Source organism: Bos grunniens, chromosome 3, assembly GCF_055505025.1.
Source record: "Bos grunniens cultivar Pamir isolate PY7600 chromosome 3, Bosgru_T2T1.0, whole genome shotgun sequence".
NCBI lineage: Eukaryota > Metazoa > Chordata > Mammalia > Artiodactyla > Bovidae > Bos > Bos grunniens.
The window spans coordinates 11,275,511-11,399,880 of NC_141167.1; the positions used below are offsets into that span (position 1 = coordinate 11,275,511).

At 44.4% G+C, this 124,370-nt stretch overlaps 2 protein-coding genes across 2 annotated transcripts; both read right to left on the reverse strand.

The window, feature by feature from the left end:
* Nucleotides 1-54,225: 54,225 nt before the first annotated feature.
* On the reverse strand, nucleotides 54,226-58,524 carry C3H1orf216 (chromosome 3 C1orf216 homolog). The gene is made up of 2 exons (XM_086379014.1): nucleotides 58,341-58,524; nucleotides 54,226-56,175 (listed from the first exon to the last, which is right to left on the reverse strand). The coding sequence occupies exon 2, from the start codon at nucleotides 56,168-56,170 to the stop codon at nucleotides 55,487-55,489; it is 684 nt and encodes a 227-aa protein (XP_086235140.1). The 5' UTR covers nucleotides 56,171-56,175; nucleotides 58,341-58,524; the 3' UTR covers nucleotides 54,226-55,486.
* A 14,676-nt stretch (nucleotides 58,525-73,200) lies between these two features.
* CLSPN (claspin) lies at nucleotides 73,201-103,278 on the reverse strand. Its single transcript, XM_086379025.1, has 25 exons — nucleotides 100,764-103,278; nucleotides 97,879-97,987; nucleotides 96,903-97,348; nucleotides 96,128-96,289; nucleotides 94,810-94,887; nucleotides 94,414-94,486; nucleotides 93,682-93,790; nucleotides 92,919-93,499; nucleotides 87,728-87,919; nucleotides 85,492-85,736; nucleotides 84,393-84,568; nucleotides 84,220-84,284; nucleotides 83,309-83,508; nucleotides 82,829-82,983; nucleotides 81,808-82,034; nucleotides 81,117-81,228; nucleotides 79,794-79,869; nucleotides 79,470-79,573; nucleotides 77,197-77,361; nucleotides 76,968-77,089; nucleotides 76,594-76,721; nucleotides 76,154-76,259; nucleotides 75,325-75,407; nucleotides 74,914-75,075; nucleotides 73,201-74,583 (listed from the first exon to the last, which is right to left on the reverse strand). Exons 1-25 carry the CDS (start codon nucleotides 100,980-100,982, stop codon nucleotides 74,473-74,475), a joined length of 4,206 nt encoding a protein of 1,401 aa, XP_086235151.1. The 5' UTR covers nucleotides 100,983-103,278; the 3' UTR covers nucleotides 73,201-74,472.
* Nucleotides 103,279-124,370: the final 21,092 nt, after the last annotated feature.

Sequence of the window (124,370 nt, forward strand, 5' to 3'; positions counted from 1 at the left end):
ATAACCTTTCTCTGTTTCCTGGTCCTGGTAATTTGTATCTTCTCTCCATTTCAAGGCAGCCCACTCCAGTATTCTTGCCTGTAGAATCCCATGGACAGAGGAGCCTGGCAGGCTACAGTCCATGGGCTTGTAAGAGTTGGATACAACCTGGCGACTAAACCACCACCTCCATTTTTCATTTGTCTGACTGCTAAATCACTTCAGTCGTGTCCGACTCTGTGCAACCCCATGGACAGCAGCCCACCAGGCTCCACCGTCCCTGGGATTCTCCAGGCAAGAACACTGGAGTGGGTTGCCATTTCCTTCTCCAATGCATGAAAGTGGAAAGTGAAAGTGAAGTCTCTCAGTCACGTCTGACTCTTCTCGACCCCACGGACTGCAGCCTGCCAGGCTCCTCCATCCATGGAATTTTCCAGGCAAGAATACTGGAGTGGGTTGCCATTGCCTTCTCCATTAGAGGTTTATAAATTCCATCGATTTTTTTTTCATTATTCCTGCCACTGTCTCTGTTGTGCCAGTTTAGAACATTATAATTTCAATGTGTCAGCCTCATAAGAAGTGTTTATGCCCTAGCCTCCCACTCCAGCACAATCTGTATAGTGCTGCCAAATGAAGCATCCTAAAAGGTCTTTCTTATGAAGACTTTTAATGGCTCTACATTGCTTTTGAATAACTTCCAGGCCCCCTCACTTGACATTCAAGGCTCTCCCCCACCATCTGACAAGCATTCAAATCACCAGAGTTGTTGCCCACTCCTCCCCTGCATGAGTCCTCCTCTTTTCCAGCCAAACACATCTATTTGTCATTCCTATTAATTATAGGTGATTTCTCAGCTCTGTGCCTCTACAACTCTTCAACTGTTGCCTGCTGAAGGAAGAACACCAGACCTGGAGTCTGAAGACCAAGGTTGAAATCAATTTCTTCACCTGAAAAATGGCGTAATAATGCTTGTTGCTGAGTCATTCCTAATTTGTTCAGCAAGTACTTGGAGAAATATGCCCTAGACTTAGGCATGCTTGTGTGCATGTGTATGCACATGTTGTACATACACGATGAGAAGCAGTGCTGTTGCTCCAGCATGAAGGGATGTGTCCTGAAGACAAATATAAAGAATAAAAATAGGTAGCATTTATTGAGTGCTCAGCGTATTTGTTTATTGAGTGATTATTGTACTAGATTCCAAGGATATAGCAGTGAGCAACAGATAAAACTCCCTGTCCTCTTGGAGTTTACATTTAATCCCTACATTCCAATCTTTTAGAAATCTGAATCAAAGGCTGCATTTTTTTAATTAAAAAAATTTTCATTGTGGTAAAGTACACTTCTGCTTTATTGACTATGCCAAAGCCTTTGACTGTGTGGACGACAACAAACTCTGGAAAATTCTTAAAGAGATGGGAATGCCAGACCACCTGACCTGCCTCCTGAGAAATCTGTATGCAGGTCAGGAAGCAACGGGTAGAACTGGACATGGAACAACAGACTGGTTCCAAATAGGGAAAGGAGTACATCAAGGCTGTATATTGTCACCCTGCTTATTTAACTTCTATGCAGAGTACATCATGAGAAACTCTGGGCTGGAAGAAGCACAAGCTGGAATCAAGATTGCTGGGAGAAATATCAATAACCTCAGATATGCAGATGACACCACCCTTATGGCAGAAAGTGAAGAAGAACTAAAGAGCCTCTTGATGAAAGTGAAAGAGCAGAGTGAAAAAGTTGGCTTAAAACTCAACATTCAGAAAACGAAGATCATGGCATCCAGTCCCATCACTTGAAGGCAAATAGATGGGCAAACAGTGGAAACAGTGACAGACTTTATTTTCTTGGGCTCCAAAATCACTGCAGATGGTGATTGCAGCCATGAAATTAAAAGATGCTTACTCCTTGGAAGGAAAGTTATAACAAACCTAGACAACATAGTAAAAAGCAGAGACATTACTTTGCCAACAAAGGTCTGTCTAGTCAAGGCTATGGTTTTTCCAGTGGTCATGTACAAATGTGAGAGTTGGACTATAAAGAAAGCTGAGCACCAAAGAATTGATGCTTTTGAACTGTGGGTGTTGGAGAAGACTCTTGAGAGTCCCTTGGACTGCAAGGAGATCCAACCAGACCATCCTAAAAGAAATCAGTCCTGAATATTCATTGGAAAGACTGATGCTGAAGCTGAAACTCCAATTCTTTGGCCACCTGATGCAAAGAGCTGACTCATTTGAAAAGACCCTGATGCTGGGAAAGGTTGAAGGCGGGAAGAGAAGGGGACGACAGAGGATGAGATGGTTGGATGGCATCACCAATTCAATGGACATGAGTTTGAGTAAACTCTGGGAGTTGGTGATGGACAGGGAGGCCTGGCGTGCTGCAGCCCATGGGGTCGCAAAGAGTCGGGCACAACTGAATGACTGAACTAAACTGAACACATAAAACTGATCATATTAACCAATTTTTAAATTATTTATATTTTTAAGTTGTGGTAAAATAAACATAAAATTTGCTGCCTTAGTCATTTTTAAGTGTGCAATTCAGCAGTATTAAGTACATTCACAGTGTCATATAACCATTACCACCATGCATCTCTAAAACTCTTTTTCATCTTGCAAAATTGAAACTCCATACTCATTAAACAATTCCCCATTCCCCTTGCCCACTAGCCCTGTGGCCACCATTCTACTTTCTGTTTCTATGAATTTGAATTCTCTACCTCATATAAAGGGAATCACATAGTATTTGTCTCTTTTTATAACTGGCTTATTTCAGTGTAATGTCCTCCAAGTTAATCAATATTGTAGCATTGTCAGAATTTTCCTCTTTTTAAAGGCTGACTAATATTCCATTGTATGTGTCTTTTATGATTTTTTTCAAAGCAAATCAATATATGTACATGGTTTCAAGATGCCAACTAGTACTACAAGTCTTATCACAAAAGACAGTAGTCATATCCCACCCCCAAGTCTTACTCCTCAAGGCAACCATTTAAAATCATTTTAGCTGTGCCTACTGGCCAAAGAATTGATGCCTGCAAACTGTGGTGCTAGAGAAGATGCCTGAGAGTCCTTTGGACAGCAAGGAGATCCAACCAGTTAATCCTAAAGGAAATCAACCCTGAACATTCATTAGAAGGACTGATGCTGAAGCTGAAGGTCCAATTCTTTGGCCACCTGATATGAAAAACCAACTCACTAGAAAAGACGCTGATGCTGGGAAAGATGGAGAAGGGGGCAGCAGAGGATGAGATGGTTGGATGGCATCACTGACTCAATGAACATGAGTTTGAGCAAACTCCAGGCGATGGTGAAGGACAGGGAAGCCTGGCAAGCTGCAGTCCATGGGGTCGCAAAAAGTTGGACATGACTGAATGATTGAACAACAACTGACATTTACCTCTGAGGATCTAAATAATATGCATTTTATGCTAGGTCTTAATCTATTATGAAAGATAATAATTTAATATTCTTACAGCACATTCATACCTCTCCCTCTTACATCCTTCTAATATAATTATATAAAATTTATTAAATCAATATTCAAGGTTTGCCTTTTTGATTTTGCATACATGGTTCAGTGCCAAAACTAATATTATATAACCTTTCTTGTACAGATTTTTTTGTCTTCCTTTGTGTTAATGACTTTGTTATTTTTTCTTTCTCCCATTTTCTGTTTCCTATATTCTTATCGTGAATTCTTCTGAAACTCTTTAACAGAATGTGAAAAACCTTCTAAATGCTAATTTCCGCATGGTGACACACATCAGGTAATCTATTAATTCCACCTTTTTGTTTTTCCTAGAGGCATCCTTCCTGGAGTCTTCCATCTCCCCCATGTATACAGTTTTCCCTTGTTATTCTTGAGGGATTCGTTTAATGACTCCCACAAATACTGAAAGCCACCAATGCTCAATAAATGGCATTGTATGAAATGGCACAGTATTTGCATTTAACCTAGACACACTCTTCCACATACTTTAAATCGTCTCTAGATTACTTATAGTACCTAATACAACGTAAATACTACATAAATGGTTGTAAGCACAGTGTAAATGCTATTCAAGTTGTGCTTTTTGGAAGTTTTTTTTTTTTCAAATATTTTTTATCTGCAGTTGGTTGAATCCACAGATGTGGAACACATAGATATGGATTGTTGATACTCTGTGGGACTTTTGCACAGCCATCTGAATCAGGGGATTGTTTTTGTAATTTTTCTGGACTGTACCCCTTTTCTGGGACCCACATCTTTTTCTTTCTTGGTTTAGTCCTTCATTTTGATGGACCACATCCTTCAGTAGCTTCCTAAGAAGCTACGGAAAGAATTCTTTCCTAAGAAAGAATATACGAGAAGTAAAACTTTTGAAATCTTGAATTTCAGAAAATTCTTTATTCTGCCTCACGGTTGATTCATAGCTAGGCTGCTATCAGAATTCTTTAGAATTTTGAAAGCACTGCTCCAGTGAGGCTGTTGAGAAATCCGTTGCCATTCCTGGTTCTGTGTTGTGCTTTGTCTGTACCCTGTCCTTTCTGTATGGAAACTTTTAAGATTGTGTAGGTATCCTTGCCCATCGAAAAGTCATGCTAATGAGACTTGTATGTGCCTATTTTTATGTAATATATTTGTAACATTTTGTGGGCCCTTTCAAGCTGGAAGCTTTCTTGGCGCTGATCAATTTTCTTTTATCATTTCTGTGAATCTCTTCTCTCTGTTTTATCTCATCTTTCTTTGGATATCTGAAGGTCTTTTGTATGTTCAGTTTCTCCAGTGAAGAACCCACCAGTCTCCACCTGAGAGGTTATGCACCTGACTGTAAGATCCTAGAAACCGTGTCTCATGGGCCCTAGAGCCTCACTGTTCACGTCTTCCGTCCAATTTCCCTCTATGTACTATGACATTCTCCCCTGATTTCCACTGAGCCCAGTGTTCCTAGCTGGAATCTTTCTGGTTCACTTTTTTTTTTAATTTATTTTCGGCTGTGCTGGGTTTTCATTGCTGCCTTCGGGCTTTCTCTAGTTGCTGCAAGTGTGGGAGTGGGCTTCTCATTGCAGCGGCTTCTCTTTTTGTGAAGCATGAGCTCTAGGGTGCAAGGGTTCAATAGTTGTGGCCCACAGGCTCAGCTGCCCCTTGGCCTGTGGAATCTTCCCAGGGCAGGGATTGAACCTATGTTCCCTGCATTGGCAAGCGGACTCTCAACCACTGAACCACCAGGGAAGCCTTGGTTCACTTTTCCTTAATTGAAATATAGTTGATGTACAATATTATATAAGTTACAGGTTTGTAATATAGTGATTTACACTTTTTAAAGATTACACTGCATCTATCAGTTCAGTTCAGTTCAGTCGCTCAGTCGTGTCCGACTCTTTGCGACCCCATGAATCACAGCACACCAGGCCTCCCTGTCCATCACCAACTCCTGGAGTTCACTCAGACTCACGTCCATCGAGTCAGTGATGCCATCCAGCCATCTCATCCTCTGTCGTCCCCTTCTCCTCCTGCCCCCAATCCCTCCCAGCATCAGAGTCTTTTCCAATGAGTCAACTCTTCGCATGAGCTGGCCAAAGTATTGGAGTTTCAGCTTTAGCATCATTCCTTCCAAAGAAATCCCAGAGCTGATCTCCTTCAGAATGGACTGGTTGGATCTCCTTGCAGTCCAGGGGACTCTCAAGAGTCTTCTCCAACACCACAGTTCAAAAGCATCAATTCTTCGGCACTCAGCTTTCTTCACAGTCCAACTCTCACATCCATACATGACCACTGGAAAAACCATAGCCTTGACTAGACAGACCTTTGTTGGCAAAGTAATGTCTCTGCTTTTGAATATGCTATCTAGGTTGGTCATAACTTTCCTTCCAAGGAGTAAGCGTCTTTTAATTTCATGGCTGCAGTCACCATCTGCAGTGATTTTAGAGCCCCAAAAATTAAAGTCAGCCACTGTTTCCACTGTTTCCTCATCTATTTCCCATGAAGTGATGGGACCGGATGCCATGATCTTCATTTTCTGAATGTTGAGTTTTAAGCCAACTTTTTCACTCTCCTCTTTCACCTTCATCAAGAGGCTTTTGAGTTCCTCTTCACTTTCTGCCATAAGAGTGGTGTCATCTGCATACCTGAGGTTATTGATATTTCTCCCAGCAATCTTGATTCCAGCTTGTGCTTCTTCCAGCCCAGCGTTTCTCATGATGTACTCTGCATACAAGTTAAATAAGCAGGGTGACAATATACAGCCTTGATGTACTCCTTTCCCTATTTAGAACCAGTCTGTTGTTCCATGTCCAGTTCTAACTGTTGCTTCCTGACCTGCATATAGGTTTCTCAAGAGGCAGGTCAGGTGGTCTGATATTCCCATCTCTTTCAGAATTTTCCACAGTTTATTGTGATCCACACAGTCAAAGGCTTTGGCATAGTCAATAAAGCAGAAATAGATGTTTTTCTGGAACTCTCTTGATTTTTCCATGACCAGAGGATGTTGGCAATTTGGTCTCTGGTTCCTCTGCCTTTTCTAAAACCAGCTTGAACATCTGGAAGTTCACGGTTCATGTATTGCTGAAGCCTGGCTTGGATAGTTACTATAAAATATTGGCTATATTCTTCATGTTGTACAACATATCCTTGTAGCTTATTTTATACATAATAGTTTGTATCTCTAGTTCATATTTTAAACAGAATAAAATCTGCCGGAGTGTGGAAGATATGATTGGTTGTTTGTGCGATAGGGGAGGGATCTGCTTCTATTGCAGACTTTCAACCCATTCCCATATTCTTAGCCCCATGTCTCGTTCCCACCTTCATTGGAGGCATTGCCTCCAATGCCTCTGTTGTCCTCTGGTCCTGGGTCTTATTGGCTGACTCCTCTTTAGCATCCTTTGTTGTAGCTCTTAGTATGTAGCTATCTCAGCTCTGCCAACTCTTCCATCCACTTGCCATCTTCTAAAAAACGTGTTGACAGCTGTGGTCCACCATTTTCTCTTTTATATTCCTTTACTTTTATTTCAGTGAGCTTTTTTAAGGGAACAGATATAAATGCAGGTATTCCATTTGCCACATTTAATCAGAAATCCAAAGACTGTACCCTTAATTACCATGCTATATTGCCTCTTAAATGAGACAGTACCTCTGGGATCCTACAGCTAAATAAGGATGAAATGAGATTACACATGTGAACATACTTTGTAAGCTCCAAGAACTAAGCGGGCAAGGGGGAGAGGGCCTATATTAAACTCCCCTACAAAGTACCCTTCTTCCTCCTCTCTGCTCTCTGATTCCTCCCCTTCTTCATGGTACAACTCACCATTTCTCCTCCTTGGTGACTTCCCTGGCCAACCCAGCTAACAAAGACGTCTCTGAGCTATGAGCCAGCACAGGAGCCTCTGTGCATCTCTCTTGGACCTAAGTAATGCTGCTTTATTTGATTATGAGCCCAGAGCTACTGGCCAAGACACATAGTCAAACTTGAATCTTTCAGTCTACAATGAAAAAGCTTAACTCCTTCCTGTGGAGAGGTGCACTTGTCTGAACAATGATGAACTTTGAGGGTAGGGAAAGAAGTGTTTTGTATCTTTGGTAGTAAGTTTAGGGGTTAAAGTGGCTTCTGTTGTCCCGCAGTCTGAGCTGTGCCATGACTCTCAAAACTCACCTTCTTCTTCTTGCTTCCTCTTCCCTCCCCAGACCTCCCCTCCAGGCTGTAGGGGCAATGTCAGTGGCTGCATCAACAAATCTATGCCACTGTTCCAGAAGCTATGTCCTTTTATTCCTTCCCTTTTACCAGAGCTTCACTCCCTCCCTTTTGCATTCTGACAGATTCAATCCTTGTCTCCAGGGAGCTTACACCAGGATGATAGTGGAAACAGACTGGTCTCTGGCTAGAAGCGGTGACATCTGCCTTAGAAGAAATCCTGATTAGCTATTGTTGACAATAACTAAAATGTGAAAGCAACCCAGCTCACCATTGATGGATGGATGGAAAAACAAAATGTGTGTATACATATTGGAATACGATTCAGCCTTAAAAAGGAAATGGACCCTTGAAGACATTATGCTAAGTGGAATAAGTCAGTCCCCAAAAGACAAAAACTGCATGATTCTATCTATATGAACTACCTAGATTAGTACCTAGATTAGTCAAATTCATAGAGGCAGAAAGTACAATAATAGTTGCCAGGGGCCAAGTGAATGGAGAGTTATTTGCTTAATGAGTAATTAAACTGTTTGCAGTGCTGCCCCGGTGGTGGTGGTGTAGTCGCTAAGTCATGTCCGACTCTTGCGACCCCATGGACTGTAACCTGCCAGGCTTCTCTGACCGTGGGATTCTCCAGACAAGAATACTGGAGTCAGTTGCCCTTTCCTTCTCTCAGTGCTTCTCTGGTGGCTCACGGTAAAGAACCTGCCTGCAACGCAGGGAACCTGGGTTCATGCCCTGAGTCAGCAAGATCCCCCTGGAGAAGGCAATGGCTGCCTACTCCAGTTTTCTTGCCTGGAGAATTCAGTGGACAGAGGAGGCTGGCAGGCTACAGTCCACGGGGCCACAAAGAGTCAGACACAACTGAGCAATTAACACTTTCACTTCACAAACAGTTTGCAAGATGAAAATGTTCTGCAGATGATTGATAGTGGTGGTTGCCCGATAGTGTAAATGTACTTAATACCACTTAACTGTACACTTAAATGGTTACAATGGTAAATTTTGTGTTATATATTTTTACACAATAAAATAATTGGAAAGAGGAAAGATCCTGATTATTTTCTAAGAGTTAGATTCCATCTGACAGTCCTAACAGAACATTCCACTGAAGTGAAATGTGCCATCTCTTGTCCATTGCCTGATGTGATTATTATGAAGGACTCGAGCTTTGCACATGGACTGTAGCTGCAGGAAGCTCTCTGAGGGTCAGTGCTCATGTCCTGGAGCATCTCTGGAACACATGGATGCACACTCACTCCCAGACAGCAAGTCACAGCTCTGTGTACAGCAGAAGCATGGCACTTCCCCATGTGTATGCAGCAGGGCAGAAGACCGGTCCCTCTGGACTCTCCTCTGTCCTTCCCAGACCCTCGTCTTTTTTTTTTTTAAGTTATTGGAGTGTAGTTGCCTTATAACGCTGTGTTAGTTTCTGCTGTATAGCAAAGCGAATCAGTTATACATGTACACATAGCCCCTCTTTTTGGATTTCCTCCCCATTTAGGCCACCACAGAGCACTGAGCAGAGTTCCCTGTGGTATACAGTAGGTTCTCATTAGTTATCTGCTTTATACCTAGTAGGGTATATGTGTCAATCCCGTTCTCCCAATTCATTCCACCCCTTCTTTCCCACCTTGGCATCCTTAAGTTCATTTCTCTACATCTATCTCTATTTCTGCTTTGCAAATAAGTTAATCTGTACCGTTTTTCTAGATTCTGCATATAAGTGATATGATATTTGGTTTTCTCTTCCTGACTTCCCTCTCTGTGACAGTCTCTAGGTCTATCCACGTCTCTGCAAATGGCACTGTTTCATTTCTTTTTATGACTAATATTCCTTTGTGTATATGTACCACATCTTCATCCATTCCTCTGTTGATGGACCCTTAGGTTGCTTCCACGTCATGGCTATTGTAAATAGTGCTGCAATGAATATTTTGGTGTATGTATCTTTTTGAATTATTGTTTCTCCAGGTATATGCCCAGGAGTAGAATTGCTGGATCATATGGTAATTCTATTTTTAGTTTTTAAAAGAACCACTGTAGTGTTCTCCAGAGTGACTGTACCAATTTACATTCCCACCAACAGTGTGGGAGAGTTCCCTTCTCTCCATATATTCTCCAGCATTTACTGTTTGTAGATTTTTTGGTGATGGTCATTCTCACCAGTGTGAAGTGATGCTTCATTGTAGTTTTGATTTGCAATTCTCTAATATGTAGTGATATTGAGCATCTTTTCATGTGTTTCTTAGCCATCTGTAGATCTTCTTTGGAGAAATGTCTATTTAGATTCCCCCACCCCATTTTTTGATTGCATTGTTTTTTTATAGTGAGCTGCATGAGCTGTTTGTATATTTTGGAGATTAATCCCTGTCAGTTGCTTTGTTTGCAAATATTTTCTCCCATTCTAAGAGCTGCCCAAACCTTTCACCTTGGAGTCCTGTGACGCTGAGGCTAACTAGGCTGGAAATTGCCAGCAGACACAGCTAGGTGGAAGAACAGCCACGGAGAGAAAGATGAGAAGGAGGTCACGTCACCCTGTTCTGCCTCTGCCCTCCTGCAGATTGTCCCAGGGCTTAGGATCTCAGTTCCCCACTTTTTTTCTGTCTAGAGATGTATCATCCAATATAGGAGCCACTAGGCACTTGAAATATGACTAGAGGGACTTCCCTCGTGGTCCAGTGGTTAAGACTCTGCACTTCCAATGCAGAGGGTACAGGTTTGATCTCTGGGTAGGGAAGTTCCACGTGCTGAGTACAGCCAAAAAACAAACAAAAAATATGACTAGTCCGAATTGAAATGGGCTGTTAAGTGTAAAACACATACCAGAATTTAAAGGCTTAGTCTGAGAAGAAGTAAAATAGCTCATTAAAACATGTTTTATATTAATTGTATGCTGAATGATAGCCTTTGGGTCAAATAAAATATATTATTAAAGTTAATTCCATCTGTTTCTTTTTACTTTATTTAATTACATTTGTAGTTTGCATTACATTTCTATTGAAATGTATTACATTAATTGAAATGTAATACATTTCATTTCTATTTCATTACATTTCTATTGAAATGTATTACATTTCTATTGAAAGCACTAGTCTCCAGCCTGTCCTGATCCCAGACTGCTTGGCTGGGTCCCGATCCCCTTGGATCTCCAAGGAATAAGATCCTTAGGATCTTATTCCTTTCCACACAAATGGGAACTTTGTCACTGTTGGGGTCCTCTGCTGAAAAATAAATGGAATAATTCTGTACCCACTTGATATGACATCATCTTCTACCTGGACTCCTTCCCACTGTTTCTTCTGGTTTGGGGGCCAGAACACTCCCTCCCCTCCTCCTCAGTGTCTATTCTGTTGAAGTCCCCGAAGATACAGGGTCACTGGCCTAGACACAGGTCCAGAACTCTCCAGGAACCCTCCTATAGGCTGGAGCCACACTATTGCTAGGGTTAGGATAGCTGGCTAGAAAAGCCATATCTTTTTCTTATTTTTCCTTCTTTCCTCTGTCTTGCTCCCTCCTCCTCCTCCTCCCAACCTTCTCTTTTTAAAAAGTCTAATTCTTTTTAAAGAATTAGAGCAGCCGGCTCTGTTCAGCCTGACTGGTTTGTTATGGCTTATAATCTGCGCCAGGATTAATTAGCTAATTACTGACAAACGTCCGCTGGCAAGATTCTGCTCCAGCTTGTCAGCTTGAAGTGTTTAATTATTTTAATCATTTACTTTCATCTTCAAAATTTATGCTGCCAAGAGAGTTGCAGGGCATCTTTTAATTATGATTTGGGGTTTCTGCTGGGCTATGTTCTGTTCCTGGGGATAGGGGATATTATGTGTTTTTTTTCATTAGTCTTCCACCAGGGCCTGTACACCTTCTACCCTCAGACCCTGGAGTCATGTTCCTTGGGTGGGAGGGAGGAGGGAGCCCAGATCACCTCTGAACACGGCCCATTCTGTAGCCCTAGAACATGATGTGCACAGGAGCATAATGGGAATTTGAATTTTCTGAGTTGCTATCGTGTGCTGGACACCATGCTAGATATTTCTATTATTTCACACGTGTGAGCATTTGTGAGAATAAAAAGTATGGAAACAGCCTGAGAGCCGAAAAGTGGTATGGGGCGATCACAGATGAGAAGAAAAGTATGGAACGGGTTTATTTACTAATTTGTCAATGGCCTAATTTAATTATAATAAAGTGAGGTTATTTAAATATAAAATAAAGCTCAGTGGTGTCACATACGTGTACATACCCACCCCACTGCCAGATAAGGTACGGTAGAGTCTCCCTCATGCCTCTTCCCAATCAAGACCTCCCAAAGGTAAGCACTTCTGACTTCTTTCACTATAGATTTTTTCCCTTATCTTCATTTTCATATAAATGGAATTATATGGTATGTCCTCTTTTATGTGTGATTCCTTCCACTAGACATTTTGTCTGTAAAAGGAAAGGTTATTTAATATAAATTGCAGCATGCATAAATGTGGGGGCTTCCCTGGTGGCTCAGAGGTTAATGTAATATAAATTATATTATAAATTTATGTATAAATATAAATCATCTTCCCTGACCAAGGTTTTGGTTTGGGTCCAGCTAAGAGATTCACCCCAAGTCCTTAGAGAGACTTTGCTTCGGTCTTCTTGTTTACTAGCATGGTCCTGAAAATGAGTTTAGATGTGACTTTTCTCCCTCATTCTCTCTCTCCTTCTCTACTTCCTCTTCTTCCCTCTCTTTCTCCTCCTCTCCTTTCTCTTTCTCCTCCTCTCCTTTTTCTCTCCTCTGGCCATTAGCACATCTGGCACCATGTTCTATTAGGAAGTCATTTCTGAGCTTTAGTTCATGCTATTCGGGATGCAAATGGGTTTCCTAAAGACATGTGGTGTTCAGAGGGGGATTAAGAAGGGCAAAAGATGGTCCCCTGTTATAAGCTGGATTCTGTCCTCCAAAAGAGGACTATTGAAGTCCTAGACCTCAGTATATTAGAATGTGACTGGAGCCCTCAGTATATCCAAATTGTCTGGAGATAGGGTCTTCAACAGAGGTGACCAAGTTAGAACAAGGTCATTAGGGTCGGTGTCCTTATATAGGGGGGAAATCTGGACACAGGCATGCACAGGGAGAATGCCACGTGAAGTTGAAAACAGAGATGGGGTGATATTTCTACAAGCCAAGGAATGCTAGAGATTGCCAGCAAACCATCAGAGGCTGGGTAAGAGGCATGAAACAGATTTTCCCTCATAAGTTCTCAGAAGGAACAATCCTGCCTACACCCTGATCTCAGACTTCTAGACTCCAGGACTCTGAAATCATAAATTTTGGTTGTTGAAGCCACTTGGTCTGTGATGCTTTGTGAAAGTAGTTCTAGTGAGCTAATCTACCCCCAAAGGAAGCTCTGATTGGTTTTTCTGAATCTGTTTCATGGGACCAACAGCCACCTTTGCAGGCTTTTCTGGGCTGGAGCCACCAAGGGTTAACTCAGCCTCAGGCTTAGAATCACTGAGGCGACAGTTCAGAGCTAAGGGGCTAAAGAGAAGAGAAAGATCAACTTAATGAGATCAGTAATACCATTAATGAGACACCAGGCAACATCCAGGGTGCTTCTGTGGTGGCTTACACCAGGGCAAGACAAGCTGAAGGGTGCCATGAAGGAGCCAGGACATGTGGGTTCTGATGTGATGGGATCTGTCCTCTTGATGCCTTCCTTCCGCGGGCCCAGAATGGGGATGGGAGTGGATGCACAAAGTCCAGGTGGCTTGGGACTCCTGCCCCCTTCTCTGGATTTGGGGCCTGATCCTGCACAGCAGGGCTTCCCCAGTGGCTCAGCGGTAAAGAATCCGCGGCAATGCAGGAGATGTGGGTTTGATCCCTGGATTAGAAAGATCCCCTGGAGGAGGAAATGGTAATCCACTCCAGGATTCTTGCCATGTCCAATCCCACAGACAGAGGAGCCTAGTGGGCTACAGTCCATGGGGTCACAAAGAGTCGAACACGACTGAGCACTCTGCACAGCATCACACTTTCTGACACATCTCATACCTGAATCCACCTTCATACACATCTGCCTGCAGCCGTGCCAGCCTTGGCAAAGGCACTCTATACGTGTTGCCCTCCTCCCACTCCCACCCACCTCTGAAGTCCCATCTGGAACAGTTTGCTTCATAGAAATGTGACTGAGTAACTTGCTAGCCTGTCTGGCAATTGCATAGGGAGCTTCCCGACCCAATCCTACACCTTCTTTCCCTGCTCTTTCATACTAGAAATCCCCCCACCGCTCACCCCTAAGGTCAGAACCAGGTTTCACTGCCTTCTACCAGAGCCAGAGACTCTGCCCAACAAGCTCACCCTCAGCCGGGGGCTCCCCCTATTCTGTCCCTGCAGGACTGGGTGGGGTCTGTGTACCTGTTTCTCTCTGGGTCTCCTGTAACTAAACCTAGCTTATGATTTACTTGATAGGGGGGTGTGAGGCAGACCCCCACCATGAGCTGTCTTAGAATCTCAATCACAGGTGAGCATGAGGCCTGTGCCTGGGGTCTCATAAATGAAGTGAACAGTGAGGAGAGAAACAGGAAGGAAGCTGAGTTCTAGTCCCGGTTCTGCGTTTAGGGAAAGCCAATTTGCTCCCAAGTCTCAACTGACTTCTAAGTTTCACCTGAAAAATTAGGACAGTAATCTCTATCTTACAGAATTGTGAAGATTAAGTAAGTATAGAAGAAAAGTCGCTCGGTTGTGTCCGACCCTTTGCGACCCCGTGAATATACAGTCCGTGTAATTCTCCAGGCTAGAATACTGGAGTGGGTAGCCTTTCCCTTCTCCACGGGATCTTCCCAACCCAGGGATGGAACCCAAAGTTGCTCAGTTGTGTCTGACTCTTTGCGACCCCATGGACTGTAGCCTACCAGGCTCTGAGGAGCCTCTCAGTCCATGGAATTTTCCAGGCAAGAGTACTGGAGTGGGTTGCCATTGCCTTCTCCAGCTCCTGCATTGCAGGTGGATTCTTTACCAGCTGAGCCACCAGGGATGCCTTAAGTAAGTATATAAAATATACATTGCATGTGGTATATACATACAATAGACTATTATTCAGCCTTAAGGAGGAAGGAAAATTTTTTAATGTTTTTAAAAATGTTTACTTTATCTTTGGCTGCGCTGGGTCTCCGCTGCTTCAAGTGGGCTTTCTTGAGTTGCAGCAAGCAGGGGACTACTCTCTGGTTGCAGTGGTAGCTTCTCTTGGTGCGGGTTGGAGCACAGGCTCTAAGGACTCGGGCTTCAGGAGTTGTGGCCATGGGCTCAGCAGTTTGGCTCACAGCCTTAGTTGTTCTGTGGTCTGTGGGATCTTCTAGGACTAGGGATCGAACCTGTGTTTCCTGCATTGACAGGTGGATTATTAACCACTGGGCCAGCAATGAAGTCCCAGGAAGAAAATTTTGACACGTGTTACAACGTGAATAAACCTTAAGGATATTTCACCTAAGTGAAACAAGTCTGTTATATGAAGTAGGCAAATCCATGGCGATAATGTGGAATGGTGGCTGTCAGGGGCTGAGGAGGGTGCGGAGTTATGGTTGATGGGTACAGAGGTTTTTAAGCAACATGAAAAGAGTTCTGGAGCTGGTTAGTGGTGATGGTTACATGACAATGTGAGTGTGAGAAGAGGGAAGGGAGTCCAATAGGAAAGGATAAAAGTGTGGGAGTTGCAAGTGAGACATCTGGGCAGGAGACAGACTAGTGAGTTGGAAGAACATGACTTGGACACAGTTGAGATTTATAGATTAAAGCAGAAGCAGATTGGAGCCTGCCCCAGCATTTGAAGGGTGGGTGGAGGAAGTGGAGAACAGAGAATGAGACCTCACAAAGGAGGGAGGGAATGAGCACAGAGCCTTGTCATAGAAGCTAAGGGAGGAGAGGGTCTCAGGAGAAACACAAAGTCCACAGTGTCGAGTGTTTCAGACAAGTGATGAGAAAGGCTGTTGGGATTGACATTTATACTTACTGGTAACTCTGTCAAGAGTGGTGGGGCAGGGACTTCCCTGGTGGTCCAGTGGTTAGGAATCCGCCTTCCAGTGCAGGGAATGCGGCTTGATCCCTGATGGGGAACTAAGCTTCCTCATGCCCCCGGGGGAAACCACTAAGCCTGTGTGCCCTGGAGCCTGTGCTCCACTAGAGAAGCCTACGCACCGCACTAGAGAAAGGCTGCGCGCCGCAACGGAGACCCAAGAGTGGCGCGGCAGAAGCCAGGTAGCCAGGCGTGGAAGACAGTATCCATTGACCTCAACTATTCTTGCAAGAATTTTGGAAGCAAAAGGAAGGAGGGATTTGAATAACAGCTTGAGGAGAGATAAGCCTGTTTGGCAATGGAGAAAACCTGGGCAAGTTTATAGGCTAAAGAAGGGGCAGTAGAAGGTGAAGACGCAGATCTAAGGAACAGAAAGGTAAAGGACTGACCTAGGACCGGATATGTCCAGACTTCCTAGGAACATCCCCGGCCCACCCTTTGTGTGCAGTGACAGAATCAAGACCAATTCGAGCTCCACCCGTGCTGACCACAGGGTACCCCTTTGTTCTCTGACATGAATAGATGCAGTTGTGTCAAGACTGTGGAAGCGTGTGGTTGTGTGCCTGGCTACACATGCGGCTGACCACATACACCCTCACGCCCACACTCAGACTTCAAATACCTTTCCAACACACTATCAGTACACAACGTGTGCGTGCTCAGTCGCTTCAACTGTGTCTGACTCTTTGCGACACCATGGACTGTAGCCTGCCAGGCTCTTCTGTCCATGGAACGCTCCAGGCAAGAATGCTGCAGTGGGTTGCATGCCCTCCTCCAGGGGATCTTCCCAACCCAGGGATCAAACCCACATCTCTTACATCTCCTGCATTGGCAGGTGGGTTCTTTACCACTAATGCCACCTGGGAAGGCCAGTATACAATAGATATAACTCTTGTATCTGGGATTTTTGTTGAATATTCCATTTTATGTTCTTCAAAAGGTTGTGAGGATCAACTAAATGTGATATAAAACTATGAATAATACAATTATTGTGTGTGTGTGTGTGTGTGCTCAGTCACTCAGTCTTGTCCAACTCTTTGCAGCTCCAGGGACTGTAGCCCACCAGGCTCCTCTGTCCATGGAACTCTCCAGGCAAGAATACTGGAATGGGTTGTCATTTCCTACTCCAGGGCATCTTCCCAATCCAGGGATCAAACTAGCATCTCTTGCATCCTGCACTGGTAGGCAAATTCTTTACCACTAGTGACTTCCCACGTGGGAAGCCCTATACAAATATTAGCAATTATTATTATTGGGAAACAAGCTCATACACGTATGTAAGTCTGTGAAGACACATGGAGGTTCTCATACATCAGCCTTGCACACACAGATTCATAAGTTCACACTGTTTAGCAATGGTATGTATGCTCACATGGGTCCACAAATCCACTAAGACACACTCACACACTCCCCTGTAGGCCTACACAGATATATCTAGGCTCACACACACAGTCTACCACATTGCTCTACAGACTCACACACACCCAAGTTCATAAGAACGCTATCACAGACAAGCATGCTGTCACAGACAAGCACACTCACATATGCCCACTTAGGCTCACATATGTGCAAGTACACACACACACACACACACGCAGAGGCACACATGTCTGCTGAAGGAAAGAACCCTCTGGCTTGAAGAGGGTTGAGTTCACTCAGCATCCAAGAGCCAAAGGAGGTCTTCTCAGTTAGTAAATGATTTCACCAATCTGCTGCTTTGCTCCAAGGCATTGCTGTCAGCAGAGAATCAGTCTGTCTGGGACCAAGGCAGGGAGGCAGAGAGACAGAAGCAGGTTTGGAAGAACAGACCTCTCTCCTCTCCTTCCTTGTCTGTCTCTCTCCAGATGCCCAGGGGTTTGCACTCCCATGTCCCTGAGCAGAAGCTGAGGATCCTCTGAACCACAGTTCCTGTCCTCAGAGAGCCTTCAGCCCTCAGGCCAATGCCATAGTCATCAAAAACATCTCATAGGGGGACTTCCCTGGTGGTCCAGTAGTTAAGAATCGTCGTGCAATGCAGGAGACGCAAGTTCGATTTCTGACCAGGGAACTAGATCCCACATGCCTCAGAGGAACTAAGCCTGCACGCTCTAACTGGAGAGTCCATACCCACAACGCAAGGTCCTACCTGCTGCAACTAAGACCTGACACAGACAAATAAATAAATTAAAAAAAAAAAAAACCATCTCATAGGACGTCTGCACAAACTCAGCTGCCTCAGTCCCCTTTCTCCTTTCCTGGTTTCACTGCTGCACGCCCTGCAAGCCAGTGGCATGTAGTGGATCCCCATGTGGGTGATGAAAACAGTGAGTTCGGGGAGAGGAAGGACTTTATCCTGGGAGTGCATGTTTGGCAAGCTGTCATCTGGGCCTCAGCCTTGCACAAGGCCTTTCACAAGCCCCCAGTCAGTTTCCAGTCATTCTCCATAACAGCTGCTTCAACCTTCTTGTCCATATCTCCACCACCCCCTGGCTTCACTCTCAGAACATCATTTCACCTCTTTCTTTGCAGAGATCACAAATAGATGAGAGACCACCAGAAGCAAAACTTTCAACTTCCTAAACCCCTGCCAGTAGAAACCTACTCACATTTGTTCTCATCCTTACTTCCTCCCATCTCAGCAGTGTCCACAGCTAATTGCTGACTGATTCTCACTCCCACCTCTTCCAGAAACTTTCTCCATCAACTATCCCCCTATCTCCTGCATCTTCAGTCCCTTGCTCTTTACTTGATTCTTCTCTTCGTGTAGAAATATGCTCATATTTCTTTCATCCTAAGAAATAAGTTATTCTTCTATACAGCATTTTCTTCTATCTGCCACCCTGTCTCTCTCTTGTTCATTAGCCAATTTTCTTGAATTGTCTCCACTCACATCTCCTCCTCTTACTACACCCCTTCATTTCCCATATCACTGCAGTCTTCTGCATAAGATCTCATGCCCTTTCCACCCACAAACAACCGCCCATCAGGGGCACCAGTCATTGCTTTTGAGTTAGACCCAGTGTCCACTTCCCAGTCCCTGTAGTTGGAACCTTTTGGCAGCATGGGGTATTGTTGACCTTCTCTAATTCTTGGAACGCTCTCTCCCTGGTCATCTTCTCTCTTTGCAAGTATTGACTCTCTTTCACCATCTTCTTACCCTCTGACCACTCATTATTGGCCTCTTCTTCCTGTGTTCTTCAACTTTCCATGTCTGATCAATATTAATTCTGTAGCTTCTACCTCCTAAAGATTTCTAAAAGAATTCCACTTCTCTTCCTAGCAGACATTCAGCTTTAATCTGAATTCAAACAACACCTCCCTAACAGGTTCCTTGGGCTCACGCTGATCTGTTCTAACTTACGCTTGCAGAATCTCAGTTCTCTGACTAGGGATTGAACTCCCACAGCACTGAAACCCTGGAATCCTAACCACTTGGCCACCAGGGAACTCCCTAAGTGATCTTTTTAAAATGAAAATCTGATGATGCGTGTGTGTGTGCTAAGTAGCTTCAGTTGTGTCCGACTCTTTGCAACCCTATGGATTGAAGCCCAGCAGGCTCCACTGTCCTTGGGATTCTCCAGGCAAGAATACTGGAACGGGTTGCCATGCCCTCCTTCAAGAGATCTTCTCAACCCAGGGATCGAACCCGTGTCTCTTAAGTCTGCTGCACTGACAGGCGAGTTCTTTACTGCTGAGCCACCAGGGAAGCCCAAATCTGACTATATCCTTTTTTAAATTATATTCATTAATCAATTAATTTGGCTGTGTGAAATGAAAATATCTCCTGCCATATCAATAAACAAGAAATGTCACAGCCATCAGTGATTTCTGGCCTTCAAATGTGAAGGAGGGCTCCCCAAACTGGGATCCAGCGGATGCTGCCACCCCCACCTGTGATTGCTGAGGAGCTAGGGGGATGCAAGAAGGAAAGTGAGCAAGGAAACAGGATTCGCCCCAGATAGCTGTGAAAGGAATGGATTCAGTGAGCCCAGAGGCTTGCATCTTCCCATACACAGAATGCTAAATTCCTTAACTTGATACCTGATCTTTGACGTTCAGACTGCCTGCTCTCTTTGTTGCATTCTTGTATATGGCCTGACTTCCCCTCCTGCCTCCTCGGAGCAGTTTTCCCTGAGCCACTGAGATGCTGTCTCCCAGGCTCAGAGCCCTAAACTTTCCCACCAAATAACTAACTCTCTTCTTTCGGGTTGTGACTATACTTTTCAGTCGACGGCTGCATCGTCTTGGTTGCCGCCCGTGGGATCTTCACTGAGTCCTGCAGGATCTTTCATCGTGGCTCTTTAGTTCGGTTCGTGGGCTTCAGTAGTTGTGACTCAGACTCAGTTGCTCTGCAGCATGTGGGATCTTAGTCCCCTGCCCAGGGATCGAACCTCTGTCCCCTGCATTGCAAGCCAGATTCTTCACCACTGGACCACCAGGAAAGTCCAAAAATCTGACTATATTCTTTTGCTGCATAAAATTATTTGTTGGCTTCTCCTTGTCCATAAAGATAAAACCCAAATTCTGAAAGAGTGCTCAAGGGGGTCCTCTGTGCTCGGACCCCACCCTCCCCTTTACCTCTTCTCTCAAACCTACCCCTTTGCCTTCTACACATTCTCTCTGTTCAGTTGAACTGTTTTAACCTCCTCAAATACAGCAGGATTAGGGCATTTGAACATCCTTGGGCATTTAAGCATGGTACTCTGTCTGCCTAGGACACCCTCCCCTCCCCTCACTTCCTCTCTTTACCTAAGTATTGTCCTTCTGGGCTCAACTCAGCCATCACTTTCTCCTTAAACCCACTCCCCATCCATTCATTTGTCCATTTATTCAGTGAGGGTGGCCACTTGTAAATTTTAACAACCTCAAGAAGAGTGCTCAGTCCACACATGAATCCTCTAGGGAAGGGAGGAAAGTGGGGAAAGAGAACTGCAGGGTCCTAATGATTTAATGAGAGTCAAAGCTACTGAGAAAACAAGGATTCACTGAACCAAGATTGACAATGTGTGTGTGCTAAGCCGTTTCAGTCATGTCTGACTCCATGCAACCCCGTGGACTGTAGCCTGCCAGGTTCCTCTGTCCATGGGATTCTCCAGGCAAGAACACTGAAGTGGGTTGCCGTGCCCTCCTCCAGGGGATCTTCCCAACCCTGGGACGGAACCCATGTCTCTTACCTATCCTGCACTGGCAGTCAGCATTTTTTTTTTTACCACTAGGGCCACCTCAGAAGCACCTAGAATAATACAATAGAAAATGCTACATAGAATAATAGAAAATCAAGAAGAGCTATGGGATTCCTGCCATGTATGTCTTAGTTAGAGGTTCTCCTCTGGCTGTAGTGAACTTACAAAGGGCCTGGAGAGAATCCTACGCTGACCAGGAAAGCAGACTTAATAACAAGTCACAGTTACTGGGCACTAGCGGTACTAGATGAAGCATGTAATATATATTATCTAACAATCCTTGTGTGTCCAAAAAAAAAGTGTTGGGCTGGCCAAAAAGTTTGTTCAAGTTTTTCTATAATGTCATGCAAGAAAACCCAAACGAACTTTATGGCCAACCCCATGTTACTAGTCTCACTTTGCAGAGGAGGAAACAAGATTTAGAAGGTTAAGTGGTTTGCACAAATTCTCATACTGAATTAGTGGCAGAGTGGCAGACTCAAAGTTCACACATAAGCCTGCCTGAACCCAAAGTCAAGTTCTCAATCTTAACGTTCTTCTGCCCGCAATTACTACTAAGGTGGGTTCGGAGGGAGGTGCAAATGAGCCAAGGAGATGGGGAGCCCGTTGGTAGTTCCCACACTTAATGTCTCCATGGTACCCATCCTGTGTGTGCTGATGGGTTGACAACTTACACAGCAGCTGGTTTGCTCGGAGGAGATCCCTTTAATTAAAATAGCGCAAAGGGAGAGCGGCGCACAAACCGTGTCCGCAGGTAATTAATACAAGGGAGAGCCCAGGCGCACACAGATGCTCAGCCTCTACCTGTCAGAACCCAGCTTCACTCATACTCCCAGCCCAAAGTTACTTTGTCCCTCTGGCCACGAGCTGTCTCCCGTCTGCCTACCTCCATGGATGGGAAAGGGAAGACCTGTCCTCTGGGGCCAGAACCTGGGCTACCACTCTTACTGGACTCTGACCACTCAGCTTCCATTCTCTCTCTCTCTCTCTCTCTTTTTTTTTTTTAAATTTTTTGGCCGCTCTGTACAGCATATGGGATCTTAGTTCCTCCACCAAAGATCAAACCCATGCTTTTTGCAGTAGAAGCACAGTGTTTTAAAAAATGTTTATTTGGCTGTATCAGGTCTTACTTGCTGTGCTCGGGATCTTCATCGCATACTGTGGAGCTTTAGTCGCAGCCCGTGGGCTCTCGAGTTGTGGTGTACATGGGTTTAGTTGCTCTAGGGCATGTATGTATGCTCAGTCATGTCTGACTCTTTGCAATTCCAACTCTTAAAAGTAGCCAGCCAGCTCCTCTGACCATGGAATTTTCCAGGCAAGAATACTGGACTGAGTTGCCATTTCCTCCTAAAGGGAATCTTTCCGACCCAGGGATCAAACCCAAGTCTCTAGGGTCTCCTGCATTGCCAGGCAGATTCTTAACCACTGGACCACCAGGGAAGTCCCTCAACCTCCTCTTAACTGTCCGTGTCTCCAGGAGATCCAGAAGCCAGGGTGAGCCAGAGATAAGCCATCCACAGCCTAAGAGTTCGGGGCATCATCTGTGAGGAAGTAGTCTTTGCCAGGCCCTGCCCCATCAAGCTGATCCTGCCTTATCTCCCAGGGCAGGGGTCTTGAGTCAGCCTGCTTCTGTATACACGTATTGGAAAGAACTGAACCCATTCTCACCTCTGCCTCTGCCCAGGTTTGGGCTTGCTTCTCCATGGAACCAACAGCCTGGTCCTGAATCTCACTGCTCTGGGGGTCCTGACCTCCTTCCTGTCCTTTCTCTCATTTCATTATCACCATATTCCCAGCAGGTACACTGCAAAAGAATATTTCTCCATTACATAGATGAAATGAAAAGTAGCAAGGTAGCTGTCCAAGGGCAAGAGAAGTTTTCCTTTCTTTGTTCAAAGGCTGCACTTTTCTGGGATTCCAGCCACTGGTTCAGCTATATCTTGCTTTTCTGGTTGTTTTTTTTTTTTAGCTTTATTTTTAATAACTTTAGAATTACAGAACAGTTACAAAAGATAGTACTGGGCATTCCTGTATACTCCTTACTCGGTTTCCCCATTATTGCATTTTATATTGCCAGCTGTATCTGTCAAAACCAAGCAACTGATGCTGTGTACCTGGCTTTAACCAGGCTTTAAAAAAAAATCTCCCTTAGAGATGAACTCTAAATTTCTCTCTTCTCTATCCAGAGAGCCAGTGAAGAATGTTCAGTTCAGTTCAGTCGCTCAGTCGTGTCCAACTCTTTGCGACCCCATGGCTTGCAGCACGCCAGGCCTCCCTATCCATCACCAACTCCCGGAAATCACTCAAATTCATGTCCATTGAGTTGGTGATGCCATCCAACCATCTCATCCTCTGTCATCCCCTTCTCCTCTCGCCTTCAATCTTGCCCAGCATCAGGGTCTATTCAAATGAGTCAGCTCTTTGCATCAAGTGGCCAAAGTATTGGAGTTTCAGCTTCAGCATCAGTCCTTCCAGTGAACATTCAGGACTAATTTCCTTTCGGATGGACTGGTTGGATCTCCTTGCAGTCCAAGGGACGCTTGCAATTGGCCTCTTCAATGACACCATAGTTCTCCTGCATCCCTACTCTGCCCAAACCACTACCACCACCCCCAGAAAAAACCAGACAGACCATCCAAGGAGGAATAGCTCCAGGGTCAGAGGCTCAAACTCACAGTGTCCTTCAGGTACCCCACTCAACAAGTTCCTCTTTCTATAAGCCCACAGATGTACCTCTTGCCCACAAGCACTGCCTTTCCTGCTAATTTCTTCACTAATTCTATTAATCCTTGGCACCCACCCAGTATCAACTCTATCCTTAAAGCTCTCAATCGGATTCAATGCAGCAAATACTTACTGATAACATAGAAACAATTCCAATCCAGTCCCTGACCTTGAACAGCTCTTGGTCTTTTGGGAGAATTAGACACCTCTGCCTATGATTACAATAGCTGTTAGTAAGTGAAGCAGTGTAGCACAGTGGTTAAGTGCTTGAAGTCTTTAATCAGAAAGCTCTGTGACTTGGGGTTAGTGACATTAGTTTCCATGAGCATCAGCTCTCTTAACTCAAAAAGCACAATAGTAGTACCTACTTCATAAAGTGTTTATAATCATTTAATTTAAAAAATCAATACCTATCATTTATGAAGTAGTTACTATATGCCAGGCACTATGCCAATTGTTTCGCCTTTTTTAAAGTCAAGGCTTACAAATAAAAACTTACTTGCCTTTACAGTCAAAGATGAAGAAGAGGGTGGCCTGAATCAAAGAATGATTTGGAGAAGGAAAGATGGATTTAAAAAACATTTTGTTCAAGAAGGAGGAGACATATGTATACCTAAGGATGTATACCTGTGGATATATATCTATGGATGATTCATGTTGATGTATGGCAGAAACCAACATAACATTGTAAAGCAATTATCCTCCAATTAAAAATAAATAAAAGAAAACATAAAACACCTAAAACTAAAAAATAATAGTAACAAAAAATTAAAAACATTTTATAAGTAAGTAACCTATTGGATTTAGGGACAGGAATTGAGCATGATGTCCAGATATGTAGCCTGGGCCCCTGAGTAGATGGTGGTGCCAGTTATTGTGAGAAGGAACCTGGAGGAGGAGTGGGTTTGGAGATGGTAGTGAATTCTCTTTGAGCATGGTGCATTAAAGGAATCTTTGGGACATGCAAATAGAGATTCCTTCAGACAGTTGTATATATGGGTCCAGGTCAAGAATAGAAATAAAGTCCTTTGAAGCATCAGTTTATAGATGATAGTTGAAACCATTTGTGTAGATATGACTTCCCAAGTAGAATCAAAAAAGAAGATGATGAAGAAGGAGACAGAATTAGAAGGGACCACAATATTTGAAGGTGGGAGGAGAAGGGGACGACAGAGGATGAGATGGTTGGATGGCATCACCGACTCAATGGACATGAATTTGAGTAATTTCTGGGAGTTAGTGATGGACAGGGAAGCCTGATGTGCTGCACTCTATGAGGTTGCAAAGAGTCAGACATGACTGAGCGACTGAACTGAACTGAACAAAACAATATTTAAGGGGTAAATAAAGGAATAGTTTGTGAAGAGATGAAAGAAATTTTTTTAATATTTGGAAACATTTTTAACATTATTGTTTCTTATATCTTACACTTTCCTTCTGGATTTAATGTCTTTCTTGCTAATGAATATCCTTTGATAATTATTTTAGCAAGAGCTGTTTTTGTAGACTTTTTGAAATAATTTTATTTTGCTCTCCCCATTTTGTAATGGGTCAGCCAGCTATAGAACTCTAAGTAGACAGTTATTTTCTCTCAGCATTTTGATATCATTCCATTGCCTTCTAGCATCTACTGTTGCTGTTGAGAAGTTTGTGTTAGTCACCTAGTCGTGTCTGACTCTTTGTGACCCCATGGACTGTAGCCCACCAGTCTCCTCTGTTCATGGAATTCTCCAGGCAGGAATACTGGAATGGGTAGCCATGCCCTTCTCCAGGGGATCTTCCTGACCCAGGGATCGAACCTGGGTCTCCCACATTGCAGGCAGATTCTTCACCAACTGAGCCACCAGGGAAACCCTGTTGAAAAGTCTACTGTTGGTCTAATTGCCATTCCTTCTGATATATCTCATCTTCTCTTTTTGATAGCTTTTGGTATCTTTTAAGATTTTCTTTTGGTAGCTTTTAAGATTTTCTATTTTTCCTTCATGTTCTCTAGTTTCACTGTGATGTATTGGGTGTGATTCTATTAATTTATCTTGCTTGAGACACAATATTTAACTTCAATCTGATAATTCATATCATTCATCCAATTCTGAGAATTATTAGCCATTATCTCTCCTGATACTGTCTTTCCCTCCTTCTCTCTGTCCTCTCCTGGAATTCCTATTAGATGTATTTTGAAGCTTACCATACTATTATCTGAGTCTTTTAACTTTTTTTCCCAGATACTTATTTTGTTGTCCTAAATCTTGTTTTTTTTAATCCCCCACTGATCTATGTGTTATGTGTTAGAATTCAACAATTCTCTCTTCAGTTATATCTAGACAACTGTTTAACTCATCTACTGAATCATTTTTTTCAAAGACTACAATTTCTAGTTTTAGAACTTATTTTAAATTCACAGTTAATTTTTAAATAATGTCTTACTTATGCCTCATATATTTTAGCTTCTTTCTCTCTCTGAGCATTTAAAAATCCTATTTGATTATTCTATTATCTCTGTTTTGCAGAGTCCCTCCCTCTCTCTCTTTTTTTCAGTGAAGTATAGCTGTCTTACAATGTCATGTTAGTTGCTGCTGTACAGCAAAGTGAATCAGCTACACATATACATATATCCCTTCTTTTTTGGATTTCCTTCCCATTTAGGTCACCACAGAGCACTGAGTAGAGTTCTCTGTGCTATACAGTCAGTTCTCATTAGTTATCTATTTTATACATAATAGTGTATATATATATTGGGCTTTCAAGGGGCACAATGGTAAAGAATCTGCCTGTCAAGCAGGAGATGTGAATCCGATCCCTGGGTCAGGAAGATCCACTGGAGTAGGAAATGGCAACCTGCTTCAGGAGTCTTGCCTGGAAAATCCCATGGAGAGAGGAGCCTGGCAGGCTACAGTCCAGGGGGTTGCAAAGAGTTGGACATGACTGAGCAATGAGCAGGAAGTATATAAGACTGTCTCTTATGATATTTGATTCCCTTAGTTGCTTTGTGATTTTTATTTGTGACGTCTTCTGGGAAATTTTCTCCTGTAGGTGTCTATAAACAACCCGGGTTATGTACTACGTTTCAGATTGCTTGTGACCACTGTAGTCCATCGGATCTGGATCAATTTTTTCTTAGGCTGAGGCTATTTTGACATTAGGGTTTCTATATCGGGAAGTTAGTGCAGAATTTTAGTCCTCTAAGCACATATTGCTCAGGCCAGGGTTTCAGATTTCTCACAGTTGACGTGAATAGTTTTCTTAAGCTGGTCTAAGTGGCCCATTTCCATTTTTGTCCGTATCCTCCAGGCAATGGGCAGGTAGAGCTCTGTAAGCCTAAATTACCAGACAATATAGCTCTTTCCTTCCCTCAATTTTATGCAGAGAGCCCAATCCTAGCCTGTGGTCTTGACTCTTGCCCCAACATCTAACGTTGTAAGTCCAGCCCCAAAGCCTAGATTTCGACATCTTCATGGGCAACAGAACTTTGACTCCAACTCATCACTGAAGTACTTTGTAGTGTTGTTTTGATACTTGAAAATTTATCTTTGTTGCTTTCAAGCTCAGCTACACACCTTTTTATAATTGGAAGGAAAAAGCCTAAAGCCTTCTATCCCACATTTCTATGGTTTTAGAGCAGAATGCCAGGTCAATCTGACTTCTTAAGTAGAAATGCTAGGAAGACATTATTACAAATGTATAAGAACATAGAGACAAAGATGTCTCAAAGACAATAAAGAAACAGGTTTCAAGAAAGGGAATCAAGTGTATTATATCAAATATTGCATTGTAGACAAATGAAATAAGAGCTGACTGAAAAGCATTAAATTTGAAGATATAAAGTTCATTGATTACCCTAGTGAGAACCATTTCATGGAAAAGGGGAGACAAAATCCTAATTAACTGTAGTGATCTAAGAAGTGACCTGCCTCTTGAGAAACCTATATGCAGGTCAGGAAGCAACAGTTAGAACTGGACATGGAACAACAGACTGGTTCCAAATAGGAAAAGGAGTACATCAGATCAGATCAAATCAGTCACTCAGTCGTGTCCAACTGTTTGCGACCCCATGAATCACAGCACACCAGACCTCCCTGTCCATCACCAACTCCAGGAGTTCACTCAGACTCACGTCCATCGAGTCAGTGATGCCATCCAGCCATCTCATCCTCTGTCGTCCCCTTCTCCTCCTGCCCCCAATCCCTCCCAGCATCAGAGTCTTCTCCAATGAGTCAACTCTTCGCATGAGGTGGCCAAAGTACTGGAGTTTCAGCTTTAGCATCATTCCTTCCAAAGAAATCCCAGGGCTGATCTCCTTCAGAATGGACTGGTTGGATCTCCTTGCAGTCCAAGGGACTCGCAAGAGTCTTCTCCAACACCACAGTTCAAAAGCATCAATTCTTCGGCACTCAGCCTTCTTCACAGTCCAACTCTCACATCCATACATGACCACAGGAAAAAACCATAGCCTTGACTAGACGAACCTCTGTTGGCAAAGTAATGTCTCTGCTTTTGAATATGCTATCTAGGTTGGTCATAACTTTCCTTCCAAGGAGTAAGTGTCTTTTAATTTCATGGCTGCAATCACCATCTAAGTGATTTTGGAGCCCAGAAAAATAAAGTCTGACACTGTTTCCCCATCTATTTCCCATGAAGTGGTGGGACCCGATGCCATGATCTTCGTTTTCTGAATGTTGAGTTTTAAGCCAACTTTTTCACTCTCCTCTTTCACCTTCATCAAGAGGCTTTTGAGTTCCTCTTCACTTTCTGCCATAAGGGTGGTGTCATCTGCATATCTGAGGTTATTGATATTTCTCCCAGCACTCTTGATTCCAGCTTGTGTTTCTTCCAGTCCAGCATTTCTCATGATGTACTCTGCATATAAGTTAAATAAGCAGGGTGACAATATACAGCCTTGACGTACTTCTTTTCCTATTGGGAACCAGTCTGTTGTTCCATGTCCAGTTCTAACTGTTGCTTCCTGACCTGCATACAAATTTCTCAAGAGGCAGATCAGGTGGTCTGGTATTCCCATCTCTTTCAGAATTTTCCACAGTTTATTGTGATCCACACAGTCAAAGGCTTTGGCATAGTCAATAAAGCAGAAATAGATGTTTTTCTGGAACTCTCTTGCTTTTTCGATGTTCCAGCAGATGTTGGCAATTTGATCTCTGGTTCCTCTGCCTTTTCTAAAACCAGCTTGAACATCAGGAAGTTCACGGTTCACATATTGCTGAAGCCTGGCTTGGAGAATTTTGAGCATTACTTTACTAGTGTGTGAGATGAGTGCAATTGTGTGGTAGTTTGAGCGTTCTTTGGCATTGCCTTTCTTTGGGATTGGAATGAAAACTGACCTTTTCCAGTCCTGTGGCCACTGCTGAGTTCTTCAAATTTGCTGGCATATTGAGTGCAGCACTTTCACAGCATCATCTTTCAGGATTTGGAATAGTTCAACTGGAATTCCATCACCTCCATTAGCTTTGTTCGTAGTGATGCTTTCTGAGGCCCACTTGACTTCACATTCCAGGATGTCTGGCTCTAGGTCAGTGATCACACCATTGTGATTATCTGGGTCATGAAGATCTTTTTTGTACAGTTCTTCTGTGTATTCTTGCCATCTCTTCTTAATAGCTTCTGCTTCTGTTAGGTCCATACTATTTCTGTCCTTATCGAGCTCATCTTTGCATGAAATGTTCCTTTGGTATCTCTGATTTTCTTGAAGAGATCCCTAGTCTTTCCCATTCTGTTGTTTTCCTCTATTTCTTTGCATTGATCGCTGAAGAAGGCTTTCTTATCTCTTCTTGCTGTTCTTTGGAACTCTGCATTCAGATGCTTATATCTTTCCTTTTCTCCTTTGCTTTTCACTTCTCCTCTTTTCACAGCTATTTGTAAGCCCTCCCCAGACAGCCATTTTGCTTTTTTGCATTTCTTTTCCATGGGAATGGTCTTGATCCCTGTCTCTTGTACACAAACCTCATTCCATAGTTCATCAGGCACTCTATCTATCAGATCTAGGCCCTTAATCTATTTCTCACTTCCACTGTATAATCATACGGGATTTGATTTAGGTCATACCTGAATGGTCTAGTGGTTTTCCCTACTTTCTTCAATTTAAGTCTGAATTTGGCAATAAGGAGTTCATGGTCTGAGCCACAGTCAGCTCCTGGTCTTGTTTTTGCTGACTGTATAGAGCTTCTCCATCTTTGGCTACAAAGAATATAATCATTCTGATTTCGGTGTTGACCATCTGGTGATGTCCATGTATAGAGTCTTCTCTTGTGTTGTTGGAAGAGGGTGTTTGTTATGACCAGTGCATTTTCTTGGCAAAACTCTATTAGTCTTTGCCCTGCTTCATTCCGTATTCCAAGGCCAAATTTGCCTGTTACACCAGTCAAGAAACACTCCAGTCCCCTATAATGAAAAGGGCATCTTTTTTGGGTGTTAGTTCTAAAAGGTCTTGTAGGTCTTCATAGAACCGTTCAACTTCAGCTACTTCAGCGTTACTGGTTGGGGCATAGACTTGGATTACTGTGATACTGAAGGCTGTATATTGTCACCCTGTTTATTTAACTTATATGCAGAGTACATCATGAGAAACGCTGGGCTGGAAGAAGCACAAGCTGGAATCAAGATTGCTGGGAGAAATATCAATAACCTAAGATATGCAGATGACACCACTCTTATGGCAGAAAGTGAAGAGGAACTCAAAAGCCTCTTCTTGAAAGTGAAAGAGGGGGGTGAAAAAGTTGGCTTAAAGCTCAACATTCAGAAAACGAAGATCATGGTATCAGGTCCCATCACTTCATGGGAAATAGATGGGGAAACAGTGGCTGACTTTATTTTTTTGGGCTTCAAAATCACTGCAGATGGTGATTGCAGCCATGAAATTAAAAGACGCTTACTCCTTGGAGGGAAAGTTATGACCAACCTAGATAGCATATTCAAAAGCAGAAATATTACTTTGCCAACAAAGGTCTGTCTAGTCAAGGCTATGGTTTTTCCTGTGGTCATGTATGGATGTGAGAGTTGGACTGTGAAGAAAGCTGAGTGCCGAAGAATTGATGCTTTTGAACTGTGGTGCTGGAGAAGACTCTTGCGAGTCCCTTGGACTGCAAGGAGATCCAACCAGTCCATTCTGAAGGAGATCAGTCCTGGGTGTTCATTGGAAGAACTGATGCTGAAGCTGAAACTCCAATACTTTGGCCACCTCATGCAAAGAGTTGACTCATTGGAAAAGACTCTGATGCTGGGAGGGATTGGGGGCAGAAGGAAAAGGGGACGACAGAGGTGATGGCTGGATGGCATCACCGATTTGATGAACATGAGTTTGAGTAAACTCCTGGAGTTGGTGATGGACAGGGAGGCCTGGTGTGCTGCGCTTCAGGGGTCGCAAAGAGTCGGACACGACTGAGCGACTGAACTGAACTGAACTGAAGTGAAAGGTGGCGCTAGTGGCAAAGAACCTGCATGCCAACAGGTGGCGCTAGTGGTAAAGAACCCGCTTGCCAATGCAGGAGACTTTAAGAGATGCAAGTTTGATCCCTGGATCGGGAAGATGCCTTGGAGGAGGGCATGGCAATCCATTCCAGTATTCTTGCCTGAAGAATCCTATAGACAGAGGAGCCTGGTGGGCTACAGTCCACAGGGTCGCACAGAGTCGGACACGACTGAAGCTACTTAGCACGTGCCAGTACTAGGAGACAGGAGATGCGCGTTCGATCCTTGGGTCGGGAAGATCTCCTGGAGGAGAAAATAGCCACCCCACTCCAGTATTGCCTAAAGAATCCCATGGACAGAGGAGCCTGGCAGGCTGCAGTCCACGGGGTAACAAAGAATCCATCATGACGGAAGCAACTTCACGCACTCAGGAAGTGAAAAGGAGGCATAGAGAGAGGGAGAAAAGAGATCCTCCTTCTGAAATGGGGCTTTGCCGAGAGGAGCCTGGGCTGGTAGGGGTGGGAAGAGGGGGAGTAGGGATGGGGTTTGTGGGCTAAGGGAAGGAAATGGTGGAAGCAGAAGAGACGACAGATGCAGGAAAGAGAGAAGCCCATATAAGCTAGAGAAGGCAGGGGTCAAATCCAAAGTTGATGGTGGCCTTTCCGGGAAGGAGAAATCAGAATCCAGAGGGAAAGAAGGATGAGGAGAGCTCAAAGATTATTGGCGGGGCGGAGGCGGGGTGGGGTGGGGGGAAATCAAGGGGGTTGGGTGGAGTAGGAGCTTGGCTGATGGGGCGGGTCTGGCGGAAGGAGCAGAATAGGTAGGAGCTTAGGGGAGAAAAGTGGGGAAGGTCTGAGCATGTGGATGGTGTGGGAGTAGGAAAGGAAGCATTACTGAGGGCCCCTCAAGAGCAGAGAAACCATGGGAATCCCTCCCACAATTCTCAGTGGGCAGCCTCGTGTGGGTATTAGTCAAGCAGATGGTATAAACCATCCTTGGACAGAGAACGGAAACAAGAATGAGAGTATTAGCTGAAAATTGAAGTTCCCAAAACCAGAGCTCGGAAAATTTTTTTGCGTGTAAATTGTTTCGCAGTTCTGTTTGACTGGGGTTTGATCAGTAAATGAAGAATGAATGGATGAATAAAAAATAATAATCAAAGAAACACACACACACAGAGACAGGCTGATGGGCAAGTGGCTGAGAGAATACATGAGTATAAAATAGCTGGACAGACAGTCTCCTCCCTAATCTTGATCTTTTTAGACTCAGTTATACTCTCTGCACTCCTCTTCCAGTTCCCTCCTCTCTCTCCTCCTATTCTCTAGGAGCTCAGTGCCCGGACTGGAGTGGGGCTGGGGGCTACTTTGTGAAGGGCTGGTTCTCAGGGCCAGCGCTGGGGTGGGAGGGAGCAGCTTCAGGGATGCTGGACAGCAGAGGCAGCTGATGAAATGCGGCGGGGGAGGGAAAGGGGAGACAGAGGTGCCCTCGGCATGGAAGCTGCTGAGGTGTCAGAGATGAGACTTAATGACAAGCCTGAGGTCCACCTGCACAGATGAGTGGGGCTGGGAGGTGGGAGCTGTGGGGAAATTGGAAAAGGGACACGTTCATTTTTCAGCGTCCTCTCCCTCTCCTTACACACAGACACACACACATCTTTAATAAAGAGCCAGAGGCTTACTCTATTCTCACTCCATTTCCACAAAGGACCCCCTGGGAAAGAGGCTGTAAAAGGGGGCAAAGAGGGTCGTGGGGAGGGAATGGAGCTGCTTTCTCCCCTGGGTTCTGCCAGTCTATGCACCTGCCTGGGAAAGACCTATCGAGACAGGGCTCTGGAGAGCTGAGGTGGGGTAGGGGAGGGTTAGAGAACTAAGAGCCAGGCTGGGAGGCTGACTGGTGCTGAGGCTGACTGCTCTCAGCACTGGAGCAGGCATTTGGCCAGAACCCAAGCCTCTGGACCCCAGCTCAGCCCCTCAGAGGAGGCCTAACTACAGCCCGAGAAGGCTCCTCAGTGTCCCCCAACCCCAACACACAAGGGAACCCAGGGCACCCACAGATCCCAGAGCCCTTAACTCCTGCTCTGGGCCCTCCTGAAGCTGCGACAGTGGGGACAGGACCAGGCTAAACCACTGCACAGGGCGGGGCTCATCTGCCCCTGAGGTCAGCTTCTCAGGATCCAGTTCCAACCCTCACAGCCCACAGTCCCTCACATCTGTTGTGGAAGAGTGTTGTACACTGTTGTACAACTCCCTAATCTATGGGAGTTGTTCGAACACCATTCTAACAGCCAAGGGTGTCGCACATAGTTCCTGGTTCTAGGGACAAAGCTTTGCCCTCTGCTCTCACCTACTGTGGAGGGGCCCAACAAATAAACATTTGCCTTTGCTTCCCAAACGCACACACACCAGCAAATATACATTTGGCCGCATATCAGCTGGAGACTCCCTCATGTAACCACCTATGAGGCTATCTTCAAATAACAAAACTCTTGGTCCCAATCCTGGGTAATCACGGAAGTCCATCCCCTCTCTCTTGTATTTCTGAGCACTCTGGGAGGTGATTACGTGTTCCTCTAACTCACTGATAACCACTCAGGGAGCTTAGTGTGGTTGTACAGGTTGTAGACTGTACAACTGTAAGGTACCATTCACATAACTGCAACCCACTCCAGTATTCTTGCCTGGAAAATCCCACAGACAGAGGAGCCTGGGAGGCTACAGTCCATGGAGTCACAAGAATCAGATATGACTTAGAGACTAAACCACCACCATGATGATCATATAACTATCTTTGTACTTTCTTCCAGTCACCACTGGCTGTCAAGTCCACTGACACCAATTCAGGTTCTTCTCTCTCTTTTTTTTCCCAAAAGGCACTGATTATCCAAGTCAAAGAGGCTAATCCTTCCAAAATCAGAACTTGAGTTTTTGTAATACCTGATTCAAGCTGTCCACTTTTGTTATTTGCAAACTTGTTTTTGGTAGTGAGTATAAGCTAATTGCTGGATGGCATCACCGACTTGATGGACGTGAGTCTGAGTGAACTCCAGGAGTTGGTGATGGACAGGGAGGCCTGGCGTGCTGCGATTCATGGGGTCGCAAAGAGTCGGACATGACTGAGCGACTGAACTGAACTGTTAAGCTAATTATTTTGTTAGTCACCAGCCACAAGTAATTCATTTTTCAGTTGTGACTTATAAAGTGCCAGATCACCTATAGCACTTTTTGGTTCTTAAGCTCAGATGTACCTTGAGTGCCACTTGCTTGCAGCTTGCGATGCTGCTGAGTGTGGATTACTCAAAGTCACATAGGTCTGATTGGTCCAGGCAAATCAGGAATGGATGCACTCTCACAAGAGTGGAACTTGTGGCAATCACGTTTTTGGTTTGTTTGTGTGTGTGTGGTAAAATACAAATAACATGGGAATTCCCCAGCGGTTCAGGGGTTAGGACTTCATGCTCTCACTGCCAAGGCCTGGGTTTGATCCCTGGTTGGCCACACAGTGAGGCCAAAAAATATATATATAATAATAATAACATAAAATGTACCATCTTCATGATTTTTTTGTCTTAATCACTTTTTAGTGTACAGTTCTGTGGCATTAAATACATTAATTGTTGTATAACTAAAACCACTGTCCTTCTCTAGAACTTTCTTTTCGTCTTGAAAAACTGAAACCCCTTACCCACTACACATTAACTCTCCATTCCTCTTGCTCCGTGGGCCCTGCCAACCGCCATTCTACTTTCTGTCTTTCTGAATTTGGTTATTCTATATTATCTAATATAATTGGAATCATATTTGCCCCTTAGTGACTAGCTTATTTCTCTTAGCAAACTGTTCTCTGCTTTCCTCCGTGGTTTTGCATGTATCAAAATTTCTTTCTTCTTTATGCTGAATTACATTCATTGCTGATATACTCGAAATATATTCATTGTATGTATAGACCATATTGTTTATCCATTCGGCCATTGATGGACACTTGAGTTGCTTCCATCTTTTGGTTACTGTGAGTATCACTGCTATAAACATCTTTGAGACCCTGCTTTCAATCTTTTGAGGAATTTACCCAGAGGCAGCATTTTCTGAATCAGACGGTAATACTACTTTTTCTTTTTGAGGAATTGCTATATCGTGTTCCACGGCAGCTGTACCATTTTGTACTCCCATAAGTGATGTTCAGAGGCTCTCATTTCTATACATCCTCACCAACATTTGCTCTTTTCTGGTTTTGTTTTCCAATTCTGATCAGGTCAGTGATTGGCGGGCTTGCTACAGGGAAAGGTAGGAAAACCAGTGACCTGGAAAGACTTTTGGAGCAGGCTTAATATTCATGAAGGGCCTAAATGTTATACTTTTAATTTTGTTTCCAATGAGATTATATATAGATTGAGTTTTTTTCTTATCACTGTTAAAATAATTAATTAATGGAAGTATTTGTAATGATCACATTGTGGGAGTCCCCTGGTGGCCTAGTGGTTAGGACTTTATGCTTTTACTGCCATGGCCCCAGGTTCAATCCCTAGTGGGGAACTGAGATCCCACAAGCTGCATGGCATGGCCAAAAAAAATAAATAAACCTTTGGGGGAAAAAATCAAAAGCGGTCTGGGCTCAGTCACCCTGGAAAGGCTCAGACTGGTGGCCCCTTTAGAAAAGACCAGTCTCAACCCTGCAGGGCATGCCTCTGCTCCCTTCTCTGTCTAGTCCTTTTCCTCCCCTTCCATGTAAGCCTTTATTCCTTAAGATGAAGTCTCTGCTCTCTGGCCCCTCATCTCCCATCATCTTGCCCACTGCCCCACGTCCACCATCCTCACTATAACTAATGGTCCCCAAATCTCCATTCCTCAAACAAATTTTCCTCCAAAGCCAGATAGGTATTTCCAACTGTCTAAAGTTTGTTCCCTGAAGACAGACTCTGGGGTGGAGCTCTGCAAGCAGGAAGTGAATTGGGGAGAATTCTTGGGGGTCAACATCAGTAGGGGAGGGGAGGAAGGAGAGTTGGGCAGATGAAAGAACTAAAAGGTCAAAACAAAAGATACAGGACTTCTCTGGCCGTCCAGTGGTTAAAATCCACATGGTAATGCAGGGGATGGTCCTAATGCTAATGCTAATTAGAGCACTAAGCTCCAGAGCTAATGCTCCCTGGTCCAGGAAGATTCCACATGCCTTGGGGCAACTAAGCCTGCACACCATGGCTACTGTATGTAGCCCAGATCCCTAGAGCCTGTGCTCCACAAGAGAAGCCATCATAATGAGAAGCCCGTGCACAGCAGTTAGACAGTAGCCCCCACTCGCTGCAAGTAGAGAAAACTCCATGCAGCAACACAGACCCAGCACAACAAAAAAAAACTTATTAATTAATTAATTTCAAAAAGCTGCAACCAGTCCTACAATGAGCTCTGGAATGTGGTCCTGCCTTGAGCAAAGGTGCTGGCCGGTGTATCTCTACACTGGTCAGTCGTTGATGTTGGCTGCCGAGGAAGGCAATCTGACCTTGGGCCAGGTGGCTCTTTTCAGCTGAGGGCAAATACAGAGAGGGACTCAACTAAGAACCCTCAGCCACCAACATGTCCAGAAATGGGGGAACGAGCATTTCAGCCCTGAAAGAGGGATCTGGGCAATGTACCACAGCATCCATGACACCAGTCACCACTTGGACATCCTTGGGCATCTCAGAATCTACATACCCCAGATTGAATTGAATCTGCTTCTTCTCTGGATTCTCTCATGTGATGACCAAACTTCTAGGCTTGTCAAGTCTGAGTCAGTTATCTTCCCTCTCCGTTACCCTTCCTTCAACTGGTACTTCATCCTACAGAGGGTATTAGTCTTTGCCTAAAGTCTCTTTAATTCATCCCCATCTCCTCCTTTCCCACTACCACTGGCCTAGCTCAGGCCCTCATCAACCTTTCTATGGCTTCAACCTTCCAATAACAGGTTCGGTGGAAAGAGCCATTTAGCGCACAATAGGTGCTATATGAAAGGCTCATTGCTGCTGCTGCTGCTAAGTCGCTTCAGTTGGGTCTGACTCTGTGCGACCCCATAGGCTCATTGCGATACTGTAAAAAAGAGAGAGATACTCAACCTCATTAGGAATCAGGGAGAAAGGAAATGACTTCATAATGTTTCTCAAGAACAATAAAGATTCTTTGATCCAGGATGCAGGGAGGTTTAGAAGTGCTGACCCTCTGAGCAGTAGAAGATGCACCTCTAACTTACAGTCACCCCTTCCTGCTCATGGTTCGTCCCTGCAGTTCCTCCTGAAAGGATTCATTTACTACTGAAAAAAATCTGCATTTCAGTGCACCTGTGCAATTCAAATCTGTTTTGTTCAACAGTCAATTGTGGTCCAAAATATGATGGAAAATATGAACGAAGATGTTAATTATAAACATGGTTCATTACAGTAAAAAGTTGGAATCAACTTAAACATCTAATAGGGAATGAGTTAAGTAAGTTGTGGTGTGTTCTATTGTTGTGTCACTAAGTCATGTCTGACTCTTTTGCAACCCCATGGACTGTAGCCCACCAGCTCCTCTATCCACAGGATTTCCCTGGCAAGAATACTGGAGCCGATTGCCATTTCCTTCTCCAGGGGATCTTCCTGACGCAGAGATTGAACCTGTCTCCTGCATTGGCAGGAGGATTCTTTACAGGTCTGAGCCACCAGGGAAGCCCATAACATCATATAATCATTAAAAATAATGGTCAAAAAGTCTGTATAACAGCATGGAAAATGATTACTGAAAGGTTAAGTAAAAAAATTAAGGTTCATCATGAATATGCATTATGATTGCTGGTAAAAAAGTATATATGTGATCAGAGAAAACAATCTGAAAGAAAACATACCTGCATGCTAAGAGTTCTTGTATAAGAAAAAAGTCATGCCTGATATCTTTAGCCCCTCTCCCCTAACCATAATCTCCCCCTTATTCTTAGATATTGACCAAATTGTTTTCTTGGTATATAAGAAACTGTTAGTCACTCAGTCATATATGACTTTTTGTGACCCCATGGACGGTAACTCGCCAGGCTCCTGTCCATGGAATTCTCCAGGCAAAAATACTGGATTGGGTTGCCACAGAAATGCAATTTCAAGCCATCCATATGGAGTCAGCTATAATTCCACAACCCTACTTTTCAAACTTGTAGTTGGTGGCCTTATTACTTTCAAAATATGATATATAAAGAAATATAATTACAATATAAAAAATGCATCAGTACGACCTCTTCATTTTTATCGCTAGGTAATAGTCCACGGTGGGCTTCCCAAGTGGTGCTAGTGGTAAAGAACCTGGTTGTCACTGCAGGAGCATTAGAGATGTGGGTTCAGTCCCTGGGTCGGGGAGATTCCCTGGAGGAGGGCATGACAATCCACTCCATTACTCTTGCCTGGAGAATCCCATGGACAGAGGAACCTGGCCAGCTATGGTCCATTGGGTCGCACAGAGTCAGACAGGACTGAAGTGACTTAGCAGCAGCAGTCCACTGTATGAGTAGACCACATTTATACTGGGTTGTAGAAACGTGGGTAACTCTATGTTAACCTTTTAAGGAACTGCCAGACTGTTTTACAAGTGGCTACCTTGTTTCCCGTTCCCACCAGCTGGTGATGGGAGTTCCAATTTCTCCACATCTTCATCAACACTTGTTGTTATCTGTTGTTTTGGTTATAACCATCCTTGTGGGTGTGAAGTAATTATCTCATTGTGGTTTGATTTGCATTTTTCTGCTGGCTAATGATGTTCATTATTAGTCATTTGTAACCAAAAGCCATGTTCTTATTTTCAACAAAATAAGGTTGAAACCCTACCATTACACAAGTAATTCATGCACATTATTAGATATTTCAAAAACAGATTTTTTGAAAAATTAAACCACACCCAAATAGCACCATCTAGAGGTAACCACTGTAAATATTTCAACATATTTCCTTTGAATTTCTTTTTCTATTCTTTCCAGAATATGGTTAAAGTCATGTGATGTTTGCAATTTTACTTCTGACTTTTTCACCTAATATGATAAAATGGGAATTTTTCCAACCTCCTCTTAAACATTACTAGATGTTACGATGTCCTTAGCCATTCCCCCATGGATGGACCTTGGTTGTTTCCAAGTGTATTTAATGTCATAAAATTAAAAAAAAGAGAGAGAGCTTTGATACTGCTGTTTTTGGCCTGTGTTCCATCTGTCCAGTAAAGCTGAGATCTTTATCTTCCCTTTCAATTCTTCTCTTCCCTTTCACACCCACATCCTTCCAGGACAATACTTGGTACAAAGTAGGCTTCTTTTCCTTCCGGACTTTTGAGAGATAATTGACATACAACACTGTGTAAGTTTAAGGTGAACAGCGTAATGATTCGGCTTATAGACATCCTGAAATGATTACCCCAATAAGTTTATTGAACATTCATCATCTTGCTGTTGTTCAGTTGTCCAGTTGTGTCCGACTCTTTGTGGCCCCATGGACTGCAACACACCAGGCCTCCCTGTCCCTCCCCACCTTTTGGAGTTTGCCCAAGTTCATGTTCATTGCATCGGTGATGCCATCCAGTCATCTCATCTTCTGACACCCTCTTCCCCTTCTGCCTTCAATCTATCCCAGCATCAGCGACTTTTCCAATGAGTAGGCTGTTTGCATCAAATGACCAAAATACTGGAGCTTCAGCTTCAGCATCAATCTTTCCAGTGAATATTCAGGGTTGATTTCTCTTAAGATTGACTGGTTTGATCTCCTTGCAGTCCAAGGGACTCTCACGAGTCTGCTACAGCACCACAGTTCGAAGGCATCAATTCTTCAGCGCTCTACCTTCTTTACGGTCCAGCTCTCGCAACCATACTCGACCATCGGGAAGACCATAGCCTTGACTGTGCAGACCTTTGTTGGCAGAGTAACGTCTCTGCTTTTCAACACACTGTCTAGGTTTGTCATAGCTTTCCTGCCTAGAAGCAACCGTCTTCTGATTTCATGGCTGCAGTCACCATCCGCAGTGACTTTAGAGCCCAAGAAGAGGAAATCTGTCACTATTTCCACCTTTTCCCCTTCTATTTGCCATACAATAATGGGGCCTGATGCCATGATCTTAGTTTTGTTTTGTTTTGTTTTTTTAATATTTTAGTCTTAAGCCAGCTCTTTCACTCTCCTCCTTCACCTGCATCAAGAGACTAGTTCCTCGTTGCTTTCTGCCATTAGAGTGGTAGGTATCATCTGCCTATCTGAGGTTATTGATGTTTCTCCCACCTATCTTGATTTCAGCTTGTAACTCATCCAGCCCAGCATTTCTCATGATATGCTCAGCATATAAATTAAACAATCAGGGTGACAGCAGACAGCCCTGTCGTACTCCTTTCTCCATCTTGAACTGATCAGTTGTTCCATACAGCGTTCTAACCGATGCTTCTTGACCCGCATACAGGTTTCTCAGGAAACAGATAAGACTGGTATTCCCATCTCTCTAAGAGCTTTCCACAGTACGTCATGATCCACACATGATCCATCATCTCACATACATACAAAATAAAAGAAATAGAAAAAAATGTCTTTGTTATGAGAACTCTTAGGACTTACTCTCTTAATAACTTTCATACAGCAGTGTTAACTAAACTTGTCATGTTGCTCATTACATCCCTGGTATTTATTTATCTTATAACTTTTACGTTTTGACTACCTTCATGCAATTCTCACTCCCTCTCCTCTGGTAACGACAAACCTGATCTTTTCCTATTAGTTAGTTTGTTTTTAAAGGATAATTGACCTACAACAGTGTTGGCTCCTGGTACATAACATAGTCATTTGCTGTTTCTATACATTTCAAAAGTGATCACCATAAGTCTAGTTACCATCTGTAACCATACAAAGATATCACATAATCATTGACTGTATTCTGCACAATGTACAGTTCACACTCATGACTCATTTATCTTATGACTGGAAGTTTCTTCCTCTTAATCTCCCTTACCTATTTCAGAGTAGACTTATTGAGTCCTTATTACAGGTCGGGCACTGTTCTAAGCACTTGATATATATCAATGTATTGAATCCTCACAACTTCCCTGTGACGTAAGTAATAATATTATCATCCCTATTTTATACATGAGGAAGTTAAAGAAGTCTGTCCAAGGTCATCAGCTAGTAAGGGGCAGAGGTGGAATTTGACTCCAGGCAGCTCAGCTCCAGAATCTGAACCCTTAACCATCAGCCATACAGCTTCCATATGATGACGGAGGGAATGGAAATTGGAGATGGGATGAGAGCTGTAGGGCTTTGGGGATGGGCTAGTCCCAGATTTGAAACCTGGCACGGAACTTCCATCCCTTAGTTGGGAAGGGAGGGTCAGGCAGGCTCAGGGAAGTGAAGTGATTCGGATGCTATTCACAGGACAGGAGTTTACAGCAGTCCCCAGCCTGGTACCTTCCTATTAGCCCACAAAGCACCAGAGTGGCCTTTCTCAGATGCAGATCTGATCCTGTCACTCCCTTGCTGCAAGCACTCCATTGCTCTTAGGATAAAATATGACGCCTTAGGTGGACTGCAAGAGCCTCATTAGCTCCATCTCCACTCCCCAGCTGGCTTCTCATCTCCACCTGGATCTTATGAACTCCACCACACTGCATCTCACTCTCCTACCTTTTGGACCATTGGCTTACAGAGCTCTTCCTTACTTTGGCCCTACTCGCTCTAAATCTCTGCTTAAACACTCTTTTCTTCTAGAAAACCTGTTCCACACCTCTCCAAACTGGGCTTCCCTGGTGGCTCAGCTGGTGAAGAATCTGCCTGCAATGTGGGAGACCTGGGTTTGATCCCTGGGTTGGGAAGATCCCCTGGAGAAGGGAATGGCTACCCACTCCAGAATTCTGGCCTGGAGAATTCCATGGGGTCACAAAGACACGACTGAGCAACTTTCACTTTTCAAACCCCTCAGACTGGACTACGTTCCCCTGCCAGACCCATACTTTCCTTCTGACACTCATCATATTTCTTGTAACTGCTTTTCTCAAAAACAACACTTTTTTAATTATAGAAAATTCAAATGCAAGAAAAAACAAGAGAACTTCCCCATCACACAACTTCAGTTATCAATGCACAAGGATCTGGTTTCACCTGAACTCCCAACTACATCCCTCCTCCTGTATTATTGTTAAGCAAATAATACAGATCATTTTATTGCATCTGAAAATGTTTTATGTATCAAATGTCCCTAAAAGATAAGGACTTTAAAAATCATAGCTAGGAGGCTGCAGTGGCAGTCGCCGCGGAGCTGGCCCTGCGGGGCCCCGGGGGGGGGAGGGGGAGCCGTCAAGCCCCCGTTGAGGCCGCCGCTGCCGGGCCTCCCCTCCCCCCCGAGAGTGTTTAAAAAAAAATAAAAATAAAAATAAAAATCATAGCTACAATATCATTATCATACTTTTAAAAAGCCAATTATATTTTTTCTTTTTTCAATGTTTTATTTTGAAAATTTTCAAACCTACAGAAAAGTTGCAAGAATAAGTCAATGAACAACCCTAAATTTCTCCCCTGATTCCCCATTCATTAACATTTTGTCACAGTAGTTGCTGACATCTGACATTACGTTGTAAATACAAGCTTTTATCCATATACATTTCTACATATATTTCCCCCAAACAAGGATACTCTTCTATGTAACCCTAATTTGATGACCATTTCAGGAAATGTAAATAGACACAATAAAATGTGTGTAAGACAATCCATATTCACATTTCGCTAAATGTCCCAATGATGTGCTTCACAGACACTGTCCTTCTCTAAAGCCAGTAAATGATCCGGGTGATGCTCTCCATTTAGTTGTCTTTGCTCTTTAGCCCAATTAACCTGGAACAGTTCATTCTTCTTTCGTAACATTGCTATTTCTAAGAAGTTCTTGCCAGCGGAGCCTGACCTTGAATTTAGGTTTGTCTGATGGTTTCCTCCTTGGTTCTTCATCCCTCAGATCCTGCATCTTAGGCAGGAATGTTTCCTAGGATTGGGTCCATATTAGGAGGTGGATATCCGTTTGTCTCCCTACTTTGACACTGATTTTGATTGCTTGATTAAGATGTCTTATAATTGCTTTTCAAATTGTAAGTGGTCTGGGTTTTTTTTTTTTTTCCTGCTAGACTGTAAGCTTCTTGAGGACAGAAGTGAGCCTGTCTTCTCCACCTCGGTATCCTCCAAGCACAGCAGGTTTAAACTGGAAAGGTGCACCTATCCTGCACCAGCCCAGTGAAGGACTAACTGAGATCTCAGATGAGGAAAAGGAGGCTCGGAAAGAGGCAAGCCCCATAACACAGTGATTTCCTCAGACTCTTACCTGAGCCGTTCCCTCCCTTCCAAGATTCTACCTTCGAACGGTACCTGGGGAAAGCTCTCCCATTCTCCTAAAAATTGGTTTCAATGGAAACAGAAATTCCCCGAAAGAAGGAATCACACGCGCTGTCCAGGGCCTAGGGGCTGAGGGAACGAGGTGGGAGAACCTATTAGCATTTTTTCTATTAACAAGCTAGAGTTGAGCTAGCTTGCCCGGGGAGATAATTTGAGAGAGAAATCTTTGCATATTTTATTTAAAAGCACGCTGCGTTAGGCGGGTAATAACGCAGAGAGTGGCGATTAGGTGAGGCCTGCAGGGGGCGGGGGTGGGGTCCTCTCCCTACTCTACCAACTGCCCTGCCCCATCCGCCTTGTCCCTCCTAGTACACCCTCCCCCATTAGTCCTGGGAACCAGCCTTCTTAAAGGAACAGCCCCCTTAAGCCTCAGCTTCCCTGGCAGCTCAGTCCGTAAAGTCTGCCTGCAATGCAGGAGATCCAGGTTTGAACCCTGGGTTGGAAAGATCCCTTGGCAAAGGGAATGGCAACCCACTCCAGTATTCTTGCCTGGAGAATCCCGTGGACAGAGGAGCATGGGGTCGGTGACTGAGCGACTTTCACTTCACTCCTTAAGCCTCAGAGGCATGGGGGCTCAAGCTTCTGTAACTCTTGATGCTTTCTAGCTGATAGGGTCCAAGAGAAGCATGTTCTGAAACTGCCCTGGGAGAAAAGAAGAATGGCAGGAGATGGACAATAGAAAGAGGACCAGTGTCCAAAATTGAGAAAGCTGAGACCACAGACCTGTGGTTCTCAGTGGCAGGGAGGAGAGAGGAGCGGGACGGCTTTAAAAATATGTGTATGTATGTGCTTAATTGTGTTTGACTCTTCACAACCCCATGGACTGTAGCCCGCGAGGCTTCTCAGACCATGGAATTTTCCAGGCAAGAATACTAGAGTGGGTTGCCATTTCCTTCTCCAGGGAATCTTCTCGACCCAGGGATCAAACCTGTATTTCCTGCATTGGTAGGTGAATTCTTTACCACTGATCAACCTTTGACCCAATAATTAGGTAGGCAGTCCTACTGGTATCTCAGGTCTCGGGAACAAAGATGCTAAATTGGGACCCTAGGACACTGCCCAGGACAGTCTGACACAAGGAATTATCCAAATGCCAAGGCATTCCCACTGAGCCAGCAACCCTCCCTGAACACATTCATTCCTTTTCTTTAAGTCCTGCCACATGGCTGCCCTGGGAATCATTACAGACCTGGGTGAGAGCTGGGCAGCTGAGTGTTGGTTGAAAGAGTAAGGTCCTGGCTCCAATGCAAGCTGGTCAACTCTGTACAAGTCGCTTAACCTCTGTGAGTGCCTATTTCCTCTTCTATAAAAAGGCTTGCCATCACTTACCTCCCATCGTAGTCATGAGAAAGCTATGGGAAAATAGAGGGAAAGGTTCTGTAAACTATCAAACTCTGATCACATATAAGGGGATAGTATTACAGTGGGGAGCAGACCCATAGGTTGCTAATTTAGTAAGGGACTCCTGAGGGTAATTATCCTTCTCTGGGCAAAGTTCTTAAGGCAAGGTGACTCTAGTCATTCTTGCCTCACTAAGTAAAGTACTCAAATAACTCCCAAGGTTAATGCTGCTTGACTTTGACTATAGGTTCTCCACTGAAAGGTAGGGTTGGCTGCACCTACTCTGTAGCCAAATAACAGAAATGGAATTGATTTGAAAAATGTTAAATATTGTGAAGAAACAAGGTACTAGAAACTCCACAAGATAATTTGCCATTTCTAGATGAGTCAGCAACATCTCCCTTCTCATTTCCCTGCCTCAGGCTCCTCGTCTGTTAGATGAGCATGTAGCCATTCTGACCCCTATTCCCAAAATTCACCTGTATATGCACACGTGCACGCACACCAACTAGAGCTCGGTAATAATCAGGGGAGTATCTGAGTGTCTCATACAAAAGGAGTTTCCCGTATAAAAGGAGATCAAGGTGGTGATTGTACCTGAGACAGGTTAGGGTAGGGAATCAGGAAATCAACCTAGAAGATTTTGCTCCTATCTGGGTGAGTTTCCAGAGAAGGCAATGGCACCCCACTCCAGTACTCTTGCCTGGAAAATCCCATGCACGGAGGGGCCTGGTGGGCTGCAGTCCATGGGGTCACTAAGAATCAGACATGACTGAGCGACTTCACTTTCACTTTTCACTTTCATGCATTGGAGAAGGAAATGGCAACCCACTCCAGTGTTCTTGCCTGGAGAATCCCAGGGACGGGGGAGCCTGGTGGGCTGCCATCTATGGGGTCGCACAGAGTCGGACACGACTGAAGTGACTTAGAAGCAGCAGCAGCAGGGTGAGTTTTGGGAGTAGATATTAATTCATAGGTGAGGGGATTTGTGAGTCCTGGTAGGCTGTATGAGGATTTCAGGCACTCTAGGCACAAGGAATCGGAAGAAGTAGAACCTTCTCTTGCCTTGGTTTTCCCACATGAAGGAGGAAGCAGACATCTGAAGGTTACCTGTAAAGCTGCAGCATGAAGCAGACACCTGCTATCAAGTCTCCTCCCCTTTCCATCCCAATGGCAAATTCCCACCTCTTGCTTAGTTCCACTGAACTTACTCTTAGGTGGGTCATGGGGATGCTCCCTAGCTTAGACGACCCTTTCTGGGCACAGATAAACCTGTTTCTCAGGCAAGGAGTCTCTATGAAAAAAAACATGTTTCTTTCTGGCCCGAGCTGTGAGGTGGAATGTGAGAAGAGAGATGATTATATCTGTCCTGCCAGAAATGGAACCCACCTGAAGAAACTTTGGGGTTTTTTTTCACCTATAAAATAGGATAATAGAGAAACTGCTTCCTGGGGTTATATTGAGAGTAAAATGGCACATGGGAAGTCTCAGCACAGCTTAATCATTCTTTTCTCATCTGTATCTGTATTCTAGGCTCTTTATCTCTACCTCGTTCACATCCACTTCTCCATCTTCTTTCCCATTCTTTATTCCCATCTCCCCTCCTCCCCATCGAGTCCTACAGCACCCTCATTCACAACCATTTCATTTGTAGGACGTCCCATGGAACATATTCCCAACCTGGTTAATAAAGCAACATTTACTTTTATTTTCCTTAAATTATTAATAAGCACAAACAATAAAGATTACCATTTCAGTAGCCTTCTTTAAAATTAGTTTCAAAACAGCATAAAAATTTCACTGTTTAGAAGACAAATGGTCAATTACTGAAATTTAAACATTTGCTTCTAGATGGGGCAAAAAATAATACCAAAGCAAATTAACAGAACAACAACATACTGGGCTATAAAATATTCTGCAAATTACAAGGCAATTTCAAGAGCATTATTTAATATTCACAGCAAGCCTATAAAGTAGATGGTACTTGCTTTCTTACCTTGAACAGAAGAGGAAACTAGAGCTCCAAAAATTTAAGTGAATTTAGCTCTTGTTCACAAGGCTAGTGAACTTGAAAAAGAATTTAGTGACTTCCTTGGTGGTCCAGTGGTTAAGAATCCGCCTTGCAATGCCAGAGACGCAGGTTCATTCCCCAGCCTCGACTACTGAGCCCATGTGCTGTAGAGCAAATCCTGAGCCTGCATGCCACAATGAAAGACCCCACAAGATGTGTGCCACAACTAAGACTTGGCACAGCCAAATAAATATTAAAAAAAAAAAAAGAATCTAAAGCCAATTTTATAAGGGGTGGAAGGAAGAGGAAGGGCATAGGAATGGGGAAGATTCAAAGGTTGGGTGGTGGTGACGGTGGTAACAAATGCGGATGCAATTGGGCATGGAGTAAGTGGGACGGGGATAATATGTGCAGGAAAGGATGGTAATGAGAATGAGTTTGGGATGGAATAGGGTAGGGTAGGAGGAAATGAAGATGGTTATAAAGGCAGGTAGGGAATGGTTGTGGACTTTGAGGTGGTTAGAGAATTGATTCTGCAGCCAGACTGCCTAGGCTTGAATCCTGGCTCTGCCTCCAGCCAATTATGTGAATTAAGGCAAGTTGCTTGACAACTTGGGCCTCGGTTTCTTCATCCACAGATTGGAGGATGATCATTGTATTTTTCTTCTAAGAATTAGGTGACTTAACACAGATAAAGCACCAAGAACAGTGGCTGCCCTGACGCAAAGTTAGCGATCTAAGAGGACACTCTTCTCCTCCTCCTACCCTCTGCCTCCTCCTCTTCCTTCTTCCTTCTCTTATTGCCGATGTTGTTAGGAAGGTCATTTGGGCTGAAATAGAGAAGTGAGTTAGGAAAGATGATGCTGAGAATGGGAAGAAGCAGGGACAAGAATAACACACAGATGCAAGTAGGAATAAAATCAAGGGAGGGGAATGGAGTATGGCATTGAAACCCACCAGATGCACCAGAGGAAAGATCTGGTCTTCTTCACAGGGTTTTGACACACACATATACATCTGTGTCCACCTGCATGTTCTGGACTGACCCCATGCTGCATGGTTCCTGCAGAAACAAGTTTAGTTGATATTAATTAGGGAGGGTCCTTTAAGGAAGTCTTGTTGGCTTCCATAATGAAATCCAATGACCTGGAGCAGAAGCCCTTTCTTCAGAGGACTGGCTTCTGGGACTCCTGGCCTGTACTCATTCCTCCTTTAGACTCTCTCAAACTGTGAAGGTTCTGGGTATACCTGAAGACAGAGGCTCGAGTGGTTCACAGATAAGTGGGATACTTTACTGACTTTATTATACTCCCCAGCACCCCAGGAAGTGATGTGATGTCTCAGGCCAAACCCCATGAGAGCAAGCATTCATAACAGTTGTACAGGTAAAGCCTCACTCCTCATTGTGGTTGCTGGCTCAGAGAGATTGTTTCTGGGACAGTGCCTGGCTTCTGAACTTTTGGAGGCTCCTGGTTCTTGGCTCCCCAGGGCAAGTCCTCTTTCACTTTGCCTAGGATGCTGTCTTCCTTGTCTGCTTTTACTCATCCTCCTGGTCACATCCTCCACATCAGCCCCTCCTTGAACGCTCTCCTGATCATCCCCTTTGAACTTGGAAATCTTTTACTTCCTACCCATTGGAACACGTTTTAGAAAGTGCTTACGTAGCACCATGGACAGACTTGTATTAGCATTTATCACACTGCATTCTTATTACCCATGTCTGGGTCTCCAGAAATTGACTGTCAAGTTCCAATGGGCGGGGACTGTGTCTGATTCATCTAGGTGACCACTGCCTACCAGAAAGTCTGTCACATGGTAGACAGTAACAAATATCTGTTGGATACAGGGTTTTCCTGTCTATGACTAAGACGAGGATTGAAGAGCACCTTGGAAGCAGATTCCTAGGAGGAGGTGTCTGGTGACAGTGGTGACAGGAACAGTGTGACTCAGACATGCTTGCAAAGTGTGGGGTTCTGAGCCCTCAGGATGTGGTCCATCCTGAGAGATCTAGGACAAAAGTGGCTAGCAGCTCTGAAGATTCATGCACCTGGAGTGGCCTCAGAGGCCACAAAGACCTCAGGAAGCCCATGGAAGGGCGGGGCCACATCCGCCAGGGAGGAGACCTGCTGTCCTTCGTGGGGCAGGCATATTGTGGGCAAGGCTGGGCCAGCATGCACCGCCTCTGGAAGGTCTGCCTTCCCACTGCCCTGTAGTTCCCTGGACCTTGGGGCTCTGAAGGATGGTTCGGTGAGGGACAAGGCTACTCAGAGATTTCATGGGAAAAATCTCCAGGAAGGCTCTTGAGGCAGGTCTTTGTGGACTAGACAGTAACTTGAGAACTCTAGACCCTGGGGAAAGATCAGGCCAGTGGGGATATAGGAAGCAGTCAGAGAAGGCCCTGCATTTCCAGCTAAGCAAGCTGAGCCATTGGAGAGCCTTGGAAAGGTTGTAATTTCTAGGAATCAGATGGAAGCCCCACTCTAGAGCAGTGTGAAGGGAACAGAGGGAGAAGACCAGGAGCCCTTCCAGTTGTCCAGGTGAGAGATGCATGCGTGCATGCTAAGTCGCTTCAGTTGTGTCCAACTCTGTGAGACCCCATGGACTGTAGCCCGACAGGCTCCTCTGTCCATGGGATTTTCCAGGCAAGAAAACCGGGGTTGCCATGCCTTTCTCCAGGAGATCTTCCAATCCCAGGGATCAAACCCACATCTCTTATGTCTCCTGCATTGGCAAGCAGGTTCTTTACCATTACACCTGAGATGACGGTGGCCTGAACCAAGGTGGGGAAGTTGGAGTGGACAGGAAGGCATAGGCTAGAGAAGTGTTTGCAAGGAGGAAGAGACAGGACCTGATGATGGGTGTGAGGAGTGACCAGGAGGACCAAGGCTCACACCCCAGATGACTGAGTGGGGTGAGCAGGTTTGTGGGAAGGGGTAGATGAACTCAGTTTTGGACACGGGAGGTTTGAGGGGCTGTGGGTCCTCTGGGTAGAGCTGTCCATGGGGCAGTTGGCGGCAGAGGCCCTGCTGGAGTTCAGACGATGGGCAGAGGCCAAGACACAGAGCGGAGGCGATCCTGGGAGGAGTGCAGAGAGAGGAGGTCCCAGGGCAACCCTTCAAGGTCTAGGGAGTTTCTTGCCCTGAGAGTTGTCTGAACGCTGAATGCTGGAGGCTGGCCAGAGGAGTCCAAGCAGCAGGAGTAACAAACCGGGCCCCTCCCGCCCGCTAACTTGCACTCGCTCAAACGTGTCCCTCACGGTTCCAGTGCCACATCTAAGTTCTCACTTGCAGGCCACATCACCGGCACACCGCAGCCCCCTCTCTCTCTTCTCTCCACAGTCCCTCCCCTCCCTGCAGACCCTAGGGTTAATCCTCCTCCTCCCCCAGATTAGGGGCGCTGCCCCTCTTTGTGCAGCCCAAGTGCCCGAGGCGAGAGCCCTGGGAGGCTTGCGGCCCTCTGGGCAGCTGAGGTGGGGAGGGCGGAGACGGGCGCGGGGGAGGAGACACAAAAGGGGGGCGGGATCCCGGCTGCAGCTGCCCCGCGAGGGGCCGGGACAAAGGGCCTGCTGGCGGGCTGCTCGAGCCGTTTTCATGCTTGTTGGGATTAGGCGCAGGAAACGTCGCTCCCGATCGTGCGGATCAACAGTTCCGTGCGCGCCGGCGCGTGGGGTGTACTCGGTTCCACCCGCCCCCCGCTTTGTGCTGAGTCCCCGGCTCAAGGTGGCGCGGGGGTCCGGGGAGGCTGCCTCTTTGTCTGTGCCTTTCGCGGGCCGAGCCCCGCCCGGGGACCGCTGAACGCCCGCTGTACGCAGTCCTCCGGCCCTCACCCTCCTCCCCAGCGCGGAGCTCTCGAGCTCCACCTCGCGCCCCATTGTAGGGCAGGGTCTCAGACCCCCATGGCAGGAGCTCCTAGGACCGCCCCCTCCTACGGCCCAAACCCTTTTTCATCCGCGGTGTGGGTGTGTGGCGGGTGCAGGTCCTTGGGGGACCTAGCCCTTCCCCCGGCCCTGACCTCAGTACAACGATCCACATTTTCCAAGAGCCACTTCCCTCCTCCCGCTGGCCCGTCTCATCTCAGATTTACAGGTGACCAAAGAGAATGGGGCTATTAGAGGACCCACTGCTTCTGAGCCTAGCGGTTTGGGGGGAGGATTGGGGAAGGATAAGGTTTGGCTAGGGAAGCCTTCTGGAGAAGGAAATGGCAACCCACTCCAGTGTTCTTGCCTGGAGAATCCCGGGCACGGGGCAGCCTGGTGGGCTGCCATCTCTGGGGTCGCACAGAGTCGGACACGACTGAAGCGACTTAGCAGCAGCAGCAGCAGCAGCAGGGAAGCCTTCAGGCCTAGAGAAGAGGAGCAAACACATTTTTGGCTGCCCTGTGCTGGGGCTGGGAGAGTCGGAGGTCTGACCGGTGCAGAATTCCCACCTCCTCACCCCTCACCGCCCATACCCGCACCTCCCGCACTCACCCCCTCCCCCGCCAGGCTGGGTGCAGTTTTCTTTCTGAGAGGGGTGGGGGAAGGACGAGGAGTGTAGGTCTGTGTCCAGGAGTGAGTGTGTGTGTGTGCACGTGCATGCATAGGCCTGGGTTCTGGTTCCCCTGTGTCTGTGGGTGCCTGGTGGGTGTGGGCATGTATATGAGTGTGGATATGAGGTCTGGTTTGCGACACTCCCATGTCATGCTCATCTTCTCACCACCAGCATCCCATTAAACTCATAAGTCTGGAATTCAAGGCCCTTAAGGAATGGTTTTTAATAGATAGCACAACACGCAGTGCCCCTGGTGGCTCAGTGGGAAAGAATCCGCCTGCCAAAGCTTGAGAGGTAGGTTTGATCCCTGAGTGGGTAAGATCCCATGGAGAAGGAAATGGCAACCCACTGCAGTATTCCTGCCTGGGAAATCATGGACAGAGGAGCCTGGGGGCTATAGTCCATTGGGCACAAAGAGTCAGACATGACTTAGTGATTAAACAACAACAACAACACACAACATAACTGCCCAGCTGCGTCTCCTGGCTCCGATGGCCTCCTCATTCTCTCCCAGTCCAAGTCTAACACTTATGGATTCGTTCCTCTGTGCCAGGCTCAGTTCTAAGCCCTATACATGTGTGAACTTCCTGAACTCTCAAATAATGCTATGAGAAAAGCATGAATGACTCATTGCACAGTTGAAAAAAAGTGAGGCACAGCTAGTAACTGGAGGATCCAAGACATTTGGGTCCAATCTGCCCTAGGAATCACTATCCTCTGTTGTCTCAACTTCCACTCATTCTCTAGGCTCTTCTTCCTCCAGGAAGTCTTCTTTGATCATATGTTCAGAGATGTCATTGCTTTCCTGTCTCTGCTACCTGTTCATACTGTGTTTAGGAGGAAACACTAACACTGGTTTGCAGTGAGGCCTGTAGAGACTGGCCAACACGTCACCAGAGGGCTACAGTCCTTGCTTGAGTCGTGTATATGCTCAGTCATGTCCAACTCTTGCAACCTCATGGACTAGAGCCCACCAGGCTCCTCTGTCCATGGAAATTTCTAGGTAAGAATACTGGAGTGGGTTGCCATTCCCTTCTCCAGATCTTCCCAACCCAGGGATTAAATCCACATCTCCTGCATTGGCAAGCAGGTTCTTTACCACTGCGCCACCTGGGAAGCAGACCGTCTGTAAGATGGTCCCTGGTGATCTCCACCTCCCAGTACTCAGGGCCTTGTGTGTAATAGTCCCCCTTAAGCAACTTGATTTTAACCAATAGAATCTGGCAACATTGAGGGATTTCACTTCGGTGATTACGTTGCAGAAAATTGAGACTTGTGTCTTGCTAGCACTCGTATCTTTCTTGGCTTGCAAGCTTTGATGAAGCAAGCTGCCATGGCCCACACAGCCAGGAATTAAAGGCGACCCCAATCTTCCTGGAACTGAATGCTCCCAACAAAGTAGACCATGGACCTTGGACTGATATCTTGACTGTAGCCTGGTGAGAGAGTCCTGAACTACAGAAATGGTGAGATAACAAATGTGCATTGTTTGAAGTCACTGAGTTTTACGGTAATTTGTTATGCAGTAGATTAACTACAGGTGACTCTTCAACAACACAGGTTTGAACTGCATGGATCCACTTAAATGTAGATTTTTTTCAGTAGTAAATGTTACAGTACTACATGATTCACAGTTGGTTGAGTCCGAGGATGCAGAACCGTGAATATGGAGGGACCGCAAATATGGCGGGCTGACTCGCAGAGTTTTGACAGTGTGGAGGTTCGGTGCTCCCAACCCCTGCATTGTTCAGGGGTCAACTGCAATATACTTTCTTTATATAAGTACTGAATTTTTGAATTTTCAGGACTTTATAAAAGTAATGAATTTTTGAGAAATGAATGAATGACTCATCATATAAACTAATGTAAAATAGAAGATCTAATCTAGACTGGCATCACCAGATATCTGAAATCATGTACATGTTTTATAATTACATCTGTGTCAGAACCATCTGAGGACCCTAACTCAATCTTTTACAGTCAGGCTTCCACCTCCTTCAGGGAAGTGGTATCTCTAGGGCAGATTTGAATATGTGAGCATGCTTGTATGAATGTGGGGTGTGCATGTGTCCCTCACAATTGACACCCCTCCCTTTTAGGCCTAAAGGTGCCTCAGGACAAGGACAGTCCCTTGGGCAGAAGCCAAAGTCTCCCCTCTTGGACTGAGAGGCCCCCGAGGAGAGATCCCCCCCACACCCACCTCCCATAACCCTCCATGAGACTGCCAGTCATAGGAGACTGAATTCTTCCTCCCAGTGTCTTCCTTCCACCCACTCACCCCAGCTCCAAGCCCAGAACCCTGCTCAAAAGGGGAGCTCAGACAGTGTGGAAAAGAGGCCACCTGATAACAGGTAGAGTAGAAACACAAACCCAAGAAATGCATTTCTTTGCCTCAGTTTATTTGTCCTGGTTTTGGTCCAGAGGCCAGGTTCATACTTACCACACAAGAGTCCCCAGGGCCCTTGCTTCAGCCTCACTGCCTATACCTTTCACCTATTCACCCACACATTTTGCAGATAGGGAGACGAGGGCCAGAGGCAATGTCAGTGATCACCCATCAGGATCTTGTATCCTCTTGGCTCACAAAAGCAAAGCAGGGAGCTCAGCTACCTTAGTCCTTGGTTCTCCCTAGAACTCACCTGCTCTCCACCTCACAGAGCCTCTGCTGGAGCCCATCAGCCCCATGCAGTGACATAAGAGGGTAGGGCCCAGCATCCTAAGAGCTTCCAGGAGCTGGACTGACACTGCCCACTGCCCTCTCTAGAAGGCTGAACTGCGGCTCCTCCTGGCCCAGACAGTCTAATCTCAGGGACACAGACCAAATTAATTTGACATGCAGGGTTGCGAAAGCCAGAAAGGCACAGCAAGTAGAAACAAAGAGAAGGAAGTAAGGTTTTCCCCAACAGCCTTAGAACACCTGTCCATTCCTTGCAACAGCCTTAGAACACCTGTCACACATTCCTTTTCTATTTTTTATTGAGGTGTAATTGACACATGACATTATATCAACACAGATTCCTTTTCATCAGAAGTTTAAGTCAATAAGGTTTGTAACAGTTGCTCTGCAGTGGAGGGTGTGATTTGGTTGGAACTGGTGTTTTAGAATTCCTATTCTCCCAGTCTTCTCAGGGTTCTGCCACTGTCATCTCCTCCATCTCCCATGTGCCCAATGGCAGAATTCAAGCAGGACAGTCCCCTATCTTCTCCTTTGATCTCGCCCCCATGCCTGCCATGGTGTCAGTCACCATCCTAGCTCTCTTCCCTGATAGCAGTTCTCCACCAACTGCCCTGGCAAAATTGCAGCCAAAAAGACAGGGTAGGCCAGAGCAGCAAATCCACCATCAGGGACAACAGCCTTAGCAGAACAAGGTCTGGGAGGAGTGAAGGTGAGGGATCAAAAGAGTTAGCCTGAGAAATTCCAAGAGAATGGATCAACCACAACCTTCAGATAAATGAGAGCAGGCTAGCCTTTTCTCCAGGGAGCAGTGGGACCCTGTGGAGACAAAAGGCTAGTGTAGACCACGGGTAACATAAGGTACGGATGGATGCCCTACATATACAATTGAACATACATGCTCCTAATATGCATATCCCATGCACACATGTACCCCTACACATAGGCTGTACACACGAGGGCTCATTCACAAATACCCACCAGAAATCTGCACACTCAAACTCACTTATATGTAAACACACATCTTTTGCATATCTATCTTCACTCACACACATAGATACACACCATGGGGTACCCATCCATGCATACATATACAAATTTACTTCCTCCTACATATATACTATGGGCTTCCCTGGTGGCTCATATGGTAAAGAATCCACCTGCCAATACAGGACACATAGGCTCAATCCCCGGGTCAGGAAGATCCCTCGGAGAAGAAAATGGCAACCCACTCCAGTATTCTTACCTGGGAAATCCCATGGACACAGGAGCCTGGTATGCCACAGTCCACAGGGTCACAAAAAAGTAGGACACCACTTAGCAACTAAACAACAACAACATAAATACTATACATACACATATGTACATAGTTACACATAGGCTTCACATGTGGCCTGTGCACATCTGCCTACATGTTAGCACTGACACACTCACTTATGCTTCCCTGCACTTATGCCAGCAAATGATCTGTACTTGCTTGTGCATAACCACACACATGTCTGCAAATATATACATAAACCCTTGCACCCCTGTACAGAGACACCCCTAGTCTTGGTGCCGGGGCCCGGATGGTACTGCCCTCTGTTGTAGGCAGCGGATAAGTTCCTTCCGGTTATCTAGAATGGTGTCAAAGCTCTCCTGCAGACGGGCCTGCTGGTCAACCAGCTGGTGCTGCAGGCCCCGGATCCACTGGAGCAGGGCCAGGCGACGGTACATCACCAGGTGCACGTGGTGCTTCTCCTTCTCCTGCTCTTTGTAGCGCTCCTGAGCCTGCAGCTGCTGCACAGCCTGGGCCACCGAGGGCAGAAGGTGGTCTGGAGGGCCAGGAGGGGTCCCACAGGCAGACTCAGGGCTGCGGCTAGGGCTGTCAACACTCAGGGAGCTGCTAGCATAGCCATTGTCCTCCAGCGGGGAGCAGACTGTGCTGGCACCACCCTTCTTCTCAGGCCCAGCTCCAGGAATCTCTGCCCCCTCCGGTGGGCTGCGGATCTCCCCCTCAGGGAGTCCAGGAGCCTGGAAATCCTGGTTGTCAGAGGGCAACTTGGAGGAGCTCCTCATTACTACGGGCTCCACTTGGCCTGGCATCCCGTGCCAATTCTCATTGGCGTCCTTGGCACTCGTCATGAAGTTGGAGTTGCTGTCTGGTTGAAGTTCGGGTGGACATACTCCAGGAGGCGGGCCCCCCAGGAACTGAGCCCCCTCAGCAACCCCTGGCTGGATGGCGAACATCTGGTCTGTAAAGGGGAAGCAGAAGAATGAGTCAGAGCAGGCGAGGGTAGGGTGCCTGAAGTCGAGACAACCTAGCAACAGACACCAGGCTGCCCCTTTGCCTTGACTCTGCTAACACCTCCCTTGGTGGCTGTCCTCTTCCCTCTCTGCTGCCAATTCTCAGTCTCCTCACAGGGTTCTCCCTTGGCCCTGAGGCAAGCTGTCCTCTCCTTGTAGGCACTTCTCCCCAGATGACCTCACCTTCTGCTGGAGGTTCAAGAGCTACCACGTGTTGGTGACTCTCAGATCTGTCAGAGAGTCAGATCCAACTGCTGCTGAATTCTGCAACCAACCATAGGCTCCTTGGATTCTGCACGGCCTGCCCTGCTCCCTGTTCAGTGTTGTCAGCCAAGCAGGCCCACTCTCCAACCACACGGACCAGAAACTGCGGGCACTCACACATGCACGCAGATGTACATACAGCTCCCTTTCTCTTGGTGTGGGCCATTTCTAACCTGGATTACTGACTGCTATGACTTTTCACTGACCTCTCTGCCTCTAACCTGCTGCTAAACCTCTTCCTGGCCTAAGAGGCTGTGTTTCTTCTGGCCCCTGCTCACTGCTTCAGACCTGTCTCTTACCACTCTCAGCCCCTCCCACCATCCCAAACTGCTCAGAGATCTCAGAACACACCATTATTCTCCTCCCACAATCCCCTTGGCCCAACATATCCTTCCTCTCCGCTTCCCTCCCAGCTCTTCCCTTCTCCACCGGCAGATTCCTTTTCGTATGCTAAGTGAAGTGAAAGCCGACCCTGTGGACTACACAGTCCATGGAATTCTCCAGGCCAGAATACTGGAGTGGGCAGCATTTCCCTTCTCCAGGGGATCTTCCCAACCCAGGGATGGAACCCAGGTCTCCCGCACTGCAGGAGGATTCTTTACCAGCTGAACCACAAGGGAAGTCTTTGTATGCTACGATTCAGCTCTAATATCCCCACCTTGCTGAAACCATCCTGACATTCTCCCCATGCCCCTAAATACACAAACATACAGTCAACTGTGCCTTCCTCTGGGTCCTCACTGCTTGGACACATGCTGTCTTATGCCTGTTTGTTTCTTGTCCCTGGCACGTAGTTGATGGTCAGTAAATGTCTATTCAACATGTTTTTATTTCCTCTATCTTGTCATAGCAGCCTACTGGCCCCTCTATTGGACATGGAATTCCTCTCTATAACCTCCACCATGTTCAGGAGCCAGCACAGAACCTGGCACTGAGCGGGTGGCACTACCTCCTTGCTGAGTGAGTGAGTAGGGCAGTTGGATCTGTGCTGCTGACAGCTCAGGGCTGGAAGAGCTGGGCTGGGTTCCCTCTTCTGCCCAGTGAGGAAGCCCTTTTCCCACTGACAAGCCTCTCTTCTGGCCTCACCCCCTTCCTTCCATGTTTATTACTATCCCAGGTCCCTGCCTCTATCTTGCTCCATCCTGAGGCCCTGGAGAGAGGGCACACCACATTATTCTTTCCTTCCCAATAACCGACTTCTCCCCAAATCTGAATTTAAATTGACAAGTTTCTACTGACCATAAATTACTAGGATTAGAAAAAGGGAATCAGTAAGAGTAAGGGGGAGCGTCGGTGAATGTGGCAGGGACGCTCCCCACATCCAGCACAGTACTGGGAAGAAGTCCTGGGGGCAACAGTAGGGACAGTCCCTTGGAAACCTACAGACTCCATCCCGCTAAGCAAGGTGCCCGGAGATCGTCCCCGCCCAAATGGTTTCTTTTTTTCTAAACTTGGGCGGGGCCGTGAAGCAAGCTGGAAGGAGGTGGGGGCGGTGCTAAGGATCAAGCGGTCCTCAGGGAAGGTAAAATGGGAGCCGAGAACCCTGGCATCAGGCTTCTCTCCAGGCTAATCCGCAATTTGTCGGGGGTGGGTGCGGTGGGGCGGGGATGGTGAAGGTGGGAGGTGAGGGGATGGGCGGGGGTGGTAAGGATGAGCGGAGGCGGCTTCCCTTCCTGCCTAGACTTGCGGGAAAGGGATACCATCCCCAGGAGACAGAGGATCCAGACCATCTTTCCCTAATCCTCGGCCCCCCCCACCCCCCCGACCAGCAAAAGGCAGCTGGGCAGAGGCAACGACCCCCGCCCCTTGCGGCTGGGGTCCAAACCCTCCCGATCCGGCCCCGACTCACTGTCTGGAGGCGCCGCCCCGCCTGGCTGGCTCCGGTAGCTAGGTCTCCGCGGCGGGAACTGCTCCCTCGGGGCTGGGGAGGTGGCCCCTTGGCCTGGGCGTCCCCGTGGTTCGGGGCGTGGGGTGCGGGTTCCCGGGCTCTGCGCCCAGCCCAGGCCCTGACTGCGGAGTCGGGCGGCGTCAGCACGGCGGGGCGGGGCGGCCTGGCCCACGTGGGCCGGTTCGGTTTTCTGCGGAGCCGCTCGCAGGTCCGAGCGCCGGAACCTCCTCCCCCGCCTCCGGCAGCCTGGACCCAGCCTTGCAGATCCTGTTTAATTTCTTAACTGCATTCACTAGGTCTCCCCGATCGGTTTGCCTCACAGTGACATTTTCAGAATGAAAATCTGATTGTGTCATCAGCACCCTCCAGCCTAAAAGCCGTCAGTGGCTTCCGCATTGCCGCTTAAATCCTTAAGGCAGCCGCCGTGGGGCTCAGCATCCTGCTCTCTCGCTCCGGCTTCAGCCTTTGCCCTTGGGTTCTGCAACTGAGCAGCCTCGCGCTCCTTTCTGCCGCACTGTTCCCTCTGCTTAAAATTCTCTCTCCTCTCATATCTCAGATCTCTTCTCAGGTAAACCTTCTCTGACCTCCTAGGCCAGATAGTTCCCCTTATTATATTATCCCAAGGCTTTTTTTTTTTTTTTTTTTTCTATTTCACAATTTGAAGTTATATGTTCGTTTTGTGCTTATTTCATTAAAGTCACTTAATGAACAGAGTAATTGCTGACTCTAATGATAAAACCAAAAAGCACTGGCTGCCCTTAGGGAGAGGCAGCCCCGGAAAGACGTCTGTGACAAATTTAGCCTTTAGGGCGAGTGAGCTTCCAGGAGGTCCCTTCCATACCCACAGCTTTACTAAGTAAACCCAGCAATTTGCTTATACCTTTCTCATGCTACCCCCTCCATGCCACCAATTAAATATGATTCATCTTTCAATCATAATACGTTTAAAAATACCCTGGAAAGGCAGAGGAACCAGGGATCAAATTGCCAGCATTTACTGGATCACAGAGAAAGCAAAAGAATTCCAGAAAAACATCTACCTCTGTTTCATTGACTATACCAAAGCCTTTGACTGTGTGGATCATAACAAACTGTGGAAAGCTCTTAAAGAGATGGGAACACCAGACTGTCTTAACTGTCTCCTGAGAAACCTTTATGTGGGTCAAGAAGCGACAGTTAGAACCCTGTATGGAACAACTGATTGGCTCAAGATGGAGAAATCAGTACAGCAGGGCTGTCTGCTGTCACTCTGTTTGTTTAATTTATATACTGAGCACATCATGGGAAATGCTGGGCTGGATGAGTTACGAGCTGAAATCAAGATAGGTGGGAGAAATATCAACAACCTCAGATATACGGATGATACCACTCTAATGGCAGAAAGTGATGAGGAACTGAGGAACCTCTGGATGACGGTAAAGGAGGAGAGTGAAAGAGCCGGCTTAAAACTAAATATTAAAACTAAGATCATGGCATCCAGCCCCATTACTTCATGACAAATAGAAGGGGAATAGGTGGAAATAGTGACATATTTCCTCTTCTTGGGCTCTAAAGTCACTGTGGATGGTGACTGCAGCCATGAAATCAGAAGATGATTGCTTCTTGGCAGGAAAGCTATGACAAACCTCGACAGTGTATTGCAAAGCAGAGACATTACTCTGCCAACAACGATTCGAATAGTCAAGGTTGTGGTCTTCCTGGTGGTCTTCTATGGTTCTGAGAGCTGGACCATAAAGAAGGCAGAGCTCCAAAGAATTGATGCCTTCAAACTGTGGTGCTGGAGAAGACTCTTGAAAGTCCCTGTACACCGAGGAGATCAAACCAATCAATCTTAAGGGAAATCAACCCTGAATACTCGTTGGAAGAACTGATGCTGAAGCTGAAGCTCCAGTATTTTGGTCATCTGATGAGAAGAGCATCAGACTCATTGGAAAAGTCCCCGATGCTGGGAAAGATTGAAGGCAGAAGGGGAAGAGGGTGTCAGAGGATGAGATGGCTGAATGGCGTCACTGACGCAATGGACATAAACTTGGGCAAATTTTGGGAGATGGTGAGGGACAGGGAAGCCTGGCGCGCTGCAGTCCATGGGATCGCCAAGAGTCACACAACTGGGTGACTGAACGACAACAACCAGTGGTCAGGATCTGTGCTTTCGCTGCCAAGGGTCCGGATTCCATCCCTGGTTGGAGAACTGAAATCCCACGAGCTGTGCCTGGAGGCCAAAAAAGTACCCTTGTCTTTCCCTCTTCCCTTTCTTTTGCTTTTTTTTTTAAGAGGAAGAATTTGTTACTGATCTCCATGATACGTCATCCTCTTCCATTTCCAACTTAATTCCAATTTACCATTCTGCAACCTAGAGAGTTCCCTGGTGGCTCAGATGGTAAAGAATCTGCCTGCTATGCAGGAGATCTGGATTTCGTCTCCTTCCCAGATCGGGAAGATCCCCTGGAGAAGGAAATAGCAACCCACTCCAGTATTCTTGCCTGGAGGATTCCGTGGACAGAGGAGCCTAGCAGGCTATATAGTCCATGGGGTGGCAAAGAGTCAGACGCAACTGAATAACTAGAGAGTAAATAGCAAATTAAATCACAACAACAAATCCTATATACAAAATAAGGGAAATAGAAAAGAAAAAAAATATAATTATGAAAATTTGTATTTTAAGAGGGAAGAGGAAATAAAAAGGAAATGCAGAAGTAACTCAAACTTTGGACACTACTCCAGCTAAAAATATACATGCAGAGACCTCAGCCCCATTTCCACATCAGGTACTGAGACCTAACTAGCCCCCCTTTCCCTTATCTACTGCAAATTCCCCTTACCTTCAACTGGAGTTTTCTTCTTTCTGATGTGATCCAAATCTTCACTTGTAAAGTCTCTGAGCTTTGGTGGTCTGCAATGATGCAGGTCTCCCTTGTCATACAGTCACAGCCTTATCTAATTATTTGTTTGATGAGTCCTGAAAAGCTCCTCTTGCCTCTCCTTTGGGCTTGGTCTCTCCCAGCTCTAACTGGGTGGATCTCATGGAAGTTTGAGGAGCCTAGGACTATGACTCCCGCTCTAGGTGAGTCAGAGTCCTTCTCTGGGAATTAATGAAATAAAATTAAAGGAAGGCAAGGCAAGGAAGATGTGAGCCTAGGACCACAACAATCACATTCTTTGCCAAATAGAAGTCAGCCTATTTGTAGGAGAAAGTAGTAGGAGAAAGTAGTCTGCATGTGTGTGACATGCAGACACAGAAAGACAGAAGTCCTGGTAACAGTCCTGTCCTTGTTTCCTGAGGCCTTGGTATACCTTGCAACACGGCCCTTATTTTTCCAAGCCTGACTCAAGGGGAATTTCTCTGACTGGCAACTGAAAGAATCTTGATTAATACAAGAGTACAGCGTGGTCCCCTGGGTGCCACTCAGTTACCTCTCAGCCCTCACTAAGTAGTAGCAACTCTATTTCCCCTTAATAGTCCTTATCAGTGCAGCCTACCGTGTGACCTCCTTTCTCCTATTCCTCTAGTATTATGAGGAGCCCAAAATGCAGTGGCATCATCTTTGCATTTCCTGGTTAGAAACATTCCTCCCTAGACGCTAAAACCTCCTGAACTGCAGAAAGTAGAATGTCAGAGACAGGAGGCAGACTGAGAAAGTCATTAGGTGCAATCGCATAACGTGCTGCACCTGCCTCTACTCTTCCTGTGTATTCTGGCTACAAATAATAACTATATACCGATTGTTTATTTAAAACCTCTAATACACTCGGTGTGCAATAACCTGACAGAGCTGAGTCATCAGCTGGTCACTCCATTGTTCTATAAAGCGGGTTATTTCTAAATAACAATACCTGACAAGTGAATTCCAAGGGCTTCTCTTTCCTTAGCCAAGGATCACGTTGGGTGGAATACTCTAACACTGTATAATTAACGAAGTAAGTGCTCTGACAGTGGTCCTGGCAACTCCAGGATTTTCAGACAGCTGGAAGCCTGGAGGACAAAAACTCCTCCAGGGGGGAAGGGGAGTCCATATCTACAGAAAAGCAGACACGTAGATGTCTGTTATGGGCTTCCCTGGCGGCTTAGCAGTAAAGAATCCGCCTGAAATGCAGGAGATGTGGGTTCAATCCCTGGATGGGGAGGATGCCCCGGAGAAGGAAATGGCAACCCACTCCAGTATTCTTGCCTGGGAAATCCCATGGACAGAGGAGCCTGGTGGGCTACAGTCCATGAGGCTGCAAGAGTCGGACAGGACTGAGCGTCTAAACTACCACCACCAGGTGTCTGTTCTTCCAGAGGCTTCCTTAGCCAGGCTGCCAGGGAATCAGTCTCCCCAGGTGAAGGGGTGTCTGTGGCTGTGTCCACCCAGCTACAGAGGTTGCAGGGACTTAACTGGCAGGGACACAGAAACCACCCGAGATGGACGGAACCAGCCTGAACAGGGCTCTGTAGCAGGCCAGCCCATCGTGAAGATCCTGCAGTGGCAGTGAACTGGTATCTTGGTGAGCAGACAGATATCAGAGCCAAGATTGGCCAGCAAGGAGTAACCAAACCCAGGCCCAAGGGGCCGGGGCTGTCAGACAAGGAGACAAGGGGACATGAGAGAAATTCCTACTTCAAGTAATAGAATCAACATGAGTTCCTCTCTAGGTGGATAATTTCTCAATGTCAGTACTCCTGGGAGAAAGAGATGGGCAGGATCAAAGTGTTTCGGTCTCAAGGACCTTGCCCCTTCCCATCCAGTCATTCACATTCAGCACCCAGTTACCTGCTTTGTGCCAGGGAATGAATCAGTGCAGAATCAGGACTGGTGGACAGCGCTGTGTTTAGAAAGGGAAATAGAAAAGAGTGGGCTATACAATGTGACAGATTCTGCAACAGAGCTGGAAGACAAAATTAATGAGCCCAAAAGAGGGTAAGGAAGGGCTTCACAGAGGGCATATTTGAAGGCCTTGAAGGATGAATCGAAGCTCACCAAGAGAAAGCAAGTGAAGGCAGAGGAAACCGAATGTGGAGTGTGTGTTCAGATAACACAGAGGAGGTCAGTGTGGCTGGAGCTTGAAGGGTAAATGGAGATGGGAGACGAGGCTGAAGGGTAAATCTGGCCCGGTTGTGAAAGGCCTTGACCACCATTCCAGGCACCTTGGGCTTCATCTTGTGGATGGCAGGAAGGTAGATGAGGAAGCTCCCAAAGATTCCACAGCAAAACAAAGCACTGGCATCCGATCTTGGGGGACAAGCTATTAGGCTGGCCAAAGCGTTCGTTCAGGCTTTTCCAGTACACTGTGTGGACAAGCCTGAACGAACTTTTTGGCCAACCCAAGACACTGTGACCTTTTCTTCTTTTTCCTGAGCTCATATTCTCTGTTAACTTTCCACATGGCTTTGGGGAACTTGGGCAAACCAAAGCATTTTAACCTTTTTAGGTTAAATAAAGATAAGATGCCTAGAGCATTGTTAAATAACATTAAGATTATGAACATTGTTACTTGGGCTCCTAAGGCCAGGCACAGCCCTGGAGGGCCTTGGAAGTACAAAAGAGCCCTTAAGGCGGGAAGAAAAACCCGTTCCTCAGAATTAGCTCATCTCAGGAAAGGAAGGCCTAGGAAGCCGGTGACCTAGTTGTTTTATTCATTCATTTCTCCACCACCTCTTAAAGGCAAAGTGCCATTCTAGTCTAGCCAAAAACTGCTGTGTGATCACCTTAGGTAAGACATGTCCAGAGGCTTCCCTGGTGCCTCAGTCAGTAAAGAAGACACAGGAGACATGGGTTTGATCCTGGGTTGGGAAGATCCCCTGAAGGAGGAAATGGCAACGCACTCCAGTACTGTTGCCTGGAGAATTCCACGCACAGAGGAGGTCCATGAGGTCCCTGGGGTCGCAAAGAGCTGGACACGACTGAACAACTGAGCATACAGCTCAAGACAAGTCCAGTCTCCAGCCCCGCGTGGCTGTTTTCTCAGCTGTAAAATGAGGAGGTAGTACATCAAATATAAAGTTTTGGGGCTTTTTTTTTTTAAGCCTTAAATCATCCTTTTCCAACAAAATCTTTGTCGTATACCCAGTTCGTATACAACATATACTCTCCTATATACTCTCGTATATACTCTCTTATACTCTCCTACCCTGAACCCTCCACCCTGCACAGCTCCTGAGAGGCCTCCCAGGAAGCTTTTAAAGCTCAGTGTTGTTGTTGTAGTTGCTCAGTTGCCCAGTTGTATCCGACTCTTTACAACCCCATGGACTGCAGCATGCCAGGCCTCCCTGTCCCCCACTGTCTCCCAGAGTTTGCCCAAGTTCATGTTCATTGCATTGGTGATGCCATCCAGCTGTCTCATCCTCTGAAGCCCTCTTCTTCTGCCCTTGGTCTTTCCCAGTATCAGGGACTTTTCCAATGAGTTGTCTGTTCACATTAGATGACCGAAATACTGGAGCTTCAGCTTCCGCATCAGTGCTTCAAGTGAATATTCAGAGTTGATCTCAGTGGGGCAGTTCCAAATCCAGTGCTCCCCAGGAACCTAGCAGATGGATTTATCAAAAACCCCCACCACTCACATCCTCTCTTCTGACCCTTAAGGGAAAAAGGAGAAACTTAGGGGTGTTGTGGAGGTGCTGGAAGCATGAAAGGTAGTAGAGATGCTTTCTCCCCTATCCACCCAAGTGGTAAGTGGCCTCTCCAGGAGCCCAGAGAGGCCAAACTCAAGGTCCCAGAGCCCACAGCAGAGAGAGTGAGGAAGAGAAGCTGATCTGAAGGGGGAATGAGAGAAGGGAGTGTCTGTTCCACCTCCTTCCTAGCAGCTGCCTCCATAATCCCCAGCCCTCTCCCCCACCCCAGCCTCTGGCCGCCCACCTCTCCTCCACCCACCCATTCATCAGTAGGAGGGCACTGTATCAGCGCAGCCTTTCAGAGCCTGACAGGTCCTTTCTGGGTGTCCCCCACATGTAACCACTTAACCTCCAGCACAAAGGGCCAGGCTGAATGGGCCTGGAGCCGGTGGCTCGTGCAAAGGGGGAGGCCTCAATAGGATTTGGGGAGCTGGGTGTATAAAGCGCTCTGCTCCAGCAGCCCTCAATGGAGAGGCTGGAGTCGGGGCATGTGCCGAGGGGAGGAGCCCGGCAGCTGCATCCCGCCCCTGAACAATGATTTATTCATTCTCCTGGCACACACAGAGAAAACAGGCTGGGGGAAACGTGGCCCCACAAATCGCCCTTGGCCTCAGCTGACTCCGGCTGCAGTCAGGCAATCACTGCCCCCTCGCACTTGTAGTCTAAAGTTTGGAGGTAGTCCGAAGGGGCCGTTAGTAGCCTGAAGGTCAGGCAGACGTGCTTTTGGAATAGGTTCCACTCAGACTCACTCTCTGATAACTTCCTTATCAGGTTTTCTTCATAGCTTGGCCTGTCTCAGAACTGCCCCAGGGGAAGGGCTGAGAAAGAAGCAGGAAGTTGGGGAGCTCAGCCTGGGAAATAACTGCCCAATAATGGGAATGCAATAAAAGCTGATATATAATGGCACCCTCTAGCCACATCTGGCTCCAATTCCTGGAAGAATCTTTGGAAGAACTTTGGGGAATAGGGAACTGAATGAAGGCAGATAAGCAAAGATGCTAAAACTAGCAGATTAAAAAAAAAAAAAAACGTCAAGTGAGTGGTTTCAAGAAGCTAAATTGTGACGAGAATAAATTTGCTTTTGCCCTCTCACCTCCATAGCTCATGTCACCAGAACCAGTTCACACAGAAAAATCATCATAATAAATAAAACCAAAAAAATCAATAATGTTAGCAGAACAGGGAGAACCAGATTGAAGTGACCATCTTCAGACTGGCCCCTGGGCCCCCTGGCCCCAAGCTCATAATTACCTTGTCATACAGAAAACAAATCTATTGTGGATGGTGAGTGTGGAGAGGTGAGAGATCCTGGACAAGGAGGTTGCCAGCTGCGGGGGAAGGGGTCCACACTATGAAGACGAATTTGCCTTGGCACTGGGGTGGGAGGGGCTCGTGCTGAGACTGACAAAAGTAAGGCTTAGACAGTTTCCCAAGTTGTCTTCCCTTATCAGGGTGGGCTTATGGAGGGAGGTCATCCTGCCTTAAACGGAATGCGGGGTGGGGAGAGGGGATGGGGGGAAGACCCCAAGCCCTCTCCACTGAGCCTCAGGAGGACAGGTTGCTATGCTGCTGCTGCCCTCTGGTGGATATATTCATAAAAAGGCTGCAGGGACACCTCCAACGCTGGAAACAGATGCTGGAAACTGCAATGGAGTCTCTGTCTTTTCCTGTCCTAAACCCTTGGCTTTAGATGGGGAAACAGTGGAAACAGTGTCAGACTTTATTTTTTGAGGCTCCAAAATCACTGTAGATGGTGATTGCAGCCATGAAATTAAAAGACGCTTACTCCTTGGAAGGAAAGTTATGACCAACCTAGATGGCATATTCAAAAGCAGAGACATTACTTTGCCAACAAAGGTCCCTCTACTCAAGGCTATGGTTTTTCCATGTATGGATGTGAGAGTTGGACTGTGAAGAAAGCTGAGCACCGAAGAATTGATGCTTTTGAACTGTGGTGTTGGAGAAGACTCTTGGGAGTCCCTTGGACTGCAAGGAGAGCCAACCAGTCCATTCTAAAGGAGATCAGTCCTGGGTGTTGTTTGGAAGGACTGATGCTAAAGCTGAAACTCCAGTACTTTGGCCACCTCATGCGAAGAGTTGACTCATTGGAAAAGACTCTGATGCTGGGAGGGATTGAGGGAAGGAGGAGAAGGGGATGACAGAGGATGAGATGGCTGGATGGCATCACCGAGTTGATGGACATGAGTTTGAGTGAACTCCGGGAGTTGGTGATGGACAGGGAGGCCTGGCGTGCTGCGATTCATGGGGTCACAAAGAGTCAGACACGACTGAGCGACTGAACTGAACTGAACTGAAAGCCTTGGCCACAGGACTAGAACAGTCATAGGCTGGATTCCTCAGGAGACAGACTCAGACAGTTTAGGATGCAGATGGTTACTAAGAAGTGCCCTTGGGATTAATGTCTGTGGAAGGGAGGGGCCAGCAGCTGAGCTACTATACAGGTGCATGATAGAGGCTCAGTCAACCCCTCAGGGAGCTCTGAACAAGAATGGGCCCTTTAGAATTGTCCTGAAATGAGCCAACATGGCCAGGGCTTTACACTTCTGTCATCGCTAGATGTAGGCTGTGCAGGAAAGGGATGTGAGTGTTGGGTGAGGTGTCCTCTGAAACTGAGGCATTCTCCTGACTAAAGGCTGTCTGCAGCCAGCAAGGCCTTCACTAAAGGGGATGGGATGTACATCACCGGGTCTACCCCACACATTACAGAAACTCAATAAACACGTGTTGAATGAATGGCAGGGTTAGATCATGCCTCAGGCTCCAGGCTCCCCAGGACAGCCCCCAAGCCTGTTATTCAAGCTCTTACACACTGACCTTTGGAAATGGTCAAGGGAGCCTTAATGCTCTGCTTCATGGATTCATTAATTCAACAAGCACTCATTGAGGTTTCCTAGGTGCTGGGCTTGGAGGCAGACGCTTTACAAATTTCTCAAATTTTAATCCTCACAACTGCGGAGCTAGTATTAACTCAGATTATACAGATCAAGTTATTAAGTGGCTTTCACAGTCCAGTGGCGCTTTGAAAAATGACCCTCACAATGGGACAAGTGCTCTTGCTGCTGCCAAAGATTCTTCAGGCCAGAAAGGATCTTGGCTGTTGTGTGTGTGCACGTGTGCATGCAGAGAGAGGACTCTATGCTTTCAGACAGAACATTTCCTCTGTTGTAGCCTAGAGTCATGCCTCCAGAGCCTCCTACTTCAGCTCCTTCCTGATAATGCTGCCCTATACTGTTGCTTGTAACAGAAAAAGCTTTAAAAATTCCTGGTTGCAGCTACAGAACTAGTTCCCTCCCCGGACATTTAATGGACAGACAAGCCTCAACTCCTAGTGTCCTTTATTTATTTTTTTTAATATTTATTTATTTGGCTGCATTGGGTCTTAGTTGAGGCACGCAGGGTCTTCGTTGCGTCATGCAGGATCTTTCGTTGCAGCACATGGACTCTGTAATTTTGGCACATGGGCTCAGCTGCTCCACAGAGTATGAGATTTTAGTTCCATGATCATAGATGAAACCCACATCCCCTGCATTGCAAGGTGGATTCTTTTTTTTTAATATTTATTTATTTGGCTGCACTGGGTCCTTAGTTGTGGCATGCTTTTGGTTTGGACATGTGGGATCTAGTTCCCTGAACAGGAATCAAACCCAGGCACCCGGAATGGGGAGCGCCGAGTCTTAACCACTGGACCACCGGGGAAGTCCCCCCTCTAGTGTTCTTTGGCCATATCATCGTCAGAAAGTTATGAAAGGGTAAGTTCTTCCCCTAATGTCTAAATTCCACCCCTGCTACGATCGTTTTGGGGATGCTAACCCTGAAGGGACAAGAGGTAGACCAGGTTTCTGCTCCAGAAACCTCTCTGTACCTGAAACTCTGACTAACCCAGTGGATCTGTGGGAGGAGGCGAGGGCAGGAGAGCAGAAAGCTGTCAGCCGCTGTTCTGCTCCAGCCCTGACATGTTCTCATCCTTGGCCAATTAAACCTTTCCACACTCCCAGCCACCAACGTCAAGATTTCAGCTTTCTCATTTAGCTTGTAATCAGAAAAAACTTGAAGAAAAAAGAGGGAGGAGGAGAGCTTGGATATGCTGGAGCAATTTTTGGGTCTGACTGCAGAGACATAAAGTACTCTCAATACTCTTCACCCCCTCCCAAACACACACACACACACACACACACACACACACACACACACACACATTCATACGCCTTTCCTCCTGGGCCCCCAGAACCTAATTTTTCACGTTTGGAAAACCCAGATGATTTTTGCCTGGGTCCATCTGGTTTTCCAAATAACCTGTCTTTTTGATAAATAACATAAGTTAAATTAGACAAGACAAAGAGAGGGGTGGGCAGTCAGTTTTTTTCCTTCCTTCAGCCACTGATAAAAAAAAGAGATGAGGACTGAAAAAGCTACAGGACTCTCCCAGTCCTGCTGCGGCACCTTCCACCCCTCGGACTGGGCCCAGCGACTCCAGCCAGGAGCTGGGAGCTGCCTCTTCACCCCCACGTCTACCCCACCAGCCAGCAAGAACACCAGATCGTGGTTCCTTCTAGAGTGAAGGGAAAGAACCCCAGTGTCCAGCCCTCTTCCTCCAATCACCCTTAGGCTGAAGCTACTTCAAACCCCCTTTTCCCATTATGTATCCCACCCCAGGGAAGAACCAGATCAATAAATTGAAAATGAAAAACCTTTCAGGTGAGAGAAGAGCGGAGAGAATGAGGGGATGGGAAGGACGTGGGCAGTACAGACCAAGATGATACAACCACGAGGGACACAGATCTGGCATCTGGGTCTCAAAAGGCAGACCCTGAGGTGACACCGGCTGTACACAAAGCCATGCCTGTTTCCCAGCTCACTGAGACTCCAGGCACACAAGCAGACCTCCAGCCCAACCCCTCTCAGGAGGCCCAGCACAGAGCGAGGCACCACTGGGCCTAGGCTGGGCCCATGGGCTGGCAGCTACGGAGCTTTGGCAAGACTTGGCTTCTCTTTTCCACTCAGCTAGACCGTAATGAGCCCCACCTCCTCCTCAGCAGTGGGTCAGTCAGCGTGAGCACAGCCTCTTAAACGTGCTCCCTTATCTCACATTAATTGTACCTATGATCCCAACCATAACCCTGGGAGCTAAACCAGGCCAGTTCACTTTAGCTTCATTTTCCAGCAGAGGAAAATTTCAGAATGACTTATTCCAGGGTCATGCCACATGTAAGATGCAGAGGAAGAGCTTAAGATCTCACATAGCAACCACCTGTATCTGTTCTATCCCACATTAGAAAACACCCTTGAGGGCCATTCAGCTCCTGGCTCTTCACCATGAGCTCTTCCAGCCTTCAGATAATTCATTGCTCAATACATTTTTATTAATAATGCTATGTGCCAGGCATGGTGCTACCTGAAACATACATTTTTTAAAAAACACAATATATATGATCTCTGCTTTCACAGAATTTAGTCTAACGCAGAAAGCAGATCTAAACAAACATTAAAGTGGTAAACTGTGATAAAAGACCCAAAAGAAAAAAAAAAACAAAACAGGAAACAGGTAACCTAATTAAGAAAGAGGTGGTAGTGGAAGCATCTCTGAAGGAGTTAGATTTAAGCTAAAAGTAGACAAAGGAGGGTGGAAATAAGGACTTATTGTACAGCACATGGAGTTCTGCTCAATGTTATGTGGCAGCCTAGATGGGAAGGGGGTTTGGGGGAGAATGGATACATGTATATGTTTGGCTGAGTCCCTTTGCATGCGTGCATGCTCAGTCGCTTCAGTGATGTCCAGCTCTTTGCGACCCCATGGACCGCAGCTGCCAGGTTCTTCTGTCCATGGGGATTCTTCAGGCAAGAATTCTGGAGTGGGTTGCCATGCCCTCCTTCCCAACCCAGGGATCGAGCTGGTGTCTCACGTCTCCTGCATTGGCAGGCGGGTTCTTTACTACTCGGGCCACCCAAGTCCATTTGCTGTTCACCTGAAACTACCTCAATATCAGCTATACCCCAGAGCAAGATAAAAAGTTAAAAAAAAAAAAAAGACAGTGGAGAAAAGATCATTCCAGGAAAAGGGAAGGATACTTAGGAAGCCCCTGAAGCTGAGTGTAATGTGACTGGAGGGTGGGAGGCATGGTTATGTCATAGAGGGTCTTGTAGGCCATGGGGAGCTTGAACTTAATTCTGAATGCATTGGAAGACACACAAAGGTTTTGAGTGAGGGATTGGCATCCTCTAATTTAATTATATACATGTCGCCCTTTGGCTGCTGTGCAGATTGGACGGAAAAGAGGCAAAAATATGAGTGGGGAGATCAGGAGGCTGCTGCCAACAGCTGGTAAGAAATGATGGAATCTTGGATCAGGGCATTGGCTATAGAGGTCATTCAAGATGTAGTGTCAAACTAGAAATAACAGGACTTAGAGATGATTTGATTATGGGAGGAAGGAAGGAGGGGTCGAGAATGACCTTCAGCCTGAGTGACTGGGTATGTGGAGGTCTCATTTACTGAAATGGAAAACACACGAGGAAGAGCAGGTTTTTAGAGAAGAAAGATCACATTTTTAAAGATGTTAAGTTTGAGATACTTATGAGACCACAGGCCTATGAGTGGCCCACAAAACATGGTGCAGTTGTGATACTGACAAATCTGTATGCTTGAAGACTAGCACCAGACGCAATGCATCCACATACATCTTCCATCAAGCCTCACAGCAACTCCGAGATGGGCGTGAATGACTACTTTCATTTGACAGACATAAATGGTGGCTCTGAAAGGGGTAGTCTTTTTCATTCCACATTTACCGGGCAATACTGCATTCCAGGCCCCATGCCAGGCAGTGAGCAGACACAAAGGTAGAAGACATAGCCCGTCTCAGGAATGCTATAATCAGAGTATCACAATAAAGTGAAGGTCGCTCAGTCGTGTCCAACTCTGCGACACCATGGACTATACACTCCATGGAATTCTCCAGGCCAGAATATTGGAGTGGGTAACCATTCCTTTCTCCTGGGGATCTTCCCAACTCAGGGATTGAACCCAGGTCTGCTGCACTGTAGGTGGATTTACCAGCTGAGCCACCAAGATCACAAAATTCCTCCCTTCCCAATATTCCCCTGCCAAATACTTTCCCCTGTTCTTCAGTGTACAAACCTCAGGAGAGGAAGCCCCAGAAGTTATTAGATAGACCTCTGGGAGATAAAACCCCGAGACACCCTCTCTGAGCCATTAGAGATTCTCAAAGCAGGGTGAAGTTTATAGAGAGGCAGTTGAGAATTTGCACAAGAAATTCTGAGCACCCTGTCTCCACAGCACTCGGGTGAGTATAACCTGATGCTTTATGGAAGAGACTCAAGTATGGTTTGTGCGGCTGTGGGCTGAATTAATATCAGAAACCTGTTTAAATCAAGTAAGTACCATGTGTTCCTACCCCAGTGTGTGGAACACAAAGTAAGACATTGATCACCCCAATCTCCCAGACTCACAGGCTCTCACCTCTCCAAGTATGTAATCTCCAAGCTAGTGAAGCTGAGTCCTAGCAGGAGCACAGCACAGGCCCTGGGGTATGCTGTTTCATTAGAAGGGAGCTGAAGGTGATGGCTCAGTGCTCTGGGCACAGGCATGCGGTCAGGTCACCACTCTCTACTTCAGTCATACCAGGGTCAAAGCTTAGCTTGCCTTCTGACAGCTGTACTGGCACAGAGAAAAGTAACGCAGAACTTAAGCTTCAGCTTTTCTGTCTCCAAAGAGTGCTTTCTTTTTGGAGCTTAGAGTAGAAACCCTTTGCTCCCTAGATTTCTCAGGCACTGATTTTCTTATCTTTAGCAGTCAACTCCAAAATCCTCTTTTCCATCTCTCCCCCTCAAAAAAGGATATGGGAAAGGAAGAGGGGAGAAATATCCAGCCCTTGCCCCTAGTTCTGTGTTGCCCAGCAAGGGCTGCCAAGCCTTGGGCACTGTTTAGAGCACTCAAAGGGAGGGGCAATGATGATCACCTTGGACCCACAGCTGTCAATCAAAGGACAGTAATATATATGTAAACTCTTCTCCCTGCACACCCAGATCACTTGGTAAGTTAACGTGATCAATTCACCGGAGTTGAGAAGACACTGAGGGGACAACAGCAGTGCCTCTCACACCAGGCCCAGAGAGGCCTCCCCTGGGAGAGAGGCACCCTAAAAGCAAAATGCTCAACATTAGACAGGTTTTGACCTAAGAATGAGCATTTAGTCTGGACACCAAATCGTGCCCTCCAGGCACTGGATTTATTGAAAAACTACATACATATTAAAACATCTTTATATACATTTTCTCTGTTATAAGATTACAAATATACAAATGCAAATTCCATCAAAGTCAGCATCTTGTACATTAGAAACAACTGCAGAAAACCTATATCCTAATTCCATCAGTTAAATTGGGATTCCTCAACCAGTTAAAAAAAACTGGCACAGCTCACCCAGCTTCCCAAGTGCAGCTCATGACAGTGAAACCACAGTGTTTACATGGGACGTTTTTCCAAGGAAGCAGTGACGTTTGGTTCCGAGGGGGGAAAAATATGTTTAAAATTCTGAGAGCCTCATGGTGGTTCGGAGAAAACTGGGACTGGTGGCAATCCTCTTGACAACATTTTGATGAAACTCCTTGATGGTCTTCTCTCAAAATAAGTAATGAAGTTATTACTTCATTGTCCTCTGACTGGTCAGGGCAACGTACTCAACCCAGCTGAATGCAATAAATAATGATTATATATAATTCTTCGGTCAGAATGAAAAGGAAGGTCCTTGAGCAACAGTGTTTCAAATCAAAAACTGAAGTCCTAGAATAGAGGTCTCTGGTCCACAGACTATCTAATGTGGATGGCCACTGGCTGTAACCTTCTATCTTCATCCTTATACTCCAGAAAATTTGCTCTTTCTGACTTGGGTACCAGTTTGAGTGCTTATTATAAAGGAAGCAAAAGTGAACTGGAAATTTGAGACTGCCTTGGGAAGGGCCAGAAAGGAAAACGGAAGGGGCATGACTTCTAAAATAGCCCATCTGTTGATTCCTAGGTCCTCTAAGAAGCCCCTCTCACTGAGTCCTGGTAACCATCCTGCATGTCGTAGGGGTGTGAAGACATCATCGCAGTTTCAGTATTCACTGCTTTCTGCAATTTTCTGTCCTGTCACACTTTTTCTTCCTCCAACTACCCCTTTCACCAAAAGGAATCAATCCAGTTAGTTGCTAGGGTAAAATGTCAAATATTTAATGGAGGACACTCAGGTATCCCATAAGTTGCTGTTGTAAACACTCCAGAATTATTAGTGGCCAACCCAGGAAGTAATACTAGGAAAGAGATGTCCAGAGCCACATGGTGGAAAGAACCGGAATATCTGTCCTCAATCTTAATGCATTGACTGTGAAGGAGGTGGGGATCATCCACGTGAGCATCAATTCCAGCCTTCAGTGCCAGATACTTCTCAATGGAGCCCCCACAGAGGTGCTGGCGCCCTCATAGCGCTAGCTTTCCAAGTAACGGAAGATGCTTTGCTTCGATTCTGAAGTACTATCATCTATTTTGAGGCGCTTAGGTGAAGTGGATGTCATTAAAGACGGACCCCTTCTCCGTACCTACAGAGCAGAGAAAGAGACAAGAATCAACTCAAGACCTTTGTACAGGCTGTGGTTCACTCATACTTAGCTTCAATCGGCTCTTAAGCAGCTCATAGTTAAATCATGGATAATTAGGAAAAAAAGAAATTGAAAATTTCCAGGCAAGTCTCACAGCTGATTATACTTACTGGGGTTAGCAATCCCCTTGTACCTTATTGGGAATGCAAGATTAACACTATGGCATAAATCTTTAAGCCAGAAATACATATATATTTTCAATTCAATTCAATTCACTCATTCATTCATTCTGCTTTGGAGAGTCGCCAAATCAGTTCTCAAATTCCCTACCCGAGGCTTAGATGATTCCTTTGCTGCCTCAGCCTTGACAGGAGAAAGTGTATGGAAGACGAAGTTTCTAGAATTTCGGGGAGCACTGGGGTTGAGGTCAGAGAGGGCAGCCAGTTTCTGAAGCACAGCTTTGGGCTGGTTGAGCAGGGAGCCTGTCTTCAGCTGAGGAAAGAAGAGTCATCTGGTATCAAATTCCAAGAAAGGAGAAGCCAGCTCCTCCCTGCACCCGCCAGGTGTGGAGGCGACACATTTCCACCCTGCTCAAATGGAAAAGAAATAGCAGGCTCCTTTGACACCTACTTCCATTCCCACAGCCACCCCTCTCCCTAATGACAGAGCACTCCCTTAACCTGACTGAGGCCTTCTAACATTGCAAATCATGACTTCACACGAACAAGGTCCCCAACCAACCTGGTTGTCACTTCCCGGTTTGATGGCTTCAAAAGGATTTCTGAATAAAGACTTTGATTCTTGAATAACCACAGTGTGACTGACTGAAAAGAAAAGACAGAGAGGCCTGCTCTGGGCAAAACTGGGTAGAATTACTTTTACATCTAAACAAACTATCAGGCCCTTAACTAAACTAATAAACTGAGGCCAGAGGAACTGATTATTTTATAATCATGATTTGAAAGTATAGTAAGTGGTTAAGACAGACAATTCAGCTAAACTTACTGTCTGATTAACAGTAATAATAAGAAAAAACAACAGTGATAAGACAAATTCCAGCTCTAACACTTAGGTATATAATCCTGGGCGACTAAACAAAGAAGCCAGAATTCACTCCTCTGAGCTGCCTTACAGGGCTTCCCAGGTGGCGCTAGTGGTAAAGAACCCGAGATGCGGGTTTGATCCGTGAGTTGGCAAGATCCTCTGGAGGAGGGCATGGGAACCCACTCCCATGCCTGGAGAGTACCATGGACAGAGGAGCCTGGCAGGCTACAGTCAGTGGGGTCACAAACAGCTAGACACGAGTGAAGCAACTCAGCCCGCACACATGCACGAGCTGCCTTAGAACATAAAGCAAAACCAGCCATATACACCCTCCACTACAATATCTACTGTCCATTAGAATTCGATTGAAAGAATATTGTCTCTCCCCATCCGAGGGGCCCCTTTAAGATAATATTAGACACAGGTCCATGACTAAGCTGCAAAGCCTCTGAGGGCTGGAGTCACCTCCAAGGCTCCAGCACCTACAATCCAGGGGGACAGCCCCTGTGAAGGACTAAGAGCTCACCATTCTTCTGCAGAGCTTTGGCTGTAACCTTCTTGGCCAGCATCATAAACTGACTGTCTTCCCCAATCTCTTCTTCATCTTCAGCTGCAATTTTCCCCTGCTGTGCCTGAAAATAAAAATCAGACAGCATTAACAGAAGCCCACGGTTCCCCCAAAGACCCAAAGAATTAGCATAGTCTGGAAGCTAGAGTACTTGGGATAACATTTGTTTTCCTTTTTGCTACCCTCTGTTGCTTCAGACAAAAAAAAAAAGTATTTTGGACAAAAACATGAATACAACTGCCCGTGGTAGTCTTTTCAAAGCATAAAAGAAAATTCAAGAATTAAAAGAGACAGCGATACACTGCCCAAGGTTCTGACAACTCTCATGACAAGCTGGGTGACTGAGATGACCCTCATATCTAGGGTTGGAATAGGCGAATCTCTTGCAGGCTTCCTACATGGTCCCGAAGCCACTGCTCTCGTTCAATTCGCTCCTTTCTCCATCTGGCTTCCGTCTCGTCAAGCTGTTCTTCAATCTGATCATCATCAGAGTCTCTGTGGAACAAGTCCATCTGGGAAGCATCATCTAAAGCGAAGAGTTAAGGCTATTAGCATTCTGCAATCCCCACAAGAGAGGGTGTCTTGACAGACACTAGTGAACCCTGTTCGTTTACAATACACTGACACAAGCTCTTCCCACCACGAATGGAAAATAAAGGTCAAGGCCAGGTCCACCACAACTGCTGCTATAGTTTTGAACTCCTCTTGCCGGCTTAGACTGGACAAACACGGACCGTGTGCCATTCGCTTCTAAAGGCAATGATCACGATACCTATGTTTTTCCAGCGGAATCTCCTCATTCGTCCAGGACCATCGCTGTGCAGGTCCCCATCAGCAAGGTACCTTTCTTGGTACAAACGTAGCTCGCGCTTATCATCATCTAACACTGTTTTCCTACGACAGGAAAAATATGGTGTTCAAAACCAGGGCCACTCTGGCTGGTTATAGGGCCTGCCTTAAGATGCACCCCACTGCTCAGAAGGGCTTGTTGGGATACTGACATGTGTATTTTCTTGACTTGACTCTGCAGTTCCTCATCAGAAGGAAGTACTTCATCAATCACATCCTCTTCATATTCATCAAGCTCTTCCCCATCATACTCATCTTCGCTTCCCATGTCACTCCCTGACACCTCTGCCTCGTCCTCCAGGTATTTCTTTAATCTCCTGGAAAACAATATTGAAAATTGGAAAATACAACAATGAATATACACACAGTAATGACAAAAGCAGAATACACAGCCACCTCTAATAACAAGCAAAAATTAATAATAATAATACGTTTGTATAATACTTAAAAGCCTGTTACTTTGTGCCAATAACTGTGCTTTGGAGCATTATTGCATAATCTCAGGGAGGGGTATTATTATTGTTCCCTTTGATTTACAGTTGAAGGAACTGAAACTCAGAGAGTAAACAACTTCCTGATGGCCACACAGCTGAGAGGCAGCAGAATCTGGATTCAACCTAGGCTGGTGACTCCAAAGCCAGAGCTCTCAATCTCCTCTATATATTTGAGACATACCTGTCAGAAGGTTCATACTATTTTGTTTTGCATTTAGGCTCACCAGCTTCAGGAGATAGACTAGAGACAGTATGGTATGGAAAGGTAATAGCCTGGGGTCTTCCTCAGCCCGCCAAATCTTGACCCACAAATTACAGGTATGACTGAGGCTCACTTGTTGCTGTTCAGTCACTCAGTCGTGTCCAGCTCTTCGTGACCCTATGGACTGCAGTGCACCAGGCTTCCCTGTTCTTTACTGTCTCCGGGGAATTGCTCAGACCATGCCCACTGAGTCAGTGATGCCATCTCATCCTCTGTCGCCCCCCTCCTCTTCTCGCCCTCAATCTTTCCCAGCACCAGGGTCTTTTCCAATGAGTCAGCTGCTTCCATCAGGTGGCCAAAGTATTGGAGCTTCAGCTTTAGCATCAGTCCTTCCAGTGACTATTGAGGCTCAGTTAGTGGTAATCAAAACCACCACAAGTTCGTTTTTTTGACTTCAGGTTATACTGAAAACAAATTGACTGTCACCTTGAGTTCATATTGCTGTTATCTATGGTCGAGAATGGCAGAAGCTTGATGGCTTTCTGAAAGGTGATTTTTATCAAAGACTTGCATTATTATTTTAAAGCTGAGTTCCTCTAAATCCTAGGGCTCCTGAGGAATTCCTTCAGGGGCCAAAAGCCACCAAGCTCCTCAATCTTCCCATCTAACCCTCTTTGAGCAGCTCAACTTTTAGCTGCCATTCTTTATAAGACTTCATTTGAACAAAGGACACTATAGTTAAATAAGGTTTAAGAACCACTGCCTTAGAAAAAAATCTATAGATGACCCAAAGCTGTATGAGATGGTTAATTTGACAGGTGACAAATTAGAATCCAAAACTGATCTCAACAGAATAGAATGATGGGCTAAACACAACAAATAAATCTAATAAGGATCAATATGATGTCCTATATTTGAAATCTAAAAGTCATCCACATACAATAAAATGTGAAATATCTATTAAAACGGTTTTTATACAATTTTCAATATCATGGAAAAATATTTACAGATATAGTAAGTGGTGAAAAAAGCAAGATGCAAAACTGCATATATAAAACACTTTACAGATCTCAACCACATGAAAATATATGCCTAACAAAGGCAATAGTAACACTACCACCACTTTCACAAATATTCTGAATGGTGGACATGGACGCCTTATCTTTCCGTATTCTTCTAAATCTTCTAAAATAAATGGCTTACTTTCATCATCAAAACAACAAAATATTTAAAAAATTAACGGTGGGTCATTTGCCTGAAACTAGGATGAGGAAGCCCCACAATGATGGTAATTCAAAGGAAAAAAGACATGCAGAATTGTAATCATCTACTAGATCCTCAGGCTCTCCAGTGACTCAGTTCTTATGCTTATTGGTTACTTTACAAGTAGTAGGCAACCAGAGCAAGGGACGTGGTTGCACCACCACACAGGGCAGTAGTCAGACCACACCTGAAGATAAAGAGAATCCACATATGTGAAGAGTCTGGAAGCAACGTCATGTGAGAAACAGCTGAAGAACTAGGGATGTTTAGTACAGAAATCACTTGAAGAAGTTGTGACTATCTTTGAATACTCAAAAGATATCATGTAAATGGATGTTATTCAATCTGTGTTAACCACAAAAAGCAAAAATAGAACCAGTAAATGTAGGTAAAATGGTGGTGGCAAGCTACAGCTCAACTGTCAGGAGAACTTGTTTGCAATGGAAGGAAGGGCTGTAACACCTACATTTGCCGTTTTGACTTCTCCGACTGCTGCAGGAGGTCTTCCTCATCATCATCTTCACGGTCTTCCGGTGTCAGATCCTCCTTGTCAGACTCACTGTGCTCATCCTGCAAAATCATACAGTACCACACGCAAAGCTACACAGCATAAAACGCGCCCTCAGCTAAGACAGACTCAGAAACTTCTGCCCAAACATTTCAGTCTAGGAAACTGCTTTTGATAACATGCCAAACAGACGTCTCAAGAATTCAAACTACAAAACAAACAAAAATCCCCAGCAGCTATACATGGAGTTCATTATGATTACTTTGTTCCCTTCAAACTCACCTCATCACTATCAAATTCATTATCATTTGGGACAAGCCGAAAGTCTCCAAATTCCTCCTCTTCACCTTCTTCTTCCCTAAGATACAAATTAACAAACCCATACAAAGTTGTTGAAAGCCAACTATAAGCAGTCAGCCAACCTGGGGACTGAAAATATCTTATAGCCCCAACAATCTCTTCAAGAAACAGGAAACAAGATATCTTGCCTTTCAAAAAAAAAAACTTTTTTTTAACTGTGATAAAATACATACAACATAAAGTTTACTGTCTTAACCATTTTAAGTGCACAGTTCATTAGTGTTAAGTACATTCACAGTGTTATCCAACCAACCTCTAGAACACTTTTCATCTTAAAAAACTAAAACTCTATACCCTTTCAATACCAACTCCTCATTCTTACGGCAGCACAGCCCCTGGCAAACACCTTCCTACTTCCTGTCTGTATGAATTTGACTACACTAAGTACCTCATATAAATGGAATCATACAGTATTTGCATATTTGTGAATGGCTCATTTTACTTAGCATAATCTCCTCATAGTTCATCCATGTCTTAGCATGTATCAGAATCTCCTTCCCTTTTAAAGGCTGAATAATATTCCACTATGTATGCATCCTGGAGAAGGCAATTGCACCCACTCCAGTACTCTTGCCTGGAAAATCCCATGGACAGAGGAGCCTGGTGGGCTGCAGTCCATGGGGTCGCTAAGAGTCAGACACGACTGAGCGACTTCACTTTCACTTTTCACTTTCATGCATTGGAGAAGGAAATGGCAACCCGCTCCAGGGTTCTTGCCTGGAGAATCCCAGGGATGGGGAGCCTGGTAGGCTGCCGTCTAAGGGGTCGTCGCAGAGTCGGACACGACTGAAGCGACTTAGCAGCAGGAGCAGCATGTGTGCATCCACTTGGGATGCTTCCACCTTTTGACTATTATGAATAATGCTGCTAGGAACATGGGTGTACAAATATCTACTAAGAAACCGTGTTCTCAGTTCTTCTGTGTATATACCCAAAAGTGGAGTAACTGCTGCAAGTGAGGAAGTGTTTAAAAAATGGGGTTTTGATTTGTATTTCCTTAATCACTGGTGATGTTGAGAACTTCCATGTGCTTTTTCTTGCCTTTTTTACCCTGTTCCCAATCAACTAAATGAAAGCATTATAATAAATAATTTCTCTATGCAAATATGAGACTCAAACCCACTGCAAGACTCTCAGGATATGAAGCCCCTAAGATGACCATTTACCGCTAAGCTCAGAGAAGCTACCCCTGTACTTTATCAGAACATGGAACTTGCCAAATTCCCTCAGATCACTGAGACTCACCGGTCTGTTGGGAAAGAGCCTGAACAAAGAGCGAGTGCTTCCTCCATTGGATCACCCAGGCTACTCTCCTTCTCCTGCTTATTTAACTCTGATGGATCCAGAGTAGAGGCATCTACATTACAACAAAAAAAAGAGGTTTGTCACCAAGAACTGACAGCTTTATCCTCTTTCCCCAGCCATCTGAAGACATGCCAGCTCAACACAGTTCTAAGGTAAGCTTGCCAAAAAGAGCTCACCATCCATTCATTCAACAAATCCTTATTTAGTGCTTACTATGTGCCAGGCACCAGGGAGACAGCAGTGAATAAAACAAAGATCCCAGCTCCCGAAGAGCTTACATTCTAGCAGGGGTGTGAGAAGGAGAAAAGGGTACGCAGGTGGAAGTAATAACTTAGCATTTATATGAAATCTACTCTGCAGTAGACACCGCTCTAAGCTTTGCACATATTCCAGCCTCAAATAACAAGTCATACGGCCAAAGTTAAAGCAGTCTTAAGGTGATACTTCACCATCCTAAAAAAGTAAGAGCTCTAAATGTTAGGAGCTAAGCAGTGAATTCAACCTAGGTTCAAGAATCCACCATGGCTCTGTTTTCCGTGAACATTTCACCTGAGACTAAAGGACTTCTTCACATGGACACTGACTTAAGATATTTGGGTGGGTGAGCCTTGCTGCTTCGTTGGATAATTACCCTGAGAAGTAAATTTTCCTGAACAAAGATCCAGAAGTTCCTCCATGTTCTCTTTCTTGTCACTCTTCCCAGGCAGAGGCTTTTCAGCCTGAGATGCAAACTTCCCAGTACACAAATCCAACAGTTCATCCATGTTGGCATCCATGGCGTTCTCATCCATACTGGCCAACGGCAACCGAGGCTTCAAATCTTGGTATTGATTCCTGTGGTTTCTAACATTTAAGAACCTACAAGCCCAATGAAGAGTGTAAGAAATGCTCCAGGAAAAAAAAAAAGTAGTGGGGGAAAAGCCTGAACTCATTTCCAAAAGCAAAGTTAGAAGCTGAATTCTGAACCAGAAGACAAGAGTGTCAGACTTTAGCCTGTGATAACCTTGAGAGGGAGGGGGATGTTTATGAAAGAATAAAGGCTATTCAAAAGACAAAGGGTAAAGGCTAATTTGGGGCTTCAGATGGTGCTAGAGTAGGGCCTGGTGTTATGGCCATGTAATGTGCCACAGAGGTGTCAATTCTCAATGCCACCTAAAAATCCTAACGTAGTGGGACGAAAGTGAAAGTGTTAGTCACTCAGTCGTGTCCAACTCTCTGCGATGCCATGGACTGGGGCCCTCCAGGCTCCTCTGTCCATGGAATTCTCCAGGCAAGAATACTGGAGCAGGTTGCCATTTCCTTCTCCAGGGGATCTTCCCGACCCAGGGATCAAACCCAGGTCTCCCACACTGCAGGCAGATTCTTTACCATTTGAGCCCGCAGGGATATGGATACAGGGAAATTTGATGACCTTATTAGAGTTATGCAGGTCTAATAAGGTAGAAATTGAAGGATCAGAACACTAGCAAGGCTATTTACTTTTTATTTTCTAGATAGACTTTGTTCAAACTTGTAGAATATACTAATGGTCTGCACACCTCTCTTTCTCAGAAGAGAAAGCACAGATGGAGTGACAGAAGCTCGCTTTATTTTTAAACAAAATTAAGCAGTACCCAGCACCGTCCCACCCACAGAAACATAAAACTACCTACCCATCTGCATCCAACAGTTGGCTCTGAGTGTCATCTTCTAAGCAGAACTGGAAGTCTCCTGCTCCTAGGAAAAGTGTCTTAGGTTCTGGGGAGGCGTTATACAGATCTTGGGAATCCTCTATGGGAAGTGAAGGCTCAGACAGCTTTCCTGAACTCTGGCACCAAAACAAAACCAAACAAAAACAAAACATTTTACAAATGTCATTCACTGTCATGACAACAGAAGCTGCTATTTGTAAAATTTAATCTACTCTCAGGCAATTGCAGTTGGGGAGGACAATGCATAGCCAAGGGAAGCTTAAAAAAAACATCCTCAAGAAAGAAAGAACCCTGGATGAGGCTTGTTTTTAATACACAAAGTGGGTGGATTTTTAAAACTGAACATACATAATGTGGTGGGAGTTTTTGGCTTGGACACACTTTATTTAGCAATGCGGGAAGCAAAAGGGGGAGGAGATTAGAAAACCATTAGCATCTCACCTTAGAGGCTGAACTGACCAAACTGGCTCGAAATAGCCCTGGGGAAGGAGATCTGAATCCTCCTGCTGTAGGGAAAAGACTGGTCCCACGGCCTGTTTGTCTGTTACAGGGCTGATAGGACGGAAGTGTGGAGCCTATCAGCTCAAAGCTGCTATTGTGGCTGCTCTCCTTGGTCAGTAATGAGCATGAATCATCTTCATCTAAAGAAAGACAACTTTTAAGTGCATGATTCCCAGAAATAAGTCAGATTTGTTTAGGAAAGAGTTGAGAATGAAACTGATAAGATCCACTGGTAGACCTCTCAAGTTACATGTTCTAAAACATTACATTAAAGGTCAATTATGGTACTAAGATAGCATCATACAATCAGGGTTTATCACTCTGAGCTAAGTGACACCTCAAAGTTCCTGTCTTTCTCTCACCTTCCCTAATGCCTATGATTACCCTTTCCATTATCTAATCACTTATACATCTTCCTTTGATCTACATGATATAAATGTTTCATGTTTCACTCGATCAACACATATTCACTAACGACCTATTAAATGCTTAGGGTCAACTGGAAAGAAACTGCATGTAAGATTTCAAAAACTGGACCAAGAGAAATATTTGGGATTTTTTGTTTGTTTGTTGGCTACAACATGCAACGTGTGAGATCTTAGTTCCCCAACCAGGAATTGAACCTGGGCCGTCAACAGTGAAAGCATGGAGTCCGAACAACTGGACCACAAGGGAATTCCCAAGAAAAACAACATAGTTCATAAATTCCTATCACGGTCACAGGTAAGACCGGGAAAAGTTCACCAAGGTTCAGAAAAATGGAACCTTATGGAATTGTAGTCCTTAAATGTTAAAGCTGGAGGATCAGAGAAAAATCATGTTTCAAGTTCTATATAAGAGTCACTACTTACCTAATTTGCTAGGTCTTTTGCCTGAGTTTTCATCTATTTCTGATTTTTCTTCACTAGGAGAGTAACTACAAAATAAGTAGGTAAATTGAATATCTGTTTCTACTTCTTCCAAGAGGGGCAAATTCCCTGGTATTACCAGGGAATCTTATCTTTCCTTAGAGAGAATTACTTACCCCATCTTGGAAGAGCTGTCCTTGAATAGAAGGAAGGTAGAATCAGATGAGAGAGGCTTGGGGACAGACAGGCCAACTGACTTGCCAATTTCACCACTGCCATCATCATTTTCTTTATCTATTTCTTTCTCATCTTTGGTTTCTATTTCTTCACCACCGAGAAGGAATTCTGCAGTCTTTATCAATCACGCCACCCAAAAACAAAATAGTACAGGTTAAAAAATTTTAAAGCAAACATACTAGCTGAAATATGGCTGCTTAGTTACAAGTCACGTCTTAAGTCTGAAAAGGTAAACCTGAAGGGAGCTGAGGCCTGCCATCATCATTGACACAATTTATTAGTTGTAGACACTTCTAGAGCTCTTTTATACTTTGTTACTTTACCTTTTACCCTTTCAAAACTGCTACAAGATTCTGAATGAACTGGATTATCATTTAACTGAGTCAATGAGAAACTGCATGATTAGCCTGAAATTGCAGGACAACTCCTGGCTTTCAACCAGACTGTGACACCCTGCTCGGTTCAGCCATGGCTTTCCTCTTCCTTTACCAAGGGGTAAACATTAACCAGCTCTTTCAAATGACTCCACTGTTCAAACAAGGACACTTTTCTTCTTCCTAATACCAAAAATCCTACCATCACCTGTCTTCTCTAGGTAGAAAACAATACCTTAGAACAAGGGCCAGAGACCCATCTACAAATACCTTCTTCAACAATTAATTTGGGAAGGTCTTGGCCTGAGAATTTATTCCAGACCTCAACCTGGCCAAGGTTAAAAGTGCTTTCTTTTCCTAAATAGAGAAATCTAAATGAACAACAAAGATAAAAGTCTTTAATAGAAAGCCATTTCGCTATCAGCATTATAGTACAATATCCAAACCAACGGGCAGAAGCCAAGGCATGACTGTGAACTGCAGGTGTTCCATGGGGCTGAAAGAACTGAATGCACTAAGATTCAGTACACATGAGCTACCTTCATCTCTGACCCTGAAATCTCTTCTACAGTCAAACATGCTCATCAGCCTCTTACTCAGATCTGATTTTCTCTTTCCCTTATTCATCATGACCTAGTAACAAAACCACGTAATTGCCAGCAACCTCCTCATTGCCTTCTTCCTCCGCTCCCTCTTCTTTCTCCTCTTCTTCCTCCAAGGCTTCCTCTCCCTCCTCTTCTCCATCTTCCTCGGAGTCATCTGTCATTTCTTCCTCCTCCTCCTCCTCTTCCTCCTCAAATCCATCCTCATTATCTAACTTGAGTAATGCTTGGCGTTTTTGACGCTCCTCCAACCTTCGGAGTTTCATTGCTTCTTGAAGTTTAGCTTTCAGCACCTGAAGCTTTTCCCCTGAACAAAAGTATGAAGAGATGCTTTAGATGCAATGACCAACTACACACAACAACACAAGTGTCCATTTCAGGCAACTCCAGAAGTGTTCTAGGCACATCACAAAAAGAAAATCAGAGACCTTCGTATTTTAGGCTTCTGTTATCTTAACAAAGGGGGAATATTAGGAATTGAGTGTAGGCGATAACTCCCATAATTATGTTCTATACCCTGGGATATTACAGAGATTATAAAATTATTATATAAAAAAGCAAAAAAAAAAAAAGAAAGGAACGGGGGCAAGTGGACCTTCAAAAATCTCTGGCTTAGAAGCCATGAAGGAAAATATTGATAAGTGTACCCACATTGAAGAAAAAGAGAAACAACTCAAGAGTAAATATGAGCAAAAGATATGAACTCGTGTTAAAAATAATGCTTAACCTCACTTCTTACTAGCAATACAAATCAAAATAATGATACCACTTTTTATACACTAGGCAAACATTTGTTATATCCATTATTAACAGAAAGAAACAGGAACTCTTACACACTGTCATTCAGAGTGAAAATTGGTGCAACTTATTTTGATGGAAAATGTGACTAGGACTCAGTGATTCCACTGTAAGGAATTTTGCATCAAGATTTACTAACATATATGTGATACTAGGATGCAATATTGTATGAAATACTAAAACGGAAACAAACATGATGTCCCTTAACAGAAGTATCGTTAAACAAATCATGTTATACCTATACACTGGAATATCATATGATGTTAAAATAAAAAAACCTCAAAAGCAGTATGTATATCTGAACTCCTGAGTTAGATGGTCTGGATTAGGCTACTAATTCTGTTACTTACTGCTGCTAAGTCACTTCAGTCATGTCCGACTCTGTGAGACCCCATAGACAGCAGCCCACCAGGCTCCCCCGTCCCTGGGATTCTCCAGGCAAGAACACTGGAGTGGGTTGCATTTCCTTCTCCAATGCATGAAAGGGAAAAGTGAAAGTGAAGTCGCTCAGTCCAGTCCGACTCTTTGCAACCCCATGGACTGCAGCCTACCAGGCTCCTCTGTCCATAGGATTTTCCAGGCAAGAGTACCGGAGTGGGGTGCCATCACCTTCTCTGTCTCTTAGTTACTAGTTATATAAATTTGAGCAAGCTGTTTAAATGCTTTGTATATCAGTTTCCCCAGATATAAAATAAGGACACTGATGTTATTTACTGTAAAGCACCTAGAGCAGTGTCTGGCAGAGAGGAAGTGTTCAGTGTCTCTCTCTCATACACTTACACAATAGTAAATGCATATGAATTTTCCTAGGACACACATGAAATTGTTAAGCTGCCTCTGGGAAGACTAATTTTTTTTTTAATTTATCTTTTAATTGAAGGACAATTGCTTTACAAAATTTTGTTGTTTTCTGTCAAACATCAGCATGAATCAGCCATAGGTATACATATGTCCCCTCCCTAATTTTTCATTTTATACCTTTTCCTAAGTGTTTAATTTTTTTCTATGTGATAAATTGCTCATATTTTCAAAGTGGGAGTGAGAACAACAGACCTGTCCCTAACACAGTCTACAAAGCAGAATGCATGATGTATGACCGCGTTATTATTTTGTTTTCAAACAGACATGTACATGCATGCAAAAAGTTTAAAGGGCCATACAACGTGGTTACAGAAGATGTCTCTGACAGAAAATCTTTTTGTTTATTCCAGAAATTTTGTTTACTGCAGAAATTTGTTATTTATTCCATTTATTTTCTACAATGGGTATTTTTTTAAACAATAAGACAAAAACTATTTTAAGAAATAAAGTCATCTTACCCACCTCATACAATGAGGCCATATCCAATCTCTGGAGTCTCCAAGGAAAAAGATTCTATAACGTCTCACTATAGGGTGTTCAGCAGCCATGAAGACCAGCCAGGGTACAAGAGTCAGGCACTCCACCCTACTCGTGGCCAGTAAAAATATACAAATAAAACAACTCCATGAACTCAAATACCTGGTTTTGTGTGGCTTGCCCCATCCAGCTTCTCCGCTGCCAAAGTCACGGGTACCACGTCTGCCTTGAGCTCTTCCTTCCCGTCAGCGCCCACATCTTTCACTATGATGTTCACATTCACCTTCTGACCAGCCCTGGGTCTGGCTGTGGGATTAGCATGCTTCCAGAAACGCTGCTTCAAGGCTTCCAGTTCTAAACCAAGCACCAACCAGTATGTCAGTTTGCCTTTTAGATCCCAATTAAGAAGTACAAGCCAGGTTCAACAAACGTGTAAGGAAAAAAAATACACAGAGAGACACCAAAAACTCCTTTGCTACCAACACCTGCGTTCAATTCATATACCTTAACCCAAACTAAAGGACTAAATGAGTTCCTTAAAACTCATTTTAGGGTAGAAATTTACAACTGAAGTTTCTAAATATGTGCAATTCTTTTTTAAAAAGCATTAAGCTGGTAGAAAAATACCATACTCCTTAATTATGCAAGAGCTTAATTTGTCACCAGTTTCAGTCTCCTTTTAAAATATTTCGTATTTTGAACGTCTCACTGTTTATTAGCAATCTCTCTAAATATAAGCAAGGTCTATTTAAAAAATGGAAAAAGAGGGAATTCCCTGGTAATCCAGTGAATTAAGACTCTGAGCTTTCATTGCTGAGGGCCCAGGTTCAATCCCTGGAGCGGGGAAGCAGGGAAACTAAGATCCCAAAGCCATGTGGTGTGGCAAAAAAAAGAAAATAATCAATGCAATTAGTGATGTAACTTGGCGGCAGGGCTGGAAGTTTCTTCATGAAACTTTTACACAGATATACTCAGTACACTGAGAAAGGAAATCCCATTGAGAGGTGGTCCCTGGGCTTCCCTGGTGGCTCAGATGGTTAAGAATCCAACTGCAATGTGGGAGCCCTGGGTTCGATCCCTGGGTTGGGAAGATCTCCTGGAGAAGGGAATGGCTACCCACTCCAATATTCTTGCCTGGAGAATTCCATGGACCGAGGAGCCTGGGGGGTTACAGTCCATGTGGCTGTAGAGAGTCAGACATGACTAAGCGACTTTCACCACATACCAACTTATATACAAATGGGAACACACACAGGTACTATGACTGCAGTGGTCTAACTGCAATATGGCCTTTCCCTTCTTCCCCACCACTTTTGCTCAGAACTTTCTTTTCTTTCTCCCTCAGCCAGCTGTCACCTCATACCATCCCCTACTCACTGTGTAACAAGCCAATCATACCATAATGGGATCTGTTGTAAGAGAGCTGACACTTATAAAGAGAAAAGAAAGGAAAAGAACAGTTTCTTTGGGTTCGAGCTATCCTCATACGCTGTGCTTTCTCTTCCATGATAATGTGTCCAGGGCACTCCAAGTTTGGTTCTTTTTCCTAAAATTCACTCAACTCATACTTCGGTAGTTTTGTGGTTAGCATCCAGATGTGGTTTTTCCCTCCCTAAAGGGTCTTAGTAGAAAAAGAGAAGAACTGGAAAGAAACCTTTTTCAATGAGTCCCTGACATTATTCACTGGGCTTCCCAAGTGGCGCAGTGGTAAAGAATCCACCTGTAATGGAGGAGATGCAGAAGTGGGTTTAACCCCTGGGTCAGGAAGACCCCCTGGATAAATGAAATGGCAACCCACTCCAGGACTCTTGCCTGGGAAATCCCACGGACAGAGGAGCCTGGTGGGCTACAGTCCATAGGGTCACAAAGAGTCAGACATGACTTAGTGACTAAACAACAACAACATCATTTATTTAGTTGCAAAAATCCAACTCCAAAGGGACGGCATGTTTACACTGCAAACCAAAGAGTAGGGAGAGAAGCTATAAGTCTGCATCCCATTTCTTATTAGTTCAGTAAGTTGGAAACAGCAGGCAGTGGCAGTGGGAAGGGAACAGAAGTAGGAAGGTCAACATTGGTGCCAAGAGAATAAAACAAATGGAGGAAGATTACTCAGGACCTAAAATTAGAGTGAGGCAGGAGTAGCTTTCACTCTTCTGGAGAAAGCCAGGCCCCTCAAAACTCTTCATCCCCCAACCCAATGGAGCACCCACTTCCCTTGTCCTTTACTACGCAACTCAATCACCACCCTTCTCATCACAGAACCCCTGTTCAAGCTCCTCTCCCTCCTTCAGTCTTCTCCCAGCTTTCATCTCCTCTTTAAGTGAAACATCTCCGCTCCAGCTCATGTCTCCACCTAAAAGCCCTGCACCCTCTGGCCTCTGGTCACCAACCACCTTGCAATCTTCACTTCAGCTAACCAGAGCATCCTCTGCTTTCTCTTGTCTCTCTGTCTTTTGCAGGTCTGTCCCCTTCACCAAGAAAGCCCTCCCTCACCTCTCTGCCTTGTATCTCCTACTCAGGCTTCAGGACTCAGCTCAGGTATCAACTCCTTCTAGAACTTCCCTGACTCCATGTGAGGAACTCTTTCTCTAGGCTCAAAGTATGCATAGCACTTAATATCCAAATTTCCTGCCTGTAACTCCTATTAGATTTTAAATTCCTTGAGAGCAGGGACTACATCTTACTGGTACATACAGCAAGCAACACCATGCTAAGTAAAAGTTCACTGCATAAATAAATGAATGCTGACCCTAACTTCACATATATTATGAAACAGAGTGATCTGGAAACCCGACATTCATGTCAAATATTAGTTCTGAAGGAAAACATATCCTGAGTTAAAAATAAGTGCCTATTATGAGCCAGGCATTGTGTTAGCTCCCTGTATAAGCCAATTGCAATGTTGGAAAAATTATCCAACCTCTCCAAACCTCATTTTCTTCATTTGCAAAATAATACTTGGGGTTATGAGAATTAAGAAAGATAACTACTACTAAAAAAAAAATCAATCAGTATCTAATACATTCAGTTCAGTTTAGTCGCTCAGTCGCGTCCGACTCTTTGCGACCCCATGAATCGCACCATGCCAGGCCTCCCTGTCCTTCACCAACTCCTGGAGTTTACTCAAACTCATGTCCATTGAGTCAGTGATGCCATCCAGCCATCTCATCCTCTGTTGTCCCCTTCTCCTTCTGCCCCCAATCCCTCCCAGCATCAGGGTCTTTTCCAATGAGTCAACTCTTCACATCAGGTGGCCAAAGTATTGGAGTTTCAGCTTCAACATCAGTCCTTCCAAAGAACACCCAGGACTGATCTTTAGGATGGACTGGCTGGATCTCCTTGCAGTCCAAGGGACTCTCAAGAGTCTTCTCCAACACTACAGGTCAAAAGCATCAATTCTTCGGCGCTTAGCTTTCTTCACAGTCCAATTCTCACATCCATACATGGAAAAACAATAGCCTTGACTAGACGGACCTTTGTTGGCAAAGTAATGTCTCTGCTTTTCAATATGCTATCTAGGTTGGTCATAACTTTCCTTCCAAGGAGTAAGTGTCTTTTAATTTCATGGCTGCAATCACCATCTGCAGTGATTTTGGAGCCCCCAAAAATAAAGTCTGACACTGTTTCCACTGCTGCAAAAAGGAGGTTGCTTCCCTTTCCTGTTTCTCAGTCTGAGATGATAAAGAAAACTTCTATTCCCATAACAAAATTTCAGTGTCTAGTATAAGTTTCTTCCTCACCTGTTAGTCTGAGGCTATTTAGGTAATGTCTAGTCCCACACAACAAAACTTTCTCTCCCTGCTCTGGGCACCAGCTTATTCCCACACTTCTTTGCTAATAGAGCTATGCTAGTTCTGTTACACAGCTCTCCCACCCCACCACCTGCTCTGGTCAAACTGACTTACACATCCTCCCAATATGTACCACACAGAGCGCTTTCTGTCCCTCCCAAGAATGTCCTTCTCTCCACTTCCACAAAATCCACCCATTCAATCAACAATGACTTAACTGATACTGTGGCTGACCTAGCACCTGCCAACCATATGCTAGTTTATAAAGCAGCATCTCGATCTAAATAATTTCACTAATAATACAAAGAACAGCTACCATTTGAGTGTTTCTTTATGCTTTCCATTTGTATGCATTATTAACATAGCTTCACTATAGTGTTGCACTGTGAACCAGAAGTGTTATTTCATTTTTTTTTTAAAGTTGCCTTGGAGAGGTCAAATAGCATACACAAGTTTAAACAGTGAGTGATGTCGTCCAGACTCAAATTCTGATCTTGCTACCAAGCCTAAGCTCTTAATTATCAAATGACACTGCCTTGAAGTAGAGGAAGAAAACCCAATTTTACCTACAAATCAGGAAATCTACCCAAAGTGGGGAATACCTAAGTTCTCTTTTTCAATTTCTGGCTGCACCATGCAGCATGTGGGATTTTAGTTCCCTGACTAGGAATAGAACCTGTGCCCGCTAAGGTGGAAGCGTGGAGTCTTAACCACTGGACCTCCAGGTAGGTCCCTTGGGCTCTCTCTTGAAGAATCATTCATTCAGTCCTTAATTCATTCATTAAACATGGCTGCCTAACGTGTCATCGACTATGGAAGCACAGGGGACAGAGGAAGAACAAGCCAGAAGAAGATCCTCCTGAAGCGTAAAGGCGAAGAAAGTGAACAAGCAATTACATCTGATTCTTCTTCAAGCCTTTCTTTAACCACCTATTGTAAGAAACATCCCTTCTCTGAACTTCCATGCTTTATTCTAAGTATTTCTTTCAGCAAGACTACACTACCTTTTTTCCCATGTTAATTTTTTCCAATTATCAGTGACACATGTTCCTGATAGAAGATGTCACTTTCCTGTATTACTGCTATTTGCCTACTTCTTATCTCCCCTGCTAGAGTCTAAGCAGCTTAAGTGTAGGATAAATGTCAGATTTCTCAAGTATGCCTTACAGCATCTTACATGAAGTGGGTAGTTTAATATTTGTTGAATGAGTGAAAAAAAAAGAAAGAAAAGAAATTCAGTTTTGCAGGCAATTTGCTGATGTTTCTAACTGTGAAAAACTGAATTGAATAATGCTTTTATCAATGTCATACCACAAAACAACAGCAATGTACCCTCCTCTGTACATTAACTATCAACAGGTTTCCCTTTTAAACGAGGTTCAGAATGTTCTGATACCTTGCCAAATGTACATGATGATTTTTATCCATATCCGGTACATCAGTATTAAGACCACGTGGTTATTTGTTTCTCCTGTGTTCCCTGTCCTCCACACTGGCAAATATTAGAAGCTGCCAGAACAAATCATTCTAGAGAAGCTCCCCCCAATTCAAAGAATTACCTCTGTTGGTTTCAGGTTCTTCAAGTATCACAAAGGAATCTCTGTCAGCACCCAGCTGAGGTTTACGGAAAACATCTACCCCCAGCTGCCTAAGTCTGTCCACAGTGAACCTCCTTGCTTTCTCAGGGGGCACCGCTGCTGTTGATCCATTTTGCTGGCTGGGCTCTTCTGCCTTCTCATCTGCTGCTTCTGTTTTTCTCAGGCCTTTTTCTTCCTCGAGGGCATGAGGTTCAGGTGCCACAAGCCCTTCAGTCTGATGCTCTTCACTGTCCTTGTTCCCCAGGACGCTGCATTCTTGACGTGCCACTGAGACGTCCCCAGGTGGAGGTCTAGCATCACTTTGCTCCTGTTTCTCGGGAACTTCTAGCTCTTCACTTCCTGTCAAATCTTTACCGCAAGGCTCGTCGGATTTAGCAGTGATCTGGGGTTCCTTTGAAACTGCAGGAAGCGCGTTAATTTCCATTTCACATCCTGCACCTGTTGTCTGCGCAGAGTCTTTGCTGTGGTGGTCGCCATTCACCTCAGTTGTATTTTCAGTGTCTATGGTTTCTTTGTGATGGCTTGCCTGATACTTAGTGGACCTAGAGAGGAGAAAACAAGCTGGAGTTAAACATTCTCCTAAATGAGAAACATTCCCAACCCTTTGCACATAATTGGTTAGATCAGTTTTATAAGAGCGAGGAATCTCAATTTTTACACCAGGTGTTTGCCTCAAAACTGAATGTTTATGAAAATTATAATCACAAGGAAAGAAGGTTCTTACTTCAGGAGCGCCATGGCATTTCCCTGGCAAGTGGGCCGGGGTTTACGTTTGAAGAACTCATGAACGGTTTTATTCTCAGGCATGTGATATGGAAGATTAAGTGCAGACTCTATAAAATGGAACAGAATAAGCAAAGGCATATACTATATAGTCCGAAATGTTGCTTTACATTCAGTTAAACAGTACAACCAAAGCCATCACCGGAAATAGAAAACAATCCTGCCTTTAACATAAAATAGGATCTAAGTACAAAAGAATTCCATGAAGGCCAGTGGCTTTTAAAACTAGCTGTGAAATCAACTGATCCAAGAAGTTTTTTAAAAATACAAATTCTTGAACCCCATTTCAAGTCTATTGAGTCAGAATTTCTTTGGGGCCTAAGAATTTATAAATTTGGTTTGTAAAAGAGATCCTGATGCAGCCAGACCACAGACAACCCTTTAAAAAATTCCCTCCCAGGACTTCCCTGGAGGTCCATTGGTTAAAACTCTACACTGCTAAAGCAGGGGGCTCGGGTCCGATTCCTGGTTGAGGAACTAAGATCCCACATGCTGCGTGGCCAAAACATTTTTTAAAGTTTTAAATAAATTTTAAAAATGAAAAATTCCCTTCTTACCACCACTAGTTCTGGAAATTTTCTTAGTTTATATTAATGTTCCAGAGGCTTTAGAACCAAGGCCATTCATCAAGATCAATTCTAAACTTCAATGTTTACCGTATTGGTTTCTTTACCTCGAATAAGGCGCTGAGTCTCACTATGCAATTTTTTTAATGCTTCCTTACTTAACTTGGCTGCCTTTCTTTCCTTAAAGAAAACAAAAAGTGAGACTACATTAATGCTTTTATCAAGAAAGATATCCCTTAAGAGTCTGCTCTTTCCAAGAAAAGATAGAGAAGAAACAGTCATCTCTAATAAACTCAATACAATATAAACTTCAAGAGCTCATTTATTTGCAAGTCTCTTAGAATTGATTCAACCTAATTCATATCTGTGTTCCTACTATGTACAAAGCAATATCCTGGGAATCAGGAAAATACAACAGATACAATAAAATTCCAGAGAAATCCACAATCTGCTGGGAAAAGAGCTCAGCATGACAAATATTAACATACAGGGCTCTACCTCACCTTCCTCGTGGTGCCTTTTGACAACTCAGTTTCTTCTTCAAATGAATAGACCCCACTCTCCAAAGACAGTTCTTTTTTCTAAAAAAGAAGGTTGCAAATGGATTAATAGAGACAAAAATTAAACCGACACAAGAGGATGTTGCTTATGCAAAGACTGTTTTTGCACTCCAACATCACATCATGCTACATTAATAATAAATCAATAATTATTAAACACAAAATGTTAGACACACAACATCCTATAATGCCTAGAAAATAAACTAGATGTCTCCCATGGAGCTTGGGGCCTCATTTCTTACACCTCTGTATTTCCCTAAGGAGGGACAATGACCCCTCAGGGAGCTAAAAAGATAATCTTTGGAAGAACAATTATGCTTCCAAACACTCAGGACAAGGATGCTTTGACTGATGCTTCTCTTTCATAGCCTTCCTGAAACCCTAAAAGTTCATGTCCTAGAGGCCATTAAGTTATAAAATTTATAGCTCTTCCCCTTTTTCACCTGTTTCTTATACAACATAAAGTATCTTATGGGACTTCCCTGGTGGTCTGGTGTTAAGAATCCACCTGCCAACGCAGGTGACATGGGTTTGATCCCTGGTCTGGTGCCACAGAGCAACTAACCCATGTACCACAACTATTGTGCCTGTGCTCCAGAGCCCGCGAGCAGCAACTACCAAGCCCTCAGGCCTACAGCCTGTGCTCTGCAACAAGAGAAGCCCCCACAACGAGAAGCCCATGCACTGCAACCACAGGAGCCCCCGGCCACCACAGTTAGAGAAAATGCACGCACAGCAGTGCAGACCCAGCGCAGCCCAACTAAATAAATAAAATAAAGTACCTTACTTTTTGCCTCAAAAAGTAATGAAAATACTAGTTTGTGATAAATAAGGGATTAGAAGATAAGCAGAAGTAAAATCAAAGCGAAAACGTGCAAAAGAAGAGCGAAAGATGGAAAAAACTATGCAGCTGAAAAAGAAGGAAACAAAAAATGAAGTACATTTGAAAGAATAATTTGCTGTTTCCAAGGCAGATTAACGTTTTAGGAAAAAAGAGTTGCTTTTAGTTCTAGGAGGTTGTTTCTGCACTCAGAATACAGCTTTGAGTTGATCAGGACAATGAAAATACTAGTTTCCAAACAAGTTAGAATGTCTATAACTTGTACTGCATGGTTCCAAAATTAACAGCTGAAAAACTTGTATCAATTGACATGTGTTTTTCTTCAGTTAAAAAAAAATTAGGGTTCCATCAGTAAATCAGAACACAAAGCAAAGGTTCGAAGCAGTGGGTTAGCTCTTACTGCAATCATTGTTTACTTGCCTTGTGCTTTTTTACTTTGTTTTTCACAGCCGCCCTTATTGATTCTAACGACTCTTCATCTTCTAATGGAGAGTGATCTTCCTCCTCCAACCCAGTTTCAAAAAGGTCTTTATCCACAAGCAGACAGCCACTGTCATTAAATGGCTGTTTCACATCATCTTCCTGGATAACACATAAGGAAAAAACAAAATGCAATCATTTTAAATCCAGTATTTTACTACATCATACAGCAATTTGCATCAGGACAGAAAAGTTCACATTTCATGAGCAGACAAGTACATGGCATCCTAGAACATTATCATTGGTTCCTTTGTCATCCTTTGAAATCCATGCTGTGATCTGATGCAATCGTCCAAAACTAACTTAATCAATAGTACCTTTGTTTTTGAAAAGTCAATTAACAGTTCATTAAACAGCAACTAGTTTATAAAATTTGAGGACAGTTTTTCTAGTTAGCAAACAAGACTTCCGATTGATGGGTGCATGAAAATTCCTCCTATGGAAGCTAATTTTCATCAGATCAGAAACAGCCAAGAGTAACTCCATGTGCTCACAAAGAAAATCAGAAACCTACTTATTTAGAAATGTCCTCTTGTATCCAAAATGGAGAATGAGACCACCAAACAACAGATTTGAAATTACATACCTCACTGCAAAACAATCAACTCAAAGCTATATTCTGAGTGCAGAAACAACCTCCAAGAACTAAAAGCAACTCTTTTTCCCTAAAATGTTAATCTGCCCTGGAAACAGCAAATTATTCTTTCAAATGTACCTTATTTTTTGTTTCCTTCTTTTTCAGCTGCCTAATTTTTTCCATCTTTCGCTCTTCTTTCTCAAGTCTTCGCTTTGATTTTACTTTTGCTTTTCCTCCAATTCCTTCTTTACCACACATGGGCTTTTTGGAAATCTTTCTGTCAACTGTAAAGTCCACAGAGTTTTCAGACTGGAGACCCATCTCTAAGCAAGGTGTCATTTGGGTTTCAGAATTCTCCTGACATAAAGACTCCTCAACGTCACTTTCATCACTGTCTGCCAGAGTTTTATGGATCCTTCTGGCTTCTCCATTCTTTCCAGCACACAGGTTCTCTTTATCCTCCTCTTCGGCAGCGTCATAGGTAGTTTTCTCTGGAGACACTGGGTCTTCTCTTTCAGAATCACTCTCTTGCAGCACCTTCCTGCTTTTCAATTTCCTGCTCACAAATATCTCTTCATCTGAATCTGGAGGAAACACAGTTTTTTTTTTAGAGGCCTACTGTCATTTGGCCTTGCTCCTAGTCCCACCACTCCTGAAAATCATATCCAATTATCCAAGTGATATATCACCTTGTGAAATTACGTAACTAAGAACTAATTGTAGCAAAGCAAATCTAAAAATACATTTTGAAAAACATTTTCTCTTGAAAAATATCTCTTACTGAGAAATGTAATTATATATATTTACAAAGTGTAAAGCTGTTCTGATCCTTCTGGCAGGTGTTAAAAATCCTTTTATTACAGAATGAATGCATTTAACTAGGCAATGTGCTAGCTTTTAGATACTTTATACATTCAATAATATAATAGAAGTAGTTATTTCCAAGAGTATATGCACTATTATTTTGCTTTTATAATAAACAGAATAAACAAGGTGAGGTATTAATAATTTTAAAAATCAAGAGAATAATTTAATTAATCCAGTCCACTTAGAACCACGCTCCCACATTCTATTCCTAAAAATAAAAGTAATAAAAGTACTGACTGTTACAAACCTTGTTCACTCAAGGGCCCAATTGTTTCACAGCTGCCCTGTCCACTGTCTGAAGGACTGTCTGTTTCCTCTTGTGAAATGAGTTTTGAATCATTGATTTCTAGGTGAACCTAGAAAATGAGAATATACTTTGTATTAACCAGTAAGTGACAGAACACTCTAAGTACATAAAGATACATAAATCATCATGGGATCATCAGACTGAAATAAGGGGAAAAAAATAATACAATGGTTTAACAAAAGGATGACATTAAAAATTACTGGCTAGAAAAAACAAACTAAAACTCATTGTTCATCTTTGAAGGATATTACAGAGGCAACACTTTGAGTTATGGTAAATAAGAATCAAGCATTATTGTGCTTTTCTGTGTGAACTATTTCTCACTGTATGCATATGATATGTTAAATATCATCACACTCAGGCAATCCAGATATGGGAAGCTCTACAGGACAAACGATGTCATTTCTTTAACAATAAATTGCAAGAATAAAAAGAGGGAGGGGGACTTATAAAGAGAGTTAAGGTATTTACACATACATACAGAGATACAGCAACACCTGCAATACGCAGGCTTTGTCTCAATCCTAATTCAAACAAACTGAAAGTATATGTAAGAGTCAAAAAAATCTGAACTCTGATCATTTAATATCAAGCAATATTTCTAAATGCTTTAGGTATGGTAATAATATTATAGTTATCTTTTTTGGAATGCACTTACCTTTTAGAGATGTATCATGACATATTTGTGGATGAAGTATGTGTGGAAATTTGCTGTCAAGTAATCCAGTAAAGGGGGGAAGTACATGGGGGTGTAAATGAAACAAGATTGGCAGGACTTGATAACTGTAGAAGTTAGGTGACGGGTTCATTATAAGAGCTTTTCTATGTTTATGACTGAAATTCAGCCCCAAACTACCCCCTCCAATTTTTTAAGTCACAAGTGAAAAATCTAAGGAGAAGGGAGTTAGTTGGATAACTTGACTAGTTAGTGATCAAGCTAACCCTAGATGCCAGTTCCCCCACAACCCTGGTGTTCGCAGGACTCTGAATCAACTTATTAATAAGGGGGGAAATACATCTGTAATGTAATGGGCACAAGACCACACTCGAACGGTTTCTGAGACAACTACTAAGTTGATTTGAATGTTTAGTGCAATTATTAAAATAATAACAAAAAATAACACAAACAGAGGAATCACTGAGGATCATGATGTATGCTGTTGATTCTCCCAACAACTCAAAGCAGTAACACTACTTGTGGATATGGAAAGTGAGCTTAGGTAACCACATGGCTCATTACAAGGTGATGTTCCTAACCACTCTATTCTAGGCAATCTGGAGCAGAGCCAGCAATAATCAGGGCCAGGAACACAGTGAGGTTAGGAGGTCTCAAAACACTCAGTAATCAAAAGGATTTTTGTGCAAAATTAAAATTTTAAAAATCAATGGGTAAATTATGGCCCATGAGTTCAGCTGCCTGCTTTTGTAAAGCTTTTTTGGAACCTGGGCCAGGCTGAGAGTGAGGTGAGTAAGGCAGTGTAGTGCAGATACAGGGTTGGATTGTGTGTTCACTTCAGTTTGATATCTTGTTCAAAACCAAATTATGGAATTTTTTTGCATTAATTTTTATTTTAAGAAAAACTGCATAAAATATTATCTTGAACAACAAAGTCCTACTGTATACCACAGGGAACTCTGTTTAATATTCTGTGATAAACCATAGTGGAAAAGGATATGAAAAAGAATGTGTGTGTAAGTGTAACTGAGTCACTTTGCTGTATAGTAGTAACTAACACAACATGGTAATTCAACTATACTTCAATAAAAATGTTTAAAAACTTATGTTGATTACTGAGTATTTTAGCGCCCCGTTAAATTTTGCCCCAGACTGTCTCACTTCAGCCCCAGCTCCAAAAAAGAACACAGATTTGGAAAGATGCTTCTATGCCAATACCGAGAACGATCAGCCAGTCACCGCCCGGAAGGCTTCCAAGACTGGTACCTTCCCTTCTCGGGACCCAGTGCGATGACTTCAGAGGCCTCTTCCAGACCCAGTTTGGAACTCCCTAAGACGGCAACCCACTCCAGTATTCTTGCTTTGAGAATCCCAGGGACAGAGGAGCCTGATGGGCTGCCGTCTATGGGGTCGCACAGAGTTGGACACGACTGAAGCGACTTAGTGGTAGCAGCAGTAGCAAGACTCCAGCCGTCCATTTACAGAGACTTACGCTGCCGCGACTTCCCTGGTGGCTCAGAGGGTAAAGCGTCTGCCTACAATGCGGGAGACCCGGGTTCAATCCCTGGGTCGGGAATATCTCCTGGAGAAGGAAATGGTAACCCACTCCAGTATCTTTCCTGGAAAATCCTATGGACGGAGGAGTCTGGTGGGTTATAGTCCATGGGGTCGCAAAGAGTCGGACATGACTGAGCGACTTCACTTTCTCTTTCCTTATGCTGCCCCGACAGAGGAGCCTGGAGGGTTACGGTCGCATCCTAGCGGTTCGGTTCGGCTGGGTCCTTCCTCTTTTGGGGGCGCTGTTGGAGGAAGCGCTCCCGCCGCCGGAAACGCGCCAAAGGGGCGGGCGGAGCAGGCTGAGCTGGGGCCGGCGGCCGCCTGAGGGCGACGCAAAGCCCGGGTACAGGCTTTGAGGCAAGGGACTGAGGCGAGAGGGACCCAGAGCCGGGGCCGACCGCTGGGTCCCGAGCGCGCGGGGCCCGCGGGTTTATCTCCGCGCGAGTAGAGAAGCCGAGCCGCCGCGGGGCGCGCCGGGAACTGTAGTCCTCCCGCCTCCGCGACCCGCTCCGCCGGCTCGACCCCTGCTCCCCCCCCCACCCTCGGCGCCGGGCCCTCGCAGCTACGGATGGAGGCAAGGGCACGAACTCACCTCGGAAACCACTTCACCCGTCATGACCCCGGTCTCCTCAGCGCGCCACTCGGGACGAAACAGGTCCCCAGTTCCCTTACTCGTCAGGACGCGGCCGCTCCCGCCGTCTCCAGCCAGGCAGCGGCGTTCGAGCTTTCGCGCCCAGCCGGAGTAGAGGCCTCGCCCTCGATGATTTGCACCAATCCGGAGGAGACTTTCTACGTGAGACCACGCCCCCATGCTGTCCTACCAATCACGGAACGCCTTCGGCCAGCCCGTTGAATGTAATTTGGGTGAGGTTGGCGGTTTGCTGCTTCTCTTGTCAACTCAGGCTGGGGGAGCTGGAGGTGTCCTGCCTGACTTGCGGCCAGATCCTCTGGCCTTGCAAGACGATACTGTGCGAGTGGTGGTCTTTGACCTTTGACCTTTACCGTAGCGCGACAGATCGCATCAAGCGCAATTTGAGGAGTGAGCCCTCCAGGCAGGAAGTGAGCCGGAAGCAGATACCTGGGCCATCTGAGGTCGTCCTCCGTGGCGATTTCCTCTAGGACTTTCTTTCTCGGAGCAGCTGGATCCTACTTGCTCCTTCTTGTACTTGGAACACGCCACTGGACATCAGAAAAGTTTTGTGGCTGCTCAGATACCAAAGAATATCCTTGGATAAAGTTTGTAATTTTATTTAAGGTTAATCCGAGTATACAGAAAACACCCACCCATCCCACTCCTATACTCTTTGAACAAGGCAGGTTTAAAAAAAAAAAAAATGTCTGGAGTCAGACTAATCCCAGACAGTTCTAATCCCTTGTCATTGTGCTGGTTACTATTTGCCTCTTCAGGTCCATTCTGTCTCTTTCGTTATCCTGCTCTATCCAGACAAGACTGACTTCTCCCCACTGCATTATTCGAGCTTCCTTGCTCTCCAGATTCTTGCTGAGTCTCGCTACTGCAAGATATTTACAAGATTACTGTAAGGAAGACATCAGTGCACCAAAAAAGAAAGGTCACAGTTACCTTCCTGACTTCACCAACGATGATCCTATCCACTGATAGGATGAACAACTTGTTTCTATTTTCCCAGGACTATCCCAGTTTTAGCATTGAAAGTACCACCTCCTCAGATCATATCAGTCGCTCAGTCGTGTCAGACTCTTTGCAACCCCATGAATCGCAGCACGCCAGGCCTCCCTGTCCATCACCAACTCCCGGAGTTCACTGACCTCACATCCATCGAGTCAGTGATGCCATCCAGCCATCTCATCCTCTGTCGTCCCCTTCTCCTCTTGCCCCCAATCCCTCCCAGCATCAGAGTCTTTTCCAATGAGTCAACTCTTCACATGAGGTGGCCAAAGTACTGGAGTTTCAGCTTTAGCATCATTCCTTCCAAAGAAATCCCAGAGCTGATCTCCTTTAGAATGGACTGGTTGGATCTCCTTGCAGTCCAAGGGACTCTCAAGAGTCTTCTCCAACACCACAGTTCAAAAGCACCAATTCTTGGGCACTGAGCCTTCTTCACGGTCCAATTCTCACATCCATACATGACCACAGGAAAAACCATAGCCTTGACTAGATGGACCTTTGTTGGCAAAGTAATGTCTCTGCTTTTCAATATGCTATCTAGGTTGGTCATAACTTTCCTTCCAAGGAGTAAGCATCCTTTAATTTCATGGCTGCAGTCACCATCTGCAGTGAGTTTGGAGCCCAGAAAAATAAAGTCTGACACTGTTTCCACTGTTTCCCCATCTAGTTCCCATGAAGTGATGGGACTGGATGCCATGATCTTCGTTTTCTGAATGTTGAGCTTTAAGCCAACTTTTTCACTCTCCATTTTCACCTTCATCAAGAGGCTTTTTAGTTCCTCTTCACTTTCTGCCATAAGGGTGGTATCATCTGCATATCTGAGGTTATTGATATTTCTCCCGGCAATCTTAATTCCAGCTTGTGTTTCTTCCAGTCCAGCATTTCTCATGATGTACTCTGCATATAAGTTAAATAAGCAGGGTGACAATATACAGCCTTGACATACTCCTTTTCCTATTTGGAACCAGTCTGTTGTTCCATGTCCAGTTCTAACTGTTGCTTCCTGACCTGCATACAAATTTCTCAAGAGGCAGGTCAGGTGGTCTGGTATTCCCATCTCTTTCAGAATTTTCCACAGTTTACTGTGATCCACACAGTCAAAGGCTTTGGCATAGTCAATAAAGCAGAAATAGATGTTTTTCTGGAACTCTCTTGCTTTTTCGATGATCCAGCGGATGTTGGCAATTTGATCTCTGGTTCCTCTGCCTTTTCTAAAACCAGCTTGAACATCAGGAAGTTCACGGTTCACGTATTGCTGAAGCCTGGCTTGGGGAATTTTGAGCATTACTTTACTAGCGTGTGAGATGAGACCACCTCCTCAGTCCTAGGCAAACCAGGATAGTTACTCACCGTATCCACTGGCCTTCTCCTCCAAATTTCCAGCTGTAGCTGGGTTCAGATAAATGTTCATCCTTATTTCATCACCTCCTCACCAGTTTCCAATGAACTTCTGTTCCCACCAATAAGATCCCATCATCCATTCTCTTTTCTGACATCTCAGTCTATCCACCTCTTCATGCACTTTACTATTAACACTTACACTGATGATTCCCAAATATACATCTGGCTTTCCTGGTGGCTCAGTGGTAAAGGATCGCCTGCCAAGCAGGAGATGCAAGTTCAATCCCTGGGTCTGGAAGATACCCTGGAGAAGGAAATGGCAACTCCGCCCAGTGTTCTTGCCTGGCAAATCCCATGGACAGAGGAGCAGAGTGGACTCCAGTCCATGGGGTCTCAAGGAGTTGGATCAGTTGAGTTCAGTTCAGTTCAGTCGCTCAGTCGTGTCCGACTCTTTGCAACCCCATGAATCGCAGCTCCCCAGGCCTCCTTGTCCATCACCAACTCCTGGAGTTCACTCAAACTCACGTCCAAGTCGGTGATGCCATGCAGCCATCTCATTCTCTTTCGTCCCCTTTTCCTCCTGCCCCAATCCCTCCCAGCATCAGAGTCTTTTCCAATGAGTCAACTCTTCACATGAGGTGGCCAAAGTACTGGAGTTTCAGCTTCAGCATCATTCCTTTCAAAGAACACCCAGGACTGATCTCCTTTAGGATGGACTGGTTGGATCTCCTTGCAGTCCAGGGGACTCTCAAGAGTCTTCTCCAACACCACAGTTCAAAAGCATCAATTCTTCGGCGCTCAGCTTTCTTCACAGTCCAACTCTCACATCCATACATGACCACAGGAAAAACCATAGCCTTGACTAGATAGACCTTTGTTGGCAAAGTAATGTCTCTGCTTTTCAATATGCTATCTAGGTTGATCATAAATTTCCTTCCGAGGAGTAAGCGTCTTTTAATTTCATGGCTGCAGTCACCATCTGCAGTGAGTTTGGAGCCCAGAAAAATAAAGTCTGACACTGTTTCCACTGTTTCCCCATCTAGTTCCCATGAAGTGATGGGACCCAATGCCATGATTTTAGTTTTCTGAATGTTGAGCTTTAAGCCAACTTTTGCACTCTCCTCTTTCACCTTCATCAAGAGGCTTTTGAGTTCCTCTTCACTTTCTGCCATAAGGGTGGTGTCATCTGCATATCTGAGGTTATTGATATTTCTCCCGGCAATCTTGATTCCAGCTTGTGTTTCTTTCAGCCCAGCGTTTCTCATGATGTACTCTGCACATAAGTTAAATAAGCAGGGTGACAATATACAGCCTTGACGTACTCCTTTTCCTATTTGGAACCAGTCTGTTGTTCCATGTCCAGTTCTAACTGTTGCTTCCTGACCTGCATACAAATTTCTCAAGAGGCAGGTCAGGTGGTCTGGTATTCCCCTCTCTTGAAGAATTTTCCACAGTTTATTGTGATCCACACAGTCAAAGGCTTTGGCATAGTCATTAAAGCAGAAATAGATGCTTTTCTGGAACTCTCTTGCTTTTTTGATGATCCAGCGAGTGTTGGCAGTTTGATCTCTGGTTCCTCTGCCTTTTCTAAAACCAGCTTGAACATCTGAAAGTTCACAGTTCACGTATTGCTGAAGCCTGGCTTGGAGAATTTTGAGCATTACTTTACTAGCGTGTGAGATGAGTGCAATTGTGCGGTAGTTTGAGCATTCTTTGGCATTGCCTTTCTTTGGGATTGGAATGAAAACTGACCTTTTCCAGTCCTGTGGCCACTGCTGAGTTTTCCAAATTTGCTGACGTATTGAGTGCAGCACTTTCACAGCATCATCTTTCAGGATTTGAAATAGCTCAACTGGAATTCCATCACCTCCACTAGCTTTGTTCATAGTGATGCTTTCTAAGGGCCACTTGACTTCACGTTCCAAGATATCTGTCTCTAGGTGAGTGATCACACCATCGTGATTATCTTGGTCGTGAAGATCTTTTTTGTACAGTTCTTCTGTGTATTCTTGCCACCTCTTCTTAATATCTTCTGCTTCTGTTAGGTCCATACCGTTTCTGTCCTTTATCGAGCCCATCTTTGCATGAAATGTTCCCTTTGTATCTCTAATTTTCTTGAAGAGATCTCTAGTCTTTCCCAATCTATGTGCAGGAGTGGGATACAACTTAGCAATTAAACAACAACAAATATATATCTACACACTCTTTCCTCATATATGGAGGGCTAACATTTATTGGGGGTTTACTTGAGACAGAAAGTTACAAGAATTTTGCAAATATTATCTTACTTAATCTTTAGAGTAATGTGAGGTAATAATATATTTCCATTTTAGCGTATGAGGAAACTAAACCTTCGAAAGCTTAGTAAATGCTGGAGTCAACATTCACATCCTGCTCAGTCTGACTCCAGAGCTCACACTCCTCAGAGGGACCTTGCTTGCACAGCCTCTGCATTCTCCCACCATCCTCTGTGCCGGTTTCCTGGACAGCACTTAGCTCCGCTTGAAGTTTTGTCTATTTGTATATTGTTACTTCAAAGGGACAAGCACTTTTTTTTTAACACCACATTCTCCATATTCTAAAATAGTCATTCTCAAACTTGAGCATGTGTCAAAATGACCTGAAGGGCCCCTAAAAACAGACTTTTGGACTCCATTCCCAGAATTTCTGGTTTATTATGTCTCATGTGAGGCCCAAGAATTTGCATTTCTAACAAGTTCCCAGATCAGATCAGATCAGACCAGTCGCTCAGTCGTGTCCGACTCTTTGCAACCCCATGAATCGCAGCACGCCAGGCCTCCCTGTCCATCACCAACTCCCGGAGTTCACTGACCTCACGTCCATCGAGTCAGTGATGCCATCCAGCCATCTCATCCTCTGTTGTCCCCTTCTCCTCCTGCCCCCAATCCCTCCCAGCATCAGAGTCTTTTCCAGTGAGTCAACTCTTCACATGAGGTGGCCAAAGTACTGGAGTTTCAGCTTCAGCATCATTCCTTCCAAAGAAATCCCAGGGCTGATCTCCTTCAGAATGGACTGGTTGGATCTCCTTGCAGTCCAAGGGACTCCCAGGTAATGCTAATTCAGCTGGTATGGCGACCATACTTTGAGAACAAATGGCTTAGAACATACCTGAATATGGTAGAGAAATCAATCAATATTTATTAAACTAATTAACTCAGTCACTTGACAACTCTATTCTTTTTTTTTGGCTGCACTGGATCTTCGCTGCTGCTCGAGGACTTTCTTTTAGTTGCCGCGAGCAGGGGCTGCTCTGTAGCTACAAAGTGCCGTCTTCTCACTGCAGTGGTTTCTCTAGCAGAGCACGGGCTCTGGGGCTCCAGTTCAGTAGTTGTGGTGCGTGGGCTTAGTTGTCCTGTGGCACGTGGAATCTTCCTGGGCCAGGGATTGAGCCTGTGTCCCCCGCCTTGGCAGGCAGATCCTTAACCACTGCAACACCAGGGAAGTGTATTATTCTTGAACTCCCTCTGGGGAGTGAATAAATGGGATGATACTCCTGATATTAGCATTTTCAGAACAAATTAGCATTTTCCTTTCTTTAGAAAACAGGTCTTCAGTCACCTGGGAAACCAAGAGAGCTCTGGTTTGGAAAAGAGGTGGAAGGATTGAGGTAGCTAGGGGAAAGTTTTTATTCTGTATATTAACCTGTGCCAAGCTAAAGCTCTATATTTGAAATTAGCATCTATATTCTCAATTTTGGTGGGAATGTAGCACCATAATCCAAGTCACCAATTCAGAAATCTGAAAATCACCTCAACTTTTCTCTGTCTCTTGATTCTCAAGGTTAACCATCCAACAGGCTCTGTCTGTGTTAACTTTGCAGGGATTATACTGAACCTATCCTAGAAATTTGTCACCCTGCTTATTTAACTTATATGCAGAGTACATCATGCGAAATGCCAGGCTGGATGAAGCACAGGCTGGAATCAAGATTGCCAGGAGAAGTATCAATTACCTCAGATATACAGATGATACCACCCTTATGGCAGAAAGCGAGGAGGAACAAAAGAACCTCTTGATGAAAGTGAAAGAGGAGAGTGAAAAAGCTGGCTTAAAACTCAACATTCAGAAAACGAAGATCATGGCATCCATCCCATCACTTCACAGAAAATAGATGGGGAAACAATGGAAACAGTGACAAACTTTATTTTCTTGGGCCCCCAAATCATTGTGCATGGTGGCTGCAGCCATGAAATTAAAAGATGTTTGCTCCTTGGAAGAAAAGCAATGACAAACCTGGACAGTGTATTAAAAATCAGAGACATTACTTTGCCAACAAATGTCTATGTAGTCAAAACTATGGCTTTTCCAGTAGTCATGTATGGATGTGAGAGCTGGACAATAAAAAAGACTGAATGCCGAAGAATTGATGCTTTTGAACTATGGTGCTGGAGAAAACACTCGAGAGTCCCTTGGACTGCAAGGTGATCAAACCAGTTCATCCTAAAGGAAATCAGTCCTGAATATTCATTGGCAGAACTGATGCTGAAGCTGCAGTTCCAATACTTTGGCCATGTGATGTGAAGAGCCAACTCATTGGAAAAGACCCTGATGCTGGGGAAGTTTGAAGGCAGGAGGAGAAGGGGACGACAGAGGATGAGATAGTTGGATGGCATCACTGACTCAATGGACGTAAGTTTGAGGAATCTCTGGGAGATGATGATGGACAGAGAAGCCTGGCAGTCCATGGGGTTGCAGAGAGTCTGACACGACTGAGCAACTGAACAATAAATCCTATAAATGGCTTTGTGATCTTAGGTAATTCATTTAGCTTCTTGGAGCCTTGTTTTCCTTATTTGTAATTAGAAAACATTGGATTAGATCATTATTCTTAAATGAGTTTCATTGGTAAGGCACCTGGAAGTAAGGTACTCTACAGGAAATACTTTGCTATACTGACACTTATTTTGGTTGTATAAATTGGGAAATTTTTCACTAGTAGGATCTATAATTATATCACACAAAGTCAATATAAACAGTAATTATGAAAACATAAGCCATGTAATTTACCACTGTTCAGCCTGTTCCAAAGTTCCATTTATGTATGGGCTTCCTAGGTGGCGCTAGTTGTAAAGCACCTGCTTGCCAATGCAGGAGACATAAGGGATGCTACTTCGATCCCTGGGTCAGGAAGATCCCCTGGAGTAGGAAACGGCAACCCACAAAACCAAGTATCCCATGGGCAGAGGCGCCTGGTGGGCTACAATCCATAGGATCCCAAAGAGTTGGATACAACTGAAGTGACTTAGCACGCACGCAGACAAACAAAAGCAGATTCCAAAGACTCACAAAAGTTTGGAGGGAGAAAGTTAATTAAATTATATCTTTACTTCATCTTTTCTGCAAATTGAGTCTACCATGCTAAGTTTTTAGTACTCTTGTTCTGGAGTTAAAAGTGTGAGAACTGCTTCTTTTCCCTTTCACTTTTCACTTTCATGCATGGAGAAGGAAATGGCACCCCACTCCAGTACTTTTGCCTGGAAAATCCCATGGACAGAGGAGCCTGTAGGCTGCAGTCCATGGGGTCGCTAAGAGTCGGACACGACTGAGCGACTCCACTTTCACTTCTCACTTTCATGCATTGGAGAAGGAAATGGCAACCCACTCCAGTGTTCTTGGCTGGAGAATCCCAGGGACAAGGGAGCCTGGTGGGCTGCCGTCTATGGGGTTATACAGAGTCAGACATGACTGAAGCGACTTAGCAGCAGCAGCCGCAGAAGCGACTTAGCAGCAGCAGCAGGACGCTAGTAAATCTTCATCCCTGGAGATGTACTGCCACCATGTGGCAGGGATTGGTCATGTCAGTCCATCTATGACCTGTAGCCACTTGATCCTAACCATGTCCCCCCAACCATTTTTTTCATTTTATAATTATTCAACGAGCTGTTTATACTTTCTTTTGGAATAGTGAAATAATTAGAACTCCCAAAATCTGCTTTCAAAAATAATTTTGTACTATAATTCCACATAAGGCTGTTTTTCTTGCTTAATGTCGTGTTCCTTGACCTTTACAAATGGCACAGACCTAACACATAGTGAAGGCTTAATAAATCATTGTTGATTGAATGATTAAAATACAGCTAAATAAACAAAACTGGAAAATAGCAGGGCCTCTTTCCAAAGCATAACAGCATACACAACATCAGCTATTTGTATGCAGTAGTTCCTTTACTGTAACTTTTGGCGAGCTAAAATACCAAAATACCTATCAAATATTCATCCACTCCTTCAACAAATCTTAAGCCCCTATTTAAGCCTATGCTAGACACAGAAAATATAAAGATAAATAAGACACAGTCTTGTTCTCGGAGAGTTTCCCATTGCTGGTGGAAGACAAGCAAATAAACAGGCATGTGTAATAAAATAATAATAGAAGTAAATAGGCATGTGTAAGACAAGTAGCTGTGGGGGCCCGATTTTGTCTGGGGCAATTCAGGGGGAGATGACTCCTGAACTGAGTTTCAAAGATGGATTGGAATTCTCCTGGCTGGCACAGGGAGGAGAAGGCATTCCAGGTATGTGTAGGGGCTTGATAAAGCATGTTGTGTTGGGGAACTGAAAGTAGGTCAGTGCAACTAGAGCACAGGGTGTGTGTTTGAGGGAGGGGGAGGGATGGCCAGAAAGGAAGGCAGAAAGTTAAACAGGGAATAAAAAGGCTGGAGTGCTGTGCTTAGACTTCAGCTTTTAGGCGGTATGAACTGGGCAGCTGGTGAGGGTGGGGGGTTGTTAAGAAAGAGTGCAACATGGTTAGATACATGCTTGAGAAAGATTATTCTGGCAGCATATGAAGGATGGATTGGAAGAGGATTAAACTGTAGGCAGGAAGACCAGTTGCCTAGGTGGGAGATTATAGGGACCTGAACTAGGTCAATGGTAGTAACAATTGAGAGGAGGAGATGGATTGAGAGAAAAAGGCAGATTTGACAGGGCTTGATGATTAACACTGAGGGGCGAGGGACGGTAGAGTCAGTGTAAGACTAGTGACTGTCCGGTTTCTGGATTGCTGAGTGACAGAATAGGGTGCCGGTCACCAGAATTGAGAATATGGGCCACTGATTGCAAGTACACACTCACTTTAGCTTGGCACAAGTTAATATGTGGAAGAAAAGACTTCCCCTTCCTAGCTCACCCAGTCTGCCCTTTATTCAAACTGGAGCTCTGCCTTAGCTCTTCTGGTGACTTAAGAGGTATTCCCCCAGGCTTAGGTCCTTATCTCCTTTCTAGTTTTAAACTTCTCTATCTGTGCAGCATCCAAAACCTTAATGCAGTAGCTTTTAGTATTCCATTCGTATATTTTTCCTCTTCAGTTTCCTTTTCCTTTCTAGCTACTGAACCAGGAAAAATGTATGAGAAATTCCTCTGCCCTGTTTTATTCAACTCCATCTGCCCCCCTCTGCTTTTATGCTTCAGTTTTTGTAAAAACACAAGCATTTTTACAACCCAGCCCTCCTCTAAGCTTTACAGAGACTCAGTGGCCTGTGGTGTGAGTAGTGCTTGTTTAGATAGAAGCATCCTCAGCACTTAGTCAACCCATCAACGTAGATTTGGAGGAAGAGGACTCCATCAAAGAAGGACAAAAGGAGTCTGCTCCACTGCTGCTTCCTATTACATTTCAGCACCTGCTTATGGCCAGGCTAGTGCCTGACCTTCTTCCAACATTCCAGATAATTCAAGGGTACCTAGAAGGGCAGAGTCTTATAGGAATATAGTAACTTCTTCAAGAACAACATAATTGGACTGGGGAAGAACACTTCCTAAGACAAGAGGTTGTACTGGACAGACAAAACTATATTGGCCCACTGTAGACCCAAAGGATGGTCTTACTATTGATATTCAACCAGAGGATTGATCATGGTTGTCACAAGGACCCTGCCCCCACTGGAATTCAGTGAGTAGGGCCAAAGTTGGTGAATGTCAGTGAGAAACACTGAAACAAGCCAAGAGGAAGAAGGAGAGCATTTTAGGTGGGGAAAATGAAATAGATAAAGGCATGGAGACAGAAGTGATGATAGGATTTTCAGAGAATGATTCCACTCGTGACTTCATGATGATGGAATGGAAGGTAGGGAATAAAATGTCAAGGTTGTTAAATTCATTAAAGAGTTAACAGAGCATCTCTTTGGAGCTTGGGTATCTACTAGATACATGGGATATTCAGAGAGAACAAGATAAGGTTCTTCCTTTGAGGATAAAACACATACATGAATAAATAAATAATAGAGCAGATTGTGATGAGTGCTCAGGAAAGATATGAGATTTGTGCTCTGGAAGCAAGATCACAGCAGACCTTGAATATGAAGCATGGAACTTTAGACATGATATAATACATTCTTCACTCCACAAACGTATTGAACTCTTGATAGACTGTTAGAATAATCACAGCCCTTTGTGCTCTCTCTTTTTCAGTGTGATTTTCCTGAACCTCTCTTCTCATTCTTGATCTCTTGAACCTGAGATGTCCTTATTACGTGCATTGATCAACAGAATCTAGTGAAGTAACATTATATAGATAGCATCTGAGGCTAAACCTTAAGAAATTTTGCAGTTTTCACTTCTATAATATTAGGACAGTGGTCCCCAACCTTTTTGGCATCAGGGAATGGTTTTGTGGAAGACATTTTTTCCACAGATGGGGGGCAGGGGACGGTTTTGAGATGATTCAAGTGTATTACATTTATTGTGTACTTTATTTCAATTATTATTGTTGTTCAGTTGGTAAGCCATGTCCAACTCTTTACAACCCCTTGGACTGCAGCACACTAGGCTTCCTTGTCCTTCACTATCTTCCAGAGTTTCCTCAGACTCATGTCCATTGAGTCAGTGATGCCATCCAACTGTCTTATCTCTGTCGCCTGCTCCTCCTGCCTTCACTCTTTCCCAGCATCAGGGTCTTTTCCAATGAGTCAGCTCTTCGCATCAGGTGGCCAAAGCATTGGAGCTTCAGCTTCAGCATCAGTCCTTCCAATGAATATTCAGAGTTTATTTCCTTTAGGATGGACTGGTTGGATCTCCTTACTGTCCAACATTACATTGTGATATATAATGTAATAATTATACAACTTATCATAATGCAGAATCAGTGGGACCTGATGATAACCTGCATTTGCAGCTGCTCCGAATGCTAGCATCACTGTCTCAGCTTCGCTTCAGATCATCAGGCATTAGATTCTTATAAGGAGCATGCAACCTAGATCCCTCACATGTGCAGTTCACAGTAGGGTTTGCATTCCAATGAGAATCTATTGCCACCACTAATCTGACTGGAAGTGGAGCTCACGTAATGTGAGTGATGGGGAGTAGCGGTAAATACAGATACATCTTCACACACTGGGCCTCCACTTACCTCCTGCTGTGTGGCCTACTTCCTAACAGGCCACAAACTAGTACCAGTCTGTGGCCTGGGACTTTGGGGACCCCTGTCTTAGAACACTGCTGCCACCATTTAAGAAACACACGATATCTTGTTATGTGCCACATAGAGGAGAATCAAGGAACTTCAGCAAACAGCTAACCACTAGATTTGCCATCTTGGGCCACCCAGTACCATGGAACTTCCAGATGAATGCAACCATGTGAGTGACCAAAGGTTAGATGAACAGAAGAATTGACCAACTAAAGTCCAGCGAAATTACAGAATAATAGGCAAATAAACAAGTCACTATACTTTAGTAGGGTTTGCTACACAGCAGAAGATAAAACAAGCTTTTACCATAGGTCAGGCATAGAGAGTATCAGTTCAGTCTCTCAGTCGTGTCTGACTCTGCGACCCCATGGACTGCAGCATGCCAGGCTTCCCTGTCCATCACCAGCTCCCAGAGCTTATTCAAACTCATGTCCATCACTTCAGTGATGCCATCCAACCATCTGATCTTCTGTCGTCCCCTTCTCCTCCCACCTATCTTTCCCAGCATCAGGGTCTTTTCCAACGACTCGTTCCAAAGAACGAGTCAGTTCTTTGCATCAGGTGGCCAAAGTATTTGAGTTTCTGCCTCAGCATCAGTTCTTCCAATGAATATTCAGGACTGATTTCCTTTAGGATTGACTAGTTGGATCTTCTTTCTGTCCAAGGGACTCTCAAGAGTCTTCTCCAACACCACAGTTCAAAAGCATCAATTCTTCAGTGCTCAGCTTTCGTTATAGTCCAACTCTCACATCCATACATGACTATTGGAAAAACCACAGCTTTGATTCAACAGACCTTTGCTGGTAAAGTAATGTCTCTGATTTTTAATATGCTGTCTAGGTTGGTCATAGCTTTCCTTCCAAGGAGCAAGCATCTTTTAATTTCATGGCTGCAGTTTCTTGTCTTATGGAGATTATGTTCTTTATAGATGAAGATAGACAATAGCAAATAAGTAAATACATATATAATATCAGAAAGTGATAAGGGTTTTGGAAAAAAATAAAGGACATAAGGAATGACAGGGTGGACCCCAAATTGCCAAAGCACTCTTGAGAAAGAAGGAAAAAGCTTAAGGCATCACACTTTCTGATTTCAAACTATAATACAAAGCTATGACAATCAAAACTGTATGTTATTGCCATAAAATCAGACATTTAGATCATTGAAACAGAATGGTAAGCCCAGAAATAAACCCACACATATATGGTCAATTAATTTACAACAAAGGATCTGCAAATACACAATGGGGAAAGGACAGTCTCTTCAATAAATGGTGTTGGTAAAACTGGACACCCATGCAAAAGAACAAAACTGGTCCACTATCTTGCACCACACATAAAAAGTTAATTCAAAATGAATAAAAAACTTGATCATAATACATGAAACCTTAAACATCCTAGAAGAAAACATTGGAATGGTTAATTAGTATGTGAAATGCTAATCAGTAGTCCATATTCCAGTAGCAGTTTACAATAAGAACTTCAACTATCTTTATCTTTAATCAACATTAGAAAGCTGTTAAATAGGGTTAAATGTTAAATCTGTTTTTTTCATGGGTGAAATAAATGGTGTCAAGTGATTTGGCTAGAAGCATTAAATTATATGGGCTTCCCAGGTGGCTCAGTAGGTAAAGAATCCACCTGCAATACAGGTGACACAGGTTTGATCCCTGGATCAGGGAGATCCCCTGGAGGAGGGCATGGCAACCCACTCTAGTATTCTTGCCTGGGAAATCCCATGGACAGAGGAGCCTGGCAGGGTACAGTCCATAGGGTTGCAAAGAATCAGACACGACTGAAGTGACTGAGCATGCATGCACGTATTGTGTTACACAGGCACCTCCACCCTTGCTTGACCAACATACAAGAATCTAGTAATCCCAGCAACTAGCTTCTGCAGAGTGACGTTATGGGCTAGGACCTAGTTTGTCTTTTTCTCCCCATTAGTGAAGGATCCTGTTACCTGCATCTGACTAGCAGTCTAGATGAATCCTGCTGATAAAATGTTGTCTTATTTACTTACAGTTAAGCTGAGTGCCGAAGAATTGATGCTTTTGAACTGCGGTGTTGGAGAAGACTCTTGAGAGTCCCTTGGACTGCAAGGAGATCCAACCAGTCCATTCTAAAGGAGATCAGCCCTGGGATTTCTTTGGAAGGAATGATGCTAAAGCTGAAACTCCAGTACTTTGGCCACCTCATGTGAAGATCTGACTCATTGGAAAAGACTCTGATGCTGGGAGGGATTGGGGGCAAGAGGAGAAGGGGATGACAGAGGATGAGATGGCTGGATGGCATCACTGACTGGATGGACATGAGTCTGAGTGAACTCCGGGAGTCGGTGATGGACAGGGAAGCCTGGTGTGCTGTGATTCATGGGCTCGAAAAGAGTTGGACACGACTGAGCGACTGAACTGAACTGAACTGAACCTTTCATGCAAGGTACTTGGCAAAATGTATAAAAAGATCAAGAGCTGGGACCTCACTGAGCTTGCAAGTTGTATGACTGGTTTTGCCTGCCTGTTAAGAAATATTTTGAGCATGTGGCAGATTTCCATCTGAGACTTGATTTCATTGTAACACACCACTTGGTAGTAAGGTTTTGAGAAAGAACATGTGGCCCATCTCTCACTGTTGGAGGCTGCTGATATCTGCCCCTCACCCCTGCAATAACAACAATCCAAAATGCCACTCAATAATTAATAAAGAAATGTTCATTAATATAATAAAATTAATAAATGAGCATGTTGGCTTGAATCAGTTTGTGACAGATGATTTGCCTAAGATCACATAGCAAATTGATTCCTCCACCATGAAATGCCAAACAAAACCCCACAGTACCAAAGAGAAGCCAACAAATGTTGAGTCAAGGAAGACCATGCAGGGTTTTTAGGAAGTTCAGCTTGTTGCCATCAGGAGAATAGATTGGGAAGGGAAACAACAGCACCAGTGAGGAGACTGTTGTTACATAGCCCAGGTGAGGCAAGAGCCAGAGGTGCAACATGGTGCCACGGAACAAGCCCAGACTCGCATCAGAGAGGTCTTCCTTTGTTCACAGGCTGGCCCTGCCACTTCTTGGCCGTGTAACTGTGGGGAAGTCACTTCTTTTTTCTCAGGTTCAATTTTGCCCAAACAAACTCCATTAAAATGAGATAGTATATGGTAAGACCCCTAACTCACGGACTGGCATGTGGTAGGCATTAAATAAACACTAATTCCTTTCACCATCATTAAACCATGGAGTGGAATGATAGAATAACTGCAGAAAGACTAGTCTAAGCCTAAAACAAGTGCTTGGAGAAGGCGATGGCACCCCACTCCAGTGCCTGGAAAATCCCATGGACGGAGGAGCCTGGTAGGCTGCAGTCCATGGGGTCGAAGAGTCGGACACGACTGAGCAACTTCACTTTCACTTCTCACTTACATGCATTGGAAAAGGAAATGGCAACCCACTCCAGTGTTCTTGCCTGGAGAATCCCAGGGACGGGGGAGCCTGGTGGGCTGCAGTCTATGGGGTCGCACAGAGTTGGACACGACTGAAGCGACTTAGCAGCAGCAGCAGCAGCAAAACAAGTGCTTAACCGCTTGCCTGTCACCAAACATTAGATGTAGAATTGGGACTAGAAATTCCTGAGAAATAAAGAAATATTTTATTTCCTAAAGAAATGAAGAAGTCTGCTTTCAGACCATAGACTTAGATAATAAATTTATGGTTGCCAGGGAAAAGGATAGAGGGACGGCATAGTTAGGGAGTTTGGGATGGACATGTATACACTGCTGTATTTAAAATGGGTAACCAACAAGGACCTACTGTATAGCACATGGAACTCTGCTCAGTGTTATGTGGCAGCCTGGAGGGGAGTTAGGGGAGAATGGATAAATGTATGGCTGAGTTTCTTCATTGTTCACCTGGAACTATCACAACATCGTTAATAGGCTATACCCCAATACAAAATAAAAACTAAAAAAAAGATGTCTGCTTTCAAAGAGCTTCTAGTCAGTATTTTATTTCTGTCTATTAATGCTTTAGCTTCTCCCCTTTCAACTACTACTAGCTCTCCAAATATTGTGATACTAGATTCTACTACTATTTTTTAGAAAGAACTGATGTGCCAGGCACTAGACTAGACCCTTCCTACGCATTGTTTAATCAACAAACAAACCTACAATGCTTGTATTATTATCATCCCTGTTTTTATAGATGGAAACTAAGACCCAGAGAAGGAAGGAGGGCTTATGCAGGATCACATAGTTACTTAACAGCATAGCTAGAATTTGACTCTAGTCCCTCTAATTCCAAGTCCAGTGCTTTCCCCACAGCTCCAGGATGTTTCTTTCTTGTATTTACACATGCTTGATCTTGATATCTTATTAAAAGTCAGATATCAACTCTGTTAGAAATGCCAAGTTTTTAAGAGGCTATTAGATATGTTTCCAATATAAGGATATGTATTTGATTAATAAGCCCAGATACTACCAGTAACACTTAACTAAATCACCAAATGAGATGTCCGGCACAGCAAGGCTGTAAGTTTTTCTTCGTGTGGAAACAAATGAGACTTACACATTATGATCATTAATTAGGATTTGGCTATCACACCCCCTCTGCCTTTTCTTACAAGAAAGTTGCAGGTTTGAATTAAGAGAAAAAGATGAACAAATGCAAATGCCCTTCTTAAAGCGCCTTTATTTAGACATCCTTGCTTTGTTGTTGTTTGCTGGCTGTGCCGAGTGGCTTGTGGAACCTTAGTGTCCACCAGGGATTTAACCCAAGCCCTCTGCAGTGAGAGGGCTAAGGCCTAAACACTGGACCACCAAGGAATTCCCTGCTTGCTAATTTTTTTTTTCAGTATGGCAAATTTTTTTAATTGGAGTGCTTGATCCATTTATATTTAATATAATTATTATGTGCTGGGGTTTAAGTCTGTCATGCTGGTATTTGTTTCCTCTTGGTCTCATTTGTTCCTCACATCCTGCTTTTTCTTGGGTGAATTATCCCATGTATTTTCTCTACTGTTTGCTATACTTCTTTAAACATGGTTTAAAAAAAATTTTTTAATAATTTCATATATTTCTTTTTGGCTGTGCTGAGCCTCCGTTGTTGCCTGGGCTTTTCTCTAGTTGAGGTAAGCAGGGGCTACTCTTGAGTTGGGGTGCTCGGGCTTCCCATTGCTGTGGCTTCTCTTTTTGCAGAGCATGGGCTTTAGGGTGTGCAGGCTTCAAGAGCTGTGACACACGGGCTCAGTGGTTGCAGCTCCTGGGCTCTAGAGGGCTGGCACATTAGTTGTGGCACACGGGCTTAGTTGCTCTGTGGCATGTGTGATCTTCTCGGATCAGGAATCGAACTTGTGACTCTTGCATTGGCAGGCGGATTCTTTACCTCTGAGTCACCAGTGAAGCCCTAATACGCATTTTTAACTTAACACAATCTACCTTCAAATGATATTGTACTATTTTATGAATAGCATAAGAAATCTTACAGTAGTATACTTTGAATCATTGTCCTTTGAATCATTGCATATTTATAAATCCCACAATATATACTATACCCACATTATATACCAGTATAAATATTGTATATATGTGTGTGTGTGTATTATATATGTATAAACACACAGACCTAAAAACCTTAATGTGTTCCAAGCCCAAATAGCACGAACAAAGGACATCAAGGCATATTAAAACCAAGGTGCTGAAAACTTTCCAAAAAAAGGTTCATAGGCTTTACCAGAGTGCCAAAGGAATCCTTAGCACACAAAATATAACATTAAGAATCTCTGCTTTAGACAGATGAAAAAGCTAATTCAGACTCTGTAGGAAGCAAACAATAGAGATGTTTTCTTCCCCTGTCCTTTTTTTTAAACATCCAACAAACAAACCAAAACCTAGTCATCTTCTTAGATCATAGAAAGAAGTAGTTACAAAATAAAACCTTGAAAATTACATTTCATCAAAAATTAAAACTCTGCTCAAGAGACACTTATTAAACAATGAATTAGGCAAGTCAGAGAGCAGCAAAAAATATTCCTCAAATGTACTTTGCATGTATATGATAAAAGACTTGAATTCAGAATATATATACAGAACTACCAATCAGTAATGAAACCCAAAAAAAGATTTAAAACTAGGCAAATATTTAACATAAACTTCACAAAAGTAGATATATTGTCAATAATCACATGAAAAAGTTCAAAATAATTGATCAGGGAAGTGCAAATTAAAACCACAGTGATCCACCACAACATATTAGCACAGAATGGCAAAAATAAAAAAGGACTAACAACCAACAAACATTGGCAAGGACATGAAGCAATTGGAACTCTCACACACTGTTGATGGGAATGTAAAATGGCACAACCACTTTGGAAAAAAAGCCAAGTAGTTTCTTAAAAAAAAAAAAAAAATTACTTAACAATTCCACTCTTAGGTATCTACCCAAGAGAAAGAATAGCACAGGTCTACAAGAGACTTGTAATGGCACCCCACTCCAGTACTCTTGCCTGGAAAATCCCATGGACGGAGGAACCTGGTAGGCTCCAGTCCATGGGGTTGCTAAGAGTCGGGCACGACTGAAGCGACTTGGCAGCAGCAGCAGCAGCACAAGAGACTTGCAAAAGAATGTCTAGGGCAGCTTTATTTATATTAACCCAAAACTCTTGCGAGTCCCTTGGACTGCAAGGAGATCAAACCAGTCAATCCTAAAGGAAATCAGTCCTGAATATTCATCGGAAGGACTGATGCTGAAGTTGAAGCTCCAATACTTTGGCCACCTGATGCGAAGAACCGACTCGTTGGAAAAGACCCTGATGCTGGGAAAGATTGAAGGCAGGAGGAGAAGGAAACAACAGAGGATGAGATGGTTGGATGGCATCACCAATGTGATGGACATGAATTTGAGCAGGCTCCGGGAGTTGGTGATGGACAGAGAAGCCTGGCGTGCTGCAGTCCATGGGGTTGCAAAGAGTCTGACATGACTGAGTGACTGAACTGAACTGAAACTTGAAATAGCTCAAGTATTCATCAACAGAGGAATGGCTAAATAACTGTTATATTCATATGGTATATTCATACAATGTATTGTACCTAGCAATAAAAAAGGAAAGAAATGGTGATACACACAATACAGATGAATCCAAAATACTGATATTATGATTTTCAGTTCAGTTCAGTTGCTCAGTCATGTCCGACTCTTTGTGACCCCATGAACTGCAGCACGCCAGGCCTCCCTGTCCATCACCAACTCCCGGAGTTTACCCAAACCCATGTCCATTGAGTCGGCGATGTCATCCAACCATCCCATCCTCTGTCGCCCCCTTCTCCTGCCCTCAATCTTTCCCAGCATCAGGGTCTTTTCCAATGAGTCAGCTCATTGCATCAGGTGGCCAAAGCATTGGAGTTTCAGCTTCAACATCAGTCCTTCCAATGAACACCCAGGACTGATCTCCTTTAGGATGGACTGGTTGGATCTCCTTGCAGTCCAAGGGACTTCAAGAGTCTTCTCCAACACCACAGTTCAAAAGCATCAATTCTTTGGCCCTTGGCTTTCTTTATAGTCCAACCCTCACACCCATACAGGAGAAGGTGATGCACCCCACTCCAGTACTCTTGCCTGGAAAATCCCATGGATGGAGGAGCCTAGTGGGCTGCAGTCTATGGGGTCGTGAAGAGTCGGACACGACTGAGTGACTTCACTTTCACTTTTCACTTCCATGCATTGGAGAAGGAAATGGCAACCCACTCCAGTGTTCTTGCCTGGAGAATCCCAGGGACGGGGGAGCCTGTGGGCTGCAGTCTATGGGGTCACACAGAGTTGGACACGACTGAAGCGACTTAGCAGCAGCAGTAGCAGCACATCCATACATGACTACTGGTAGAACCATAGCCTTGACTAGAGCAATAAAAATATCAATCCAGTGAGAATATATGTTTTTAGAGCCATGAAAATATATGAAACCATAATGATTGATACTTTTGTCCAAACTCATAAAATATACAACAGTAAGAGTGAACTTTAACTAAACCAGGGAGTCTGGGCAATAATGATGTAGGTTCATCAATTGTGGCAAATGTATCACTCTGGAGGGGAGACGGATACTGGGGGAGACTATGTATGTATGAGAGCAGGGGTACGTGGGAAATCTCTGTACCTACCCTTCAGTTTTGCTGTCCCTCAAGAGATCTCCTTCTATCCTATTTCCTCGCTTCCAGCTTTTGCAAAATGACTGTAGTATCTTTGACTGAGTCTGTAGTACCCCTGCTCATCCTTCCTCCTCCCCTAGTGGGTGCATCCATAAATAGACGAAGAAAATATTTTTTATTTTATATCTCAAATAAGAAAAAAGGGAATGGAAACTGAATTTTAGTATGAGCTCATCTAATCTGACCCTAGGAAAATAATGAAAATGATCAGAATGACCCCTCATTCTTGCTGGAACTGCAACCCAAACCAAGTGCTTAAGTACTCAGAGACTCTGTCGTTAAGATTGCACACATCCATGCCATCACTGGCTCCAACTACAGGGAAGCAATACCAACTTTGGGGCCCAGGATTATTCAGATGGTTGAAGAATCCCAGTTGAAACAGAAGGCTAAAATCAGTGAGGATATCATCAAGATGTGATCTCTGTCTTAAATATAATAATAAATAAATACTATGGGAAAATGTTGATTGGTTTATGAGACTCGGTATCTTAAAATTTTCATCTAATGAGTTAAAGAAAGCAAAATGCGATCTAGTCCTAAGATAAGAGGCAGCATAGGCTAGTGGTTAAACATCTGAGCTCTGGAGTTTGAATGCCTAGATTCAATTTCTTCACCTTAGCCTCTTATTTAACCTCTGTGTGCTTTAGTTTCTTTAGTGGTAAACTGGAGATAACGGTAGTACCCACCTCATTGGGTTGTTGAGAATCATGTAGTTAATATATAATGGTTTTTTATAAGTTAATAAATCAGCACTTAACAAGCGTATAGAAATTTCCCAGTTATCACTAGTACTAACTTCAGCAGATTCAGAAACACAAGGATGTGTGGATAATGATATAAAATTTATGGACCAAATTACCCCCACCCATTCCATTTAATACCCTCAGCCTGAAGTTTCCAAAAATTTTCCCCATATAACTTAGAGATTCCCTTTCATTACTTACTATCATTTTCCAGACTTAGTAGAGTTGCACATATGTACTCCTCCTGTGTGGATATCATGGACATAGAAGAATGGACAAAGGGGAGGAGTCAACCTGAGTTGGCTCCTTGGCAAGTAGTATATGCCTCCATGGTCAGTTAACTGGAAAACAGATGAATTGACCAGGCAAAAATACTTCTGGCCCAATTCTAGCCTCTGGGAAAAAGGAAACAAGAGATACTCTGGAAGAGCAGAGGCACTAAGGATTCAAGGAACGTGGCTTCTCCAGGGAAGAACTCATAAATTCTGGGACCAGATCCTAGAAAATTGCTGTACATTTGATGACCTCAAAATACTGTTGTTGAGAAGGAAAAATGGTGGTTTGAACACATGTGCTTATCTCTTCTTCTTCTTGGAGCTCCACAAAAATGAGAGCAAGTGAATAAGACCAAAATAAACACACAAGGATAAAAAGAGTGGGAGAGGAGAAGTGAGAGGATGAGAAGCTGGAAAGCCAAGTGGAAAAATTAGCAAGGCTGAGAAAACGGCATACCGAGTGTCTACAGAGGTGGTACTAATGAGAAGCAAGCCGTTTCCTGCCACAGAACTCCAGCTGAGCTCAAATACCAGAGGACTCAGCTACTCTGGAAGAAAGACCCAGGGAGAAGAATGGGTTCAGGATGAAAAGATTAGATGAAAGCCTCTGTAAGGATCCATTAGCCTTCAGATCCCTTCTACCATCTTGGACCTGTCAGATGACTACTTCTCCCTGGCAGGAATCTGGAGGCTTAGTCTGGGGAGCAATTGAAACAGAGAGGTGCCTTACTAGAAAAAGGGAGAGTCATTGGAAGTCTACATACTGAATGAAGAAACCACACACTTCTCTGTCCACTTTCACCCCATCTGTACCCCCACAGTCTCCTTATTTGGTTGACTAGGCTATTTCCTCCATAGGCTTGAAAATGAGGAATTCTTCTCTGGAGAAACTGAACAGCCTCAGAGAAATGATCTGGAGTTTAGCTTCTGCTGTGAAAGCTACCAAATGACAAAACCCATACATGAATACAGGATTCAAATCAGCCTTTTAATACCTGACTCTTCGATGTAAATGGACAAAATATGACCACTGGACATTTGAGAAAAAAACTCCAAAATAAATGAAAGAAACTAAAAGAGAAGGAAACAACAATACTTGCTTCCCTTAGTTTCTGAGATTTCATGCATTCTTCTCCTCCACTTCATTGGCCATCCCTTCTCAATTTCCTTTGCAGGAGCTTCCTCATTTTCTTGAGCTTTAGATGTTACAGTGCCCAAGACCCTACTAATTCCAGGACCTCTTTTCTTCTCCATCTACAGTAACTCCTTTAGTGATCTCATCCAGCCTCATGGCTTTCTTTATCTGTATATTGTTGATCCCCAAATGTATATCTTTAGACCAATCTGTCCCCTGACTCCACTCTAAGCCTATTTAACCTCTCCACTTGGTGACCTAACAGGCACCTCAAAATTATTGTGTTCAAAATATTCTACTGATCTTCCCCTCTCCAAGAATCTGTACCTGCCAAAGTCTTCTCCATCTTCATTAATGTCAATTTATTAGTTAATATATATTAATAAATACCTTTCCAACTGCTCAAGCTGAAAATCTTGTGTATTAGTAGAAGTTTCCCCAAAAGCAGACTCTGAGATAAAGAGTCAAGTGCAAATAGTTTATTTTAGAGAAGCAATGGTCACTAGTAGGAGACTAGGGAAGAGATGCATGGAAGAGAAAGCAGCCAATAAAGATGTGTTGGTAAGACAGCTGTCACTGATTGAAGTTTAATCTTGTGGGAAATAGCATCAAACACATGTGTCAGAACTATCCCATGTGAGAAGAAGGAGCTGGGATATTTATATACCAACTCCTGAGAATCACTGGTTGAGGGCTTCCCCTAATTTCCAGCACTTCAGTCTGAGGTAGGAATCGTTAGAATGGCTTTCCTTTTGCACTCAGGCACAAAGATGCAGAAACCTGGGACACTAACAGCACTGAAACTTAAGAATTATCCATGATGCTTCTCTCTCTCTCTCTCTCTCTCTTTCTCTCTCTCTCTCTTTTAACCCTATACCCAGTCCATTAGCAAATTCTGTCTTCAAAACATATCCAGAATCCACAGCTACCACCTTGACTTAAGCCACCAGCACCATTCACCTGGATCATTGCAACAGCTCACTTCTTGGTCTCCCTATTTCCACCTTTTCTGCCTATTTTAGTTTCCTAGAGCAATTATAACAAAATGCCAAAAACTGGGTGATTAAAACAATATAAATGTATCATTTTTCAGGGCTATGCTCCCTCTGAAACCTGTAGCGGAAATCCATCATTGCCTCCTCCTAGCTGCAGGTGGTTTGTGGACAATCTTCAGTGTTCTTTGGCTTATGGATGCAACACTCCAGCCCTCCATCTTTACACGGTGGTTTTGCTGTATCAGTTTTCACAGTCTTTCCTCTGTGCATGTCTGTGTGAGATCGTATGGTGCAGACTTGCTATAAATGCACAGAAAAGATTAGGGATTATACACATAGAATATTAAAAGTAGTCACCTCTTTGAGGGAATTGGGAGATAGCTAAAGGGAGCTATACGTTTTATATTTTTGATATACAATATCGTTGTGCGTCTTACTCTACA

Bases quoted from the DNA above. Each gene is read 5' to 3' on its own strand.
- CLSPN (XM_086379025.1), bottom strand. From the start codon at position 100,982: ATGGGGGCGTGGTCTCACGTAGAAAGTCTCCTCCGGATTGGTGCAAAT. The intron at 97,988-100,763 runs GTGAGTTCGTGC...CTCATTTTCTAG, and splicing joins CGGGTGAAGTGGTTTCCGAG to GTTCACCTAGAAATCAATGA. The intron at 82,035-82,828 runs GTAGGTAGTTTT...TTGGGCTTGTAG, and splicing joins CAACTGTTGGATGCAGATGG to GTTCTTAAATGTTAGAAACC.
- C3H1orf216 (XM_086379014.1), bottom strand. From the start codon at position 56,170: ATGTTCGCCATCCAGCCAGGGGTTGCTGAGGGGGCTCAGTTCCTGGGG.